The sequence below is a fragment of the Oryzias latipes genome, chromosome 1 (genome assembly GCF_002234675.1).
Source record: "Oryzias latipes chromosome 1, ASM223467v1".
NCBI classification, from domain to species: Eukaryota; Metazoa; Chordata; class Actinopteri; order Beloniformes; family Adrianichthyidae; genus Oryzias; species Oryzias latipes.
In genome coordinates, this window is record NC_019859.2 from 4965718 (window position 1) to 5109896 (window position 144179).

Consider the following 144179-nt stretch of genomic DNA (forward strand, 5'->3'; position numbering starts at 1 on the left):
CCTTTGAGGCTTAATGCTACCATTTTGCAGAGGGTAATTTTGGCTTGCAGATTTTTCTGACATTGGTCTAGGGAAAAAAAACCCACACACAAATTACTGGTGTAGCGTTTTTCAGTAATGAATCAGAATTATACAAGAGTCTACTAATGCATTATGAAAACCTCTTTGCATTTATGCTGCTGGCATTGATTGCATAAAATCTCAACCCACTTTTGTCTGAGAGTGGTTCAGAGCAGAGCTCACACACACAAAATCACCGCAAAACCTTTCAGTTTCTCCCTTTCCTCCTACCCAGTAAAGCGTTAGTGCTGACTCTCCACATCCTGCAACAATCGAAATCAATTCTTAACACGTTTTAATGATTCCCGCTGCAAGCGTGTCCTCACGTGTCAACAAAAAGCCAATAGAGTCTTCATTAATGTCCACCACTTTTTTTTCAACAAGTCAATCACAGAGAGGGTTCCTTTTTTTGTTCCACCGATCAAACAGCAGCGCTTCCTGTCAGCATGATTCAGTTTCCTCTTTGGTGCTCCTTGCACCAACGGCTGTGTCAAGTGTGTCAGGGCTGCCAGATCAGATGTCCCGTGTCCTGCCTGGATATCAAACCAGACAATGGACCTCCTGCTGCAGGCTGAGAGAACGCCGGCTCTCCAGAAAGCATTCATTTCCCCTGTAGAGCTAATCCTCCATCCCAGGAGAGATGAGCGGGTGGCTAATGAATACAGAGGGGGAAATCTGAGTCTGCATGTTGCATGCAATCAAATGCTCTCCATCACTGTACACATACATATTCAGTGCTTGGACGGATGCACTGATGCATCTTAGTTCCAATAACTTTTTTGCCAAGGAACAAAAATGTTTATGAAGATTTTTTTTACCTGTTAAGCCTGTATAGGGCATGCTGGTGGCCCGCAGGAAATATCAAGGTAGTAGACCACTCTAGAGCTAAAATGTTCATGCATAATTTTTTTCTATGGGTATGCTGTAAGCGACAAGTCGTAGCGAACACTTAGATTACACGTAAGGGTGAAGTAGGTGAGACGCAGTTGTGTTGTACAAATTTTGAATTTCTTCAAACCCTGTGCACTGCTCAAAGAGCCCGTTGGTGCTACTGACACGCCGCCTAATGTAGGAAATTAGACCATCAGATCCTAGATTGTGTGGGCGTCCTAAAGGGCACCTGTACAATCTGCACACCCCATATGTGCAACATTGGCTGAGTGTGACCTGAATGTTACAAGAACCTGGTGGTACTTAGAAAATTTTAGTTTAGATAATATGTGGGGGTATCAGTGGCCACATTTGGAGAGCTTCACACCTTTCTGCAATCGTGCGCCTATTCTGGCATCACTATCTGGCTTCACAAACATTGTTCAAAAGCTGTTTGTGCACCTTTTATTCAAAAGAAAAAAATACAAAGACTCTCTCTCCTATCTACAATACAATCTTGATGAAAAAAAAGGGATGTTATCTTGGGGCCCAATGCAGACATACCGTCATAATTTATGGCAGCGTTTCGGGGGCTGAAAGTTGATAATGTCTGAGCCTTGAACATCCCGCACCTCTCCTCCAGAAATATTTTAGACAATGTCAATGGTCTAAAAGGAATCTTATCGGGATTTTAACTTAATTCAAAAATATATAATTTTCTTTGTTCTGAGATGTCCAATTGACACCTCATTGCTTTGCTGTTCTGCAGGTTTTAATATTCTGTACTATGCAACCTTCACATGCTTCACTGTAATAAAACCAGACTAAATATGTCCTTTTGTACATTAGCTTTTACCATCATGAACTGTTTTCATGCACAACGTATTAATTTGTGCACAACTTTGTCCGTATGCATAGGTTTCATTTTGATAGTTATCTTACCCCATGCATTAAAATCATTTAATTGATTCATTTTCTCCAAATCATTCCCTTGTAGAAATCTCTATCAGTGATTTTCTAACATTTTTCTCACCAAAAAATGTGACACACACCTACATCTATCACTATATTTATTTATACGCGAAAAATAACTTCAGTTTGGTCATACCTACGGCTATATTAGCTCTAATTTGAGGTGACAAAAAGAGGAAAGAGCTTTGATTCCCTTAAAGTGAGGCTGTCACCGTTATAGCTACCTGCCCAGCCACAAGCCTGTAATCTGCCTCCATCAGGTGTCTGAATCCTCTGGATATAAATACCCACCATTACCCAAAGGTTGCCAAGGGAGAGATCCAATTTGGGCCTCCTCAAAAATAGCCCCTCTTCAACTGACAACCACCAAATATGTTCTCAAAACAGAGGTGATAACTTTAACTCCAAGCTAATCCATGGATTCGATGGGGTGTAAATGGCCTTGCCTTCAGGTGTTAACTGAAGGGCGTGCTTGTGTGTATTGGACGAAAGCACGATCGCACCGAGGCCATCTCAAGCTGAGAGACAGGTGCCCCCCTACTGCCATTCCATAGATCGATGGCCCTCGCTGGAGGTTTTAATTAGCTAATTAGTGGAACGTGGGCTTTTAGGAGTGGTGAGAGAATGTAGCTAAAACCTGCCGTCAATACCCATTAAAAATGGTTGCCTTAAGAGACGCAGCTTTTTATGGAACGGCGACCAGCTTTTGCTGTACTGAAGCACAGCTTTAAAACAAAGCTGCAGAGGAGCACCTGTTATCTGCTCTGCTTGGTGAACAGGTAAATTCAAAGGAATGTCTTACACACATGCACTCGTGTGGGGGGTTCACCTGTACGGCTGCTGCAGGATTTTGGATTGTCCAGGCCTGTGGTGGGTCACAGGGGTGCGGCTGGATCTTAAAGGGAGCGCAGGTGTGTCTTGCAGTTCTCTTGTGGCTCATGCGGACACCTTAAGGGAGGGTCATGAAAACGGAATGTGCCATTGTCATGCGTGTAGCAAGTGTATTGTTAAATACACGCCCTCATGACACGCCATTGATGGCGTTGTGTGATGTCCTTTACGCAGCACTCGTTGGTAGGGTGTGACTATTGTCTCTTACCGACTGTGCACACACTGAGTGTGCACGTGATACACTAGCAATTCATAGGCTGTCCACACATCCTACTCTGTCTAATTTGCTCATTTCTTACAGTAAAGCTGCACGCACAAAGCTTAAAATTAATGTCCATTTTATAATCCAGGTTTGGCACAGATTGTTTTAAATGTGGAGCCAGGGGACCCACCTCCGCCTTGGTGGCGTCACACATCTCGGGCCAGACACCATCACTTCTGTTTTCCTGTCATTAAAGCTTAAGAAGCTAAGGGGCCAACCAGTTTCTGATCTCTTGTAAGCAAAACAGAGGTCGTATAACGGAGAAACCTTTCGTAACCCTTGTGCTATGCTATGACCCCACCCTTACATTGTTGTGTTCTCCCTACCATGACAAAGGTGGAAAGATTTCATGTAATCCATGGACACCAGTGAAGATCACAAAGCATTGAAGAAAAAAGGTTCAGAGCACTGTCTAGTGGGTCTAGGTGACCCAACTCCCAATGGTAAAGTGCCTAGGATAGCACAAGGGTTAATTGGCAAATATATCTGACTTTCGTTGGCAGAGCAGTGAACTTCTCAAGATGGAGCCCAGAGGAAGGAGGTACCAAACAAAAGAGGCCCTAAAATAGAACCCCGTGGAACCTAAAAAAAAAACAGTGGAGCAATTGAAAAAATAGCCCCTGGACATGCTCACACACACACCAAAAAGGATGAGAACAAGTCAAGTACAGTAGTGTAAACCCCAGCCAAAAGCTTAACATGTAAAGTAAAAGTTAAAGTGTCAAATGCAGTTGACAAATATTGCAAAAGAAAGGCAACATCATCAGTTGCCCGGAAGATATCATTTAAAAGCCTTAGCGGCACAGATTCTGTGTGGTGCAGAAAAATTTAAAAACCCGTTTGCCAAGCCTGCATCTCACCCTTACGTGTTGCATAAGTGTTCTCTAATACATGTCGCCTGCAGCATACCCGCAGCAAAAAAAAAAATAAAATAAAAAGAAAAATTGCTTGAACCTTTTTCCTCTACGGGCTCATCGAGCAGTCAATGATCTTATATACACTTTCCTCATTTTAGGCATGCAGGTACGCCATGTCCATGGTTGTGACTAAGGCATAGAGGTGCCACAAATCTTTTCCTATTCCAAACTACATTTTATGATTTTCTCAGACGAGCATGAGGTACAAAAAAAAATAGTCATCTGTACACACAAATGGAAATAAATGTGCAATTGCATCGTTGTGAGTCTGCTGTTGAAATGTGTCACACGGTGTAAAAAATTGAAAAAATTAGATTTAAAACACTAGGCCGAGACACAAGCCCCTACAGCACCCGGCAGCCGTGGTGAGCCGTTATGTAAATATAAAGAGTGTGTGTCTGTGAGCATCAGAGGCTACAGCTGGGCTTGTAGCCCAGTGTGAGCTGGTAAACCGGTTAAAGCGACATGTTTACGTCGTTTTGTGTGCTTGCTCTGTGTCTGTACATGGGAAGAGCAACAATGCGATTGAAGCAAACATTTCAATGCTTCTTGTTTCACATATTTGTTTACTGTACTGTATTTTCTGCTGGTTCTATTTGTAAATTTCCAGCATTCAAAGCCAAAGGAGGATCCCGAAGCATAAAGAAACTGTTCTTTTAAAGTCAATCTTTGCCACTGTGGCATGCATTAGTGACTCACTTAAACTCATTGTGTTTAGCAGTTCATGCCACTCTTGAAGATAAAACAAAAAACAAGAAAGGGAATGTTGCCCTGCTGGTTACCTGTATGACCGTTTCTTCTCTGTTTCAGCGCAAACTCTCAACTGCCTCAGGGACAACTCCCATGCAGTCAAGAGCGGCCTGTAATTAAGACTTCATTTAGATTTAGGTTCTCAGTGATGATATGGCGCAGCACAACGAAACCATACCTGAAGCAACCCAGAGAAACTGTTTAGTCTCTCCCTGTTCAGACAGTAAGCACACAGGAAGACTGAGATCTTCTGCGCTTTTTGACACAGCTCGTTGGGACATGCGGGTAATCAAGTTACTCATGGCTTATGCAGTTTTTTTCCAAAACACACACAGGGACTCATGTGGTCTGCGGTTGATAAAACCAAAACAGAGATTTGGTCAGTAGAAAAAGTATCGTTTTCCTCCTCACACGTGTGTTTGGATTTGTGGAATTTTTAGGAATTGGTTTAGTTCATGCAATAATACAAAAAAACAAAACAAAAGAAGACTAAAGAAATCTATATCTATTCATAAATATATTAAACACAGGTCATGACTGGAAAATAAAAAATTAAAAAGTCGAAAAAGATGCCCACCCATATATAGATGTGTACAAGTGAACGTACAGTATATGATAAATTGAATTAATTAAATGTTAAGTTTGACAAAAACTTCACATTTCTTTGAAAAGAGTGTAAGGAAGCAAATTTATATAGGCTATCGTATTACGTTTATTTTTATTGCATAGTTTGGCCGGAGGAGCAACTTATACTCAGGTGCGACTTATATGTCTTTTTTTTATTAATATACTTATGTGAGACTGGAAATGTTCTCTACACATCTTTGTTTTTTTTCCTTTCTTTAATTCAAATTGTCCTGGTGGATCTGGAACTCAACGACTAGTTTCATGCCACAGAACATGGAGGACTTTCAGGCAAGTCCAACATGAAATCCTCCGTATAGCAGAACATTCTGAGCGGCCATCTGTCTGACATCTAAAGATTAGCCTGAACTGGGTCATGCAGCAAAAACCTTTGGGAAAGACAAGAACTAAGATTCACTATCACACAGCTGTTACCCCATACTTGTAGGTAAAAAATATGTCTGCTAAGCTGCTGTTGTTGTTCCTGTTTGGCTGTTCACACAGAGCTAATCAGATGGAATTTATGTTCAAAACACTCCCTTCTTACTAGAACTCAGTTTAAGCGGAAATGTGACGCAGGCAGAACGATTCTTCACTCTTAAAATCAGACTAACAGGCTTTGGTTAAGATACTAAAACCAGTTCAGCTATTAGGGCTGTGGATTTGACTTAGGTGGGGATCTGATTCAGTCAATAATTCAATGGTCCCTATATGTGTGTCTTTTTACTGGATGTATGAAAATTAAAATTGGCACTGTCGCACGGTTAGTTTTTCTATGATTAATTGTGACCTGTAATTGAAAAGTCCGGAAAAGGCTAATTTTAGGGTATTTTTGTTTGAATTTGTGACACGGTGGAGTAGTAAAAGTTTAAAACACAAGATAAAAAGTGGCTTTATGAAGTTTTTTTATTTTTATAACAGCCTTCCAACTTTTATCCCCCCCCCCCCCCCCCACATACACACACAAAAGGGGGAAAAACATCAGGTCCAGACTGCTCCAATATAACACAATAAAAAAAAACAGTAGGAACACTTTTCAGGGCAATCCAAAAAATATTGAACACAAAATTCTAATTAGAAAACGGGCGTCCGTGGTGCAGCGGTAGCGCGGTCGACATCTGATCGGAAGATTGCAGGTAAGATTCCCGCCTTCCCAGCCCATGTGTCGAAGTGTCCTTGGAAAAGATGCTGAACACCATTTTGCCTCAGGTGGAAGGTTGGTGCCAGTGTTCGGTAGCGGAGCCGCCATCAGTGTGTGAATGTGTGTGTTTGAATGGGTGAATGGGACTGTGACTGTAAAGCGCTTTGGGCTTTCAAGGAAGGTGGAAAAGCGTTATAGTAGTATACGCCATTTACCATTTTATTATCCCACAATAATAACGTTGACATACCTTATGGCACAGTTTATTACAACAAAAAGACCGTAGGAAAGACGAGTGATTTCATAGTTTTCTTTTACCCATTTTGGTGAATTTGATCATTTTGAAGCCTAGGATGAAGCAAAAGAGATAACATTAGAACATTGGAAGGAGGAAATGAGACGGGAGAAAGCAACACTGCGGAGGAATTGAACTACTTTGAGTTTGATCCTTTAAAACAAACCTTTACTTCATCATCTGGACAAAAAGAAGATCTAAGAGGTGACTTTTCCCACTGAAATGGTCCTTTGTTTAACTTCTCATGACGATCTCTTTCCAGAGGGGAAAAAGCGAGAGCAGAGCGGTCAGTGCATGCGCTGTGGCAGTTCCCACGACAACACCACGCACCGTGTTTTTTAATAGTCTGCTTTTTGTAAAAAACAATTTTAAAGTTAAAAACAGGATTGAAGTTCTAGTTGTTGATTTAATATTTCTATTTTTCATGAATGACCATGGTGTGACTATGATAATGCTCTTCCAGATACGCATTATCAGACGTGATCACGAAAGTTCCGACGCGAAAATTGAGATTAGCGCCACAAGAAAAAAAAAATTGTACTTAATTCATCATGATTAACGCAATAGTTGGACACCTCTAAGTAAAATATGTATTTAATCACAAAAACATAATAGACACAAAAACTTTGAAAGAAAGAAATGAATTTGTCGCTGTAACCCTTGTGCTATCCTAGGCACTTTGACATTTGGAGTTGTAATGCTGTATAAAGAGCCTATTTGTGACGTAGAAAATACGACAGCTCCCAGCTCCACTTCATTCATATGCATCCACTTGCAGAGGATTACATCCATGTAGGTCTTTGTTTTCCTCAACTAAGCTGGAATCTGGTTCCAAACTGTACGGCTGGACAGCTCCAATATTGCTCTCAGTTTTTGTAGCACCAGTAATGTTAGGTTGAGGTGTGTTGGCCTGTAAGCTAGCTGGAGAGATTAATAAAGAATCAATGAACTTGAGCAACATTATAGTCGAGTAAAAGTCATAAAGGAATCTTTTGCAAGCATTTCAAGGATTCAAACTAACAGAAAACAATTATAAATTACAAAGCCAATACACCGGTTATCTGGAAGTAAAGGGTTGTGTCAGCTCTTGAATGTTTCCAGAGAGGCACCTTAGCAGGTTTAACATTGCTGGAACAGAACACGACTGAGGCGTCTTAGGTGAGATCATAAGCTGGGGTTCGTTAAAAATCCACAAGGCTTCACTGATTTTGATTTTCTTCGGCCAAAAATACAGAAAGAAAGAAAAAAGCAGCAGAGATGAAGGTGCAGGCGGCGGGGGGGGGGGGGGGGGGGGGATGCCAAAGTGTGACTGCTTGACCCTGAAGAACTAAATGAAACTCAATGACTTGCGTGCGGCATTATGCACTTCAGTTCGTGGCAATAAAAGAATGAACAACAAAGGTGTCCATTTTCAGTGGAATGGAGTACAGCTTGAAGAATATGAGGGACCGGTAGAGAGATGGAGAACGCCGCGCCTGGGGATGGGTAATGGGGGGGGGTTCAATGCTTTAATATGATGACACCAGGTCGGCCGAGGCCATTATCAGCCCTGCAGACTTCTCCGACACAGACGGGGCCACGGGAGGAGAACGCACCCCCACTTTAATAAAAGAAGACGTTCGCTGTGCTCTGATTAAAAATATCATTTCCTGACGCTGGTCTTTTCCTTTCCATTAAAGCGGTCGGACCTGGGCATGGATTCACAGTATATAATCAGCTGTGGAGGGGTGGGGGACTGTAAAATAACTGAGGTGATAGACAGGCTAACAGGCAGAGGAAGACACTCATGGATAACGACTGCAAATAGGCAAAACCTTTGAGGTGCTGGCTCTTAACCCCCCCAACCCCAAATTGGTCTATACAAGATAAAGTGTAACGAAAAAATATTAAAAGATGAAAATTTTCACAAACTAGTAAAACGGTTATAATGATTTGGGCCTTTTTTTTTTTTTTTGCAGTACTGTTGTTTTTCGCGCTTCACGTTTTGCTGCCTTGCTGTTTCATGGATTTTTTAGTGCAATTTTGCATGCTTTTATTATTATTTTTTTAAATATTGCATTGTGTTCTGCATTCTGATTGGCTGTAGAGTACCGTCATTCAATCTCTTCTGTGCCGTGTCTCCAGTACAGAATGCATTCAGTTTGCCAAATTGACAAATCTTCAATCGTGATCAGATCCTTGTTTTCATTCTAAAATACTGGACTTACTGTTCTATGAAAGTTTGAACTTTGAGAGGCTGCACAAGAGAAAAAAATTGTGTGGAATTGTTCATGTCTGTCTGAAAAAGGAGTTGTGGTAAGTGTTTAGTGAGGAGTTTAATTCATATAACAATTGTAAACGTTAAGGATGACTACTTCTATTGATAATTTTAAGACGATAATTTGGCAATGACTGAGGAACTACTGTATTGACTTGGATTCATTCTTTTCAGCATCATCAATAGTGTTACTATCACCAAACCTGTTTACATGCCCATAAAAATCGGGTAATTGGAAATGTGATCTTTAAAAAAATCCCGGTTTATGTGATTTAACTGAAATATTTTGGAGAATAAAACTCTAAGGGCTCTGATGGCATTGAAGGTTGTAGAATTAGTTTTGCTGAAGTGCATTGCTTCAGCACCCTGCTGCAATGAATCGCCATCTTGTTGCAGTGGAGGGGTTTGGGAGCTCGAGTGATCCCATGGAGCTGTCCGGGGCTTATGCCCCTTTGTAGGGTGTCCCATGCCAGAAGGATCCTCGGTGACCCAGACAAAGACCAGTTCAGAACCCCTTTATGAGAGTAACAAGTCAAGATTCTGCCACATCGTCCAGATTGGTATCACCTGGACCCCAACTTGGAGCCAGGCCTCGGGTAGAGACTAACTGACTGAGGGCTTCTTCAAGGGGCCCATTCAAGTCTAGCCCGAAGTGATGACATGGAATCACTCCGCCATGGCCCCACCACCAGTAGGAGAGCGCAATGTTTTATGGGTCAAAGTTGATTGCCTCTGTGGTCCAAAACCCCTAATGGAACTTAGATTTTGGGACTTGGAACATCATCTCTCTGGGGCGGTAAATGTCCCTGAGCTTGTGCGTGATGTTGAGAGGTACTGGTTGGATATGGTCGGGCTCACCTCCAGGCACGGCCAAGTAAATTCCCCTCTCAAGGAATTAGGCGAGACTAAAGAGTCAGAGAACAATCCGTCAGTCAGTCACACTAACCCTAACCCTAACTGCGTTCACAGTAATTCTAGAACTAGAATTACTGTGAACGCGGCCGTGGTGCAGTGTTAGGGCGGTCAACCCATAATCGTAATGTTGCAGGTTCGATTTCCGCCTTGCACGCCCATGTGTCGAAGTATCCTTGGCCAATACACTGAACCCCACCTTGCCTCTGGTGGGAGGTTGGCGCCAGTGTTCGGCAGCGGAGCCGCCATCAGTGCGTGAATGTGTGTGTGACTGGGTGAGTGACTGTAAAGCGCTTTGGGCCTTCGAAAGAGGGTAGAAAGCGCCATATAAGTATGCGCCATTTACTATTTACCATTTAGTTTGTGACATGCATGTGTTAGTCATGTTGGAACTGTTAGCATATTCCGAATGCTTGTAACTCCTGACCTTGCTTGGAACACGTGTATTAGCCACTTAAGCATCTTCACAATTACACCTTGTTGAAATTTCGTACAAGAAAAATGACCAACATTTTGACAGAGCACTGTCTCTCAAAATCTCTTCGACATCAGTTATATCAACCAGAATTAATAAATTTATAAGGTATACAGGAGTTTTTGAAAAAAAGATATGGCTTCTAACAGCGCCTTATAGTATGGAAAGTACGATTATGTAGGTACGTGAGACCTCAGCTTTGCCACCAAGTGTTGGACTTCACCATGGTGGACGAGAGGCCCTTCGCCTTCAGACGGGGGATTGGTACTTGACTGTGGTTTTGCCCTACGGGTCAAACAGCAGCTCAGAGTCCCTGGTTTTCTTGGTGTCTCTCTGAGGGGTATTGGAAAATGCCACAACGGGGGACTCCAGTGTCCTCTTGGGGGACTTTAGTGCCAAAATGGGCAAAAACATTGGCACCTGGAGGAGTGTGATTGGAAGAAGTGGCGTCCCTGAGCTGAACCTGATCTGAATGAACAGATTACAACATTCTGTTTACATGGTCACTGTTTACATGGTCACATGGTCAAACGATAACCCCAAAAAATCAGACAGTGATCAGATCCTTGTTGAGCATGTGAACGGGCTCAATTACAGAAAGGATTCATCTGGGAGTGTGTGACAGAATTGTGTCGGATAAGTGGGGAGGTAATAAATAGCCTGATGGTGCCATAAGCAGCGTGCAGACACTCCGTTTCCTCTCAGTCTGTTTGTTCCCTGTGGCCAAAAAGGCATCTGCTGCTCACGCTGATGTCATCTGGAGCTAATATCCAGGCCCAGTATGGCACCAGGCCACAGCCAGCACCTCAGAGCCCCTCTGAGCTGCATGGGCTTACTATGATGTGGGAACCTGCATCTGGGGGGGTGGGGACTGAGAGCCTGGCAGCCTACAGCTGGTGAAGATGAGTGACAGACATGTAAAGCATAGCTGCTGGGCCAAAGTGTAGCAGGGGTGACAATTCACAAGTCAGGATGGGTGCGTTTAAGGTCTGGCAGCAACTGGAACGGATGTTCGGTTTCCTCTGCTGATGCCAAACCCGACAGGCTCTGGGGGGGGGGGGGGGGGGGGGGGGGGGAGGAGGAGGAGGATATCTTAAACCCAAACAAAAACATGCAAGTGCTGCATCTGGGTAGTAATCTGTGCCAGGTTGTCTAAGGTGTGTTTTACTGATCTAGGATGTGCATTATGGCTCCCCTAAACATTCCCGTAAGTGTATTTTATGAATTTTAAACGGTTTAAGAGCTTAACTGTTGCTGTAATTGCAAATTACTTAAATTTCCCTTAAGGTAAAAAGAAAAACATGAATAAATGGTCATTTGTGACGACAAAAGAAATCCTCCTTGAAACCTACTAAAGCAGAATTCAAAACTAAAGCTAATAATTACATTTCAAGTCGACTCAAATTGTCATAATCCAGTTCTATACATTTCATGTCAAATTGTGTAGATTATAACATGAACCCATGATAGAACTAACACGTTACATTTAATTCTAATAATATATATATACCAATAATCTCATTAATTTGGTTGAAAATTGTACATCTACTGCATGATGACAAAAAACACATAACTTAAGTATTAACGTCATTTGTTTGAAAAATCTTTGAATTGTTTCAGAATTTTCAAATGTTTTAGGTTGTCCATAAAACTTAAAGTGCTGCCATTTAACAAAATCCTGCAGTTTACATTTATTAAACCTGTTTTTTGTCTTTCCCTTCATTATCCAGAGAAAACACATTCATCCTCCACATTATAATCTTCAGTCAATAAAAATACAGGGTTAAGATGTATAGTGGCATCATGCAAATGGTCATTTAATTTCTTACAGCTATTGCATCATAGCATGTGTGCGCCACAATCTCTGTATTTCAATGGTGTTTTTAATTTTGGCTTGAGTTAACATTTGGCAAATTTGAGAACATTTAGGTACAAAAAGACTTTTGTTTTTTTTACAGAGGTAAACCTTAAAAGTAAAAGTTCTGACATCCATAGGGATGTCAGAATCCAGGCCTCAAGGTCCGATGTCCAACATGTTTTTCAACCAACCTGCCATTGAAGCTCCTTATTGGCTAAACACACCTGATCCAGGTAGTCTGCAGCGCATAAGGCAGGATTTCTGGAAAAACAGCAGGAGGCCGGCCCTCGAGGCCTGGACTTTGACACCCCTGCAAAATGATTTTAGGAAATGTGAATAACTAAAATTGTATGTTCATAAACCAGCCTTCAATACAAGAGCGGTAACAGTGGCTAATAAAAGTTTAAAAATTATACTTTAAAACACTCACACACTGTATTGAGTGATTTTTTCCCGTTAAGACACAAAGGAGCATGAAAACCATAATGACCAGAAGGGGACATGAAATGTCAAAAACAGCTGAATGGCGTTCATTGCGTAAATGGTCATACAGTTATTGTACGTCAAAGAATGCGGGTTATTAAGGTGCCTCTTGCAACAACTCTGGTGTTAAAGGTTTAAAAGGTTACAAGTAGTCCTATAATGAGAAAAAAACTACAAAAGGTGTTAAAAAAAACAAGAATTATTGCTTAATTGTTGCGTTAAATCACTTGCTTCCTCTAAAGGTTTTACATCCACCTCCGAGCACAGCACCAGCAGACACCACCAAAACTGACGATCCTCCGGCGAGAAGTCGACCGCCCTCGCCATAATTCATCTCACCCCAGTGTTTTGTGGGTCAGTAAATCTATGGTTTTGGTCGACGGCACAGTGGTCTGCTCACCACCGCGATGCTCTGAAAGGGGCTGAAACCGGAGAACAGGGCCAGAGGAATTGAGTTACTTTCCACAGAGCGGCTTCTTCTCTGCTTGCCCACCTATCCTGCGGTCTATTACTGAGGCTATTAAAGGAGCTAAGAGACGTCAATCATCCCATTTGGACAGCAGCGAGTGGGTGGACTATTAAGTGGCTGCCTATATGGTCCGCTATTGTCTTCCACAGTTTTTCCTCACATTGATTTACATAACCTTTTGACTGCTCCGATTTTTTTTCGTTCCTAGGCAGCCTTTTAGCTTTATTTATTACGTCTGTCTAAATTACCTTTTTTTCTTTTATACTCCAAACTGAACTTTAATCTCCAAACTGCACTGCCTCTTCTTTTTGGCTCAATCCTTCTACCTCACAATCTCCTTCCGTGTCTATCTATCCTCCCCGAGCTACGCTTTACCCCCCCCCCCCCCCCTTTGCTCTCTGTGGAGGATCAGAAAGGCTTGAAGACAGAGAAATCAAATTGTCTGCCGGTGTATAATTCCCACCGACATTCACTTCAGGCTGGTTGTCTTTCCCCGCATGCTGTGGGAGCAGAGCAGGGATGGAGGCATCACAAATGAAGGGGTAAAACTGTGTGTGTGAGCAGGAGATTGTGCATCAGAGTGGGGGGTATTTGGCTGCAGGCAGGTTCTGACTCTGAACCCTGAATCAACCTGAGGCCCAGAATCTCACCTCAGCTGCAATTTACAAACACACGCGCACACAGGTATCCACGGCTAAATCTCAACACACACGAGCAAGTAAGTGAACCTCAAGGTTTTTTATTGTTTTAAGATCAGACATGCAATTTACTATTAACATATTTACACACAGGCTAGATTGACTTAGACTGGGTCAGGAGAGCACTTTTAAAGTCCAAATCTGATCATCTTTTGATTTATTTTCAAAGCGTTATAAGTGGTCTCATCATCCTGATCATGTTTTTAGGCAAAAATCAAAAACTTTTCCAGGACAGTTTCTGCAGAGCAGCGTGAGATCATCCAAAATTCACCTCTGAGTGACCCTCCCTCATTTCCCATCATCCCTCTGTTTACACTCACTCCCGCTAGCTTACGGTCCTTCACACCCCCAACCTCACCTTTTGGATGCAACAAAAATGACAAGGATAATGGAGCTATCCGGCAGTACAGTTTTGACCCAGATGCCAGCTCGGAGGAAGAAAAGTCGTACTGGATCTAGTAGTCTACATGTGCAAAAAAATGAAGTGGGACACCTGCCGACTGTAGCAGCTACGTCACACCTACAAGCATATTTTTTATTCTGCTACTGATTTACAACGATTTGAATAAAGACATATTTGAAAAAGGCACTTTAAATTTAATTTTCTTCATAAATGTCCTCCATCGTGACGAAAATGGTACCATAACATAGAAACACAGTTTTTCTTGGAGTGGGTCTTTAAGTCATTACAGAAAAAAAAAAACTCACTCTCCCATTTACACCACTGACTGATTCAGAGCAGCAGAGGAAGTCCAGCAGGCTCCTTTCTGTGAGGCTTGTAAGTTTGGAGGTTCTTCCACCACCATCTAGAAGCACTTCCTAAATCATGCTGAGTCTAAACAGCAACTGCCATAAAGTGGAAGACGTGCTGCAAAAACCACTGAAGGAACTCTGTTGAGCTGACAGAGGAAGTCTGAATTTACAGGGAGTTGCTTAATTACAGAAGAACCCCAAAATTTGCAACTGGATCAGAACAAGGTCAGGCCTCAAATGAACAAGAACATCTTTTTTGGAATTAAACCATTGACTGTACATGAGAAGTGGACTGAGTAGCCCCTCCCCCCCTGGTGATCTAAACAGGAAGTACCACTGGCTCCAATAAGCCAAAACCCGATAGACTTCTAGAGAAATAAACAACTATAACTCAGTCTTTATATTTGTCACAATCATTGCCCCTTTTTCCAAGATATTGTTTCTGCAGTTTAAGTTGTTCAAGTTACAAACTGAGCATTGAGACGCCTCAATAAAAGTGTCTGGTTTCACGTCAAATGTTTGAAACATCTGCCAATTTTTCCTGAGCCCGGTTTCAAGTGGGGTGGACTTTCAACAAGCCCACTCCTGAGTGGTGAGAGATTGGTTGCCATAGAAACGATGACTCGGACTGATTCCAATTGCCGCTTATTGACGGTTTCTGGCTCCAACGTGACGAAATCCATATCGCAAAAAAATGGCAACTGAATTGAGTTCATTTGGTTGGAGCCGGAAAGAAAGCCATTTTTTAACAAGTTATGTCGTAGGTTTGACATATTTTAAGGTTTTTTTTTTTACTAAGGCAAAGTGAACAACCCTGGGAGTATTTCGGGCAGGCAACTCGAGCAGTGCGTTTACCTGGTTACTCCTCCCTGCGGGCGGTTCAGTCTAATCAACTCACCTGTTCAGCGTCCTACTTAAGTTCCAGGTGTGCAGTCCAATCCCTCTTCTTCCATTTCCGGGGGCTCTGCGTTCGTCACCCCACCCTCCTTCCACCTGTGAGCTCCGTTAGGGGTAGTTTAATACCCAAAGTTTTCTATGGGGACCTTTGTTTTATGCGTCTGAATGGAGCCTTATGCCAAACTAAAAGAAAATATGAAATATAAAGCTTTCTTTACTGCATGAGTTGTCTGACTGAAATTCTTTTTTTTCTACATCTCTTAATCCTTTTTACAAGTTCTGTAATTAAATAAATGATGTTTTTTTAACTGACTTGTGGTAAGCAAAAGCAAAACAGACTTGATTTTGAAAAGTCTCCATCTTTCAACGCCACAAATGCGATCTTTTTTAAACTGCATTTTTTCATCTGTTCCTGATACTCAACAATTACAAAAGAAATACTGAGAAATGCACTTTTATTTTATTATTTTACGCTTGATTTTCTTCTATGTCCTCCATCATCATAAAAATGTCACATGAACTTGTTAAAAACACACACTAAAAACAGTTTTCATAGGAGTGGATGTTGCAATGGAGGAAGTGTTAAAAAAAAGTGAATTTTTAATGCTAGCATTACAGACTCATTTTTCATCTTTTTTCATGACTATTTAAAAATTATATGTATTTTTTCCACTTTTAGTTGTATTTTTTTTTTTTTAAAGGATATAATGGAATCCTAAGACTGTATTTTAATGTTTTAAAGTTTCCTTCAGAGCAGGAAGCATTTAGATGAGCTTATGCATTTCTTAGAATGTCATAAAAACCATGCAAAGGCCTCAAACCACAAGGAGAAACCTGTTTGTGAGCAACAAAGGAAGAAGCGGCAAATGAGACAAAGGTGTGAGAAGAGGCCAGACCTCCAGTCTCGTCATTATCTGTGCTGCACTCTTGAGTCAATGGCTTCATTATCAGCGGGTATTGATCGCTGTGTGGCCGAGTGGCAGCAGGGCAGTTAATAGATGGTGTTCTTTTTTCTTTTATTAATGTCCTGAGAGTTCTTTGGTTGGGGGCATTAGTGCAATGAAAATGGACAATTAATCTCAAGACACAGTAATCAAGCCTGATATTTACAATACAAAACAATGGAAGATCTGCAGCTGTAAACTGGAGCTCCTCCAGGCTGAAACTACTGATTCACACAAATCTACGTGTGTGACTATTGATCCAACAATGTAAATGTTAACAAAGTGGAAAAAAAAATAAATAAATCAAAATGTCACTTCCAGTTCGAAGCTTCTAAATTCTTCTAAGTTTCCTCTAATAATGTGAAGCACAATGACTCACATTTCCTTGAACACAGTCAGAAACCGAAGTTTAAAAGTTTGACATGTATTTTTGACATGTATTGTACATTGCGTCCTTCTCCGGTGGGGCCCTGCGTTGGGCTCTCCCGGCGCGGCGGGGGGGCTGCTTTCCTGGTTGGGCTGGGGCGGCGCTCTATTTCCCTCCGCGCCTCCCTGCTCTCTGGCTCTGGGGGCCTCGCGGCGGTCCTGCTGGCCCTGGCCTGGGTGGCGGTCTTGGTCGCCCGGGGGGCGGTTGTTCCCTGCCTGTTCCCGTGTGGCATTGGGGGGATTCCGGCTGCCGCTGCTGCTGCGGCGGGGGTCTGGGTGTGGCTGGGCGCTCCTCCTCCTTCTTTTGACATTCCACCATCCATTTTAGAAGAACATAAACACTCACCTGAGCACAGATGTTAGCTCATATTTGCACTAATAGTTTGCATGATTGAATGAATGAAATATCTCACACTAGTTGGTTTAAAGGCATAAGTATGCGTGTGAACACTATCTGTTTTGTGTACATGTTGACATGTGGACATTTTTGCAGCTAGCAGGTGTGTTGATAACATTTGAGTGTGTGTGGACAGGCCCCACCCTTTTTGTACTACATTTGAACCTTACCGTAATGATAAACAACCAGTAAACCTGTCTGCTCTCTGCTGCTTCCTGGTCTTACCCCTCCCTCTCACTATCACCCCCCCCCCCCTCTCTAACATCCCACTCTCTTCTTCCCCTCTTTCCTTTTCCGTCCGGTCCAACACCAAAGATTTTCAAACATGGTTGAAATTAATAAAGCTTTGGCCTCAATTACAAAGGGGTTTATTCAGACATACTTTTGGTTTGTCTGAAGATTAATAACCCCTCTTGTTAAAGTAAAATATGTCCAACACAAGAGGCCCTCAGCTCTCATCTGTCTGCCCAGCTGTTGGACAGGACAAGTTAAAAAAAAAAAAAAAGAAGTTTGACATGTACTCATTTAAAAGCAGGTGTCCAATAGGGTTGGGCGATGTCCCTTAAATTGGCAGCTGACGATGTTTGCAATAAACCATCGGGATGGACGATGATATCGTCGGGGGTGGGGGTATTTTTAATTTTTCGTTCTTAAACAATTATTATTCGTTATTTTACTTTATTTCTTTATTTTATTTCCCAACTAATGACTCATCCACGATGATCCAGTATAAACTGAGGGAAGTGACTTTAACAAAAAAAGTAACAAACAAAATAGAAAAGAAGAAGTCCGCTAACGCACTTAATTAGTCAAGTGGACCGGTGGAGCCCGGACTTACAGCTTTGTGTTTGAGGGGAAGGGGGGATGCTTTGTTACGTGTGCGCTATGTGTGGGAGATTTAGGACTGCGATCCGTCTCGCAGCTCTAGGTGAACGAGCTACCGAACTCAGAACCGGGTCTAAAAGTGTGTGTCCGGGCAGAGCTCGGACCGCCAGCACACACAGCAGCTTTTGGGTGGTGTGTGAGGTGTTCAAAGCAGAAATGTCGCTCAGTCCTTAGAAACCGTTCAAACAATCACGTGGATCTGTGTTTCCAGTCGTGTCCTGACAAAATAAAGTCCGATGTTCGCATGGATTCATGTTCATCCAAAGCTAGTGTTGTTAGCCCGTGTTAGCATACTGCTAACCCTGGCGTCTTTCCGGCACCATTCTTCAACAGAAAAAGCACTGACCACACAGAATAAAATTAAAATGATGAGCGAACAGGCGCTTCATGATAACCGTAACATTAATAAAAGCACGTTTAGAAGATCGTCTCCTATATTACCGAGCTGACGTATCTATGTATGTAGCCGCTCGGCGGAACTGATCCTCTTCCGGTATTTCAAATACTACTGCGCATGTGCGAATGATTTATTCCACCCGAAAGTGTGACCCCATGTGAACGTTTATTATATTCTGAAACTATTTTTCTGGGCCCATATACACAGTTGAATTCTAATCCGACCATTGATCCGATCAAGATATTTTGCACATGTAACCGCGGCTTATGGTGTCGATTAGCAGCGTGGCATCACGGTGGTGTCTCTCCATCGTGAGGTCAGTCACCCATCATGAAGAACGATGGTATCCATCGGCACAACCCTAGTGTCCAACTCTTCAAGACTTTTTTAGGAAAAGGATTACACAAATAAACCAGTATTTAACCCACAAATCCACCACTATGTGTTCTAGTTCCGGTTGAACGGCATGCCTCAGTAAACAATCAGTCAGCCACAGACACTGTTGTGGTTCACCTATCGAGACCCAGGCTTGGATTCCCTGCTGCCTACATAGTTAGGCAGTAGCCCAAGGACCCACACTGGATGAAGCTCATTGCGCCCCCTGGGAATCAAACCCTGATTTCCAGTGAGACAATCCTGCACATTGGAAAAAGATATAACAGACGTGCTAAACACTAGTGGTAACATAAGACATCATGATGGATGCCTGAGGATTCCTTTACTTCGAGTTTTTCAGGTTTGGAGTTTTGGTTGTCATATCATTTTAGTGAGTCATGTTGAATTGTTGCAAGGCCCCCGGTCCAAGTCCCGGTTGGAGGACCTGAAACAACATCAATGGGGGCCTTTTCTGTGTGCAGTTTGCTTGTTCTCCCCGTGCGTGCGTGGGTTTTCTCTGGGGACTCCTGCTTCAAAGTCTCATAGCCTCATTGTCATAGCCTAATTGGTTCCTCTAAATTGTCCCTAGAAGTTAATTTAAGTACATGGGTCTGTGATTTGTGGCCCTGCGACAGAATGGCGACCCGTCCAGGATGTCCCCCGACTTTTAGGGCAACGTGAACGTAGCTTTAGTCTTTTGAGCGGCAAACCAGCCAAAACAGCACATGAACCCAGATTCACAAATACTCTGGGTTTAACACAGCATTCAAACCGTTCAGGAAGTTTTGTTGAGTCCCAGTAAGCCAGTAAAGTATTTTACTTCCGAGTCAAAAGATTCAAACCAGTAAAACCAGCCTCAATCACTTTCCAGGTAAAGTTTTTTTTTTTTTACAAGTTGTACGGATAAATTAGGATATAATTAAACATTCAATTTGATTAAATTCAATTTTATTTATACAATCCAATATTACAACTATAGTCATCTCAATGGGCTTCATACCGGTAATTGTTTGGTAAACATATAATCATAAAGAACATGAAATCATAGAATTAAATAGTTGATGGCTAAACTAAACAGATAAACCTAAACTGGGCATCCCTGCCCTTAAAGCCTCCTTAAAAAGTCTAAATCTGTTATAAAAATAAAGCAAAATTGTTAACTTTAAAACTGGAAAAACCAGCTTTGAACTTCCTGTCTGGTTTAAATTTGAACATCGGACATTTTTGTGACTTCAGTGCTGAGAGTTACACTTCCACATCAAAAAGATGCTAAAATGTTTATTTGATTCATTTAACCTTTTGTTTGTGGCTACCTTGTTTGTTTTTAACAGTAAAGTATTTTGAGCCGCTTCATGGCATTGAAAAGCGTTAAAAAAAAAAGGTGGGTTTGATTTTTTTTCAGCACAGAACAATTTCTATTTTATTATGTTGTCACACTTTTATTGCTGAATTATCGTGTTTTCCACACTGTATTATAATGTATACCGTCAATAAATGTTCTATTTTCGAACTTATGCCATATAGAAGTTGCATTAACCCTTGTGCTGTCCTATGACCCCACCCTTACATTGACGTGTTCTCCCTACCATGACAAAAGTAGATAAAGGTGAAGAGGATTTCATGTAATCCATGGACACCAGTGAAGATCACAAATCATTGAAGAAAAAAGGTTCAGAGCACTGTCTAGTGGGTCTAGATGACCCAACTCCCAATGTTAAAGTGCCTAGGATAGCACAAGGGTTAAGCGAGGGAAAAAGAGTCAGAGATACGTCTGTCCGTCAGTCAGATTTCCTGTAACTGGGTTCAGAGTAAGTCTAGAACTAGTTTGTATCGTTCAAAGAGACGTAATTGTGACTACGCCAACTCCTAAAAAAAATGAAAAGCTACAGTTGGACACGGCTTCACGTTAGCCACGTTAGCGTATTCACAAAAATACCCAACCATATCTATAATATACAATCCCCATATATTAATCCATGTACCCTGGTTTATAAGCCGCATTATTATAGCTTTTAGTGTCCCTCATACTGTTTTGTGATGTTTGGCCCAAGGACTTCTGGAAGGATTCCAAGCTTTCTTTTTTTTTTTCTTCTAACTTGTCCTGTCCAACAGCTGGGCAGACAGATGAGAGCTGACGGCCTCTTGTGTTGTACATATTTTACTTTAGCAAGAGGGGTTATTAATCTTCAAACAAACCAGAGGCATGACTGAATAAACCCCTTTTGGAATTGAGGCCAAACTTTATTAATTTCAATCATGTTTGAGAATCTTTGGCGTTGGACCGGACGGAAAAGGAAAGGAGGGAAGAAGAGAGAAGGATGCTACAGGGGGGGGGGGGGGGGTGATAGTGGGAGGGGGGGGGGGTAAGACCATGAAGCAGCATTGAGCAGACAAGTTTACTGGTTGTTTATCATTACGGTAAGGTTCAAATGTAGTAAAAAAAGGGGGGGCCTGTCCACACACACACTGAAATGTTATAAACACACCTGCTAGCTGTAAAAATGTCCACATGTCAACATGTACACAAAACAGATAGTGTTCACGAACGCATACCTATGCCTTTAAACCAACTAGTGTGAAATCTTTCATTCATTCAATCATGCAAACTATTAGTGCAAAGGTGAGCTAACATCTGTGCTCAGGTGAGTGTTTATGTTCTTCTAAAATGGATGGTGGAATGTGAAAAGAAGGAGAAGGAGCGCCCAGCCACCCCCACACCCAGACCCCCCCCCCGCAGCAGCAGCGGCAGCCGGAACCCCCCAACGCCACACAGCAGCAGGCAGGGGACAACCGCCCCCCGGGCAACCAAATCCGCCACCCAGGCCAGGATCAGCAGGACCGCCGCGAGGCCCCCAGAGACCAGGGAAGCACGGGGGAAAGAGAGCGGCGCCCCAGCCCAACCAGGAGAGCAGCCCCCCCGCCGCGCAGGAAGAGCCCAACGCAGAGCCCCACCCAAGAAGGGCACCCACAGCCCCAGACGAGCACCCCATCACCACCCAGGAGTTTCGGGCATCCCCCCGCCCCAACCCCAGGTACGAGCCAGGACCCCCCAAGGGAGACCCGCTCCGCGCTCCAGGCAGCCACCCACCCGGCCCACGGTTGGTCCAGGGAGGAGCACGGCAGGGGCCAGCCACCCCCACCCCGGAGGATTCCAAGCTTTCTAACTATATCCTAAAATCGGGATCACCAAATTCACACTACAAATACTTATCTAGGGATGGGAGAACCGGTTCCCCTTATCTGGTCAGGTTAGTCATTTTGGTGAACCTTACCCCGGAAAACCGAGGAAACTCAACCGACCATGATATTTTTGACTCACAATGACTGAATATCCTCTTATCAGTTCCCATGACCTGTGTCTGCTGATCTTTGCGCTCCTTAAACTGAGCGTGCACATTCTCCAGGCAGACATATTAAGGCTTGTGCTGCTATGTGGAAAAAAACAGAAAATAAAGGTGAGATCCTTCACACGTTTCCAGTTTCCATGCTATGAAACGGCGAGAAAAAACAATGAGAAAGGAAAGATTTGTCATGTGATAATGAAAACAAGACTCATCAGCTACGCTAAGGAACTGAAACCAATTCTGTTTGGTGTGTCAGCTTTAAACTGACAGACGATTCAAACTGCTGATTGAATAAAGGCAACAGGAAATTCCCTCTAGCAAGATCCAAAAGAAGAAATGCAAAAGTAGAACCCAAGGAATGTCTGCAAGCAAAAGTTCAACTTCAAACTCAATATAATGCAGTATTTTATCAGAAAAGCAGATGCCAAAAAAAAAAAAAAGAGGAGAATATATAAAAAATGAAAGAAATTTTGATGTGGCACATTTGAGGCCGTGTTGGGTCATCAGACGGTCACTCCTCCGTCCCGGAAGACAACTGCAGAAAAACAACTTTTATGTTTTTACACTTTACAGAAAGCATAAATCCAGATTTAAGAGCTTAAAGACATGAGGAAAAAATGTCGAGCAACCGTCAGAGTTAAATGTATTTAAACAGAACCGCTGGCTTGTTGTAGCTGAAGCTACAGAAACACCAGGCGAGAACAGGGAGCGTTATCTGTACTACCTTATGACTCCAGAATCCCAAACTGTTCCTTCTTAAAGATTTCGGTTTAAAGAGAGTCATTTTTGTGAATCAAAAGTACAGTGGCCCTGAAGAGCAAATCCCATCAATAAATCATTTATCACAAAAACATATTAAAGATCACGACAATTCAAAAAGCAAAATAAAACTAACAAACACACATCACACTTTAGAGATTGGAACAAAATCACAGAAACCAAAACGTAACAAAACTAAAAAGAGTAATGTCCAGAATTTAAAATGAAATGTTGAAAAAATGTAACAAAATAGGAATCCGGAAAAGGTAGGCATAATGGGATGTCACGGATTGGACGATAACGTTTGAGTTTTGAAAAAGAAGGATGTTTTACCTGCGAACCTTTACACCGGCTGCAGTGGACAGAAGCCCAAAGAAATATCATCGGTCAGAAGAAATCGCTGACAAAAAGGTGAATAAACGTCACCATCCAACAGGTGATGTCCCATAATACGTAACTTTTTTGGTTTCTTATTTTGTTTCATTTTCGTTTCCTTTTTATTTTGTTGATTTTTTTTCTGACATTGTGTTTTGATTTTTGGAATTTTGTTTAGATTTCTAAAATGTCTTTTTTTTCAATGTTTGTTTTGCATGTTTTAATTTTGTTGTGGTCTTTAACATGTTTGTGCGTCGAGTGGTGTGATTTGCAGTTCAGGGGGGTATTCCAGGAAGCATGTTTAAACTAGCCTGACTTTAACCCTGAACTCTGGCTGAAATCCGCCTGAACTTGCTTACTCTGGGTATGTCGGTTCCAAAAGACCGGATATGAGTTGGCGTAATTGCGCTCGACTTGGTAACCCTGGGTTAATGCTCGTGCACAGAAGGTACATAAAGACATCATCAATAGATCGCCGATTTCCGGAGTCACCATGGAAACGCGTGGAGAACCAAAGAGAGCGCTATACTTTAGTGAGACGGAGTTGGAGATTTTAATGACGGCGTATGGAGATAATACGTCCATCAAAAAAGTAATACGGCTGCATCATCAAAAGAAAGAGTTTCTGCTTGTAGTACAAGAACAAAGTAAACGACAAGTTTCTGATCTTACTTCCATTTTCCTTGTGACGTGTGTATATATATATATATATATATATATATATATATATATATATATATATATATATATATATGCGTCACAAGGAAAATGCTTATCCAATTTTTCCACCTTAAATGAAATACTTCTATTGGTAACAAATAACTGAGTTAAATTTAATCAACCTAATTTCTTACGTCTATAAAACTCAATAATTGTTTATACAACTCGAATTTATGTATTTATCTAACTAAATATCATATTACTCCAATTCAATTAATATTTTTTCCATCTTAATTAATTATATTTCTTGATCTCTCATTTGTCTAAGTATGAGCCGGCAGATATGCTCATTTTTATAACAATAAAAAGGACGGGGAAAAAATGACTGTTGCACTCAGATTCATTAAAGAATTATCCGTCTTTGTCATTACACTAGTGCTCGGTAGGGGTGCTATATAAACTCATCATCCTCTCCTTCACTCTTACTCATGGTGCAGAGACTTAAACACAGTAGGACAAAATAACTCAGCAAAACACGGCAAAACACAGTAAAACAGCTAAACAACTAAAAAAATTTGGTCAAAAAGCCACACTTAAACCAAAATCCGTCCAGACAGGCAAAGGAAATTGTATCCCACAATCCCTTGCGGTGCCGATCTAACAGCAGCACCAAAGTTACACCTACTTAATTGGATTAATTTACATGAAAGTAAAATAACTGTCTGAAAACTGCGTGTTATTTTTAAACTGACTTAAACAAATAATTTATCTTAACTGAAGCAAATAACTAAGATAGATCAAAGTAAAAAAGTTGAATTTTCAAACACCCATATGTGGTTTTATCACCCTCTCATGGTGGAAAAAGTATTATCTGAGCTTCTTCATCCACTAAATCCTCTTCAAATGGACAGGCCATGCTGCTTCACTTCTCTGTAAACAAACTAACCTTCAACTAAACCTGCTCCCGACCAGGTTATGTTCAGAGCATGAGTTGCTATGGCAACTTGACCTACCCTGAAACATACCTCCATTTCTGGAACCGAAAACTGAGGTTATCAACTTCCTTAGCCTAAAACTTACCGTGGGAGCTAGCATAACCTGCTTCCTGGAATACCCCCCAGGGCCACAGGGAAGTATTTTTCATAATAAAAACATTACTCATTGTTTAAAAGCAGAGCTATTATCAATCAAAATAAAAGTATTATTTGGTTTTGTGAGTAAATATTGAGCCATTAGCTCCTTTTTTGTGTGCAGAAGAGTCCAGCCAGATTCTAAAGCTGCATACTGTCATCATTTTATTTCACTTGAATGTAGTTTGAAAGCTGACAGTTAATCTGTTTTAGATTCATTAAAACAGCTGTTGGAACCAGAACTGTCAAACCCATAAATGCACATATTTGGAGCAGCTGCAAATAAATTGTTTTTTCCTAGTAATGCACAAAAACAAACAATTTTAATGTATTTTATTGATAAAGCTTCCAAATCAACTGAGAAAAAAGCAGACAGATGAGAAGGTGAGGGGTTAGTAACCTGGTTACTAGCAGCCGGTAAAGATTCAGAGTTTATTCACGTCTTTCCTCCACCGCATCACCGCATCCCTTTACGCTACTTTCTCCAGCCGAGGTTCCTCTCATCTTGCTCACGTCACCGTCTATAACGCATTCTGACAACACACAAATCACTGGAGTGGTATCCTGGCAACATGGTGGTGGTGGTGGTGGGTGGTGGTGGTGGTGGGGGGGGGGGGGGGTTGATGATGGAGCCGGCTGTGTCTTAATCGAGAAGACATTGATTCAGAGGCAGTTTTAATGCCTCAGATGTAGTCAATAATTGCCACTGTGTAAAAATAAATACACGGGGAGGGTAAATGTGGGGCGGGAGGCGTGGCTTTGCTCAGCATCTTCCCTCCTGCATCTCTCTACTTGTTATTTTTCTCCAGGAAAATGAATCCAAACCACTCCCTAGACACATTTGCTTCTCTCTGCCTCCCTCCAGTGGTCACATTAAGTAACAGCAGCTTTCCGACTGTAGAAAGGTTGCAGAAAACAAACTCACTTTTCACCCAATTTTCCCTAAAAGCATAAATTTACACTAAATGAATAACTCTACAATGTCAACTCCTGAAAAATTACTTTAATGAAAGAAAGCAATCAGGAATAAAAACTGTGATGTGTTATTTTTAAATACTCAGCGTTTTCTAAAGGACCTTTTTTTTCCAATCTAAAAATATGAATATTCTCTAAATAGACTACCATGTCAATCGAATAAAAACAAAAAATAAAATAAAATAACTGTCTGTTTAAAAGACTAACAGACTTATTGACTGCTGAATGGAACAGTAATCTGTCTGTTAACACAACAATAATTGCTTATTTAAAAATGTTTGAAATAAGATACAAACCTGCCAGTGTCGAACATTTGGATGTAAACCGGAAGCATACCTTTGTGCTATATAGCAGTATAGCAGAAATGGTGTGTCTGTGCTAAAAATAGGGTTTTACTCTGTTTTTCTGCTTTTTTCCAAGCATACAAAAGGGACAGAAAAGTTTTCTCCGGTTTCCTTTCATTTCCCAGAAACAAGATCTTCTGCATACTGACAGAAAATGTCATGTTTGAGTTTTATTTTTAATTCTTTTTGGACACAGGATCATTTTATTTTGAAAGGAACTCTGATGTGCTACTGTCAAACGTAAACAAATTAAAATGTTTATTTTTTATAGCTAACATTAGACTTTTATTATTCACTTATTGTAAATATTTAAAGGCTACTGCTTACAGAGGAACGACTTAGTGGCGAAGGTTAAAAAAACCCATAAATTAAGTGCATTCTCTGAATGGTTGAGGTGGGACTGTGCGGCTCCGGGTTCTGGTCTGTAGGAAACTGGACCAAATGGCTCTTTAAAGGTTGCAGACTCCTGTTCTAAACTGATGACTATAGTTATAACTCAGCATCTGACCATAAGTGAATTAAACATTTACCCCCACTGATGCTCAGGGTGGAGTTTCTCTACATTTTACTTCCATTTGCACCAAATCAATTGCTTTTTTCTGAGTCTTTGTACTTTAGAGCCACTCCAGTTCTCTAACCTGCAAACGTCTCTGGTGCCATTTTCCAACAGATTCTCTGGTTCTGTAGGATCAAAGTTTTTAAAGTTTTAAAGAAACTTTTCATTTCCCAATAAACAATTATCATAGTTACGAAATGCCACCATCTTTACAATTCTTTCATTTTCCAAGCAAAAAGGGAGAAATTAATGTTTTAGTAGATTTATTTTTTAATTTATTGTTTCATTATATTTGCAAATATGAACAAAATGAATTTTTCATTTATGTAACTTTTGTTTGCCACTGTTTAGGACTCATCAGCACTAAAACCTTTAAAACCACAAGTCACTCATTTGACTTTAACAATAAATTATCAGTGGTTTGCAAACTTCTTTTTATATATTTTTGCTTAAAGGAAACCGTTTTTCTTTTTACCAAATCCCACTCCTTTTTGCTTGAATCATCAGTCATGGTGGACATGTTGACGACAAACATTTCTATAATTTCTCTCACCTGTGGAGGCGTGGCCGGTCAGGGGGGACAGGTGTGAATCCGGCAGGTGAGCCTTTCTGAAGGCAAGTACAAGAAAATGTAAATAAACGTCAATTTAATAAACTCTGCCGCGTTTTCGCCGAAAAAAAGTAACACTAAACCGACCGCTGAGACGTCGTAAAAGAACCAAAAAGTTGTTAGTGTGCGCATGCGCAAGATAAAAAAAAGGCTTTATTTTGATAGGCTTCATGACGATAAAATAACAACACATTTAGCTTTAACACTTCTAAATCGTGAATGCTATTTACCCATGAAAATACTTAATACAAACTATTTGTTATTGAAGGCAGTTTGTGTGAAAACTCCATTGAAACGACAGACCATTTTATTTTTGACTGCAACAAAACATAAATATTTTATACCAAACTGTTTTAAAACCAGAAATCATGTAGTCAGTATTTAGTTTTATACATTTGCAATCATTTGGAGAAATGAAAAAGTGTTGTCGTTTAATCCTCCTCCTTGCAAAATTCTTTGGAGTGAAGAAAAGAAAACCCAATTTTTAAATTATTTTGGTTGAACTGCAACTGTACATAAAATCCATAAAATATATGAAAACACACATGTGAAAAAGTACGATCTGTTAACAGAATTTACACTGAGAATAAAAACGTTTGGGCAAAAATGTGTCCATTTATAACTTGTTTGATTGTTAAATATTCGTTTTGTTTGCTTTACTTGAATTTTTGTTTCATTTTATTTCAATTCGTTAACAGGTTGAATGAAAGTTATTTTAGATCAAATTCTACCTGATGGAAGCTAATAAAATACACAGCATGATTATTTTGCTTTAGCATCATCTATTGTTCTGAATTTGTTCCTTCTGGCTCCAATTACTAATAGTTTATGTTAGTTCACTCTAGCCATCAACTGTCACATATCTATTCAGTTGTTTAATTGAAAACAAATCAAATCAAATCAAATTAAAAAAAACAACTTCATGATTTTTTAAAGGGTATAATTTAAACAACAGTATTTATGTATAAGGTATGAAATGATTTGTTGTCTTATCAACAGCAGGAGCACAGAAAAACAAAACATACTCACATTTTCTTAAAAATATTCAAGGTAGAATTACTGTAATGCACTGCCTTCATTCTGTTCATGTTTGGGGTTTAGATCCATCACACCTGCACCCTCAAAGTCCATCATGGGAGCAAACAACAAGGCGTGTTCCTTCTTTCACCTGCAGGAGGAGCATCTGCAGAAAACCAAGAGACGGAGGGCCTGCAGACTTTACAGGAACTCACCTGAACTGGACCAGGAAGTTGACAGTGTAAGGCAGGGGGGGGGGGGCAGGGGGGTCAAACTCAAATTCACAGTGGGCCAAAATTAAGCAATGAAATAAAGTCACGGGCCAAACTCAATATTTTTAAAAAAATGAACTACAACTGATATGTAATGTTTAACCCTTTCACATAGTGTCTTCTTATGTAATATTCTTTCGTTACAGCCATTATATTATATTATGTTGCAGCCATTATATCCTTTATATTCGTGAACAGATAATCTTTCCCTCCCACCTGTCTTCAAAGCTCCTGTTGTCCATCCTTCATTTGGCCATTGTTGTGGAGGGGGAAAGTAATTTGTCCCATGTGACTGGAGCATGGCCGTCAATGACTGTCAACAGAAAAAAGGAGCGCTTGCTGGTTTTGCCACACTAGCAAAGCATTGTGGGACTTGTAGTATTATAGGTACATATACCGAGGGCCAGCTCTAATGCACATTTGATATGATCTCGCGGGCCAATTATAATTGCACTGGGCCTGAGTTTGACACGTGGTGTAAAGGGGTTCCCAAATCCCGGCCTCGAGGTCCGGCCTCCTGCTAGTTTTCCAGAAACCCTGCCTTACCTGCTGCTGATTACCTGGATCAGGTGTGTTTAGCCAATAAGGAGCTTCAGAGGCAGTATGGTTCGAAGACATGTTAGACACCGGCCCTCAAGGTCTGGATCTGGGCCCCCCCTGAACCACCCCTCCATAATGCAGTGCTCTTGCTGCAGACGAGTAGTGGAAAGGACGGCGGCGCCAAACGGCCCTGCCCACAGCTCAGAGGTAAATATATCTAAAGAACTACTGCCGCTCTGCAGAAACTATGTTCTATCTAGACGATGACAGGTTTTTTGGTTTGGGCAAAAAACGGCATGAATGGATCAAAAGATGTTTGGAGTGGCACTTTAGAAAAGTGTTTATTTATCACCAACATTACAAAGAAAGTAAATCCTCCATAGTGAAAAAGTGTTTGCTATAAAAACAAAACCTACCAAAAAAACACAAATGTACCAATAAAACAGAAAATATTTCTTTACTCCTCAGCATCACAGCTGCATACTCATACTTATTCTTTAGTCAAAGTATCATAGATACATACCCACGTTTACAGAAAACATTTCTTACTTAGTGTAGGTAAACAAAACTACTTATAAACACCCCCCAGGGAGGTATTCCAGAAAGCAGGTTATGCTAGCTCCCGCGGTAAGTTTGAGGCTAAAGAAGTGTACAACCACCGCTTTCGGTTCCAAATACAGAGGTATGTTTCAGGGTGTGCTTAGTTCCCCTAGCAACTCATGTTCTGAACATAACCTGGTCTGGAGCAGGTTTAGTTGAAGGTTAGTTTGTTTTCAGAGAGGTGAAGCAGCATGGCGTGTCCATTTGTAGATGATTTAGTGGATGAAGAAGCTCAGATAATACTTTTTCCACCGTTTGAGGGTGATTAGACCACATATGGATGTTGGACAGATAAACCTTTTACTTTGATCTAACTGAATTATTTGCTTCAGTTAAGATAAATCAATTCTTTTAAGTTAAGTCAGCTTACAAATAACACGTAGTTTTCAGACATTTATTATACTTTCATTTAAATTAATTCAATTAAGTAGGTGTAACTTTGGTGCTGCTGTTACCTCGGCAGCACAAGGAATTGTGGGATACCATTCCCTTTGCCTGTCTGGACGGATTTGGGTTCAAGTGTGGCTTTTTGACCAAATGTGTTTAGTTGTTTTACTGTGTTTTGCCCAGTTATTCGTCCAGTTATGTTTAATTCTTTTTGCACCATGAGTGAGAGGATGATGAGTTTATTTAGCAGCCCTACTGTGTTGTAGTGTTATGATAGATTCAGAGATATGGTATATGGTTTCATGATTCAAATCTGTTTTGTTTCATTCATTTTATTGTTATAAAAATGAGAATATCTGCAGGCTCAAATTTAGACATATGATAGTTTAAGAATTACAATAAATTAAGATGGAAAATCTTTAATTGAATTGGAGTAATATGACATTTAGTTAGATAAATATGTAAATTTAAGGTTGTAAAAAAAATATTGAGTTGGATAGACGTAAGGAATTACGTTAAATAAATTTAACTCAATTACTTGTTGACAATTGAATTAATTTAAGTTGGATAAGTTATATATATATATGCATCACAATGAAAATAAGATCAGAAACTCGTGCGTTTACTTTGTCCGTTCTTTTTCTCCAAGCAGAAACTCTTTCTTTTGCTGATGATGCAGCAGTATTACTTTTTGATGGACACATAATCTTCATTCGCCGTCATTAAAACCTCAGACTCCGTCTCACTGAAGTATAGCGCTCTCTTTTTTTCTCCACGCGTTTCCATGGTGACTCCGTAAATCGGCGATCCATTGAGAATGTCTTTATGTACCTGCCGTGCACGCGCATCAACCCAGGGTTACCAAGTCGAGCGTAATTACGCCAACTCATATCCGGTCTTTTGGAACCGACATACCCAGAGTAAGCAAGTTCAGGAGGACTTCAGCCAGAGTTCAGGGTTAAAGTCAGGCTAGTTTAAACATGCTTCCTGGAATACCCCCCAGGTCACCACAGATCAGGCTCCACCCACACGATCTTCCTCTGCTCCTCCCAGATGACGGTGCGCAGAGAGGTCAGCAGGGAGGTCTGGTCGCACCACGAGTCTGGAGCCATGCTGCGATACAAACACGACAGCTTGTCCAGCAGCGGCTCCTCGCTCCTCGAGCACGCCAGAAGCTGCTCCTCTGATTGGCTGTGGCGCTGCAGCTTTGACCTGTTAAAGCAAGCAAGCATCATCAATGTTCATCTGAATATAGGAGTATATTTAGTTGGAAACAAGGAAAGCTCCACATATTCAATGACTGGAAAAAAAGCCAAATTTAACCTTTATTTGTTTTTACACAAAAATTTGACAGAAAGGAAAATATTTATATTTTTGGATTTACCTGAGTTTTCGTGCACTGCGAGAAGTCTGGCCGATGAAGATGATGATGGGGAAGATCTGGAAACGGTGCAACCGGCGCACACAGTCCAGGCCCAACGGCAGCACGCAGTGAGTTCCCTGTTAAATGTGCAGAAAACATCCAGATTAGACAAAGAAAAGGAAAAAAAAGAATTACATTTTCTTTAGAACTAAATCACTGTGAAAAGATTTTTTACATCAACACAAAACAGATCAAACCACTTCTCTAAAGTATTAGATTCAATTTCAGTAATTATTGGATTTATTTTCCTAGGATCTAACCAGATGGATCTGACTGAGGCAAGTTGTTAATCGAATCGACCTGCATCATTATAAAATCGTTTTAAAATGAAACAGATCGTTTATTATAACTATTGGGAAATACCATTTGGATTGAGGTACTGTAGGTTTATTTAACTGTAACATGAAAACAAGTGGATCACAGCACAGCATGTGATGGCAGTAAAAAGTGATCAAGTCGACTTTATGAAATTAAAGTCTGAATGGATGTGCCTTTAGTTCTTGTTGACTTGTTTGTTTTTGCACATATTTAATTTACACTTGATTATCTTGCAGGAAACACGAGACATCTTGAAAACTTCACCTGTACTTTTCCGTATCAGGTATTTATCTCTGAGTCACACTGGTACAACTTTTGGCTGAAGGTGCCCTGGATCCAATGTAGGGCAGCGAATCGAAACGAACCAATATTGACTATGAATCGCATTGTAAACCACAAATTATGATATGAACCGAATCGTTGTTAAAATGAGCCGTGACACCCCTATTGTTTGAATTTCTTGGCATGAGCTGAGCAGACGTCAGCGAGCAGGAAGTTAAAAGTTAAAAAGAGTAAATACCTAAATAAGCAAATATACATCTGTATGTGTGGTCAGGATGGGTTTATCATGGTTTTTGCCTTTTGAAAGAAGCTGCTTTCAAAGCTATTTGTTTCAGTTCTGATGCATCGGTAGCGCCTCCCAGAGGGCAACAGGTCCAACTGAAAATAAGGTCACATTATAGACACTTCTCCACCTGTAGTCCAACCAACACCTGAAAATGTGTCACTCTACATGTTTAAAGCAAACTAAAACAGCAGAGAATGTTGGAATAAAATAGCTTCTGTTTCAGGAGTGAGCCTGACTAACAACTAGTTTGGAGCACAGTTACAGACACTAACTGTGCTTTGTTTTTTTAATTGCAAAATTCAAACATTAAATGAATTTATTTTTTCTATTCTTGTAAACTCGATGTGAAGCCACTCAAACATTAGAACTTTTATTTTTCTGTACTCTCTGCCAATCAAACCATCAGAAATGTTTCAGGTGTGCCCGATTACGGCTGTGGAGTCACGTTCTGACCTTTTTCATGACCCTCTCCACACTCTGCAGGGTGTAGCACCGGCCCTGCTCGCTCTCCTCCAGGATCTCGGACCTCTGGAGCCGGGCGGCGTGCTCGCTGGACATCAGCACTTCTGGGGACCAACAGCAGGCAGGAATCAGGAATGTGCTGATTCTCTTCAATAAAACCTTTTTTTTTCCTTATTGTTTTTGGCTCCAGGTGTGGTCACGAGTGAGCAAACTTCCCCTCCACGCTTATTACTGCAGGGACACATTTGCTGTTTGCAGCATTCTGGACTTTTACAGCTATTTACTTGTGGAATTATTTCCTTCCTTGTGAGCATAAAAAAACTAATCATTAAATATTCAACCCCGTGGAGGAGGCTCTATGTTTGCTAAGCCAACAAATAAAATAAAAAAACTGTTGTTGAGCTAATCATAGAAAATAGAAATAATTTCAGGAATAAAAGACTCCTCATCAGGAGTCTGAACAGACAGGTTTCTTACCGGCCTCACAGAGCTCAAAGCCCTGCCAGCCTGCCAGCTTCTTGTCTAGGATCCGTCCCAGTATGGAGGGCAGGAGTAGCACCGGCCTGCAGATGGGCGGGTAATGAGGGGTGACCAGAGTGTAAGGCATGAGGGTCACACAACATTTGGAGGAACTGGGAGTTCCTGTGGAGACAAAGAAGTTGAAGCCGATGGCTGTTTAGTACAGTCTAGCACCTTTATTTATCCAAAATGAGATGTTTAAGGACAAATTCTACTTTCCGCGCATGACTTGACCAAGAGGCTGCATGTAAGTAGCATAAAACAGTGCATACACAGGGTTATACAGAAACACATTACTAGCTTCTGTAGCAGGAGCAAGTATCAACAATGACCTGTTGAATTCTCAGTTTGAACACAGATATAGACTTTAATGATGGTTTGAAATGTGTTCCAGTCACTCGCAGCAGAAATGCTGAAGGCATTACCGCCAAAGATGGAGATGAATGCCTGACCAAGGATGATAGGAGAGACGACATATAAAGAGAAGTTTGATTCAGGATTGTTTGGTAGAGGAAAAATAAACCAATGGTTGAAGAGAAGGCCAACCCACAAATTATAGAGTTCACAGTGACGGGTGTGAAATGGAATAATAAAGTTCCACTCCAATAATCTTTTCAATAATTTAAAAAAGCACTCCCAGTGGTTTATTTAAATATGATTTTGTTGCTTTTAGCCAAAAAAAAGGGCAATGAGCTTCATCCAGTGTGGGTCCCTGTGTCAGACCCTTCAAGTTACTGCCTAATAATGTAGCCACAGGAGGGCCCAAGTCTGGGCTTCCCTGTGCCGGTCCCCAGCCCGGAAAAATTACAGGGTTGTATCAGGAAGGGCAGCTGGTGTAAAAATCTCTGCCAAAGCACCTGTATGACTCGGTGAAAGCTGATTCGCTGTGGCGACCCCTGAAGGGTTATGCCAAAAGGTGAACAACAACATTCCTGGACGTATACCTTCATCTGAAGGCCCCTAAAGTCTGACTCCGATCATCTTTTGATTTATTGTAAAAGGGTTCCCAGTGGTCTTTTCATTATGTTTATACCACTTTTCTTTTTTTTTTTTTTGCCAAAATCAAAAATCTGTCGAATTCTAGGACATAGGTTTTGCAGAGCGGCAATAGCTCTGGTAGTTGTGGTGAGTTACGGAAGTGAGCCTCCACTTATTTCCTATGATCCCTTTGTTAACACGCTCTACCTCTAGCTTACAGCTCCCCACAACCCCAACCTAACAGTACTGATGCAATAAAAATGAAGAGCAATATTGGAGCTATTAAGCCGTACAGTTTAGAGCCAGATACCAGCTCAGACGTTCATGGATCCAGTCTTCTACAAGTGGATGCATCAGAATGGTGAAGACTATTGGAACTTGTGGCCCGCACAGCATAGTTTCTACATGACAAATAAGCTCTTTTTCAATGCCACCTTTTCATCTGCTCCTTATTGACAATGATTTGAATAATTAAATACCCAGAAATGCAGTTTTAATATTAATGTTCTTAACATATGCCCTCCATCACAAGAAAAATGCCACAAGAACATGTTAAAAACACAAAAAATAAGAATTTTATCTAAGTGGATCTTTGAGGACAAAGCAAATGTTTGAGAGCAGTACTTGGTGCCATTGTTTAGAAAATTATGTCTCTACAGTCAAAAATAGGAAGTGCAGCAATTTTATCTAAGGTGTGTCTGATTTCATGAGTGAAGGGGGAAGAGGAAGGCTGTTCTAGCTTTGATTTTGGTTTGGAGGTTACTGATGGGGGTGATGAAAGACAAATATATTTAAAGACATAAACGTGTTCTAAGACCGTGCCATCACTGCCAGTGATCATTGGAGAGGGGGCAACATCAGGCCTCCAACTGAAAAGAATGTGTTTTGTTTTTCTAATGTTAAGACAAAGATGGAGGCTGTGAAGTGACTCTTCAAGAGGAGTGAGGCAAAATTTACATGAGGATGCTGTGGACTGTGGAGAGGGGCCAACAATCAGCGTAAAGACGAATCTGGGAGTGTTTTGAAGGACTTTTTTTTTCATTAAGAAATAAACCAATCGATATTTTAGCTTCACCCCTTGGTTTGAGGCTCATACCTGACTCTGTGCTCTCGCTGTTTTTGTCCTCCACGCTGACCCACATTGGGTTCCTCCCCTGGCGGCCCGTACTGACGATCCTCACTGCCTTCTCTTTTCTCCAGCAAACTTCACGTCCGGCCTGGTACCAAAAAAAAATCCCACAAATGGCTGAGCAAACAGGAGCTCTGCATCTTCCCACCAAGCCTTATGACAATTTTGGTACCTTTTGACATTTCTTAGTTTGAAAGTTTATCTCTTCAATCGTGCGAATTAGAAGTCGCTGCGCCCTGTGACAAAACACAAAAATAATAAGAAATCTCTTCCTAAGTTCAGGATGGAGGGTTGAAGTTCTGATCCATAAGTGGATGGCAGTCAATGAACCTGTAATAGTTAGGTATGGTTCCACTCTGCAGGTCCAGCAGCTGGCAGGGGTGCACCTGGCAGGCGTGCCACTGGTCTTCAGCGCCGCTGGGCCGCGTGTTTGTCACATGCAGGATGTCATTGCAGGTCACGGCCAGGGTTCCAGTCGAGCCAGCGGGCAGAGACACGTTGACCCGGATGTAGAAGGAGTCTCCAGACGCCGTCTCGCTCTTCTGCAGCTGCTGCAGCAGCGCCTCGTACTCTAAACGAGCAAAGCCATTGAAGTCATAAAATCAGCACACATCAAGAATTTTTGGTTCAACTCTGTGTTTCAAGTAGTTTCAAAAGGAAAATAAAAGGTTGCACAATGTTCAACAAGAAAAATAAAAATGTGAATTAGCCAAAGCGTGAAGGAAAACTGGGCATGCCGGTTTTGTGATGCAAATCTTCAACGGCACTCGGCGTGTTCGGTTTCTTTAGATGTCAGTTCACTTATCAGTAGCAAAACCACCATCACGCTCATTCATTGATCCATGAGTATTGTTGTCTCAATGCCAGAGAGTTATCCTGCTTTTCTGACGGTTCCAGTTTCATCTGGAACAACCTGCCGCCTCCTTAAATAACGCAAAGAAATGTTCTGAACTCAGAAGGGAATTTACAGTGAATTCTGCACAACGTTCTGTTCCCACTGGGTGTGGAAGTGTATTTTTACACATGAGCCTTCTCTGAAATCTGAGAAAGTCATGAAATCCTTTTCATGTCCCTCTGCTTTAGCTGATTGGTTCATCTGTAGCCCTTGTGCTATCCTAGGCACTTTAACATTGGGAGTTGGGTCATGTAGACCCACTAGACAGTGCGCTGAACCTTTTTTCTTCAATGATTTGTGAACCTCACTGGTGTCCATGGATTATATGAAATCTTTCCACCTTTATCCACCTTTGTCATGGTAGGGAGAACACGTCAATGTAAGGGGGGGGGGTCATCTCAGATAGCACAAGGGTGCTATCTGAGATAAGAGACGCTTAAAATGACGTTTTTATTTAGATTTACACTAAATCTTGTGTGATTTATATCTTTTCTAGTTTAATAATAATTTATTTTAAAACGATTTTTCGTTTTTTATTGGTTTTGCTAAAGCAGAAATACTTCCATACTGTTAATGTTTTTGGATTTTTTTGGAACTGGAGTTTTAAGCAATAAAAAAGACAAACCAAAATACATCTACACTTAGATATATGTTGACAAATATAATATTAATATACTATAATGTTCAAATCTTAATTGGGTTTTCTATGTCTTGTATGATTTTATTATCCTTAAAGGAAGTTTTTAGTTCTTCCAAATTCAATTTCTTTATTTAATTTATTGGTTTTCTGCCCTCTTGAGCCTTTATGTTTTTAATTTTTTTCTTAAATGATCTTAGTTTCCAAATTGTTCCATTATTATTTAAGTTTAAAACTGCTTTTGCAAAAAAAATACCTAGGAAATAGTAAATGTTGGAGGTGTGGTAACAATGGAGCCAATCACTTCCATATATTTTGGGACTGTGTGGTTATCAAGAAGTATTGGTCTGACATACATGAACATCTGCAAAATGTGTTTTCTATTGTTTTCCACTTGTCTTTTGAAAGTCTGTTTTTGAGTAAAATTGATGGCCTAGACAACAAAAATAAGAAACTGCTCTACATTCTGCTGGCAGCCAGTAAGAAAGCAATAACCAGAAAATGGCTTAAACCTGAACAGCCAACGATAGAAGACTGGATTGATGTTGTACAAAGAATTTATATAATGGAAAGAATCTCACACTCTTTACAAATACGGCTGGATGTTTTTTACGCTACTTGGTCTATATGGACAGAATATGTTAAGCCTGTAAGATCGGATTTCATCTGAAATCATGTCATATCATTTATGTTTTGAAACTCCCTGCTTCCTCACATGTTCCTTTTTTATTTATTATTATTTTGTTTTGGTTTTTTTTGTTTTTCAATTAAAAAACTGAGAAAGCATGAACATTGTAACACGTCAAAACAATGTACAATTTATCCTGTGCTTTTTCAATAAAAAATAAATTTGAAAAAAATAAAACTGCTTTTGCTGCATGGAAACTGCATGAAGAGAGCTGAGTTTAATTTATCTAAACCATCAGCTGAAGGCTTGAGGGCAAAAGTTCTTGATCAAACAAGACTCACTGGTTTCCTTTCTGTGCATGTAACCCTTGTGCTATCCTAGGCACTTTAACATTGGGAGTTGGGTCACCTAGACCCACTAGACAGTGCGTTAAAACTTTTTTCTTCAATGATTTGTGATCTTCACTGGTGTCCATGAAATCTTTCCACCTTTGTCATGGTAGGAATAACAAGTCAATGTAAGGGTGGGGTCATCTAAGATAGCACAAGGGTTAAGAATAACTATTTCCTGCACTTGAAAACATTTCTGTAACAAAGTGACTAACTGGGCTTCTGGAAGACTCTTTTGATTCATCAGCAATGTTCTTGTTTTGCTTTACACTTCAGATAACCCTTCAGCCCAGCTGAGCAAACTGACGTAGGACGTCATAAACGCAGCCGTTCAAAGAAACATTCTGTTTTTTCCGCTCTGTGACAGATGAGCCTCACACGGCCGCTGCCAATTAGTTTAATCTGCAGAAAAGACAATCTGCTTCCTGTTGCTTCAGCCACAACCATAAACTTCTGTGTTCCCCTGGTCCATCAGCCCATCTGCATGTTGATGGTTCACGGAGGGCTAAATTTAGAAACCAGAAACTATTATTTACAAGTAGTAGGGCGTACCATCTGGTCTGGGCCGCAGGGAGAGGTGACAGAAGCCGGTGACTTGGCTGAGAGCCCACATGGCTTCCTCCAAGGTGGAGTCCTCCAGCACCATCCTCAGAGCCCTCTGGTTGTGCTCATACTTCACCTGCAGCAGAAGCACACAGTGAGGAACACCAGGAGGCAGAACATCGGCTGCTTGCCCACGCTCACGCATACCTCTACGATCTGCGCCCCCGGGCTGATGCCAACCCCCTGGGCGGCGCTGCCCTCAGTCACCTGGTGCACAAACACCCCGCTCTTGTTGCCCCCCACGACTGTCAGCTGGCTCAGCAGAGCCTCACCCAGGAAGGAGATGCTGATGACCCGACCGATGACCCGGATGGCTTTGGGGCGAGAGCGCACCAGGAAAGGAGGGGCCGATTTTCTTGAACTACTAATGGAAAAAACGGAGGAAATTCAGCAAATAATAATATATATATATATATATATATATTTTTTTTTTAAATAAATAAATATATATTTATTCCATCTCAGCAGCTTTAATAAAAATAAACAACATAAAGTTATAATCTTATTTGCTTTATTTATATGTAATTTCATGGATTTATTTCTAGTAATAGCAGTATGTTTATGTACATATTCCTATTTAATTCCACTGTAAGTTCAGTATTGTGTTATTCGTTATTTTGTGTACCTTTTTATAACATTTTTTTAATTTTATTTACCTTTTTCATTTATTTTGCGTGTCTCCTAAATGTTTTTTAATTTAGCATTTTCTAGGTAAGCTTTTGTAAATTCCGTTTGGTTTTCATTTCAAGTTTTATCTATATGCAGTTTTATGTTTCCTTATGTTTATTGTGAGGGGTAGGGAGGGTCAAGGCGACCCTTGTGTTTTAAACTTTCATTCTTTATTGTTCAAGTCTGTAAAGCCTTTTGTGTTACTCTAGTATGAAAAGTACTTTATAAATAAAGTTGGATTTGATTTGTTTTTTCACTGGTTTTTATACTGGATCTGCCATGTTTCATTCTATACTGATGGGGAGAAACAACGAGGGACGCGGAGAGAACTTTGAGCTATAAAAATATAGGAAAAGTGCTGTAAAAATAACCTGATTGCTTTAGTTGAGATTCTCTTGAATGTTTTTACTATAGAGATGAGACAACGTCTCCTGGGTCTATGTTGTGTTTACACTTTTTATATTAGAAAAAAAAATTTAAGTATAAAAATTAGTGAAAATGTTACCCGTTTTTCTTTAGCTCTTTTGTGTCAATGTGAAATATTAATGTTTTTTATATTACATTGTTATTAATCAACCAAAAAAAGCATGTTTCTCTGAAAAGCAAATTAACTGTAACCAAAAAACAAAGTTCTCAGAAAACCTTTGCAGGCTCACATCACAGTTGGACTCACTGAAAGCAAAACTAAAACGAGACAAACACAGAAAGCTAATCCAACAAGAGCAAGAGCTCTTTAAAATTGCATCATAATTACACCATAACTACTCACTAATGGAGCGGCTTACCCAGAGGACTCAGAGTTACTTAGGGAAGGAGACTCAAGCTCATTTCTGTCTTCACTTCCTGCAAAAACAAGAATAATTCCGGAATGCTTTCAGGGAACCATTGTATGAGGATTAATGCAGAAAAGCAGCACACCCTTAAATGATTAGGTTTGGTTATACGCACCATCCGTCAGCAGCACAAAGTCGTCCAAAAGAGGGTCTGTCTCTGCACTTTCTGTGCTGTGAGGAAAAAAATGAGATCATAAACAAGTCTGCCACTTTTTTCCATGTGTGATCTCACTCTATAGATCTTTACGTGTTTCTGTCGAGTCTTAAAAGATAAACAAATGAAAATGATCAAATTAACAGTTCAACTCTGTGTTTGAATAAAATGTTGCACTTCCTGTTATATGATTAACTCTTGCTCAATCATTTCCTCCTTCACGTGAATCCCAAACCCATCCTCCTCTCACCTGTAAATCAATAATCCACCTGAAACTCATGTGACTGCAGCAGAAAGGAATGCAGAAATCATCTGCCATAAATCCTTCATGGTGGGAGTCTATTTCAAGCTGCACAATACCCCATTGAGCTATTCTAACACATTCACACAATGGCTGCCCTTGACAACACAAAAACACACACACACCTGCTGTCTGCGTACAAGATTTCCTCTCTTCGGCGGAGAGACTCCGGGCCGGGCGGCTCTGCATTTCTGGACCGCATGCTATTCATTACAGCATCCTCTTCCTAAATGCAAATAAAGCCATTATAACCCATCAGATGACAGTGATGTCACCATCAGACAGCTTAAAAAGCATTTGAGACAAGAAAAAAACAAAGCCCACCCTCTAAAAGTATTGTTTTCTGATGTGTTTTAATACTGGAGGGTTTTTCAAGGCAGACAAATAAAAAAAAAGTTGACCTAGACTACAAATCATCATAATATTTGACAGTTCAAATTTAATTTCAGTTATTCTAAAGGAGTTGCCATGTGTACAATTCTATAATGTTTTTTCTTTTTTTCACTGAATTTCGAATATTTCTGTACAAAAATTCTGATTCCAAAGTGTTGCTTTGGGGTTAATTATTGGGTGGAATATTAAAGCTGCAAGGAAAGAAAATATCGTTATTTCTAATTGTATCCCTCGGTGAAATATACTGTGCTCCATCTAAAAACTGTGGTTTATGTTGTATACGATAAGGAATAATTTCTCCAAGTTTCATTGCTTTTTTTTGATTGACTAAATTACTTTGAAAGTTGGAGTGCCACAAGGTTCAGTCTTAGGATCCCTTTTTTTAACTGTATATTCTTGGAGCTGTAAAATCAACAGCATTGATAAGGTACACATAGACGCGCGTACTTGAATGTGCTAACAGCGTGTTCTAGAACATGCTTTTAGTCCATGCTGGACAAGCAGGGAGGGGCTTCTTCTTCTTCTTCTTCTTCTCTTTCTACTGTTTACAAGCGCATCTTCACCACCTACAGTTGGAACAGGCTTGGCTCAATGTCAATCTCGTACATCCTGCACCAGGCCGTTTCTTTTACAGCTTTATTCTGACATATGGAAGAATTGGTGCAATTATTAAATTTTCCTCCATGATAATTTTTTAAAGGGTTTGCATTTCGGTGACTTAAAAGGGACGCCTTACATAAGTTCACTACCAAATCCCTGATTGGTCAAAGTTCGACGTGGTTTAAATAATAGCAACATGCTTTCAAAGGCCATGGATTTTTTACGTAGAGCCCGGAAATGGTCGTTGAAACTTGTTTTGAACTATGAAGCCTAAAACACGCATTTAGATAGACTTTTCATTGGAAGTGGCTGCTTAGAGGAATCTGTTTTTTTTTGTTTTTTGTTCTTTAGCCCATCATAAGGGGTTGTTTTTGTTTCATATCATCCATCTACCGTTTTTTTAACTTTAATACCTAATCTACTAAAGTTCATGTTTTTTGATAATCTGGGTGCTGCCGTTTGGGGCATCTGTTTCACTAAACCAAACTGAGTCTGGCTGCACACCTCTGAATTGCTGAAAGTCTCAGGACGCAGCGCATCCATGCGACAAAGCTTTCGCCGCTCTGGGCGGGGACACCCATCACAGCTAGACACTGAGCTCTGCCACCTCACGTCCTTCACCTTCAAAAATAAAAAAATAAACCGTAAGTTTTGTTTCTGCATGTTCATGTTTTTGACGTGTTTTAGTCATTTTAGAAACCTTCTGTTTGACGCTGCTCCTGCGCTTCACCTGCAGGGTGAACACAGACTCCTGCATCACCACCAGCTGGCTCCGAAGGGCATCCTTCTCAGCCAAGATCTGGGCTATCGTGGCCTGGGCCTCTTCTCTGGAAAGGTACGCCTGAAAGTTATGAAAGAGTTGATATCTATCAAACAATGAAAGTTTACAGAGAAGTGGCAGGATAAAGGCACGCCCTGGTTTCGTCTCAGACTCTTGAGTCACATACAACAAGAAAATGGCCCTGACAATCATATTGTCAAAACATGCCAAGCTTTGTCTGTAGCTGGAAAGGTAAAGGTGTCGATGTAGGTGAGGAGGGAGTACAGTGATGTGGCCTACGTGCAAACTGCCGCTAAAGCTACAGAAACAGTCGTGTGGGAGTAATCTTCTACATTCCTAAATGTGTCTGTGAGGACTAATGGAAACTTAGAATAGAAAAGAATTTCACTCAGGCAGTAAACCGTATGAATGGAGTTATTAAAGAGCTGTTAAAAAGACAAAAGCTGTATGCATAAACAGAATGGCCTCAAGTTCCTCAGCTGTTATTTCTTATCACGTGTATCAAGTTATAGCATTGATCAGATTTATTCAAAACAAAAAACAACGACCTTTAGAGGCGGTAAGTAAAGAACGTGAGAAAAGAAAAATTACATAATAAATAAAGCCAGACAACACATCAACATACAGTTATTGAAGCCATGAAAGTTTCTCATTTCTTGAGCTCATCGACAAAATGCACATTAAATATGTCAAATTCAGATTGTCAAATTTGCTTTGAAAATAGATCAAAAGATGATCTATTGGGAGTTCAAGGTGCCCTCAAAGGAAATTTATAATTATTATTTTTGCATATAGGTCATGAACTTACATCAAAAAGGAGCAAAATGAGGAATATAATTGCAACTGAGAAAGGATAAACACTGAAAGTATTGTAAAAAAGCAAAATTAAAAGAATTTTGAAACATATTTGGTGCTGTCTGCCTTTATAATTCATCAAGCTGTGTTTTCAAGTTGTCTTTGTCTTTCAGGCGTTTAAATCCTTTCATTCATCCCACATCAGGTGCCAACTGCCTGTTATAGAAATGAATCACAGTCCTGTTTTGCTGCTTTTCTGCAAAGCTTCGGCGCAGCAGCGAGCAGCTCCACGCCACCCGACAGTCTGCGGGTGTGGATGCCCGATCCTACACTTCAGGAAGGAGCATAAGGTGGAACAGTTTTTGACTGTTACAAAAACAATTAAAGGAGGAAGCAAGACTCAATCTCCTGCAGCTGCCCGTGAAAAGAAGAAGCGGAACTGTTTGTCAGAATGAATAGGTAGGATTTTAGCCAGAAAACGGTTTCCCAAATACTTCCTGTGAGGGTGGATTTTTTTCTAACTTAATTTATTTTAAAAAAACACATCATTAATAATAAACACTGGTCACCTCAGGTGAGCACCCCCTGACCTGGTCTCTCTCGGTCTGCAGCTCCTTGATCTGGCTCTGGATCAGCGTGCTCTTCTGCTGGAGCATTTTGCAGTCCACAGTGAGCTGCTGCACCTGAAGGCTCAGACTCTCCTTCTGATCCAAAAGCTGCACAATACAAACACAGTTTTGTCCTTTCCATCACACCTGTTCCACTGACGTGAACACAGGTGTGTAATAAAAGATTCACACAACTTCATGTTGGTATGAGGAAGAAAGTTCTGCTGTGAGTGTCAAGGAGAGTTTCTATGTTCTGGTTTCGTCGGGCTGCAGACACTCCGACATACCGCTTGTTTGTCTCTCTGTAGGATTTCGTTCTCCTCCCTGTAACACCGAAGCTGCTCTGCCAGCTGCACCTGACTGTCGATGGCCTCCGCCAAGTCCTGGGCCAGGATGTCCTGACGGGCCTGGAGGGTGAAAAAGAACCATAAAGCCACAGATAACCAGCAGCCCCCGTCAATCAGACCTGGTGATTCCTCTCACAGGGTCGAGGGTTTGAGCCTTCGCCAGCTGGCTGCGCAGTGTCCGGACCTCCTCCTGCAGCTGTGGGCTCTCAGGAGCAGAGACGAACCTGAGCGGGTGCCGTTTGGTGTCCATCTGGGCATTCTGCAGCTCCGTTTGCAGCTGATAGACCTGCAGCAAGACATGGAAGCAGCTGTGATGGACTGTACTCAGTCTGTCCCTTCACAGCCGCTGTCAAGACTTTCTAACTTAGATTATGTTAATAAAACACATCGTGCTCATGTATCCCAACATAGCGTCAAAATTTAATAAACATATCACTTATTTTTTATTTTTTCTATAAATAACAGCTCTGAAAACCAGAATTAGCTGCCTGAGTTTTCCCCAGGAGAGCCTATTGTGTGTTTGGAAGAAACTGGATACTTGAGTTCCATTCGACCACAGGAGGCTTTTATTTTCCAGTGATTTGTCATGAAAAGTTCGCAGCAGCTAGATTAAAGGTTCTAATTACCAATCTCCATCAACATTGTTTATTGTCTTAAACATCTGGTGACAAAAAAAACTTTCATGAAGGAAAGTAACCCTTTTAAAAACACGAATTTCTCGTGTTTGGTTTGGTTTATGCATGACTTTTTTACTCAGAAACAAAAGGAAACCTAGCGAAAAGTATTCCTCTGAAGTTGCAAATCTTGTGACATCTTGAAAATCAGTTGAATTGATGTGTTTCATAATTTGTCATAAATTGAATGATGATCTAGAAGTTTTTCTTTTTTAATATTTTGTACATGTGACACTTGTGTCGCCTTGGTTTCAGACAGCCATGGAAGACGGATGAGTTTGTCCATCACTGACCTGCAGGTTTAGGTCGTGCAGGCGCTCGTTTATGGCTGACCTCTCCTCAATGGCGGTTGTGTATCGTATGTACAGATCACACTTCTCGTCCTTCAGCTTGGCGACTTCCCGCTGCAGAGAGCTCAGGTGTCTCTGCAGCCGATCATTCTCAGACTGAAGGCGTCCGGATTTCTCTTCCTGCTCCATCATCTGTCCCATCTCCGACTCCAGGGAGGCGCAGCGAGCGCTCATCCTGCCCGCCTCGCCGCGGGCCTCCTGCAGCTCCTTTTGCATCCCTGTCACCGCTCTGATCAGGTACTCTGTCAGCTCGGAGTATTTGATCAGGCCTGCGAGGAGAGGAATGCATTTCAGACAAGCTGCACATGAAAAAGAAGTGGAGGAAGAAGACCATGCAGGGTGCTGACCGCTGAAGGTTGAGGGTTCTGTGCTGGGTTTGCGTCCCGTGACTTGGGTGTAGAGAGTTGGGTAATGTATCATCAAACCCTCCAGGAAAGCAATGGCTCCATTTCTTCCCTGAGCTCTCAGCAGATCCAGCATGTAGCCTAGATAAACAAAAATGTCTAAATCAGATTCTTGGGAGCAAACAGTGGCTGGATGACTCAGTTGGTTGAGTGGTTAAGTCCTTGGGTCAGACCCTTCAAGCTGCTGCCTAACTATGTAGCCACAAGAGGGCCCAAGTTTGGGCCTCCCTGTGCCGGTCCCCAGCCCGGGAAAAAATACAGAGTAAAATACAGTTGTGTCCCCTGAAGGGTTATTCCAAAAAGTGCACAGCAACATTCCTCGGAGTAAACCTTCATTTGAAGGCCCCTAAAGTCTCACTCCGATCATCTTTTGATCTATTGTAAAAGCGTTCCCACTGTTTTTTTCAATTATGTCGATGCGTTTTTTAGCCAAAATCCCAAATTTTTGCTGGATTCTGGGAAATCGTTTCTGCAGAGCAGCAAGAGTTCATTAGAAACTCTTAGTTGTGGGTGGGACTATTGGTGTGGAGTAAGCCACCTCATTTCCCATAATCCCATTGTTTACACTCTCTCCTGACAGCTTTCATCTCCTCACAACCCCAACCTAGCATTAGCGGCATAACAAAAATGGCGAGCAATATTAGAGCTATCCAGCCATCCATTTTTATCCAGATTCCAGCTCAGACAAGGAAGAAAAAAATGTAAATGGATCTATTTGTCAGCCGGTGGATGCATTGGAATGTGGCCCGCTGACTACATCACTGCTACAGGCTTTATCAAAGGGCATTTTTTCATCTGCCCCTGATTCACAATCATTTGAATGACGGAATACTCTGAAGTGCAGTATAAGCTTAATTTTCTCCCTTTATGTCATTCATCAGAAAAATGGTAAGAACATGTTAAGACAGCAAAAACTAAATTTTCTTCCAAGTGGGTCTTTCACTAAAGTGGTTGCTTACTGGTTCTCATGCAGCGATTGGTGAGGTTGTGGCAGGAGACGATTTCATCCTCATCCAAATCTGTGAGGACCCTGGCCTGCCGCAGGTACGGGATCAAGATGCAAGGCCGGACTCCCAAGGAGATCCTATGGCGGTTGTCATTTATCATCTCCCACAGTTCCTCCTCGCCCATCTCCTTCAGGTCCTGGCTCTCGGGAACGCAGTTCCCAGCCATTCTGAGTGCGCCGATCCGTGCCGCCAAAGGGACCGTCCCGGCAGCAGGCGATCAGCTTCCGCTGATCAGCAGACAGAGTGGAGGAGCCACAGAGGCTCTATGATAAAAAAGAAAGCAGGAGTGCTTTCCACGCCCCGTGGGAGTTTATTCCAAAGCATGCATCTGTGATTGGGCGTGTGGGAAAACTTGTAAAACAAGACCTTCATAGACAGAGCGGCACACACATTTACAGAAAAGGTTTTTGCGAACGACTCCACGTCACCGACTCAACCTCCAAACAGCTCAGAGGGTCTTTTCCGTTCATAACATTGCTCACATTTATTGTATAGGATCTTATCACACATAATAAACCTGTGCACATCCTTATTAATGAGTGACGCGCAGCCCGTTTGTGTTCAAGCGCAGACAGCTCAAACAAACAGCCGCTTTTCCCAGCTCCTTCTTAATCACAACAAGGCAAACACGCAGACGGGAGCAAACACTGAGGTGCAAAGTCCTGTCTGCCACACGGCCAGCAGCGCTCAGGTGAAGGTTAACCTGCCGGGAAAAGGTCAAAGAGCTCCATGTGTGGATCTGCTGTTTACTGTAAATGTTCATTCAAACACCTGCAAAACGACGCCCACAAAACTGTCAGTTTAATAACTATAACATTTGTGCACAACAAAACAGTAACCTGCTGTTTAAGATGCAGCAAATTGAAAAACAATAGAAATTAGATGCCTAAAATTTACAAACATGGTTCCATTTTGCATTTGGTGAGCAGATACACTGAGATCACTGAAACAAGGCACGTTTAAGTCAAACTTTGAGAGCAAAGATATATAAAACATTAAAAGAAACATTTCAAGGAAATATTAAAGGAGCGATCCACTATGAGGAAAATGGTGTATTTGGTGTTTTTACATTTAGCGTTTTTCTGATGAAGAAAGTTCAAATGATGTTAATATAAAGTAAGCTGAAAATAAGAGTGCAGATGTAAACTTGAACTTTCACCTGGATTTAAATACAGCGTTTCTACTGAGCTAAGGCTTTCTGTGAGTCTGTTACAGATCTGTGGAGCAGAGAAGGCAGCTTCTCCATGTTTGGTTTGGACTTCCGGGACACGACAAAGGACTGGATCCAGATGAATGCAGAGTTCTGTCTACATGGGCAAGGAGGTTAATCTTGTTTTTTGGGGCTAAACCATTCAAAGCTTTATAAACCAATAGACCAATAGAACTTAAAAGTCTATCCTATGTCAGACAGGCAACTAGTGTAAAGACCTCAGAACTGGACTCATGTGTTCTACTCATTTGGTCCTTGTGAGAACCCGAGCAGCTGAGTTCTGAGATTTTTTGGGCTTCCAGTTTCAGCAGTCAAGTTGACTAAAGACAAAACGCATGAACTAGTTTTTCCAGGTATTGCTTAGACATCAGATCTTTAACCCTTGAAATGTTTGAAAAGCAAAGGTGACAACACTGTAAGGCCAGTGAGTTGACTATATACAGCAAAACTTGTATTTTTGAGGTTTGTGACACAATATTGTACATCCAAACACTAGAAAAACTCTTAAAACTGTAAAAGTATGTCAGCTATTTGTACAGGTCATAGTGTCAACGGGGCGCTAAAACTATGTACTCAAACTTTAACCAGAGGGTTTTAAAAAGGAACCAGCACCAATTAGAGTTTACATTGTTACAAATGCATCACCATTAAAATGAGAACCTTCAAACTGAACTTTTCTCCTCTCATCCAAATCCTGCTCTCCTGAATTCCCATGAGCCGGCAGACGCACATGAAGCCAAAGCGTTTACCTAACAGGCGACTGTTCCCTTCAATGATGAAACAAGCTTTTATTTAGAACATTGGACTTGGTTCTGCTTCACTTCAAACTCTGTACGGCCTTCTAGTAACAAGTCAGTGATTAGGAGTTCCAAGAAGGTGGAAAGAATTTTTCTAGAGAACATTTTTAGAAGCCAGCTCTACCACATTTTGGGTTGTCATAACTTTCCATCAAACTGAGCCAAAAAGAAAAAAAGTGCCAGGTATGAAATGCCTGCTTAGTTTGGAAAGTTCTAGTTCACGACAAAGGTTGTTTCCATGCGCTACACTAAACAGCTGAAAAAACAAAATTGTTTAGAAGTGTTATACTCCAAACAATTGTAAGCATTCACGATCGTTACAATACAGTCGAGTCTTGCATAACAATTTTATACGAATCAACCGCAACTAAAGGATGACATTTGTATGTTTTCAAATTCAGGTCATGCTTAGAAAAATCACAAAGTGGTGTTTGACATGACACCATCCTGATCCACTCAACAGGCCAAGAAGGACAGATCTACCATTTCTGTTTCACAAATGTGTATATATATATGTATGAGTATAAGTGTCTTGGAGTCTTGTTCGGGGAACCGGAGCCTGAGATCTACAGACTGATTGGGCAGCACGCGTTGTTAAGCGGTCGCTGTACTGAAAAGTTGGTGCTAAGAGAGAGTTGAGTCAGAAAGTGAAGGTCGATCTTCGTTCCAATACTCACCTGTGGTCATCTGGATCATGATCGAGAACGAAGTCCCGCATACAAGCGTCCGAATTGAGTTTCTTTTGTAGGGTAGCTAGGCACCAAACCACTTCAACTAGAAAATAGATGAATGGATGGATCTGAAGGCTATTATAAAGTTTATGCAAAAAGAAAAACAAAAACAACACAGCACATATATGTATTTGAGCATCTGTGACAACTTTTATTTTTTCCTAAAGTTTGAAAAAATGGTCTTTGATTAAGAAGAAAAAATGAATCATTTTTTTTATACTTATCAGTCCAAACTAAGAAAGACTTCCTTCTGTATGCACAGCTAGCACTCGGGACACCTTCCAGAGCGCTTCCTGGTGCTGTGGGAACTCCTGACACGCGTTGCTCAAGATGCTGCTGACGTCCCGCACAGCCGCCATCTGATCCCGCAGAACGGCCTCCACTGTTTGGCTGGAGGATGAAGCTTTGTAGGTTCCCTCAGACACCAGCTGCAGCTTCTTGTTCCGACTCTGCAGAACAACTAAGCGAGCCGAGCTCTGCAGAAAGATCAGAACAGACACTGACTTTGTGCCAAGAACGGACAGTTGCAAATGTGGACAATTTTCCGGGTAATATGGAAACAAAGCTGAAAAGAATCATGTCAAAAGGAACCAAGAAAAATACTTTACAAAAAACACAAACAGAGAAAATGAAAAGATTTTAACTTTAAACGCTGCAAAACAAAACAATTATTCAGTCTTTCAAATAATCAGAATCTACCTGAAATAAATAAAATAATTCACTTTTATTAAAGGAAAGACGTGTATTTTTGTCAGACTATTTCAGTCAGTTTTAGCTGTCGAACAAAGAGTCTCACATTTAACTTTTAAAGTTTTAGTGGGTATATTTAGCAACTGTGAGCTTCCTTGTTTGTGTAAAACAGGTCATTAGTCTTCCACCCCCATGCTTTTCTGTTGTCATGGGGGGGTCTGATCTGACCTCTGTTTTTAACCTAAATCCACATTCTGACTAAGCGTGTTAGCTAAGGCCCAGTCAGAAAAAAAAAACTGTTTTTTTAGGAACCCCAAAGCTGAATATGAAAGTCAGAGAAATGACCCCACCCCATGTAAAAAAAAGGGGGGGGGGGGATAAGGGGGTATCAACACTTGAACACAACCAAGGTTTTGTTGACCTTTAAACCTTTGAAAGATGCTGCCATCTTAAATTTAAAAACAATTACTTTCAGGAGCTTCTAGAAATATAAAAACCTGCCAGGGATTTTTCACCTCCTAACTCCTCGAGCATCACTGGGAAAAAATGTTGGTCTTAAAGTTTGTAGATTTTGAATGGCGGTAGGGTGAAGACCTCACAAAATGGCCATTTCCCTGTTGCTCACACATACCTGAATACTGTTGAAATTGAATACAAGAATCGTTGACTCAAGCTGAGCAGAACTATATAATATATGATGACTACATTAGAAATGTGGACGCGGTTAACAAAAAAACGGTTGCCAGGGAAATCCAAAAATATACTTTCACAGATTCTTCTAAAAAGGACGCATACCTGTTGGTCACTCCCAGGTGACCAGAAAAGGAACTGGTTGCTATGGAGATAAAAACCAACAGAAACTGCGCCATTTTGAAACAAGTGTATATTTTCGAGAATTGACCATGTGCAGCTCTGACCAGGCTGGCAGGGGCAGAGAAGGTGAGTGAGGGGTGTGTAACAGCCGCTAAGCCAGTGAGGGAGAGTTAAAGGGGGGTGGTGACGCCTGCAGGCTAAAAAACACCACTCGTGGCTTTATTTTTTGTAAATTCCCTGTCATGAAAACTCCAAATGCTAACTGAGACTTGCAGGTTTGTCGCTTGTTGCAATCGTGCTCTACAGAGCTGGAGGGGAACTTGCTGGGACCGCCTCTCAGGAGAGAAAAGGACCATCTTTTTTTTGGGTTAACCTTTGGTGAAAGTAGCAGGTGGGTTATATCGTGGAGGGGATTCGTACCCTGTCTTTGGTGTCCCGGATGTTCACCATCTCAGAGTCCAGCATGTTGCCGGTGGACAGCAGTTCTGATAGCTGCAGCCTCTCCTGCACAAGTCCGTCAGTCAGGCTGACCTGGTTCTCCTGCAGCTCTCTGACCGTGTGCTCAAACTCCACCAGATGCTGAGGACACAAACGTGAAGAAATCCCATTCCCACCTCTACAGGTGTGTGCAGACCACGCCTCGTACCTTTTGTGCTTCCTGGCACTTGGAGCGCAGGAATTTGATGGAGCGCTGGAGCTCGCCTTCGGTGTTCTGTTTGGGTGGGGCGTGGGCCACGGCCTCCCTGCGCCGGACGATGCTCTCCCTTTTGTCTACGATGGCCTCACTTTCTCTTATCAGACGCTCTTGCTGCTTCCTCAGCTGGGTGGCTCGTAGCTGCACATACGTGATGCAGAGACATAAAACAAAGCTCCACAAATCTGAGTTTAGGAAAGGACTTCTTCATTCCCCCGCAGTCACCTGACTGTCAATGAAACCATCTTCCATCCAGCCTATCCCAGCTGTCTCTGCTGCTAACTCACTGACTCACCCTTGAAAGCAAACAGAGCCATCAGAGTTTCTGACTAATGCATTCTAATTGTTGCAATGCTCAATCCATTAAATCTACTCAGACTTTGTTTTAAAGTCACTTAGCACACTTATGTTCATTTCCGGTGACGCCCTATAGTTGAAGAAGCTCTTAGTAATCCAGCAAACAAACCAGAAATACTTGTGATTGTTGCTCTTGAGCAAACTGTCATCATCCATTGTTTTAATTTAGGAAACTATTTAGCTGAACAAAGAAAATGTTCCTTTAACTCCTGGAAAAAAAAGGACAAATAAAAATAAAACAGTCCAATAAATCAGAAACATCTGGGCACATTTACCTCCAGATGGTGGATGTCGTCTTTGGTCTTTTGGATTTCGTCATCCTTCATCAGCAATTCCAGAGCCGTACGGGTCTCTTTTAAAATCTGGGTTTTCTTATCCCACAGTAAAATGCGCCGCCTGCAGGTCACATCGTGTAAAAACAGCCAGACTTTTAACAAAATATTCAACTTCCAGCTTGAGTGTTTGCATAACTTTGATGAACTCTCTAGAGTTCACAACACTGAGGTTGTTATGAAGGTAAAACACAAAGAAAATCTGTGACTGACTCGGCCTCCAGCAGACTGTTGATCAGCATTTGGGTTTCCTCCTGCGCCTCCTCAAGCATCGTCTGCGTGGTGATAGACTCCCGCTCTGCTTCCTGGAAACATGGTTTGGTTGAAATCATGGTCTGTTTTGAAACCACAGACAAAGAGTGAAAGCAGGCAGGTCAGACCCTCAGCGCGTGGATGAAGTCGGCCTCCATCAGAGTGTTCTCGTACTCCACGGCCTGGCTGAGGTGTTGGTTTCGGCCCAGCAGGCAGATGAGGCTCAGGAGGTCCCTCCTCAGAGAGTTCAGGTGCTCCTCCTGCTCTGCCACCTCTCGTTCAGCGACGTTCACCTGACCTGACGGCACCACAGTCAGAGCTTTTCCCATTAGAGCAAAATGATGTGATGACCACTTTCTGACACACAGCAATGGAAAACAAATCCATCTGTTATGAATCAAAGGACTAGAGCCACAAACAAGTCCAGCCATCTTGGTCACATTTCTGCTGAAACCTTAGAGGAAAAAGTAAACAAACTGCTTTAAGCTCCGTTTGGAGCAAAAACACTGAAAGCAGACGTGACCGAATTGACTTTACGCTTTAGAAATAAGGAGTGGTTTGTTTTCTTGGACAAGCAAATGGTTTTACATCAACAATGTCTTTTGTCAGACTAAGCAATGAACTTTGTAGCGTTTGGAACAAGTGCTATTCTGCTAGATACACATGGAGAAAGGGATGAATTTAAGTTTTACATGAATGCCAAACAGCAAAAATAAAAAGATCTAAATACCATGACATTTTGAGTCAAAACAAACCAATACTATCCACTAGAAAAGGTCATTTACATCTGGTTTGTCCAGTAAATGAAAAGAAAAACTTGATTTGATGACAGGAGTCTGGAAACTATCAGAGAAGATGAGAAAGCTTCCGGTTTAGCCTCTGGAGCTGATTAAAATAGGTGTTTAGTTTATAGATTTCTCCATTTTTTCACATTTATTTTGTATAAATTTTAATGGTATAAATCCTAACCTGCCAAGTGGGGGATACTGGACCTTAAAAGGCAGAAAATTGTTTCATGAATCAATAATTTTCTCATGTAGCCGTGTTTATTTTTAGTTTCTTTTTTAATCTTTTAAGAAAAAGCCTAAAGCAACAATAATGTGCAACTGTTTTTCATAACTTTCATGACTGCCTCTTATCCAGGACTCCCTTGGAAAAGAGGTTTTTAATCTCAATGGGACTTTCCCGGTTAAATAAAAGTTAAATAAAAATAAATAAAACTAACTAACAAAACAGCAGAGAGCATAAACTAAGTTTGCAAACAAATCTATTGCGGTATGTCCCATGCTTTTTGGGGGGTTTCAAGCTAAAGTTGTTGCACTCGTTGCTCCTTGACACTTGTGCGTCAGAGTGTGAGTGTGCTTCCATACTCTGTAAGCGAATCCTCCTCTGCTCCAGGCCCGTCTGCTCTGTCTGCAGCTTGCGGATCTCCCTGGCTTTGGCGTCGTTCTCCTGGATCATCTCCAGGAACGTGCTCTGCTGCTTCATCCAGAGCTGCTGTTCCTTCTGGATGTGTGCTGCAATCGTCTCAATCTCAGACTGGACGTCTTTGATCTTCACTTGCAGAGGACTAAGATCTTCACGCTACGGAACCACACAAACCACGTTTTAAGTCCAGTTTCCAAATCCTGAGTGTGGGTGCAGCGTATTTTACCTCCGTGTTGAGCATGATCTGAGCTATCTTCTTGTTGCAGTGATTGACTGCAGCCCAGTTTTGCTCGATGTCTTGAAGAAGTGACGACAGCTTGGCTTGGTTTAAAGTTAGTGTCTTGTTGTAATCTGCTATCTTGTCATTGAGAGCCTTCTGGGTGAAGGCCAGGCTGGTCAGATGTTCCTCCAAGTTCTGGCTCTCCAATCTCACCGCCAGCAACTCATTCTCCAGCAGATGCACCTGATGCATCTGAGACAGGAGCAATAAGGTCAAAACTAAGGTTGGTTTTCGTAAATCTACAAATGCACTACTCAAAAAATTCAAATACATGAAAATGTGTGGATATTGTTCTTGTTAGAATATTGGAAATTGGGAGTGCATTCATTGTTTATGTTTGAATCATGCAGAGTAAAAACTAATGAAAAAATCTGAATCATTTATTATCTCTAAGTGCAACAAGGTTCAAGGAATAGATATGTGCTTCTCTTTTGGGAACAAACTTTGAAATTGTTTGGATAAAAATCTTAATGTTCCACTCAAATCATCTTTTTCATCTGTTTTAAAAACGTTCCCAGTGGTCTTTTGATTATTTACATGACATTTTTAGCCAAAATGTAAAAAAACAGTGTCTCATTTTAGACATTTTTATTTTGTCTCCACACTTTGGATTGTCGTTAGGAAACATAAAAATATGTAGTTAAATTTCTTTTTATTTTTGCTGTTAAAAAAAAGACAAAAATGATAAGTTTATTAGCAGTTTCAGGCTCATTGTGGAAATAATATATAATATATTTAAAAACAAAGCTGGGTTTGTGCTAAAAGGATGGATTTCAAATGTTGGCTTAAAAGTGGTTTTAAAGAGAAACTATTAGAACATATTGTAGTGTAGTAAAACACTCAGAAGGGGATTTCATTTTATAGAGAGCAAAGAAACAAAGGTAAAGTAACAACATTGCTTATGAAGCCAAACAGGAAACTGCTTTTAATGACAGATCACTTCCTCTTGTCTTTATTACTTTTAATCAGTTTTCAAAATGGCTCTTCTGTTTTTTTAACTGGCGATATATTTTATCACTTTCATTTCCTGAGTTTTTCAGACTATTTTCTATGAACAAACGCAGATCTCACCGATATGTGAAAGATGATCGATGATGAAACACGAATCTTCTTTTAATCAAATGGGACCATTTTATTCAATGTCATCGTTTTCCAGGGTAATTTATCACTTCATGTTTTAATTCAGACCTGCTTTCATGGCCACATTAATCAGCTCACTAGATCTTTACTCATTATTAATGTTAGAGTTTCAGAGAGTTTGCTGTTGTATTAGAATGAATGACTGAGGATCCAAGAAACCTGCTCTTATTTTGAAATGTATCCGGAAGAAAAGGTTGCAAAGTTGCTCATCAGGTTCCTCCAAACCGTAAAAACAGTCCTGAAGTAGAGCAACCTTAACATGAACTCACTGAAAACTATACAACAAAGAAACTAAAAGAAAATTGAACCCAATTTACCAATTAGACACAGACAAAACAGGATTTCTCTGTTTAGTGTTTCCTACACGAAAAAACAAAATTATATTGAAAGGTTCCAACTGGTGCATTTTATCATACCTTACACATTGCTGTTAAATTATAAATAAACTTCTTTAATTATAAAAATGCTATTTAGAAACAATGAAACGTGTTCCCAGCTGCCTTTAAATGTTGATATTTTAAAGCAGTTGATGAGTAAGTTAAACTTGGACCGATAAAGTTTTAATAACTTCAAGCATGTATCATGAGCCAGCTTATGGTAACAATTTGCAGTGTATGTAAATGAGTCCATTTATGACTAGGATCAATATAATATCATGGAGATAGCATCATTTTCCCTATCTTTCTTTTTTTTTTTTATCCCATTCATGGATCATTATCTTGAAAATTGATATATTTATGTTTTTTATTGTGTTTTTCTTTTATTTTCTTAGCTTGAAATGGACCAAACCAAAGTGTGTCAAATAAAAGACAGAACTCACTCTAAGAGCTGTAGATTACATTTAAAATAATAAACTGATTATTTTGTTTTGAGGCTTGTTTCTGAATCCAGCTGTGTGTAAACATGTTTCAGTTTAACCGCACAAACAAGTCAGGTCTTTGATTGTGAAGACAGATGGGGTGAAAACAGCGGCAGTTCTTTCCTGCTGCATGTTTTAGGCTGATTAAACGTCTGAAACTTAATTGATCCAAGAAATAACAGACTGGTTTGGATGCAGAATTATTGTGGAACTTTCCAGACATTTGTTGGATTAAAAAAACAAGTTATCAGTTGAGTTTGGTAAATGCTAAAATGCGTGTACTCATATAGCGCTTTTCTACCTTCTTGGAAGGCCCAAAGCGCTTTACAGTCACAGTCCCATCCACCAATTTATACATTTGTAGGAAAACTTAAATGATCTCCAATGGTTTTACCTTAAAAAAAAAGCTATGTCTGATTATTTGGGTCCTTGTATCCATGAAGACTTTTACCTTTTCTTTCTTCAGGGCTGTCATCTTGGTATTGAGCTGCTGGTAGTGCTTTGCAGTTCTGTCGTTTGTGAGCTTCTGCTGCATTTTAGTCGTGACTTTGTCCTCCAGCTCCAGACGGAGAGCGCTCTGCTTCTCCAGCTGCTTCCTCTGTTCACTCAGTTCACTCTCATATAGATGACTTTCCTTGGATGATAAAGAGACAGAGGTGAAGGCCGGAGGACGGCGCTCACATGGGAAAACGGTGACACCCATGGATAGAGGAGGCGGCGTTTGCTTCTACCTTTGTGAGGATGTCAAGGGTCCGGGTGGTCTCGTCAAGGGTGCGCAGGCAGGCGCTGTAGTGGGCCTGAATGGCCTCTTTTTGAGCTCGCTTCTGACTGATCTGTTTCTCAGAAGTGGTGCAGTCTATTTCAAACCAGTTCAGCTGCATGGTCAGCTTCTCGTTCTTCTCCTGCTCTTCACTGTTGGACTTCTTGTAACCTTCCATTTCTCTCTTCATCACTATCACCTCGTTCTTGACCGAACTAAAAAGCAAAGCAGCAAAGACGTGTAAACTATCTTTAAACACATCCACAGGCACAACCCGAGTCACTGAGTCCCAATGACACAGAAAAGCACGACCAATCGAGTCCATGTCATCCTAGGATTCTGCTCCCAAAAGTCCTGAGGCTCTTTGTGGGGCTCTCACCGCGCTGCCTCCTGCATGGCGCAGAGGGCCTCGCTCTGTCTCATGATGGTCCTGAGGCTGCTGTTCCACTGCTGCAGCAGCTGCTTGTGCTTTATCAGCAGCAGCTCCATGTCTGCCTCTGCCTGCACACACACACAGACTTCAGAGGAAATCAACTGCCTAAACTAGGTGACTTTTTACACGTTTAGGTCTGTCCCTATTCAGATTTACAGAAAATGGTCCAACTTTATGACAGAAATACATTTGACAAAAAGGACACTTTTCTCGTGTGGTTCAACAGAATGTCCATTAAAATGTAATGGGGTGATTTTTTATGAACCTCTTGGTTCTATATGTGGCAATGAAAGTTGGTCTTTGGATTGACCCTTACTGGGATCCTTACTAAACGACTGTCAAGAGTGGACAATTTTCTCAGCAAGGTAGAGGTTTGATTTAATCAAAGATGTTTGTGTGTTTGGAGCTGAAAATCTGGCTTCAACTTTATCCTTTTTTATGTCTAAAGCTGCTTCCTTTTTGTCAGTAAGACCAATGAATGTCTGTTTTCATGTGTTACTAAAAATAGTGAACAACATTTTGTGGTACAAGAGATAATAACCAACTAATTCTTAGTTTTTTCATCATAGAGGGATTTTTGGAAAATGTTTCCAATTAGGTTATGGCTAAGATATTAGCTTATTTGGTGCCGTAAAGCTCCTGAGCGACTAAAGGTTTATTGTTAAGATGCTTTTCAGGAAAACACTGAAATGTTTAAGTAAAAGAAGAAAAAATGAGTCAGAACGAATTTTTAGACTGAGCTGTTCCCTGCCGGAAACCAATTTTAAAGGAATACTGACTCGCTAATAAGAAAGGACGGATGCCGAAGACGTTTACACAGGACCAGTCTATTACTAAATCCTGTAACAATTTCAAGCAGATTGGTTCATCAAACTTAGATGTAAGATCTTCATATCACACTTTAGATTTATTTTTTTAAAAATGGCATAAGCAAAATAAAAGAAAACTTCAAGAAAGAAAGTTTTCCACTTAAATTTAACCCGGAAAACATTTTCTTGTTGAAGGCAGCTGTAAGGACTTCACCTGCGATTTTTTAAAAAGTCAGAAATTGTTTGATTTCTTGCTGCTGACCAGCCGTTACCTCACAGAGAGCCTCTCTGCCTGTCAGTGTCTCCTCTGCTTGAGCTTCCGTGTACAGCTGGTGCATGGTGTTGCGCTCCGTCAGTCTGAACATCTCCTTTGTCAGTCGATCTATATATAAATCCTATAGAGAAGAGAAGGGACACCAGCTGTTGAGTTAATCAAAATATTAAAAGGTCTCTCCTAATGCCGTCTTGCAGCCACCTGGTTCAGCAGCTCTTCTTCTGCATGAGCCTTCTTGGCTCCTGCTTTGTGTCTGACGTTGTTCATGGTCTTGACTTTGGAGTTCAGCTCCTCGCTGACTCTTTGAGTGAAAATGAGGTCCTGCATCGCTCTGTCTAACTCTGTCTGCAGTTTGGACACTGAGAGAAAACGAAGACGTGAATTAGAAGCAGAAAAACACAACAGCAACAGCAGACAAATCTGCTTTTATACAAGGAATCCTTTGCAAGGACAGTCGAACTGATCCTGATAGTTGTCCTGGGAAGCGATTGACCTAATGCCTTCACATGACACCAAATATGATGTGTTTCTTTAAAAAAAAAAAAAACGTTACAATGTAGATATCTAACCCTTGTGCTATCCTAGGCACTTTAACGTTGGGAGTTGGGTCGTCTAGACCCACTAGACAGTGCTCTCAACCTTTTTTTTCAATGATTTGTGATCTGGTGTCCATGGATTCCATGAAATCTTTCCACCTTTATCCACCTTTGTCATGGTAGGTAGAACACGTCGATGTAAAGGTGGGGTCATCTAAGATAGCTCAAGGGTTACAGTTTCTTTTTTTTCCACTAATCAGCGCATTTTCCAACAAATTAAAGAGATGAAACATGGATACACCTTTAACCGAGTGGGCAGCAACACTTTCTTGTGATCATTTCCCACCTTTGGCTGTGGCCTGACTGTTCAGGCCGCTCACATTTGAGTATCTACTCTCCGTCTCTTGAAGCTGATCTTGTGCCTGCAGTCGTCTGGCTTCAGCCTCGGCCCTCGCCTGGTGACCGGCTTCCAGCCTGTTCTGGCCCCGGGCCAGCTGCTCCTGGATCTTGTACATCTGAATGCAGACTTCATTTTTGCCGCTGTCCTGCTCCTTCTCAGCTGCCACCTAAAGAGATGCAAGAATTCAACCAGAGGCTCATCCGGTTTCCTTTTTTTAAATCATGCAATCTTTTCAGATTTGCTGTGATTATGCACATGAACATGGTTCCTGACCTTTTTTTTTCCCCTACCTGATGTTTTTAAAGCAACCAACCTTTTCATTGAGCGTCAAGTTGATTCTCTCCAGCTGATTTTGGAGTTGTCTGCTCAGAGCAGCTGCATATCTACTGATCAGAGGCTGCAAACAAATGACACAAAACGTCGACGACGGAGGCTTAGATTTATGAACTACATGTGTGTGTGTGTGACTCTTGAAAAAAAATCCAAATATGAACTACAGACGTGTTCGTAGTCGAGGATGATAAACTCCTCCTGTGGTGATTCAGAGTCCATCATGTCTTCTGATGTGTTAAGACCCGACAGGTGAGGTGAGAGAAGCGCAAGAGAAACATTTTCTTGAACTAAAAAAAAAAGAGAGAGACATTTGAAGGAATCATAGTATTTGTGAGATAATATTTTCTAATTCTTATGCTTGTTTAATACTTTTTTTAATGCTTTTTATTTTAAACGTATGTCTAATAAAGATGAACATTCTTAGTATTCAGGTTTGCTGTGATTCCTAAACTGAACTCAGGTGTGATGAATTTAACTGCCTGATTCACACACATGAAAACACACTAAAAGCTGCAACTGTTGTGCAACTCTTGCCTTCTGCATGCCGTTCACCTGCACAGGGTTCAGGGTCTGACTGAGGGACGAGCTCTTCCGGCTGGACTGCGCTAAAATCCTGTGAATCGACCATAAAAGCAGATCTTTCATGACGTTTCTTCAAATTTATTCTCGACAAAAGTCCCCCCCCCCCCTTTTTTTAAACACATATGATAAGAGACAAACTTGTTGGACATTTTGTTCGTCCCAAAAATGGAGAATTTCAAACACAAAAATAGTGTAGGCTAATGACCTCTGAAGACAGGGCAGCAGCCGCTCCATCGCCGCCTGATGGCTCAGGACCTTCGCCCTCCTCCCTTGTATTGGAGCTCTCCTCCATCAGCCTTAAAAGTTATTAAGAAGTCTAGAATAATTCACAGTTTCATGTTGCTGTTTTTATTTTTAGAAAACTTCACTTTTTTTTTAACAAAAAATGTTTAAAAAAATCTTCAGAGATCTACGGATAGCAACAGGAGCACAAATTGTACTAAACACATAAGTGACATAGTTTGAGTTTTCACACGATCTAACATTAGAGCTGTACCTTTCTGTGGAGCTGCTGTTTCCAAATCAATGGAGTGTCGTTACTAGGCAACCGCAAACTTCCTTTGGCGGAGTGATCTTTTCGCATAAAAAAAAATTATCAATTTTTGCTTGGCCAGAGATTTTTTTTAAGTGCAAATTAATCTTTGAAACCAAAATTCCGTATACATTTTGATTTTGTATGCGTTTGTATTATCGATAAAGGTTCGCATTGTTTTGGGGTCTCGCGTGCAACATGAAAATACTCGGTGGGCGCGCGCTGATTTAGACCGCAAGCCTTGAAGGATTTAGGGTTTTTTCCACTGTGTACAAACCATTAATGTTAGGATACACAAACAAATATATTTTCAAAGCCGTAGGAGGCAGCTGCACCGCCGTCAGATCTGGTTTCATGCGGTGTTCGAGGCGGACTGATACAACTGAAAGGAGTTGTGATGCGATTGGATTTTGCGCAGAAGTTTCTGGTTGATAGCTCCATTTTCAAAATAAAGCTCTTCAAGCTGCATTAACTCCAGGATTTTCCACGCCAAAAATATTTAACTTTGACTAATGTTTAAATATTTTTTTTTCAATGTTTGATCTATGATCAAGCTAACTAATAAAGTATACCACTCTGGTCATCTAGATTATGTCTCTTTCCTGTGTGTTTAGTTACAACCAAACATATACTATATAGGATCAGGTGAGACAATAAAAGCAACATTACCCTGCGCTTAAACTTTACAAAAGGTCGACAGTAAAGAGGACAACACCCGTCTGTACTGCGTTTGTCCAACTCAGCAGACACTCACAAAAACCCCAATCAAAACAGATCATTCAGAATCTTTAATAACAAGGCTAACAGGTTTATTGTGCTTTATAAATAAGGCAGGTTTATAATCACTGGATTTGGCCTTAAAATTATTAGAAAAAAAAATTCATTCAAAATGTACAGAAACAAATTATATTCTCCATATATCCGTCAAAAACAAAAACAAAACAGCTTCATTCTGGGTTAAGAAGCAGACAAAAAAACAACAACATGATCATCATCCACATTGGCATTAAGGAATACTTTACAAAATTAAACAAAGGCATAAAGGAAAGTAAGGTAATTATGCAGACAAAAATCAACTTTGTTACAGTGCTTTACTATAGCAAACCGATTAAAAAGGTAAGAATTCTGTAAACAAGAGAGATGTATGTAATTTAGTGAATGTTTTCCCACAATGCTTTAGGAATTCATTTGTGTACCTTCAGGCACAGGAGAACAATCCTGCACTCACAGACTTTGGCTAAGATTGGAAACATGGTTAAAAAGGTTCTTTTTAAACTAGAAAACCTGTAGACACGGCAGTACATGCCTGGCAATAGATGGTTTGTGTACCTCAACTTCAGATGCTCACCACATCAAGGCGTCTGTCCACCTACAGTATGGCATTTAGGGTCATTTTAAAGCACTAGCACATTTATGGTTTGTCGTCTGGACGAACTCCCGGGATCACCGTTAATGCCAGTAAAAGTGGCGCATTCCCCAAACACAGCACTCCCCCTCCCCTCATTGACACGCTGTGCTCATCACAGAAAAGGAAAATTGTACTGTGCAATCATTTGCAAACTCCAGTCAATCGTAGCTAAGAACTGCTTTCACACAACTGGATCAAAAACATCCATTCATACATTTGTTAAACATTTTTCCTTCTGCACACTCTGTTATGATCTCTACAAGCGCGTGTGCATCCTTCATTGCACTTACACGGTTTGTGCATTTGCTCCTTAATGTGGAAGTTCCACATTCATTAAACTCCATTTAGGATCATCCAATCAGTAACACAAAAACAAAAATAGCAAGGGGGAATGGTGCGTTTAAAGTCTGATCACAGCACAAAAAATACTGTTTCTGAACACCAGAATTAACCCAGAAAAGACTTTAAAAAAAAAGGAGATATCAAGCGCTTCAGCTCCTCCATCACATTCTGACTGTGCAGCATTAAAAGCAACTCAAACTGCAAAAATCAGGACGTTAAGCTCTTGCGTCATATGTTTTATGTCATCTGCAGACCATAAGGTATCTGGTGATTGCATCCACTTCTAACAACTTCACCTTCAAATATCTGTTGCTGTGCACGAAGGCGTTTATTGGTGTTGTAGTATTTAACATAGCAGCAAGCAGAAGTTTGTTTTAGTGTCTACTTGGTTGAGCAAACCTTTTTCCTGTAAAATTCATAGTTTAAGGTGTGAGGAAACTCCAGAGGAGACAGAGTTTGTGTTTTAGCGGAGTCAAAAGTAAAGACTTTGGTTCCAGATCCCGTTTTAAAACTTCATGAGAGTCAGGTAATACTGTAAACAATCTTCATGGCTGGCTGGAGTCGTCTCTCCCAGTTAGGAAAGGGGCGGGTCGGTTGAGGGGCCAACTAAGGGTCCGCCAGCTGTGCGTGGGTCCATGGCAGAGTGCATTATGGTCAGCCACACATCATCCATGTTTGGCATGACGAGGATTTTCTGAGAAAATAGAGGAAGTTGGTTATTAAAAGGCTTTTATGAACAAACTGCTGCGGAAAGGCACCAAGGACGTTAGTATCTGTCTTTCCGAATATGCTAGACGTCTTTAACTGGTATACATAACCAGTTTGGATGATGGAAATAGGTCTGCACAATGAATTGCAAATATATAGTTATCGCAGCATTAAGCTGTGCAATACGCACATCCCAACAGATGGTGAAAATTCCAATAAATGGTTTCCTTAAATGTTAAAAAACAATCTTATGGCAGCTTGAAGTATTAAACGAATCAAATCCATTTATGCATTTGACCAATCGGATGGACGCCTTCACGTTTTAGACCAATCAGATGAACGCCTTCACGTTTTAGATCAATCAGATGGACGCCTTCGCGTTTTAGACCAATCAGATGGACGCCTTCGCGTTTTAGACCAATCGGATGGACGCCTTCGCGTTTTAGACCAAACGGATGGACGCCTTCACGTTTTAGACCAATCAGATGGACGCCTTCACGTTTTAGACCAATTGAATGGATGCCTTCACGTTTTAGACCAATCGAATGGATGCCTTCACGTTTTAGACCAATTAGATGGACGCCTTCAAGTTTTAGAACAATTGAATGGACGCCTTCACGTTTTAGACCAATTAGATGGACGCCTTCACGTTTTAGACCAATGGGATGGAAGCCGTTGCGTTTCAGACCAATCGGATGGACGCTTTCGCGTTTTAGACCAATCGGATGGACGCCTTCAAGTTTTAGACCAATTGGATGGACGCCTTCGCGATTTAGACCAATTGGATGGACGCCTTCACGTTTTATACCAATTGAATGGACGCCTTCACGTTTTAGACCAATTGAATGGACGCCTTCACGTTTTAGACCAATTGAATGGACGCCTTCACGTTTTAGACCAATTGAATGGACGCCTTCACATTTAGACCAATGGGATGGAAGCTTTTGCGTTTCAGACCAATCGGATGGACGCTTTCGCGTTTTAGACCAATCGGATGGACGCCTTCAAGTTTTAGAGCAATTGGATGGACGCCTTCGCGATTTAGACCAATGTGATGGACGCCTTCACGTTTTATACCAATTGAATGGACGCCTTCACGTTTTAGACCAATTGAATGGACGCCTTCACATTTAGACCAATGGGATGGAAGCTTTTGCGTTTCAGACCAATCGGATGGACGCTTTCGCGTTTTAGACCAATCGGATGGACGCCTTCAAGTTTTAGAGCAATTGGATGGACGCCTTCGCGATTTAGACCAATGTGATGGACGCCTTCACGTTTTATACCAATCGAATGGATGCCTTCACGTTTTAGACCAATCGGATGGACGCCTTCAAGTTTTAGAGCAATTGGATGGACGCCTTCGCGATTTAGACCAATGTGATGGACGCCTTCACGTTTTATACCAATTGAATGGACGCCTTCACGTTTTAGACCAATTGAATGGACGCCTTCACATTTTAGACCAATTGAATGGACGCCTTCACGTTTTAGACCAATTGAATGGACGCCTTCACGTTTTAGACCAATGGGATGGAAGCTTTTGCGTTTTAGACCAATCGGATGGACGCTTTCGCGTTTTAGACCAATCGGACGGACGCCTTCACGTTTTAGACCAATGGGATGGACGCCTTCACGATTTAGACCAATGGGATGGACGCCTTCGCGTTTTAGACCAATGGGATGGACGCCTTGGCGTTTTAGACCAATCGGACGGACACCTTGACGTTTTAGACCAATGGGATGGAAGCCTTTGTGTTTTAGACCAATCGGATGGACGCTTTCGCGTTTTGGACCAATCGGATGGACGCCTTCAATTTTTAGACCAATCAGATTGACGCCTTCACGTTTTAGACCAATTGAATGGATGCCTTCACGTTTTAGACCAATCGAATGGATGCCTTCACGTTTTAGACCAATGGGATGGACGCCTTCACATTTTAGACCAATTGAATGGACGCCTTCACGTTTTAGACCAATTAGATGGACGCCTTCACGTTTTAGACCAATTAGATGGACGCCTTCACGTTTTAGACCAATTAGATGGACGCCTTCACGTTTTAGACCAATTGAATGGACGCCTTCACGTTTTAGACCAATCAGATGGACGCCTTCACGTTTTAGACCAATTAGATGGACGCCTTCACGTTTTAGACCAATTGAATGGACGCCTTCACGTTTTAGACCAATCAGATGAACGCCTTCACGTTTTAGACAAATTAGATGGACGCCTTCGCGTTTTAGACCAATCGGATCGACGCCTTCACGTTTTAGACCAATTAGATGGATGCCTTCACGTTTTAGACCAATCAGATGGACGCCTTCGCGTTTTACTTTTTTTTTTTTTTTTTTTTTTTTAACTTGTCCTGTCCAACAGCTAGGCAAACAGATGAGAGCTGAGGGCCTCTTGTGTTGGACATATTTTATTTTAACAAGAGGCCTTCGCGTTTTAGACAAATTGAATGGACGCCTTCACGTTTTAGACCAATGGGATGGAAGCTTTTGCGTTTTAGACCAATCGGATGGACGCTTTCGCGTTTTAGACCAATCGGACGGACGCCTTCACGTTTTAGACCAATGGGATGGAAGCCGTTGCGTCTCAGACCAATCAGATGGACGCTTTCGCGTTTTAGACCAATCGGATGGACGCCTTCAAGTTTTAGACCAATTGGATGGACGCCTTCGCGATTTAGACCAATGTGATGGACGCCTTCGCGTTTTAGAGCAATGGGATGGACGCCTTCGCGTTTTAGACCAATCGGACGGACACCTTGACGTTTTAGACCAATGGGACGGAAGCTTTTGCGTTTTAGACCATCGGATGGACGCTTTCGCGTTTTAGACCAATCGGACGGACGCCTTCACGTTTTAGACCAATGGGATTGAAGCCGTTGCGTTTTAGACCAATCGGATGGACGCTTTCGCGTTTTAGACCAATCGGATGGATGCCTTCAAGTTTTAGACCAATGTGATGGACGCCTTCGCGTTTTAGAGCAATGGGATGGACGCCTTCGCGTTTTAGACCAATCGGACGGACACCTTGACGTTTTAGACCAATGGGATGGAAGCCTTTGCATTTTAGACCAATCGGATGGACGCTTTCGCGTTTTGGACCAATCGGATGGACGCATTCAAGTTTTAGACCAATCAGATTGACGTCTTCAAGTTTTAGACCAATCGGATGGACGCCTTCGCGTTTTAGACCAATTGAATGGATGCCTTCGTGTTTTAGACCAATGGGATGGACGCCTTCACGTTTTAGACCAATTGAATGGAGCTTTTTTATGTTCGATTTTGGCTTCCTATGCAGACTAGGGTTAACTCTTGTTGCAGTGAAATTTATATGAGGTTTTTGGTTGTTTTGCTATTTGTTCATGTATTGAAAGTTATATCGTCATCGCAATATTGATCATTAATATCACATACCGCAAGTTTTCCACACACGGTGCCGCCCTACAATGAAACGTTTTTTAATGCATCGCAGTAACGTTTTAGGCTGCAGCTTCACTTTTCCGTTTTACCACTTGAACAAACTGCACTTTATCTATTTTTTTGCGGTGCAAAACCTAATTAACACAAACTGTTGACAACCTGGAATTCCTGGTAGAGTTTCTTTTCAATCCAGTCGGTGACATGAGCCAGAGTCACTTCTCTTTCTCCAAGTTTGGGTCTTGCCTTCAGTTCAAGGCGAGGGGGAGTCTTGAAGCCATACCTGGAAGGAAAATAACACACGCTCTTAACTAGTGCAACTCTTCGACCGTTCACGCAGTTCCAACAGATTCAGACACGGAGAAAAGCGGCTTTGCGCTGCTATGCCTTCCTGTTTACTAACGTTCAAGGCGAAGCCGCTTTTCTCCGTGTCTGAATCAGCTGCTTTTCATCGTCACTACTGTGAGGTGTTGCACATCAGCTTCTGAATCCATCGGAATTACATGAATTGCATAAGCAGTTAAAAAGTAAGCGTACTTTAAAGAACACTGGAGCTAAAACTTCGGCGTTAAAGGGTTAAAGTAAAAAACCAAAGAACTCCAGACAGACGGAGGGAGAGTGGAAAACTTGAGTCGTCTTGTTGTTTGCGTGGGAAAATGCGCCCGCCGTTCAGACAAACATGGACGTTCGCACTCCTCAGCATTCCTCTGATTATGCGATGGAGACAATGACTCTTTTACAAACCAGATCCTGTCTGTGGGGGGAGGAGGTATGTTGACAGCCAGCGTTCCCTGGAGGTGCTGCACCTCTACGGTGAGCAGCAGGGGGGTGTTGGACACCTCCTCCATCTTCTTTTTGATGAACTCGGTCTCTGTAGCTTTCTGGAAGTATTTGGATTTAGTGATCTTGTCCACAAAGCGCAGGATTTTGCTGGCTTTATGTCCGCCCACAAAGCTGGATTGATCACAAAAAAAGGAAAATATTAGAGCTTCTGAACAAAAAGGTACATTTAAATAAGAAATGCTTCTGATAATCCTTTAAAAGGACAGTCTGTGTACAAACCCCTCTGCTCCAGCCGAGTCATTTGACAGTTCGGAGGAGTCTTCCTCGTCTGATGAACCAGCACTGGAGGACTCTTCATCGCTGTAGGCCAGGCAGTAGGTGCGGGGCCTGTTTCTGAAAGCCCAACGGATCAGAGTGAGCTCATGGGAAACGGGCGTTTCAACAAGCCTTCCTGCAGTCCAGCCGCTTCCATGCAGAGGTTCACTAACCACACTGAAACACACAGCTTGAGCTTTTGTCTAAAATATTGCTTTACCCTTTCAGACGTAAAAAATGATGTGAAAGAAGGCATCAAGTCACAAACTGTGCTTCTGAGAGGCAAAAGTAGAATGAAGTAGAGGGGTTATGTTCTAAAAATGACCTGCAATAGGTCACATCCAGAAAGTATACAGCTGTATTTTTACTGTAATTCTAGATGTTTTAAGGCTGTAAAACTCCTCACTACACACTTAAAACACTTTTCTCAGACAGACGTTAACATTTTCACAATTATCTCTCTTGTTTAAACTCCAAAAGTTCAAACTTTCATAGAAAAATAAGTCCAGTTTTCTAGAATGAAACCAAAGATCTGCTCGCGGGTGAAGATTTATGGGGATTTGGCAAACCGAACGCATTCTGTACAGGAGACACGGCACAGAGGAGATTGACAAGTGTCTACAGCCAATCAGGACACAGAACACAATATATTATTGAAAAAAAACAAACCATGCAGATTTGCACTTTAAAAATAAAAAATAAAAGGTGAAACGTGAACTGCATTATAGCGAGAGACCACTGAATGTAACTCTGGCAATACAAGAACACTTCCATTTGGTCATGAAAACACGCGTGTTTGTTTTTGTGTAGAGTTATTTGAATGATGAAATTGGGAAGATTAATTGACAACAATATATTAAGACGATATTAGAAAAATGAGACAAGTGTAGAAAGTCAGAGAGGACTCACCAAAGGCAGAAACGTCCCAGTAAGAGCAGCATTAAAGTAGAATCCACAGAAAAGAGAGTTTCCGGGAGAGGGGGGGGGCAACAGAGGAGACATTAAACACATGAGGACATCACCACCACGGTCAGTCTAACCTGACAGAGGGAAATGTGCCAAAATGGGACAAATCTCGACCCTCTCACCCATCTTTGCCAAACTCTCCTAAGCGGAGGTTCTCCCCCTCTTTGCCCAGACGGTTGAGGATCATCTTGGTCTCCAGGGTCATCAGGAAGGATCCAGAGTAGGACACCTCCAGATCAAACCACAGACCTGACGGAGACACACAGACGGGTTAGACAGCTTGGAAAGAAACCTAAAATCCACACTAGAGAGGAGTTGAAAGTGAAAAGTTCAGGACGTAACCATCCCCAACACAGTAAAACAAGTGAGTGGGATGGTAAAGCTTTAAGGTTAGAGTTGGGAGGATCATGTCAAGTCTTCCAGGTTTTTACACGTCACCCCATTCGGTTTTAACATCCACAGCTCTTAATAACCAAGCAGCGGTCAATATAACCGGTTAAAACTCAGTGACAGAGTGGCTCCATCCCTCTGGAACTCCCTTCCTCTCAGCCTAAAATCTGTAGACTCTGTTTTTTCTTTCAAAAAGCCGCTAAACACATATTTTTAAAGTTGCTTTCTCATGATTCTTTTTTTTTAGATATATATTCTGTGTTTTACTGTGAAGCACATTGTGATTTTTATCTTGAAAGGTGCTATACAAACAAAGCTTACTATTATTGTTAAAAAGGAATGAGACAAACATTTGTTCTCTTGATTGTACAGATGCTTTAATGTCTACGGTAGCAGGTCTGCTGTAATCTGGATTAAGCAAACTCCTAAAAGGTTTACACTTAAATCTGAAATAAAGATAGTTGGTTGGTCGGATTTACTGCAGTTTATTTTTCTCCTCCTTCAATCAAAGACTTGCTGGCTTTTGTGTGCACAGCGTGTTATATTGGAGTGTAAGGCAAGGCAAGGCAAGTTTATTTGTATAGCACAATTCGTACACAAAGTAATTCAAGGTGCTTCACAAAACAGAAAAATGCATTAAAATCACAATACATCATAGAAATAATCAACGTAAAATTTACTTTAAAAGAAAAGGAAAAAAAAAGATTTAAAAATAAAGGAAGGAAAGAAAGGTGCAGATAGGACCTTTCAGTCATATACATGGCTAAACAGAAATGTTTTAAGTCTAGATTTGAACATGAACACAGAAGAGGCCTGTCTTACGCCTTCAGGGAGGCTGTTCCAGATTTTAGCTGCAGAATATTGAAACGCTGATTCCCCTTGTTTAGTTCTGACTCTGGGAATCAACAGGAGGCCGGCCCCTGAGGTCCTCAGAGTACGAGATGGTTCATATGGCACTAACATGTCAGAGATGTACTTTGGTGCGTGGCCATGGAGAGACTTGTACACAAGCAGAGCTGCTTTGAAGTCTATTCTTTGAGGTACAGGGAGCCAGTGCAAAGACCTGAGCACAGGACTAATGTGATCATACTTCCTGGTTCTGGTCAGGACTCGAGCAGCAGCATTCTGGACGTACTGAAGCTGTTTTACAGCTCGTTTGGACAGGCCGGTGAGCAGGCCGTTACAGTAGTCTAACCTACTGGAGACAAATGCATGAATAAGTATCTCCAGGTCTCGCTTTGAGATTATGTTTTTGATTTTGGCAATGTTTTTCAGGTGGTAAAATGCCGCTGATGTTACTGACTTGATATGGCTGTTAAAGTTCAGGTCAGAGTCCATGATTACCCCTAGATTTCTGACTTGATTTGAGGGTTTAAGAGACAGAGAATGAAGGTAGCTGCTGACAATTTCTCTTTGTTTCTGTGGGCCAAAAACAATAACTTCGGTCTTGTCTGAGTTTAGCTGGAGAAAGTTGTTCTGCATCCACGCGCTGATCTGTTGGAGGCAGTGGCTGAGTGAATCCACCGGCCCATATTCACCTGTTGTCAGTGACACATAGATCTGAGTATCATCTGCATAGTTGTGATAAGATATGTTATTACTGCGTATTAACTGCCCTAGTGGCAGCATGTAGAGGTTGAACAGAAGGGGTCCCAGGATCGATCCCTGGGGCACACCACAATTCAAGCCCATGTAGTCTGAGACACAACTCCCAATTTCAACAAAATATTTCCTGTCTTCTAGATAAGACTTGAGCCAACTTAGGGCAGATCCAGAGATGCCAACCCAGTCTTGGAGTCTGTGCAAAAGGATCCCATTATCAACAGTATCAAAGGCAGCACTCAGGTCTAGCAGGATTAAGACAGAGACTTTTCCATCATCAGTGTTCAGGCGGATGTCATTGGTTACCTTGATAAGAGCAGTTTCTGTGCTATGATGGGGTCTAAAACCTGACTGGAAAACATCAAACGAATTGTTTAATAAGAGAAAGTCAGTGAGCTGTTGGTAGACAACTTTTTCAAGGACTTTTCCTAAAAATGGCAGATTAGAGATAGGTCTGTATTTATTCAGTACAGTGGGATCAAGACCGCTCTTTTTCAGGAGGGGTTTAATGACTGCAGTTTTTAAGGCCTCTGGAAATATTCCAGATTGAAGAGACATGTTAACTATTTGAGTAATTGATGGCAACACACTGTTCAGGACAGACTTTAGAAATCTAGTGGGTAACACATCAAGGCAGCATGTAGACGAGCTCAGACGGGTGATGGTCTCTTGGACAGTTTGGTCAGTGACAGGTACAAAGTGAGTCAGCTTAGAGTGAGTAGGTGGCCGTTCGATAGTTATATGTGTTGTGGAGTTGATGGCTTTTTTTGTGTAGTCTCCTTATGCCACTAGAGGGCAGCACCAGTTAAGGGATCACATGGTAGAATACAGGAAGTGAAAGCTGTTAAACCTGAGGGATGCCTTCACATTCTCAGCACACAGGAAGTGCATCACATTTACGAGAATAGGGTTTTTGTGGAAACATTTGACATGTATGTATGCTTTAGGGAAGGAATTCGGACATAGCCACTGCTAAAAAAAATAAAAACAAGGACTGAGAAGGAAAGCTGAAGGCAGCAGTGAAGCCACACGGTAGTCTAGTAAAGCCAGATGGGCCAAAATTTCAAACATCCTTGAAAAGTAATAAAAGGGAGTTAACTTATGAATAGGCTGAATGTTTCAGCGAACGGAAACTGCTGTGAGAATCAAACATCTGTTGTTGTGGTGTGAAGATCTGCAGAAGCAAAACCACAACCTCTGACTTTTAAGTAGGTAAGTAAGTAACCTTTTTTATTTTGGACAAGTGTAGAATAACAAAATAAGACAAAAACAAGACAAAAATGACATAAAACAAAAAAGAAATTTATATAAAACAAGACAAGACAAAATTATATAAACAACACAAGTCCAAAAGGGAGTGAGAAGAAGAAAAATCTTATTAGCTCTCACCCCCTTTCCCTCAAGTCTTTACTTTCCCAACTAAACCCAGTACACCCACCATCAAAGTCCAGCGCCCTACCCAAGTGTATATTCTGTTACAGCTGTACATGGAATTCTCATTTCCAAAAACACAAAAATGAATAACAAAACGTTTTTTCTAAGTATGCAGATTTACAAATGCTGATGTTCTGTATTGTTTTGTATTTGTACATATTTATCAATGATCATATTTCTGTATTTATACTTAAATTCTTTTATGTTTGGACATTGTTTCAAGCCTTTACTGGTTCTGTTCCACAACTTCACTCCACAAATTAAAACACAAATTTTTTTTTTTATTTGTACGTGCTTTATGTATGAGAAATTTATTTTTTCCCCCTAAAATTGTATTTCTCGACTCTTTTAATAAATAACCTTTGGATATCCGTCGGTAATAAATTGTTTTCTGCCTTGAATATTATTTACAATACTCTACTGGTTCATAAAACTTTAGTAATTTTGATTTTACACACCTTTAATGTCAAACGATAGTATTTTACTACCTTTGGGATTAAATAACACAAAAAAAATAAAATAGTTTTCCTGATTTTTACATCCAGGACGCAAAAGTATCCACAGGTGTATTTGGTTTCACATTAGCCGACGATCAAAATCCCACAATGGCCGTTTGGCGGGGAAGCCGCGAGCGTTTGCTGCACTCAGCACGCTGCCTCTAGGAAGAGACGACTTCTGGAGGACAGCGCTGCTGCTGCTGCTGCGGGAAATGTCAGGAGTAGGACAGAAGTCAACATTTCTGATGGAGGGTGTGGACTAACATTCTGGCAAAAAGAAAAAGGAAAAACTGCTCTCCGTTTGATACAAGCAGGCTCGGGGATTAACACAGCAGAAATTCCTCAGTAATCTGTAACCTGGAGACATAATGGGCTTTGTGTTGGAGTTTCACGTCCAAATTTACAACCTTTTCATCGAGTTCAGTTTAGATTATTCAAACTAGGAAACGTGAAATAAATATGTGAGGGATTATTGGGTTGGGAAATAGCTAATCTTGTATATTTCAGTGAGAACTGTTCTGAATGTGCTGCTGTGCTCTCCACTACGGCTTTTCTCAATAGGTTATGTGAGATCAAAAATAAAAAATGAAGCAGTGAGTTAAAGCACAGCATGGAAGAAAAAGAGAGCTTCACCTTGCAGAGGGGCTAAATGGTATAAAGGGACATTTCTGCCAACTCATTGCAAACAAAACTCAGTTTTCAGATCAAAATTTCCTAAATTGCAAAACAAAATGTTCAGCTTTTAAAAAGTTGCAATTAAAGATATTATTCTGTACTGCAGCTGTTGATCTAATCCAAGACACAGTTGTGCAGCATATGATAATATGTGCTTTAAATCCTTTTTTTTTAAACAAACAGATCTTAAAGGAAATCAAACATTTAACCAATTTGTTGCTCCGGGGATTTAAAGATCACACAGGCCGGTTTAGTGTCATGTCAGCAGATTAACTTTACACGGTTTATTTTGCAGTTTCAGGGGATCCTCAGCCACCAAATAAAATTTAATTCATGCTAAAACAAAGTATGATCTATTTTCTTCACTTCAACTTGTCCTGTCCAACAAATGAGCAAAGATAAAAGCTGAAGGCCTCATGTTGGACAGATAGTAGGAATTGTTTTTAAATGATGAGAAATGAATTTTTCTTCAGCTAAAGATGCAAAAACGAGAGGAAAAGAGCCGGTTCGGCTTCTGAGCCTCAGCAGCAGACACCATGTTAGATAAATATGGTGATTTGATTGGATAGAATCTGGACCAATCAGCAGGATGTTCGATGGCAGATATGTCACGCTAAACTGAAACTTATGAACGCGAAATCAAAGATAGGTAAAAAAAAAAAGTCGAGATAAGAGACAACACATCTGATAACTTTTGTGTTGCAAACGTAAAAATGTGTTTTGAAAGCAAAGAAAAAGATTATGAGAGCAAACTTTTAATATTTTTGTTTACAATTTGGAAAGTTTTGTTTTAAAAACTGAACATTTTGATCTCAAAACTGTGACTTTTGTTCACAATGTGGTGGCGGAAATATCCTTCAAAAAGGAGGAAGAGGAAGAGTTTTGAGGGAGAGAAAATCAGGAAGAAAGCAGCATGCATGCCCCTGCAGTGAAATGAGCGGAGAGGGAAACCTGCGTCACGTCATCGAGGCACAGACTACACGTGAGGGAAAGCTGCATAATCGCACAGATGAGAGGCTGGAGAGCAGAGATGTAAACCTGTCAATCTGCTCAGAGTGCTGTGCTGCACTTGTTTGCTCACAATCAAGACTCTGCATTGCATTCCTGTAAACACAGATTGAAGAAGTGTTTACAGCCTGTTGTGTAATGATTTCCTGAACTCTTCAGAAAGCTGGACTTTCTTACTTGTTTCAAAAACTTAACTTTTGTCCATTTCAACATTTTCTACTCCTATTGGGTTTAAAAAAGAAGCCAGTGAGGCTTTTTTTTTTAACCATTTGTTAGTTTCGTACTGATTTTTTAAAAATATTTATGCAGCTTTTTGAAAGACCATCTGTTCTCTGCTCGGACAGCACAGCCTCAGTGTTGGAATCTTATTTATCAGTGATGACTCAGGACAGAATGAGAGAAACGACTCGTCATGAGACCAAAATGAGGCCTTTGTCATAAGCAATGGATTGTGACACAGTGAGACTGACAGTTTAAACTGGTTTGTCACGCAGGAATGAAAGTACAACATCATCTGGAGCTCTAACAGCTGGACTTGTTTTGACATATTTATATTTTGACATAACATTAGTTAAAATCTCTCCAAAAATCTCTGATGGGATGCCCTGCTGACATCACACTATGTTGGAACAAATGGAGCCTCGGCGACTTCCTCATAATTTGCTAACATTTTTTGTTTAGTTTTTCATTTCTTCTAAGAGTTCTGCTTGAACTTCCTTTTGGTTTTAAAGTGTGGGACTCTTGACATGAAAAGTTTTCTCCACAGATTTCAGTTTCTTACCGTTTCTCCCTTCATTGCAATGCCAGAAAAAAAGAAATACAACTTTGTTATTTTTGTAAGATCATCTCCAAAGTTTTTAAGCAATTTGTTTTTTTTCTTTTAAAGAAATCCAAACTACATAACATTAAATGCCGTTTACAATTAATTCTATTATTTAAAAAGATTTGTTTTTTCTAAAAAACATTTCAGATAATGTGGAAAATTTTAGATACTTAAAACAAAAAGGCCTATATTCCGCAAAACAAACTTTTTTGGGCTTTTAAGAGTTTTATCATTTTCCTCACAAAGAAACCCCAAAGCGATGTTTTGATCCATTCAATCATCTCTGAATATTCCTCTAAAAACCTGCTCTCTGAACACCAGCCCCTCCCAGTTGACAAAAACGAGCGGGTCCTCACATTGTGACATCACAGAGTGAGGACCAGCCCCTTCCAGGAAGAGTCTGCGCTGCCAGCCCCGCCCCCAGGCTAACACACAGACACACACACTTTCTCCAGTTAGCTAGCGGTGATCGGCTTAACGGTTTAATTTTAGATGTACAATCTGCACATCCATATTTGCAAAAGTTTGGCTGTTGTTCTTTTTCGTGGGCGAAACGCAGACAAGCTGTTGAGGCCGGCTCTAGAATAATGTCATGAAATGGGCGGCACCCATAAGGGGCAAAAGGCGGAGCCTCACAGATCGAGTCGTCTTATTTCCGGGTAGGAAAATGAATTTGTGAAAATAACTAATATTTCCTTAAAAATATCGTTCTTCTGTGTGTTAGAGGTAATATATGATCATATATATGGATATAGTTTACACTGAAAGGCTCAAGAATAGCATGGTATAGGCTCTTTAAGGCCTTTATTGGTCACTGAAGGTCACTGCTTTTTTTGTTTTTAAAAAACTGAAACAACCAGTGAGCTTCAATTTTAGCAGATTATGATATTAAAGGGAAACAAATAAAGCTCTAGATTCCAGGTCTGAAGGAAAAAAACAGCTGAACAGACTGACAGCATCTGCTTATAACCACAGCTAAAATTCTAATTGTTTCTATAAAAGATCAGATATTTATTCTGTTTTTGCAAATACACTTTATAGACCATGTGTTTGCATGTCATCTATTTATTCATTTTGTTTCTTCATTTGTAAGCGTTTAAGAAATTGTTGCTTCAAATGAAATGCTAACCTGTGAATCCCAGTGGATTAAATCTTTTAAATTCCTAAACTCAAATGTCAGGAAAAGCCTTCAAATGTCTTTAGGAATAAAAGCAGTTTCCTTCTTGCCTCGATAGTCGCAGTAGGGTGCAGATGCGGCATGGATTCTGGGAGTGGCGGATCCCATGTCCAGCTCCGTCAGCGTCAACTCGTTCATGAAGTAAGGCAACTGAAAGACAGGCAAGAGGTTGCTTCAAACCCCAGGAAACAAGGATGTTCTCACAGCCAAGATCTGGACGGGGTTAAAGTCTGCTAACAATGTCAGATAAATCTGATGCTTCTGTCCAAAGTCAAGTCAAGGAAGAAGATTCAATGTCTTTTAATGAACTATACATATTCTAAATGCTGCCACTTCATGACAGGAACATTATTTTTATGCGACATATTTATAATTCTGACGGGTCAGTAAATCTAAGCTTGTTGTAGAAACCTTTCACAAATTTGTTTGAATAAACACTTAAACAAAAAGCAGATCGGAAACATGGAGGAAATGATGCGGAGCTTCTCTGGTTTATCCACTGCTGCATTAAAAAACACACGAGGAACTCTACCAATGTTTTTATTTTTTCAGGCTTTCTTTTTTAGGAAGCAGCATTTTCAACCCACCCGTATCTTGCTGAGTTTCATCTGAATCTTCTTGGAGACCACTTTGCTCCAGTATGGCTCCGTCAGAAAGTCCCAGAAGACCCGGCCCATAGCGGCATTTACCCAGGCAACGGTCTCCTCCTCCTCCTCATCCTCCCCCTTGGGCTGAACCTGAGCTGCAGTGGTGCTGTGAGGCTAACAACAAAGTCAAGTCAGCTATCAGAGACCTGCTTAAGAAGAAGCTGTTTCAAAGAAGGGAAAGGGAGCTTGTGAAACCTTCTTCTCTGCTCCGGGGCTGCTCTGCAGACTCTGAAGAGCGGGGCAGGAAGCTGAGGCTCCAACTGCAGGCTGCTTCGGCAGTAAGCAGCCCATGTAGACATTGTAGTCCAGAGGAGGCTTGCTTTTGGCACTGCTTGTTGTTGAAGAACCTGCTGAATCCTTCAACCGAGGCTGAGCTGCGAGCAGCTCGTCAAGGCTGCTGCGACTGCCGTTCCGGCTGTGAGAGCTCCAGGCTGCAGCAAAACAAAGACACAATCATTCCATTTTCTCAGCTCTCACAGTTTACTTGCAAAGTTTGATCCATGTTTCCTTACCATTGCCCACTCGGGAAGCTTTTCTCGTGTCCACTTTGGGGTTTGAGGCCGACAGAAACCTCTGAAACCATTCCTCCTTATCCCTCCCTGTCCTCCCAAACAGGAAAAGGGTCAAGTCTTTGCTGGAGGGGGAAGACGCTCCGTGGTTCGCCTCTCCGGTCTCCGACGTGCCGACACCGTCACTGGGCTCCGAGCGATCACCTTCAGCCTTTGAAATGAAGTCATCTTGTCTGCTAAGTTCGATGCAAATTGGATATTTTTTGTTCCACACTCTTTTTCTGGCCAAACCAGGAGGCACTAAATACACCTGGAAACAAATTTGTGGGAGACAGAAAAACGGAGACCAATGACCTCTGAGTCGTTTGAAAACCTTCGGAAGCTGACCAGCTCTTCTGTAAGCCGATGCAGTCAAACTGACAGAGGAACCAAATCCACTTTTGTGTATGAGATGCCCGTGTAAAGATGTTAAAGCCTACTTTGCTGTTGGCGAGGTCGTAGATCTTCTGGCTGACAAAAGTTACGTCAGGTTTGGAATCGTTGTGCGCAGCTCGACGGGCGATGTTGTGATTGGGTTTGGAAAGACGGATGGTGGAGCCCTCCACCCGGACATACACGGAGTGGGTCAGTGTGGCGTGGTACGTCTCTGGGTCATAGTTAAAGATCTCGTTCATCCACCCCTGGTAGGAAAACAATTCAGGTACAGAGAAGAGAAGACGTGTCATTACATGAAGGATGAAGGTTTAATTCCAAATAAAAAATGTCATGTCTGTTTCATTCCTCAGGATTTTGCGTTGTTTTGGACTTTGGACCACTTCCTGTGGGACAAGCTGCACAAAGTGTTGGGTTGATGTACAGAAAGACCAAAAAAAAAGTCATAAGCTGCTGACCAGAATATACTTAAAAGTGGGTTTTCCCATCAGTGTTTTCTTTTTTTCTGGTTGTGAAAATGTCTATGGTTCATGGAGAAAAACCAGACACCATAAACTCAAACCTTCAGAGAATCGTCAGCATGATCCTGAGAAAAAAAACATTTTACATTTCTTCTGAACTATTCTAACATAGGAATAACATTAAGGAGAAAACACGAATGAAGAATAAGGAATATAACTGCCGTTGCAGTTATATTCAGGTAACTTGGGGAGCAGGAACTGTCTTGAAAAAAAAAGTTGTTGTACTTCCTTTTATGCAATTTATTTTCTTGCACTTTCTTGAACAGTAAAAATGATTGAAATCTAATAAATAATCTAATTTCAGCCAAATGGCTCCAACAAGGATTAAACACTAACCTTATAGATTTCTGGTTCCTTAATTTCCAACTTGGTGGCATTTGATGGCCTCCCTTGCTGTGAGGAATGTCCTTGACGTCCTTCAGAACGCTTTGGTCCCGTTAGCCACACCACGCCAAGAGCAAAATAAAATCCCAGGCCTATCCCAAGCAGCATCCCTCCAATGTAACTCGGCAGAGGCAACACGAAACATCCATAGAGCAGAAGAGTAAAGCCTGTGAGAGTGTAGTGTGGAATATCCGGGGCTGGCTCAGTACCTTCACATCTGTCAACACTGTCTTCACGGCCATTTACTGGAACTTGTTTACCTGTTCTGGTTTTATCGGTTCTGTCAAGAGCCTCTGCAATGGGGGACAATTCAAAGTCCTCATTGCTCAGGATGCAAAAGTCCTCGTCTTCCTGTTTGGCAAGAGCAGACATGGTGCACTTGTCCAGGGCCACAGAGAATGACTTGTTGGGGCTTTTAGTGTTAGCAGAGGAGTCATCAGGGGTAACTGAGGTCCAGCTGCTGGGGCTTTCGCTTCCATCCTCCTCCTTGATGCTGTAGTTGTTGTTGTTCTCCAGCTGACTGTTGATGGTGGTGAGTTCTGTGGCGCTGGATGAGAGCACCTTAGGCCGGTACAGGCTGCTGCCAACCAGGTTGCTACTCCTTTCATCCATCATCTTACTAAACAGCTGCAGAGGTTCTGAAATGGCTTCAGAAAGGCGGCGCTTGGTGTCCTCAATTCGTGCCTCGACTTCAGAAACCTTGAAGAAGCTGCGGCTGTCTGGGGAGGTAAGTGGCGAGGAGGGCGCAGTTTTAGAATCACTAGCTAGCGACGCAGCAGCAGCAGCAGGCAGTCGAGATTGTGCAAACTGCTTAAAGAGTTGCAGGTTGAGGCGCGACTCTGGCAGACGGTAGGATGAGGATGAAGAGGATGACTCCTGGGATGTATCCGAGGATAAAGACTTCACAAGATTCTTCATGAGTTGTCTGTGTCTTAATGAGGTGGATGAGGCTCCATCGCGAGGGTCGGTGTCAGAGGAGGGATTTTTTAGCAGACTTAGAACTGGTTTTTCAATAGAAGGGTAGCTTAAAGACTTTGTGGGCGAAGAATTGGAAGAGGTTTTGTCAAAACTGTATGTGGATCGGGTCTGCGAAGGAGGACTGCGATGTTTTGAACTAGGAGAGAGTCTGGATGATGCAGGTGTCACGCCTGAACTAGGAGACGGTTGAAGAGAGCCCCCTTCAAACATTTCCTCGCTCGCTTCAATAGCCGTCACTACATTTGAGTCATTTAAAACAGATGAATTGCTGGTCACAGTTGTGCAATTCAATTCCTCCTCTTCCTCCTCTTCCTCCTTCCCCAAAGCAGAGAAGTGGATGGTGATGCTCTCCTTTGACAGGGATCCCTGGACCTGGAGCTTTGGACCCATGGCAGGTGGCTGCTTGTTTGAGTTTGAGCTGACTCCATAGTTGGGATGCTGGCTGGTCATTTCAGTTCCCCCCCTGAGTTAATCTGCAGAAAGGAATGAAGGTCAAATCCACTTCAACACAACACTTCTGTATTAAATGATTCACAACAGTTTCCCCCACAAATTTTGACATGTCTCCAAATTAGTCTAAATTAAAGTTGCAAAGATTTGTTTGCGTCGTCAAAACTGTTCTTGAGGTTTCTTCAAAGATTTTTTTTGTAAAATCTTCATGACCTGCAAATTAATATCAAACGTATCAAAGTTTGCGTCACACTTTCTCCATAAAAATGTGAAAGAAACATATCAAAACCTTTATCTAAGAAATACTGAGGTAAAATCAAACAAGAAAAACCTACTACATTGAAATAAAAGGGCAGGATTCAGTTTCCTGCATCCACTGAATGGAGATTTTTAGGTTCAGATGGGTTGTGGTGAATCTCTGCTTTGCTAATTTTAAAAGGAAATGAATCAGTCATTAATAATAATTCAATAAAATCCATCTAAAAATTCAAACCTCAACCTAAACCTCCATTTTCATTGGAATAACCAAGAAAACAGTAAATCTATTTTGCTCTGCTAAACTTTTTTTTATTATAAGCAACAAAACGACATGATGTGCTGATGGGGCATTCACGTTTTTTTTTTATGTTTAAGACATTGTTTAACCTTCTTCTTATCAGCTGCGTCGCTTCTCTGATATAACAGCAGCCTGCGGTGAAACCACTCCCTGACCTCCATATGATGAGAGAAATCCAATGAAAGCTTTACCTGAGCGCCCATCTGCCGTCAGAGAAGAGCTCAAAGTTTTCTCTACTGTAACACTGCAGGTTAAAAAACCCATTGGTGAAAATAATTTAAAGGCATATCAACCATAGATAAAGGGAAAAAAGATAAACAAGAACGATTCCTCAACAAATTAAAACAAAAAATAGTCAGCACAAGCAGGCAAAGATGGTAAAATCAAACCTAGATGAGAACAATCAAAGTAACTTCAACACTGCTATACCACTAACTACACAGAACATTTTGTAGGTGCAATAAAAATAGTCTTTGCTCTCCCAAAGTTCCACATAAAAACAGATTTGTGACTTAAAGTCCTGAGTAAAGCATTCAGAGACACTCTCTCCACTCAGCATTCAGTCTGACACACCATCCCACCTCACACAACATGTCAATAATCCTGTCAGCTAAAGTCCAAAGAATGAACAAAAGCGCTGGTGGCTGATGAGTCTCGCATGATGCTTCATGACTCAAGAGTACTTGGAACACGAAAATAAGATCATGAAGCAACGAAAAAGCAAAGATTTATCTGTTTTTGCCAATTTTCTAATAATATAGTTCTTGATAAATGTTCATTTCTTCTGCATTTTCTTGTTATAAAGTTTAATAGAAATCTTCAGCGTGTCCCACTCACAGATTCAACTCTGCTTTCATCTCGTTGTCCCAATGCTCCTCCTTTAGCCTCTTTGTGACGTGCTTTGTTGGAGAGAACAGTACGACGGTCCTCAGTTTTGACCTCTTAAACTCATCCTAACCAGTTGTTGTCGTATGGGCGGCACAGTCTGACAGCATATAGTCTCCATGAAACCAACAGCATTATGATGAGGTTTCATTCAGGTAAGAAGTGACTTCAAATTGGATTGACTGAAGGGCCAGAGATGGTCGCAGATTGGAAAAAAGAGACAACTTACAAGTCAACAGTGGTATAAAAAGGTGGATGATGTGGGATCAGTGTCAGAACAGTAACTAGACTTTCTCAACCTCTGTTAAATAACATTACAAACACTTAAAGTATTGATTCCAGAAAATGGGAGGTTGGAGCTTTTTAAAGGTAATGATATCTAAGTATCAACAATCAAAAAAAAGGTTAGCAACATCAGAAGCATTTGATTGCAATGTTTCAACCTAAAACAGGAGCTATCAGATGGCTGTCATGACTCCAAACATACAACCTGCTCACTACACTTTTGTTAACATGACTTTCAAAGTGGAATTTTACAGCCTTATAGGTAGGAATATTTGAAATGCCAAGAGAAAAGGGGTCAAACTCCTTCCAGGATTTGATCAACTGCTTTTTTTTTACTAAGTTACTCCGTTTACAGTGTGTGAGAACAACATGAATCGACTATCATGATAGCATGGTGAGTTTTCCTACAGCAAAAGCTCACCTGAAACCAGAAATCACATTTCATCTGGCTTTTTTTTGGAACTGGGACTAAAGGACCAAAGGAAACGTGCTTCCGTGTGACTGCACACATTATTTCAACACCAAACAAGATGGTAAAAACAGCTGCTTCTGAAGAACATGAACTAATTGTACCTCCTACATAATCTTCTTAAGACTTCTGTTTTTTGTCCAAATCATCCGTGAAGGACGGAGGTTTTTGTTTGAAAGCCTTAAACAAGAGAAAAGTAAAGAGATGTCATGGAGCTTATTTATCCACAACACAAAGTTTGTTCCTAGCAAAATAAAAAAATAAAGGTGACTACATTAAAGAGAGGCCCTTTTTATACCAGTTTGCTTCATTTGAAACAGATTACCGATACGAGAAACTTAATCCTCAAACATAAATTCAAAAATGACTAAATTTGGGATTAAAGCCTGAAATCTGTCTTGTTTTCTTCCACACACCCAAAGGCTGAGGAAGTCCAACCGCCAGAGGTAGAGAAGTGCAAACACTGCTCAGGTTGCCAAGCAAGAGATAATAAGAAGTTGCACTTTGGATCCAGCCATTGACTAAGATTGTGTTTTCTGGTGCTTTGGATTACCTTTAGCAAAGCTAAGCCAAAAGAGACAGAATCTCAAAGCCCAGAGCTCCCATCACTGCTAAGATTCATTCACAGTTGTGTTGCTCACATGTTGATAAGTTAGGAAGTTCTGAGAGTTTAACGTGATGGAAGAATGCAGGACAAAGGTGTGATAGGTCTTTCATCAACACACGAGGATGACTTTTTGTCTGCACAGTGAAGGTAAACTGTAGGTAGGGACTACATTGACAGGGTTTTTCCTGTTTGTCCCAGATATCTAATGAAAAAATGTTGGCTGAGACAAGAAAATCGAGGGTTTGATTCTGCAGGCAGGTCTTAAAGACTGAAAACAGCACTCTTTGCCTTCCTGCTTTACATACAGGTTTGGGTTGGTGGTTAAATCCCCAAACAATTCCTGAGCGCAGGTGCGACAGCTGCTCACCGCTCCCTTAAGACACTAACTAAATGCAGAGAACAAGAGCTCCAGGCACTGCTCCTTTATGTTAGCTTCGTTTCTCTGCATCACAGGTTTTGGGGGATATCTAAATGTAAAAGCATTTTAACTTTCTGTTTAATAATTACCAAAACATCTGACTGGAAAAAGCACAGAGAACAAGTAAGAAACAAAAGATTGAGGAATGCTGGCAAACAGGAAATGCAGTCAGAGATGGGAGGCTGTGAGCTCAGAGTCTCTCAACAGTCAAACAGCTGCAACTTCACAGGTTAGAAATTATACCCAACCTTACTCTGCAGAGCCAGAAATGCATGACATAGTTAAAAAAATAAAAATAAAAAAGATTAATTTATGTTCACTGCCGTAATCCACTCATCTATGAAAATGTTGTTTGGAAATCTGTGAGTTAGTGCAACACAAAGTCCCTGAAAACATCAGCTTGATTAATGGTTTGTGACCTCTGAACAAAGATCTAAAATGTCAAATAGTTTTTTGCTGTTTACCAATGTAAACACAAGAGAAGGTTCGTTCTTAACTCTTTCAAACCTGTCATGGTTGGTTTTAGATTCGTTTTTTGAAGGAAGTTTTAAGGTTTGGAGTGTCTAATGAGGTGACAGTTTTGACGTCTTTGTTTCCTAAGATCAGGTTAAAAACGCTACGTAACAACCACCAACACAAAGACTGTTTAGGTGAGAAACAAACTCCAGTAAGCAGCTTGTTTATAACTGGTTAAGATAGTCATCTATATAAGTGCATCAGTGATCAGTGACGGCCTGCAGGGTATCTGTTGTTGTAGATCCCATCAGTGAGAACACTGTGGATTGTGAGGTGAATGTGACAACGTCCGTCAAGACCAGGAAGTTCAAACATTAAAAAACAGTAAATGTAAGGAAAACTATTGCTGAAAAACTGAAACTCTGGCTTTAAACAGGAACAACTACAAAAACTATCACCTTCACTCATTGTTACTGACTATGAAATATAAGCAAATTGGAATAGAGTTAAAGCCCCGTTCTGATCAATTTCTGTCCATGTTCGTACAGCAGTCCAGATTTTGTTGGTGTTACATGATCATTGAGTGCATATTAGAACTGGATAGAGTGACCCCTCCCCCCTCTTATTTTAAACAGGACGTATCCGCTGGTTCCACGAAGCCAAAATCCCATAGACGTCTGAAGAGAAGTACCGAATTCAGCAAATACTCAGTCATTCTATTGGTCAGAATAACCATTCTTGCTCTGTTACCTTTTTTTTAACATGTTCTTGGTAATACTATATTTTATATTTATATATTTTTAGTAGTCCATTATTATTCAAGTTATAAACTGGCCAATCAGATGCCTCAATAAAAGAATTTGTTCCCCCATCAAATGTTCAAAATGTTTGATGGACTTTTCAAGTGGTAGGGGTGTGGACTTCCAGGAAGCTCACTCTTGACTGGTTAGAGTGGTTGCCATAGAAATGTTGACTCTAACTGACTATGATCACTGCTTACTGAGGAAGAAAATGTGACGTGAACTGATGTAAAAAATGGCAACTGAATTGACTTCATTTCATTGGAGCCATGATTGGCGACGTCCGTTCACCAGGTCCAGTTCTCAGATACAGTCAATGTAGAAGATGCAATCTGTGCTTAAATAGTTAAAGACATAAACAAACACTGGTTATAACTGGACGGCATCAAAAAGCTGCTACGTAGATCAACTTCCCTCACAAACCTCAGGTATGCTCGGAGTTGCTAAAAAGCTTTGATACAAAAAAAGCAGGTAATCAGAACCACTAAAGCATATGTGTCAAACTCAAGGCCCGGGGGCCAAAGGTGGCCCGCCATGTCATTTTATGTGGCCCGCGAAAGCATGAAAGTTTTTAATTTCTTAAAATAAAAATAAAATAAAAATTGGTGTGTATTTATTCATATCTAGGGGGAATTGGACTTGAAATATCAAATTGGTTAACTATACATTAGGACTTTAAACACTGTCCATATAACTTAACCTGACAGAGTCAAATTTAAAAGGATTTATGGTAGAGTAACAAGCACACATGTTTTCTATGTAACTGTAATTGTCACTTTAAAAAGTTATAATGAATAAATGAGTTATTTAACATTAAGGAGTAGTTACATTTATTTTTCATTGCATTTAGTTACATGTATAAGTTCTATCTGGCCCTTTGAGGACAGACACTATGCCGATGTGGCCCTCTGTGAAAATGAGTTTGACACTGCACTAAAGTGCTGCTGCACTGAAGTATACTGTGTAGGAAAACAGGATTAATGTGCAGTTTTTATTAAGATTTGCTAAAAATTTGCCTGCAGGTCTTAGCAGGCATCTAGATTTCTTGTACATTTAATACATGTCTGACTTAAAAACCTGATTTAAGATCAATCGCCTTGAGCAGTAATAAACAACAAATCTACTAGAAGAGATGCTGATAAAAGAAACAGATGTTTTATCAAATGGTCCAGGATTTGATTCTGTTTCACTCAGAAATAGTTCCTCAGAATAACCCATGGAAGGTTTGCTTTTCAAATGTTTTAATGGCTGCAATGGTTAATGACACCAAGCTTCTAAAGCCATGTGAGATACTTTATATCCTGCAGAGAAAAACTGTCCCATAACTTGATCTCTTTTGTCATTTCCTGTTTTCCAGTTAGAAGTTTCATTTTTAGATTTTGTCTCCGAATCTGCCTTTAATGTCTGCAGAACAAAACAAAACCAGAACTAACTTTACAGAAAACAGTCTGTACCAATTATCCTAAGCTGAGTTTTGCAAAGGGAACATCATAAAACAAAACATACCAGGATATTAGACAGTAGAAATCAAATGAAAACAACACGCTCATTAAATATCAAGAGTGCCTCTCCTTTAAATAAAGGCCACAACACACAGAGAATGAATTGACAAAGTTTGTCTAAAAGTTCTTAAACAGGACTTTGGGAAATAGTTAAAGTTGTAAATGTTTTCTGTTCTGGTTCAAAGGCTTTGGGGTTTTGAAGTGAACAGAAAACCAGTTCTTCTGCTTCAAGTACTGACTTTTTCTACAGCTATGTCATGACAGAAATCTGCCACCTGGAAACATCATATGGAAATGAGACAAAAGCAAATGCAGACGAAGAGGGCTTTATGGGTAATGGAAGGCACAATAGCATGACTTCCTTTGCAGTCAGGTGAGAATGTGAGGAAAAAGTTACAGCAGTTTGCTGCTGGAGTCCAAACCCAAAAAATGGACAACATAACTGCTTTCTGTGAAGACTGCTGGACAGACTGAAAGGACGGTGTTGTTGTTGAATGTAAGAATGGCTCAGCAGATCTTAAACCGGTGAATGACTGCATGAAACGGTTAGGCACAGCCTTCTTTTGAGAGACGGCATGTGGACTCCACACAACTCAAATTAACTGCAAATGTATAAAGGGAGATTTCCAAAGCATTTCTGCTCCACGCTGCCTGACAATGAACGCACTGTAGTTTTGTGAATGATGTCTCAGAATCAAGCAAAGACCTCTGAAGAGTTATTTATAGAGGGGCTATATTTGTACATCTGCCCACCTCCTACAGTGCGTCTGTCACTTTCTGCTGGTGAAAGTGTTCATTAGGATGACGGAAGCGAGACGAGACTGCTGTTGCTGCAAAGGGACGGAAGCACCTGAAAATCTGTGTTAGCAGGCAGTCTCAAACCATTTCCTGATGTGTCCGTAATGGTCGTCACAGCGGTGAGACGACTAAAAGGAGGAAACTGAGCCAGAATGTGATGCTTCTGGTAAGAGAGAGCTGCACCAACAAAGATGTATGCTAAAAAACAATTCTGATCGTCTTCTGCGCTGTCAAAAGTGGTCTTTTAACTATGATTATACCGTTTTTACTGCATTTGGAGCTTTTACACCACCTGGAGCAGAACAATTTTACAGATTGTATGTATAGATACCAGCTCGGACGAGGAAAACAAAGACGTACATGGATCAATTTGTCTACACGTGGATGCATGGGAATGGAGCGGAGCAGGGAGCGTATTTTCCATATTACAAATACGTCCTTTTTCCAACGATCATTTTGGTCTGCTCCCAATTCACAAAGATTTGAATCAAGAAATACTAAGAAATAAAATTGTGAACTTAATTTTCCTTATACATGTCCTCCATCATCTGAAAAAAATGCCACTAGAAAATGTTAAACACCAAAAAACACTATTTCATTGGAGTGGGTCATTATTTAAGAAGAAAACTTCTTTATAAACCATAATTTTGACTTGGATGTTGTGTAATGACAGCCGTGGTGGCAACTAGTTTGAGAGAATGTTATTTTAGCCTTTTGGATGAGGCTAAAATAACAAATCAAAACAGTTTTAGTTCATCGTCAAGAGCACTCCCTATTTAATTTAAAAGTGTGAAAGAACTGCTAAACGGGTGGTTTTTATCCTCAGAATTCGCTATTTGAAATGACCAAATTGTTATTGCCGACTGGAAACCTGGTTACTGGTACTCAGACAGCAGATTTTTAATAGATCTCAATCAAAAATGTTAAACAGTTGTCAGATTCCTGAAATTGTTGTTTAGAGACAGACGTCCAGGTAAACAACAATTAAAAAAACAACCTGCACAGGTGCTGACACATGTTAGTGTTTCCTGTCTTTCATCAGAACACGTGTGTTTGGATGATCATAATCACAAACCTCTGAGTCATATCTGGTTCCTTATTTTGAAAAATTATACCAAAAAGTATTAGTTTAGAACAAACCAAGCGTGTTTTCCCTTCGTGAACTGTTCAACTCGCAGCTGGAGGTTCTTGTCCAGCCCACCCCGCTCATTGGACATTAATGTATCTTAATGCAGGGGTGTCCAACCCCTTACCTGTCCTTCTGTCTGCTGATTACCTGGACTGAGTGTGTTTCCTCCATAAGAGGCTGTGATGTCAGGCCTGTTTGGAAAAGAATCAGGATGGCTGACCGCACGACCTGGACCCTGCAGGAGACATACAGCAGTGCTTCTATGTCTGGAGGGATGGTGGATATCATAATGTCTGTTGATTCACTAGCATGCATCCATCCATCCATCCATCCATCCATCCATCTTCCTCCGCTTATCCGGGACCGAGTCGCGGGGGCAGCAGTCTAAACAGTGATGCCCAGACTTCCCTCTCCCCGGCCACTTCCTCCAGCTCCTCTGGGGGGCCCCCGAGGTGTTCCCAGGGCAGCCGAAAGACGTAGTCTCTCCAGCGTGTCCTGGGTCTTCCCCGGGGCCTCCGTCCAGTGGGACATGCCCGGAACACCACTCCAGGGAGGCGTCCCGACTAGATGCCTGAGCCACCTCAACTGGCTCCTTTCGATGAGGAGGAGAAGCGGTTCTACTCCGAGCTCTCCGCGGGTGAGTACCCTATCTCTACGGGAACGCCCAGCCACCCTACGGAGGAAGCTCAATTCAGCCGCTTGCATTCGGGACCATGCAGACTGCTGCTAGTGAATCCAAGGTCATGGAACTGGAGTCTGAAAAAATTAATCACTGCAAGACTGCCCAGCTCAAACATTTTTCACATTTCATTTAATAATTGAACTAATTATTTTACTTGAAAACCCAAAGAGCCACAATGGAGGGATGAAATAGCCACCATGCCGCTCTGGAACTTCAGGTTTCTGACTCTTGATCTAGGCGACCAAAAACTACAGTGTGGGTAAGAAGAATCCCTTCACCAACATGTTCTACAAGGAAAAAAATTAAAGTCATTTAAGGAATTTAGGGAAGATGTCATGAACCCAATGGCAAAGCAGGGAGTGACTGTTGGTGTGTTTTGGAAATCAAAACGTCACGCTGTTAGAAAGGGAGGTTTGTTTTTTTTATTACTTTTCACCCAAATAGGCCGAGTCAGGAGTCTGGAAACCATGAAAAGCCACGGGGCCAAAAGTCCAAACACAGCTAGCATATGACAGAGGCATGAAGTTTGGATTTTCTGGAAGTGCTGGAAAGAACTTCCTTTGATGGAAAACATCTTTTATTATACAACTTTTTTACTCAGTTTACCAAACAAAGTGCGTTTCTAAAACCCGTTGTTTGAAAGCTCGATGGGTCACAGAGTTAAAGCCAGGGTTAACATGCAACCAGTAAACAACAGAAGGGCTCTGCCTCTGACCACAGTAACTGGAACATGGTCCCTACAGCAACGTGAAATATAAATGTTCCAGACTCCCTAAAAAGATAAAAGCACCACAACCTGTTTAACTGCATCGCAGAAATAGCAGAAGTGTTTGTTAAAGAGGTGAAAGATCTTTAGCTGCAACTAGTTCCAGAGTGAAATGGCTACTATGGTGACTGTCAGCCTGTGATGGATGATAGCTTTAGCAACTAAAGCCACAAATGACTGTAAGATCTGACCGATAGTTGTTTTAACGCTGTTGCCAGGCAAGAAAAGAAGATTTCTTCTCCAAATCATTTTAATACTGAAGTCATAACTGCCTTTTCTCTGCACCTGCAGCAGCAAACCTCCCTCCATCTGCAACAACCCCGTTCCTCTTTTGGCAAAGACACGAGTTTCTGATAAATAATTCTTACTTTTCAACAGAAATACCAACTGTACCACATATATGAACCAAATGTAAAGCCATGGTAGAGCAGAGATACAAGCAAAGGACTTTATCCAGTTAAGATAAAGACATTAAAGAATGTTTAGTTTGTTTCCTACAAAAAAATCTAACTTAAAAATGTAAATAAAATATAACAGTTTCCACCTTTTCATATTTCTGCACCCATAATCTCCTCAACATTATTTTAAGTATTTGTAAAACGCGTTTTTTTTATTTTTTTTAACTGTATTCACTTTATACAGAGAAGGTCAGCAGACGTTTGAGCAATCACAAAAACGAGCTTTCATCACAAACCCCTGCAGCCAAAAAGCCTCCACAGCATTTAAAGCATTTAAAGCTCATTAGCTGTCAGAGTAAATGTAAAAAGTCAAAGTCCACATCTGTCCAGCCTGAAGTTAAGCTCCACCTTTAACATTTTTAATGGTTCTAAAGTGATAAATTCTGCCTGCATTGTTTTAGTTTAACCTCGCTTGATTTTCATTCGAACGTTTAACATTTGATTCTCACCAAATCACAATCTTCATTAATATTTTAAAGACTCTTTAAAGGGTTTCAAGCCAAAATGATCAAGACATATGAATTATTGCAACATTCTGCTGTCATATTGTCCGTTACCTCAAATTAAAAACAACAAGATTGTTTGTGAAGAATCTTAAAAGTATCAAATATCAAGAACCGACATGCAGCCAATTAAATTCACAAAATCCAACTAATACAAACTAAACAGATACAGACAACTAAAAGTATTAATATTTTGTGTCAAATTTATACAAAAAAGATTTTTGTTTTTGGAAACTCAAAATTTGTCATTTTATTCATCAAATTCATTGAGGTTGACTTGAGTTTCTTTACGTTTGGCTCCTTTAAAGCCTGTTCATGCAGTTCTAGTTGGATTGAGGGTTGAACTTTCCCGTTATTGTTTTCTTTTTTCATGTAACTAATAGATTTACAGGAGAGTTTGTGTTAAAATATTTTGGGTTAACATCCTGAAACAGATTTTGATTCTATTCTGATTCAAAAGGACTAAAACGGTCTGAGCAGCAAGAACTGGAAAAATAAAGAAATAGGAGAATTTCAGATCTATTCCACAAATGGAAATGTCTCTTCAAGGAGCAAAACGACAGGTTGACATGTTGGGTAAGGTGGGCCCAGCAGGGTTTGCTCCACCCCTGTCACGTGGCCGACGTACCCTTGAGCAAGGCTCCAGACAAACAACGCTATAATGGAGCTGCTCAGTGAGTACTGTTGTCCAGGACAACAGTACTCACTGAGCAGCTCGGAAAGGAGAGTTTACCTTCAAACGAACGCATGAATGAAAGGTTAAACTAATCCACAGCTTCAGCCTCTGTTAAACCACACTGTGTGTTGCTCGCTAAACACGAACAACACACAGACCACAAAGGAAACTGTTGAGGGGAGAGATGACCCAATAACACAGAGATGAGCTGATAAAAAAACACAAGACAGAGTCCATGCACGACAGGTTATTTAGCATTTCAAAGATGCCTGGAGGACCGATCAACACCTCAGTGTTATCGGTTTTGACTTTGGAACTTTACAAAAGATGCTCAGGGTCCACTTGTAACAAAGTCTTTTTTCTTCCGATTTGATCTAAAGCTTCTATGCTGTAAATAACAAATCTGTGTTCTGGCGTGTTAACAGTTAAAGACCCACAATGAAAATCCTGTTTTTGGTGTTTTTAAAATGTCTCTATTGCATGGAAGGCCTATATAAAGAAAATTAAGATTAAAGTTGCATTTCTGAGTATTTCTCGATTCAAACATTTGTAAATCGAGAGCAGCCCAAAAAAAATGCAGTTTGAAAGAGATCTCATTAGAGGCTATATTCAGCGGGTCACAAGCTCCCTGCTCCGCTTCATTCTGATGCATCCACTTGCAGACAAATAGAACCATGTACTTCTAAAACTGGATCCCTGGATAGCTCCGATACTTCTTGCCACTTTTTTGCTCAGCTAATGTTAGATTGGGGGTGTGAGGGGCTGTAAAGGCCGTGTCACACAGCTTCTAAGTAGATTTTGCACATATTGCATGGATGGAACTTGGTCATACGTTAATATATCTGGAAAAAGTAAGAAAAGTTGTAGTTCTTTAGGTCAAATTTTAATGAATGAACCACATTAAAACCAAGAAGAAGTATGACTAAACCACACAATGAAATCATTACTCACTGTAGAACATGAATTGTTCATTTACATAATTTTAACATGATATGTGGGCCTGATGTACAATACAAAAGTAAAAAAAGAAAAACGGACAAAATACGTATTTCATGCATGGATCCCGAAAGAACGAAATTTCTTACGTGGGAAATTCGCATAATGTACAAAGTGGCTGTGTGACACGGCCTTTAGCTAGCAGGAGAGAGTGTAGCCTGGCTGTGGATCCTGCCTCTGGCTCGTCTCTGCTCTGTACCTGACCGAGTACCTCGTCTCTGCTCCTGCTCCTACACCTGGCTGTGGATCCTGTCTACGGCGCGACTCCGCGCCCCCGGCCCTCCCCCCAATTTCGTCTGGATGAAGCTCGTCTGCTGGACTTTATACATGTAGTTGTAGTGTTAGATAAGTTAATTCTTCTCTATGAGTTCTGGTAAATCGCCTGTCCGTCCTGGGGGAGGATCCCTCCTTCATGTGGGCACCCCTGAGGTTTCTTCGTTTTTTCCGGAATCCGTTTTTTTTAAGAGTTACCGCGAAGGGGGGTCTAAGGGCAGGGATGTCCAGTTTGGCTTAGTCAGTTTGTTAGTTCAATTTAATATTTTCCTATTGAATTCTATGTATTCATGATCCTTTTGATTTTATGTTAAACTTTTTCAATGACCTATACGAAAGCCCATTGAGACGACTGTTGTTGTGAATTCGGGCTATACAAATAAAATTGAATTGAATTGAATTGAATTAAACAAAGGGATGATGGGAAATGAGGGTAGGCTTACTCCCCACAGTCAAACCCACAACTCAGATGCAAATTTCGAATAAACTACTGCCGCTCTGCAGAAACTATGTCCTAAAAAACGACATAATCCTACTTGAAAGACTACCGGGAACGCTTTGAAAATAGATCAAAAGATGATCAGAGTGGGGCTTTAAAGAGTAACGCCACATGTTTCATTAACAGAAACCTTTCTGGTGGTACTTTAAAGTGGGTTTTCAGCATTATTCTTGGTTTTCCAGAGCTCCACATTCCCTCCTCTGTCTGTACTTTGCCCCCTCTCAGGTCATTTGTGGCTCTGGAAACGGATCAATAATGAGTTTAGGTTTACTGGCAAAGTGCTTACCTTGTATCCTCAGTGCCATTCAATCCAGCCTGAGACTTGCATCTGCCTGTGGCGGAGTCAGGTTTCATACATCCATGATGCTCAGGGTGCCTCAGAAAAAGCCTCTGCCACATCAGAAACAGACCAAATCACGATTTGAGGCTAAAAGATCCACGATTTGAGGAGCTTCTCGAGTCCCCCTGAGATCTTAGCGGCCCGCGGAAGAACCATATGGCACAAGAAAAGCATCTAACCCGAGTTAAAATGACAGTTCTGTTCGGGGGAAACAAAGTTAATCGACCGACGTGTCAGTCAAAAACCGTTTTGATCTTTAATTGGAAACAACGGCTGGAAAAACCAGCTTTTCTCGTGAAGCAGGCGCGCGAGACCAGTTCGATCACCACAAATGACACACTTTTTTGTTGCTGTTGTTGCTCAAAACTATCTTTAAAGTGAGTTTAAATAACACCTCACCGTCAAAAGGATGAATTAAAGTCGGCTTCGAGGCGAAATAAGTCAAAAATTGACGGAGAGTCACCTCATCAAACTCTCACACACACACACACATCGCTTAGTGTTTGGAACAGAATGAACGGCTCAAAGTTAGCTTACCGAAAGTAGGAGGCTTCATTTTGTCCGGGGTGTTCCGAAAATGAACCAAATTTAAAAAAATGTTTATATATATTGTAAAAATAACGAATTTTTTGGCACTAAGGTGTTGTCAGCTCCACGTACCAAACGCATCAAGTCGTGCTGTTGACAATCCACCAACTGAGTCAGTTCCTTAAAGAAAAAAGTAGCTGGAATCTGTCCAGGCCAAACTAATCGATTGCAGCACCAGGATGCGCCGCTTTCCATGGGATTGAACCGAGCGGACGATTATTCGACGGAGCGTCTTTTCAGGCCTGAATCCGATGGCAAAGCGTTAACAGAATAAAATGCAAAAACTTTTCGAGATGTCGTAAAGTGTTTTGATATTCATCCACACCGACGAAAATAAACGTATTAAAAGTTTGCCCAACTGACAGTTTTCCCGAAACTAAAAAGTAAAATGAAGCATGTTTTATAAATTTATTTATATTAATAGAATTACTTCAAGCAGGTGAGATTTTGCAGTCAGGTTTACAAATTAATATATTACCAAAACAAAAACTGACATGATAGATTTAAAAAAAAAAGAGACAGATTTAATATTTTCTAAAGTTAAAATTCAGTCCTGAGGTTTGAAATGCTGTGTCGCCATCTCGTGTTAAGAAACGACGTCTGTGTCGAGGTTCACTTGTCAGCAACGAAGCACAATTTAGATGAGCATTTTTCTGGTTTCTGTGACACTTTTTTTCTAACCAGAAATGTTGGGTCAACTCTTTACACTAATGACAGCACGTCAGCAAGCACCCCAGCATATAAACCTTCTCCTCATCATGACATTAATCTGCTGTCTGCCCCAGCACACTTGTCTTATTTTGAAAAAACAAACTGTGGAATAAATGATGTCGCAATACTATTACACAACAGCAAAACCGTCTCATTCATGGACATATCACTGTTTCAAATCCATTAACAACATATACATTTCCTTTTTTATATCTCCCTAACTACCAGCAACTACCATGTCATCCTATTAAATTAACTTCTTTCAGTATCTACGTACATACATTTGGGGCTTTTCTGTAGTACCAAATGTGAAGGAGTGAGGCTCTGGGAATTGTAGTTTTATGGATTGAAAAAATAAAGAATGGGCACAATTTTTTTTCTCTGGTAGTCAGGGGGAGATGGAAACATCCTGCAGGTCTTTATTTTAAAAGTATAGTCAATGAATTAAGTATCACCTGTAATTTAAAGCAGTAACGTTCAGTTTGTTTGACTTTTACAAATGTGCAAAATGCATGCGTTATTCAGTATTTTCCAGCACATGTCAGTTTCACATGCTACTCCGGTCAAAAAAGTGTTTGATGGAAAAGGCCAGGTCCACTGTGTAAGCCAGCAGCGAAATGGTGCAGAGCACCGTTTCCGTGATGATCAGCTCCATGCTGCCCTTTAGGCCTCGCAGCTGCAGTATCTTGGTGAAACAAATCACCGTGGCCAACATGTAGAACAGCACGCCACTCAGCGTGAAGCCAGTCAAAAACCTGTCAAAAGGTAGGAGGCATCGCCCGGTCAGGTCACCTAAAATCACCAACAGCGTGACGAGAGACATGAAGACACAGGATACGTAGCACACACCCAGCACCCAAGTCTGCCAAGTATGTCCCTCGCCGGACAGCTCACTGATGGTCTTCACGACCAATGTTATATTTTGGCAGCCCCCCCACAGCTGGAGGATCTTGAGCATCCCAGGCAGGCTGCCCATGTAGCCTTTCTGCTCCTGAGCCTGTGAGCCGAGCATGACAGACTCTGAGGTGTAGGCCACTGCAGTGAGACAAGAGGCAACCGTTGCCACCACATTGCGGCCAAATGCCTTCTCGTGAGGCATCACCTTCCAAGGGAAGTAAACAGAGGCGCTGAGGCTCATCAGGGCCCCGTACACTGCCACCGTCACTGTCAGGTTCTTCCAGGAAATTGGGATGAGGCTGTGAAACTGAATGATGCTGAGAACGTGGATGAGAAACGTCAGCGTGAAGAAGAAACACCAGGTGAACATGCAGAAGGTCCTGAACACGTTGCTGTCGGTGTGCTCCACGGCGGCGAGGCTGAAGGCTACGCCGCCGGCAATGACCTCCCATGTCCGCGTCAGAAAAAGCGGACTGGTGAAGTCCCGGGCCTCCAGGACAATCACAGGCATGGTGAGTGTGAGCAATCCAGGGGGCACCTGAGGTCCACCTTCTCCGGGTTCTTCAAAATGTGGTCACAAAAAAAAAAGCTTAGCCACTTAGATCCTGTGATATCTGTCCGACCATCAATCCTGAAAAAAAAGTTCAATTCAAACATGAAAAAAAAAAAGACAAAAGTTAGATGAAGAGATGAATCCTTTTTTTTTAAGTTCTCCACTCAGTCTGGTCCTCCTTCAAAGAGAGTCACGGTTTGAAATAATACCTCTTGCTCTGTATTTTATGAAGCGGAATGTTGCAGTGAAACTAAACCTCGCCTACTTCCTGTTTAAGGCTGTGGCAGCTCACTTTCAGTCTTACAGGAGGCTGATGCAAAGGACCACAATAAACGTGAATGCAAACAGAGTTATCTGCCACCTACACTCACTTCTCACGAAATCATCTTCCCTTTTTTCTGAGACCCCGGTAGTAAATTAGAATTGTTTGAGGACATGCAGGCTTGTTCTTGCAGAATAAACAAGCGTTTCTTCACTCATCTGTGGTGAACCTGAATCCTCTCGACTCCCCTGAGAGACGAAGCTGATTTTTGCAAAGAACATTCCTTCCTCTTCGTACTGAGACTTGGAAAAATGAGCCGAGATGGGTGAATGGAAATGAGTGTGGGTGCAAGCGGCAAGGTGCACGTTTAGCGGTGCCTTATTCTCTGACGGCACGAGCATGGCTTTGCTTATTCTGATGCAAACGGATGATTTTATCTAATTTGTTTAGAAAAATCAAAACTTTGATTTTCGTGTCAGATGTCTGTCTTTCTTCACCAGATTTGTCAGTTTAGTGGTTAATATTTACAGGTATTTGAAGTAACTTTTAAATAAAATAAAAAAACACAGCAGGAATCTGAATTAGATGCACCAAAAATCTATACATTTAATTGCAATAAAAATGTTTATCCACAGCAAACTGTCCGCACCAGAACAGTTTTTATCCAACTGCAATAAACAATTTAAACATGTCTGGGAAATGTTAAACCTGGATCTTATTTATTAGACTGCTTAAATTGTGCAGCGATGGATATTTAATTTGAATTTTTTAACACCTTAATTGGGTATCCTGATATTTTTTTAAACAAAAATGCACTTGTATTTAGCAACAAATGATTTTTTAGTTTGTGTTTTTAGTTATTAATCCACTTTCTTTATATTTGAATGTATTTTCAGTTGTAAGTTTTTACCATAGTTTGTTTAAGGTATGAGTGTTGCATAGATCAGAAACCACTGAATTTCATTGTAACCTCTGACAATGACAAATGAAGGTGAAGCAAGATGTTTGATTTTTTTTTTGTAAAGCACCTTTTGTCACTGAGCACTCTGTTGTTAATTATTCAATTGAATCTTGCGAAATTTTGAACATCATATTTCTAGCAAAAAAGTAGTTGTGCGTCTTTATGTTTTAATGTTTTTGAAACAATTGGTCCTAAATAATTCCATATTTCTGTCAGAGAAAGACAATCAGAATAACTGAGATCAAATATTAATCCGTTTCTGCTGTGTGAGTAATAATGTTTTCATTGTCCTTTTAAAAAGGGCTTAAGTTTTTCTTGATGGCGTTTGTGGTGCCTCTAACTGTTTTTGTGTGTGCATTGTCTGAGACTCAGGAAGAATATTTTTCAATTTTGCTATTAGGTTTCTGAAAACCGAAAACCCCCTCAAAATTATTTTAAAAGGTTTCCTTTCAACAAAAGACTCTGGTATGAAGAGATTCCTAAATACTCTTTCCTCACAGCAGAGCCAGGCCTAAAGTTTCTTTTAGAAGTTACTTTTATAAGTATTCCTTATGTGAATGCGCATGGGTCACAGGTCATATGTGCTAACGGAGTGTTAACGGAATGGTGAAGAGTGGGTTGGGTCTTTATTGTAATATTGTGCATGTTTTTTATTTTAAATGTTAATGCGCTTCGAGAAGCACATTTTTATAAATAAAGTTTGTTTTGACTTGATTTGGATTCTTTTAAATGAAGCTATATGACAACCTAAAAATATCTTTAACTTGTTATTCTGGAAATGAATGACTTCCTTCTAAATGTGAAACTGAGCCGAGGAACAAAACTGACCAAAACGCAAAATGTGAGGATAGCTGTGTCTAAAGACTCAGTCATTTTGGTCGTGTTATCCAAGGATTCTGTTCTTTGCAGCAGCTCAACTTAAAAAGGTTGATCTAGAAGACGTAGCAGTGAAACTTTTTCTAGATCAATCTTTTAAAGTCCAAATACTTTAAAGAAATGAATCCTGCCAAAAAATGAAACAGTAACATTTCAGTAGCAAACAGAGGAGATGTGGTTTTTGCCCTGCTTTTATACGTTAATGCAAACGTTCCACAACAAGATGAGCAACGGTGGCAGACACTCTTCATGATGCACTTCAGGGGTGTTTTGCAGTGTTTTTGGCAGGATGTGACTGCAAACCTGCAACATTAGCAGAGCATCGGAGACAGGAAGTAGCATTTGTGCCTCCGGAATCAACTCCTTTTTTTTTTTTAAAGCTGTCACTTTATTCACAGTTCGGTTTCAGAACTGACAACTTTCATTTGTTACAAGCACACACAAACCTCCACAGATATGAACTAATTTAAAAAATCGTCGCAGGCATACTGTACAGTAACACATAGTTTTACCGCTATAATAGATTTAAATACATGACTTTAACCATCCCAATGCTGTCAATTTAACTATTAAACTCTCTAAATGACAAAATATTTTACATCTGTGGAGACTTCAATATCGATCTGATAAACCCCAGCAAACATAAAGCCACCGACGACTTTATCAGCAGAATGTATGCTATGAGTTTATATCCAACCATAACAAGACCCAGCAGAATCACTACTCAAAGTGCTACTGTCATTGATAATATTTTTACAAATAATATAGAATACACTCATATGAGTGGACTAATGAGATGTGACATAACTGATCATTTACCAGTTTTTTCACTATTTGACATCAAGGTGAAGACAAAGAAAATGATAAAAGAACCAGTCTACAAAAGGCTAAGAAATGAAAAAAACATGAATGCTCTAAATAATGACTTATCCAGACAAAACTGGAACTCTGTGTACAGAGAGAAAGATGTCGATATTGCTTATAAATGTTTTTTAGAAATATTTAGCTCACTTTACAATAAGAACTGTCCAATTCATAAATTCAAGAACAAATTTGCCAAATGCCCTTAGTTAACCACCGGTCTACAAATACTTGTAAAAAGAAAAATAATCTCTATAAAAAATTCTTAAAACAGAGGACAAGAGAAACTGAACAAAGATATAAGTCGTATGAAAATAAACTAACTGAAATAACACGTTACAGTAAAAAAGTGTACTTTAATAATCTACTGAATGAAAATAAATACAACGTAAATCGAGTTTGGGAAGTATTAAATAACATCATTAAAAAATGGGACAAAAAAGCGAACTTATCCAGATTATTTACAGATGAGAAGGGTCAAAGCCATGACATCAATGTAGCAGCAAACGGTCTCAATAACTACTTTGTAAACGTGGGTCCAGAGTTGGCAGCGGAAATTCCAAAATGCAAAACTAGCAAAGACACGCATCGACAGGATCCCACACTCAATCTTTCTCTCTGATGTGAACGAAAATGAGCTGATATCAATTGTGAATAATTTCAAGTGTAAAAACTCAAAGGATTGTGAGGATATAGATATGAAGGTGGTGAAAAAAGTCATTTATAGTGTATCTAAGCCTCTAACATACATATGTAACGTATCATTACAAACTGGGAGATTCCCAAACCAAATGAAAATAGCCAAAGTGATTCCTATCTATAAGAGTGGAGACAAACATCAATTTACAAACTATAGACCTGTTTCTCTTCTTCCACAATTCTCAAACATTTTAGAAAAAATATTCAATGATAAATTAGCTTTATTTATTGAAAAACATAACATTATAAATGAAAACCAATATGGTTTTAGAGAAAATAGATCAACTTCATTGGCTATCGTTGATGCTGTGGAGGAAATCACAAACGCTCTGGACAAAAAGAAATATGCAGCTGGAATTTTCATTGACTCAAAAAAAGCATTTGACACTTTCAATCATGACATCCTACTTGACAAACTGGATGTGTATGGGATAAGAGGACTAGCGCAAACTTGGGTCAAAAGCTATTTAACGGGAAGAAAACAATTTGTCAAGATTGATGAATATACATCAGAAACCAAAGAGATAAGTTGTGGTGTCCCACAAGGATCAATTCTGGGCCCGCTGCTATTCAATATTTACATAAATGATATATTCAATGTTTCAAAGCTTATGAAAATCATATTATTTGCTGATGACACAAATATATTTTATTCTACAGACAATCATAGGGAACTTATTAAGGTGGGTGAGTTAAACAAAATAAAATTATGGATGGATTACAAACAAATTATCTTTGAACCTAGATAAAACCAAAGTGATGTTTTTTGGAAACTACAATGCAAATAAAGAGCTCTCAATTGAAATAAATAATGTCTTTATCGAAAGTGTTACAGAAATAAAATTCTTAGGGGTTTTTATCGATGACAAACTAATTTGGAAGCCACACATCAGACACATACAAACTAAAGTCTCAAAAAGTATTTCAATCGTAAATAAATCTAAACATATATTAGGATACAACAGAAGATATTTATTGTACTGCTCCTTAATATTACCATATTTCACCTACTGTATAGAAATTTGGGGGAATAATTACAAGAGCTCACTACATCCTCTCTTTTTACTTCAAAAACGAGCCGTCAGAATTGTACATAAAGCCGGATATCTTGATCATACAAACAATCTATTTTATCAATCAAGACTTTTAAAACTGCATGACCTTGTGGATTTTTACACAGCACAACTTTTATACAGAGCCAGTGGGAAATCGTTACCATTCAATATCCAAAAACAGTTCTTAGAAAATGAAGGAGGCTACAGACTGAGGGGATGTAGGAACTTCAAGATCAAACTGATAAGAACCACCAAGAAAGGTTTCTGTGTGTCGGTGTGTGGCACTAAACTTTGGAACGGTTTAAGTAATGAGCTCAAGAAATGTTCAAATATTCCAATATTCAAGAAAATGTATAAAGAAACTCTTATTTCAGGATATGAAGATAAGAGGATTTAAGGATCAACAGGTGTTTGAATAATTCCAAATCCATGTGTGAACTTGATTGTGGTGAAATTATCAAAGCTCATTTAATTACAACCAATGAGTGTTACATTGTAATGTGCAATAATGATTACTGAAATGTTTAAATTACAATCAATAAGCTATTGATTTTTTTTACTTGATCTGCAATGTGTAGCAATAATTACTAGTTTGATGTTATCATGTGTTCTAATGATAATCAATTATTATTACATATCGGTATCGTTACTGTTTACTGAAATCGTGAATGAAGGTTTTCTGAAGATCATCAATCCTTTCTAGGCACTGGATTTTGTTACTTGAAGAGAATCTATCTGATCAGAACCGGATTTAAAACACTGTTAAACTATCAAATGAATGAACTCAGTAGGGGTGGGATTATATAAGCTTGCTTCTTCCCACTCCTTTTCAAGCAATGAATTAAACTCTACTTATACTTTAGTTAATGATCACTGTATTTAATTAAGCAAATGTGATTCAAGTGAGGTTTTTGTTTTGTTTTATTTTCTGTCTTTTTAATCTATGCATTTCATCATTCTGTATTGAGTTTGATAAATATGTGTAAATTCTTTATTGCTTTGACTACAATGCTTGAAATAAATCAAGAAAATCAAAAATCAAATCAATTTGAGACCTTTGTTTTTTAAACTTCATTTTCAAGTTTTATTTTTTTTAAGTTTTACTATTAACCTAAAACTAAAACTTAAAAAAAACAACTTCTTGGCTTTTGTTAATCCCTCCTTCCCAAGAACATTATTGTTTGATTGTTGTTTGATTGTGTGTACTTTTTTTGTGTACTTATCTATTTTTGGATATTAAAAAAAAGTATCATATGTTTGCAGTGGATCACCCGCCACTTTCGTTGCTGTATTTATTTATAATGAGAATGTCATTTTTGATGTCCTTTTTTTGCTGTTATTTATGATTCAGATTCAGATTCAGATTTGCTTTGTTGTCATTGTGCATAGTACAACGAGATTTAAGCATCGCCATCAGTGCAAGAACAGCAAGGAAGGGAAAAATACAAAAACATCGTAATACAATAAAATCAAACAAACAAACAAAAAGTATGTAAAAGCGTGCAAATATAAACTGTAAACTGTAATGAAGAGTGCCGAAACAATTGTGCAAAATTGCGTACGAAGACTAGTTGTAAACATGTCAGAGGTGCAAGAAGTGGTAATGAGGTATAGAGTTGACAATGTGGAAAGAGTCAGTAAACAGGAATTTGGATTTTATCTGTGCATTTGGGAATTGAGGATGGTTATTGCCTTTGGAAAGAATCAGTTTTTTAGTCTGTTAGTTTTGCTTCTGATGCCTCTGTAGCGCCTCCCAGAGGGCAGTGGGTCGAACGGGTCTGAGAATGAATGAATGTTGTTTTTGCTGCCACAGATACATCTATTTCCCCATCGTGGGATAAACAAAGTCATCTAATCTAATCTAATCTAGTTGTGGTGGAGGGTTTAAGAGCTTGAGTCATTCTGAGGGTGATGCAGTCTGGTAGGTTGTCTCATCTCAGGTTTTAGGTGATGAGCCAAAGTAAAGTACGGTTCCGCTGCCCTTTGATGGAAAATGTAAAACTCAAATGTCAGCCTCAGGTGAGCTCCTAATGGCTCTCAGGTGAGGCAAAAGGTGCTCACCTGGGAGCCAGAAGGAGCTCAGGTGAACATTGATCACCCAAAAATCAGCAAGTTTTGATTTTGATTTTGCATTGATTTTGAGACTTGCAGTCTCAAAATCAATGCAAAATCTCTCTCTTTTTGAAATACTTATGCATGAAAGGGCTAAAATGTGAGAAACTGTCTATCTTCTCATGCATGTCTTCAAAGGCCCTTTGCCTGACCTTTACCATATCGGTCTTCCTCTCTGCTGTATCTCTTTCTACTCGTGTCTGTTGTGATTCAAGTGGGATTTTTCCATTGTTTTTCTCAACCAGCAGAGGGCAGTGCAGAATCTTTGTGGACCTCACTTCTACTGTCCCTTTTTGAGGGTTTCATCATATTTGTTTGCTACCAAATGAAAGCCAATATTCACCCTCAACTGACTCCTTCAAACTTTGTGTTAAGACAAAAGTTTAATTTAAAGGCTTGCAACTTTTGATACATCTATTTCAATGTTGCACACCATAGATAGATATAAACCAACCTAAAATGATGTGTGTTGAAGAGTTAAACATACTGCATATCCCAAACTGTGCAACAGAAGGGGTTTTACCTTCCAAGTAATCCTAAACTGAAGAATGGCGTTCATGCGGTCATGCATGTAAAATCAGCAGCAGAGGGCACACTTTCTCCTGAAATGATGCAACATCTGAAACAACTCAACTATAGGTCTTTAAAAACATGGCAGTGTCATGGCGCCTCTGTCAGTCACCTTCCCCCCTCCCTCTCCTGCTCGGCTCTGGACGCGACCAGCTGGTTCCAATCATCACCTCGTTAAACCGCCTACTTCAGGAGATCCAGGACCTGACGTCAACGCCAGTCCGTTGTTCTTACCACGGTGCATAGTCTGGCTCTCGCATGTCTTGTGCCTTACCTTGGCTTGATCACGCTGATTTTGCTTCTCCGTTCTGCTCTCAGGAATCATCCTCACGAGTGTGCTCCTCGGGCTACAGTTCTCCAGTTCCCCTCTACGTCTTCCCTTCGGATCCAGCAAGCCTCAGTCTCGAGCTCCGTCTGCCTCCACCCTCCAGTCAGCCGCCACGCAGCAACAAAGACTTGGTCACAGACTCTCCTACAGAGAAATTAAATCTTCCTTATACTTACCTCTCGTTTCCGAGTTTCTTCCGGGTTCCAGCGCCTGGGTCCTTTCGAATTCCCACGGGACCATGACAGAACGGACTGGCCCTACTCCGGGACCCAGCTGACCCGGAAGGACTCCGCCACGCCATATCTGTTCAAGGTACTCTCCTTAGTCGTCAAGCAGACGCCCTTACTCAACTGTCCGTAGTTCAACAGGACCTTTTCCGCAGACTCGACAGTATTACTCATACTCTCGCAGAATTAACAAGGCAACCCTCGAATCCCACAGTCTCAGCTCAAACTGCTGCTTCCGGCAACAACCCGACTTCCGCTGACGCCATGACCCCCGAAAACTTCCGCCTGCAGCCGGAACCATTCAGCGGCGATGTTGCAGCCTGCGGAGGATTCCTCCTACAGTGTCAGCTTATCTTTCAGCAGGCCCCCAGATTCTACCAGTCAGACCACAGCAGAATATCATTAATTGTAAACGCCCTCCGTAACAAAGCACTCCAGTGGGCCCAGGCTTTTTTGGCTTCTAATCCCATTTCTCATCTGCCATTCGATCGTTTCATCGGAGAATTTTGCCTCGTGTTTGATCAGCCTCGCAAACAAGAGGAAGCCACCCGACGGTTGCTTAGCTTAAAACAAGGCAATCGCTCGGTGAGTGAACATTTGATCGATTTTCGCATTTTAGCGGTGGAGGCCGGCTGGCCTGACCCCGCACTCAAGGGTATTTTCTACCAGTCCCTTAATGAGAAAATTAAGGATCATTTATGTTCACAACCCGAACCTGACTCTTTTGAGGAGCTAGTCTCAGCAGCCCTCCGATCTGATGTGCGGCTGCGTGAACGTCAAGCCGAACGGAGCCACAAACCAACCAGTTTCCCTCGGAACCCCGGAGCTCCGGGTCAGGTTTTTTCTTTTCCCGCACACGAGTCCCCCACACATGTTTTGGAGGAGCCCATGCAGATAGGCCATTCAAAACTAACGGCAGAGGAACGTCAGAAACGTCGCGACGAAGGTTTGTGCTTCTATTGCGGGCGTCCCGGTCATGTAATTTCCCAATGTGGAAAACGTTTAAACTCCAGAGCCCCTCGTTAGATGACAGGCCACGGGGGGTCAAACGTTCACGTCAAAGAAATAAGGTTTTTGTATGTACCTGTCAAAATTACTCATCAGGGTCAAGTCAGTGAATTTAGTGCTCTCATCGATTCTGGCGCTGAACATAGTCTTACCGACTCACAGCTCGTTAACCACCTCTCGTTGCCTTTCGAACCTCTCGAGTCCCCTATTAACGCTGCCGGATTAGGTGGTAAACAACTTTTTCGCATCACGTCTCGTACCAAACCGGTCCTCATTCTCACCTCCGGCAACCATCGAGAATACCACCAGTTTTTTATCACACAATGCCCTCAGACCCCCATCATCCTGGGTTTCTCCTGGCTCCAAACTCATAATCCACGCATCGATTGGGCCGTTCCTCGCATCACCAACTGGAGTACTTATTGCAGGGCAAACTGTCTTCATTCCGCCATTCCCTCCTCTGTTTCCATCACCTCGGAGTCCGAAATGAATATCGACCTGTCCAACGTTCCTTCCTGCTATCACGACCTCAGAACTGTTTTTTGTAAATCCAAAGCCAGTACACTACCACCCCATAGACCATATGACTGTGCCATAGAACTGCTCAACGGCGCCCCACTCCCTAAGGGAAGACTGTTCAATCTTTCCGGTCCTGAAAAGGAGGCCATGGAAAACTACATTCAGGAAGCCCTTTCCCTCCACCACATCCGTCCCTCTACATCTCCAGTCGGTGCAGGATTTTTCTTCGTGCAGAAAAAGGACAAAACCCTGAGACCCTGCATCGACTACCGTGAGTTAAATCAGATTACTGTTAAGGACAAGTATTCACTTCCACTCATTAATTCTGTTTTTGATTCTGTCAAGGAGGCTAAAATATTTTCCAAACTTGATCTCCGTAATGCCTACCATCTGGTCCGCGTCCGTGAGGGTGATGAATGGAAAACCGCTTTCAACACCCCTTGGGGTCACTATGAATACCAGGTCATGCCATTCGGCCTCACGAACGCCCCTGCTGTTTTCCAACGGCTCGTGAATGACGTACTTCGTGATTTCCTAAATAGGTTTGTTTTCGTTTATCTGGACGATATCTTAATTTATTCGTCCAGTCAAACCCAGCATGAGCATCACGTTCGCTTGGTTCTGGAAAGACTACTGGAGAACCAACTATTTGTAAAAGCGGAAAAATGCGAATTCCATACTTCTTCTATCCCCTTTTTGGGGTATATTATTGAAGCCGGTAACATTCGGCCCGATCCGGCAAAGATAGACGCCGTCACTCAATGGGAGGTCCCACAAACCCGCAAAAAGTTACAGCAATTTCTGGGCTTCGCAAATTTCTACAGAAGGTTCATCCGAAATTACAGCAGCATCGCGGCTCCACTCACTCAGCTCACTTCTGTTAATAAGCCCTTTGTTTGGACCCCTGCTGCCGACATGGCATTTAAAAGACTCAAAGGACTTTTTGTCACGGCACCCATTCTGATACAACCTGATGGCAAGAAACAATTCATTGTTGAAGTAGACGCCTCCGATTCCGGTGTGGGAGCCGTGCTATCTCAGCGCGAAGGAACCTCCAACAAATTAAAACCATGGGCTTATTTTTCTCGTAAACTGAGCCCAGCCGAGCGGAATTATGACGTGGGCAACCGAGAGCTTCTGGCAATTAAACTGGCTCTGGAAGAGTGGCGTCACTGGCTGGAGGGGGCAGAACAACCCTTTATTGTTTGGACTGATCATAAGAACCTCGCATACTTACGCAGTGCAAAACGCCTAAACTCCCGTCAAGCCCGCTGGTGTCTGTTCTTCGATCGATTCAATTTCAACATCACTTATCGACCCGGCAGTCGTAACATCAAGCCAGACGCCTTATCCAGAAAATACTCAGTTACGGAACCTACCTCTGAATCCACTATCATCCCCACCTCCTGTTTTATAGGTAATCTCACCTGGGAGATCGAGAACAAAGTCCAACAAGCCCAAGGTGAGATACCTGATCATGCTACCTGTCCTCCTGGAACTTTGTATGTACCCGACTCTCTGAGATCTGAGGTGTTGACGTGGGGGCACGCCTCTAAGATTGCCTGTCATGGGGGGGTTCGTAGAACCACCAACCTGCTACGTCGACGGTTTTTCTGGCCTTCCTTGGAGAAAGACGTCCGTGAGTACGTGGCAGCTTGCTCAGTTTGTGCTCGCTCTAAGAACTCTAATTCACCCCCCTCCGGACATCTGTTGCCTCTGCCCACACCTAGTCGCCCTTGGTCACACATTGCACTAGATTTTGTTACCGGTCTGCCTCCGTCCCAAGGGCACACTGTAATTCTAACGGTCATTGATCGCTTTTCCAAGGCTGTCCATTTCATTCCACTAGCACAACTCCCCTCTGCCTCCAAAACTGCGGATATCCTGGTCCATCATGTGTTTCGTTACCATGGAATTCCTAGTGATATCGTGTCTGACAGTGGACCCCAATTCACGTCTCAAGTTTGGAGGTCGTTCTGCTCCGCCCTCGGGGCCACGGTCAGTCTTAGTTCTGGTTACCATCCGCAGTCCAACGGGCAAGCTGAGAGGGCAAACCAAGAGTTGGAAGCAGCTCTTCGATGCTTTGTGGCGCAAAATGAAGCAGACTGGTCCAAATACCTCATCTGGGTGGAGTATGCTCACAACACTCACTCCTCTACCGCTACTGGCATGTCCCCCTTTGAAGCCTCCTTAGGGTTCTCACCCCCTCTGTTTCCCTCTCAGGAACTCGATCTGGCAGTGCCCTCGGTCCAGCTCCATCTTCAACGGTGTCAGGACATTTGGCGGCAGGCCAGGGCGGCTCTCCTCCGCACCAAGGAGAGCAACTGCCAGATCGCTAATCGTCACAGGGTGGTGGGACCCGTCTATCTACCGGGGCAGAGGGTATGGCTGTCATCCCGCAATATTCCTGTTCAGGCGTCCTCTCGTAAGCTGGCACCCAGATACATCGGCCCTTACGAGATCGACCACATCATCAACCCCTCCTGCGTCCGGCTGCGCCTACCTGCTGCTTTGAAGGTACATCCCGCATTCCATATTTCTCAAATCAAGCCTGTCCGCGAAAGCCCGTTGTGCCCGCCGTCCGCTTCCCCTCCACCCGCCCGTATCATTGACGGCGCGCCGGCCTTCACCGTCAGCCGGGTGTTGGACGTCCGGCGCCGGGGTCGGGGTTTCCAGTTTCTCTTGGACTGGGAGGGTTACGGTCCAGAGGAGCGCTCCTGGATCTCCCGCTCCCTCATCCTGGACCGTTCCCTCGTCGACGACTTTTTCCGCGCCCATCCGGACCGTCGTCCTGGACCGCCTGGAGGCGGTCGTTGAGGGGGGGGTACTGTCATGGCGCCTCTGTCAGTCACCTTCCCCCCTCCCTCTCCTTCTCGGCTCTGGACGCGACCAGCTGGTTCCAATCATCACCTCGTTAAACCGCCTACTTCAGGAGATCCAGGACCTGACGTCAACGCCAGTCCGTTGTTCTTACCACGGTGCATAGTCTGGCTCTCGCATGTCTTGTGCCTTACCTTGGCTTGATCACGCTGATTTTGCTTCTCCGTTCTGCTCTCAGGAATCATCCTCACGAGTGTGCTCCTCGGGCTACAGTTCTCCAGTTCCCCTCTACGTCTTCCCTTCGGATCCAGCAAGCCTCAGTCTCGAGCTCCGTCTGCCTCCACCCTCCAGTCAGCCGCCACGCAGCAACAAAGACTTGGTCACAGACTCTCCTACAGAGAAATTAAATCTTCCTTATACTTACCTCTCGTTTCCGAGTTTCTTCCGGGTTCCAGCGCCTGGGTCCTTTCGAATTCCCACGGGACCATGACAGGCAGTCTTCTTTATGTAACTAATTAATTAATAACAAATGTTCATTTGTTAGGGAGTTGCATTTTAAAAGAAAATTGCTATTATTCTGAAAAGCTTTGAACAAAGGGCCTCGTTTAACAAATTATATTAAATGAATTTTCTAGAAGTTATTCCTAATCATTTTAGGATTGGTCTGGGTAAAGCAGAAATGCACACACCTGTCAGTAGATTTGTTAGAATAGAAATGATAGATAACCTTTACAAAAGAAGGCCAGCAAGAATTAAAGGAAAGGCATAGAAGAAGAGGAGGAGCCATGGTTTAGACAGGAGGCAGAGATGAAGATGATGAGGTTCTCGTTGAGATGATCAGGGTGTAAAGGAGGAGGATGAGGATGCAGAAGCTAAAACTAAAGAAGGTAGTCGAAAGGTACAGAGGAAGGTGTCACGTTATCAATTTTGACACCTCAGGGTGGAGTTACTGTGCCAACTAAAAATGAGCTTTTCAATGATAACCTTTATTTAGACGTGGTTTACAGGCAGCACAAAGGGCAGACATGAGAACAACAGTAAAACAGTAAAACATTCAGCAAATGACGCTCTAAAAACCAGCAAAAAGACTGCACAAAATTATCTAGTGGGATATACAGCCAGTGTTACCAGGAAAAGGTTAATAATTTAGGCAGTGATCGTGGATAATAGCTTGCGTGTACATGTACTACACATGTTATCAGAGGCAATAAAGCCATAGGATTATCTCATTCATATGGTTACATAAAGAGTTCAAAACCTCAAAAAACAGAAAGTGATTGGATATCTGCTGCGTATGTAAACGAACTCACTGATTTCTGTTTAACGACGTGAGAGTGTGTTTCTAAACCAAGAACAACAGCTAATGTGCCAATAGGAAGAAGAGAAAGCGAAGAAAGGAATGACCCTTGAAAGCAAACAATCAGAGATGGCTCGTGTCTGAAAGGCATTTTCTTTTCCTTGAACTGCAAATAATTAGTGAGTCAGCGATATGTAAAGAAGACGTCTGTGTTCAGACAACAGGATGGGGAGTCAGAGGGTATGTCCGAATTCTCACCCTAAACCCTACATAGTGCACTAGAAGTGCTGTCCGAATCTACAATTCCAAAATCCAATGCCCTGGAAATTTCCCAGAAGTCTCTGCGAAAAACTAGTGTGTATCAATGCTCACTGGATCGGGGAGTATGGACCACAATGCATTGCGTCGGAACATCTTTTGCCAAAAAATGTGTTTAAATGTATTTTTTTTGATAAACCATCAACGTTTTTATCTTCAGAAGACCGTGGACTCATAGATAATCATCACAAAACGCTCATTTTAATTAAATTCTAACTTTGTGAAATCGTTGACGTTATATACGCCGTTTAAAAAAAGAAAAGTAGTGAGCATTGTGTCCGAATTGCTTTTAAAATTCACGGCACTACTTAGTGCCGTACTTTATAAGGGGTTAGGGTGGGAATTCAGACATAACCAGAGACTCAGAGAAACAGTATCTACAAATGACATAGGGGCTTAGGATCAACATTAGTCCCTTCTATGGACTGTTTTCAAAGATATAAAGACAAAATGAAAGAATATCCAAAGATAATCAAAGTTTGGATCCAAAGTCATTTAAATTTACATGCTTATCTGAATGATGTTTTTTTTCTCCTTGGTTTACATATTTTTACTTTAGTGATGGATTTCTCTGTAAAAAAACGTTCAGAATTAATAGCTATGTTAAAAACACAATAACACTTTCCACTTCCTTGTCTGTTTCTCAGTTTAACTTGGATACTTTTAGATGAAAAATAATTTATTGTTTGCTGTTCACTTAATTAGAAATGCAATCATTTTGCCACCAGCCTCCAGTGGTCATCCCAAGAACTCCAACTTTTGAACTTCCTGTTCGGATTCATGGAAATGGAAGGTGAAGTTCGAGAATCACCTTCAGAACCACGGAAACTAAAATCATCACAGTGTGGTTGGTTAGAAAAAGTGCAATGATGCTGTAGAGACACAGACGGACTTGATTTGCAGGTACGACTGCTTCTGAGATCAGAACTATAAAGTCCAACCTGTGCTTGTAAACACACCAACACCCAGGTTGGACTGAACTTTTTACCAAACTCCTTCATCTGTGTTCTATTTTTGCTGTTTTTTCTTTTCTGATTTTGATGTGTTCATTTAGTATTTCTGGAAGGAGACATGAAACTCACGTTAAAGTGTTTCAATGTCACCAAAAATGACTGTATTTGGAGACTTTCATTGCTCTCCAGTTGCATCTTTCTCAAATCTTTGGGCAAATATGATCTACAGTCTGCTGAAACTTTAAATCCATCCCAGAACATTTTTGGATCAGTGACCCGCTGGTGATCTTTTCTTTGTGATGTCAGGAACTCACACTCTGACATTCCCCTTTAGGATTTGCTAGCACATGTAAGAATTCAAGGCTACCCCCATCATAGAACATCGTCCAGATCCTGAAGCTCCAAAGGGCCTCCAGACCATCACACTGCCACCACCATGTCTGTAAATGGCGTATACTTATATAGTGCTTTTCTACCTACAAGGCCCAAAGCGCTTTACAGTCACAGACCCATTCACCCAGTCACCCAGTCACACACACATTCACACACTGGTGGCGGCTCCGCTGCCGAACACAGGCGCCCGCAAGGTGGGGTTCAGTGTCTTGCCCAAGGACACTTCGACACATGGGCGTGCAAGGCGGGACTCAAACCTGCAATCTTACGATCATGGGTCGACCACCCTACCTCTGCACCACGGTTGGCTTTATATCTTTCTTGTATAAACCGGTGCAAATATCCCAAAGTTTTAATCAATTTGGAAGTTTGTCAAACATGATGAACTGTTTGTGTGTTTTCTCTCAGCAATGTTTCTCTTGAACCATCGTGAATTTATTCTATTTGTTCAATCATGACCTCTGACCCTCACAAAAGTCACGTTCAAAGGACTTTTTACATGCACCATCTTTTCTATATCATCTGACAATCTGCACCGCATACATTTACAGATTACACCCCCATCTAAACATAACAAAAGCAAACTTGAGAAACTAATTAGTTTTTAAAGAAAAATGGAAGTCTATTAAAAAAAAAACTGCGGTGTAATAGCTTTTGATCCACCCCAACTTCCTTTCTTCTACAATATTAATGTGTTACTTCAAAGAGCCTTTTAAGTCTCCTCTTTAAAGAATGAAATTCTTTTGAGTCTTTCTTCTCCTCCTCCGTGTCGTCTTCACTAAAAATGCACTCGATCCTGATGTGACGCCAGTGATTTCATCCAAAATGTGGGAATGAAGTTTGTTAAATATAAAATTTGTTACAATTGAAAGATTCCAATGACAGACAACACCTGACAGTCCAACAATGGTAGATGTCTGCAGCTCCACCTCGTTTCATAGACCGTTCTTGTGGTAAATCCTGAGGTGAATTTTATTCAAATTCAACTTTATTTATAGTGAACCTTTCTTGTCATTCAACAACATAAGGTGCTTTACAGAATATATCAATAAACCTAAACAAACAAACAGAAAGAAAAGAAGAAGTCCAAGTAAAAAATCCAAGTTACCAAGCACAACAGCATCAGAAGAAAAAGTAACTGAAAAAGCAAAGCCACATTAGCACAATAACACACAAACAAAGCCGTATTACTTTTTTGATGGACGTATTATCTCCATACCCCGTCATTAAAATCTCCAACTCCGTGTCACTGAAGTATAGCGCTCTCTTTTTTTCTCCACGCGTTTCCATGGTGACTCTGTAAATCGGTGATCCATTGAGAATGTCTTTATGTACCTGCCGTGCACGTGCGTTAACCCAGGGTTACCAAGTCGAGCGTAATTACGCCAACTCATATCCAGTCTTTTGGAACCGACATACCCAGAGTAAGCAAGTTCAGGCGGATTTCAGCCAGAGTTCAGGCTTAGAGTCGGGTAGTGTAAACATTCTTTTCTTGAAAACCCCACTGATGTATGTGACGCATTTACTTGTATTGTTGGGATTAGTATAACACTAAACCCACTAATGCATCTGTTTGGGATTGTTGAGGTGGGGTTAAACAATCATTGTTTTTCCACGCTATTATCACGACGCTTATTTCCTCTCAAATGGAAGGACCCAGCTCCACCCACAGTTTCAGATTGGATTGGATTGTTTGTCTCATTTTGTGTCATTATGTGGAAAATACCATAAATATAATAAACAACAAACTGAGATTAACTGGAGGACGGTCAGTTCACCAGAGCACCACTTGATGGTTTGAGCCAGTGAGTCCTCACCAAAGACAACATAGCCGAATTCCCAACAGATAAAACATTCACACTGTGGCTTCAACAGGTTTCAGCCCACTGGTTCGATTTAAAATGAAAAACACATTTGTTCAGGTGTTTTTGTTTTTTGTCTGCCTTTATATTTGAGATGAAAGCAAAGAATAAAGGCCCGTACACACCGGGACGAATTTCGCACGCGATTATCGCCGACGTTTAACGCCTCGTGACTGAACAAAGGGCACCAATGAGAGCGTGCACACCGACGCGAAAAACGCCACGCGTCAAAAAAAAAACAAACACCTTGGGTTCGTTTTTTTTTTTGACGCGTCGCGTCGAAATCTACTCAACCAATCAGAATGGCGCTTTTGCACACGTGTCTGGAGCTTCTGAAGTTACAGTAAAACACAACTTTGGGGTGCTCAAACACAAAACTGCCTTGCTGAGCACACATACCAGCGAAGAAGATAGACGCCAAGTAGCGTCTACACAGCCGCGAAGAAATAATGATGGAAATTCTAAAATATCCCTGAACCAAGCGCCAGTTGGAGCAACTGGTGCTTGAAATATTCATGTTTTCTTTGTATGATTCTGACAAGCGCGTAAATACTTGCTCTCTTCTTCTGAGTGAAAAGCGACTTTAAGAAGCGTAAAGTTGCGCAGCGCCACCTTGTGTACAGGAGTATTTCTGTTTTACATTAAGCGCCATCTAATGTCAGGGAATGAAATTGCATGTTCACTCCACTCATCGTCAGCGAAAATCGCCTGGGTGTGAACACAAAAAACGTGGCGAAAAACGCTGGCGAATAACGCCTGGCGAATATTCGTCCCGGTGTGTACGGGCCTTAAGGATGTGACTGTTTGACTGACAACCTAATTTCAACTGTCAACCCCATAAAAACGCCCAACTGGGTGTTTTCCAAACACCTAAAACTCGTTCGAAGTTGGGCCTTATACCAAAGTTCATGTTTGATGAAGTCTGACACAAAAAATCTGGGCCAACTGATAAAAGTCAGGTGTTCACTTCAAGATCATAAATGAAGTTTGCTGCGAGACCAAATCCAGAGTCATAAAGTCCTGCGTCACAGAACTGAAAAGCTATCAATCTGTCAATCCTTTCCAAATTTCCCGTGTTGGGTCAAATGAAGCCGCAGGCTCCACTCCTGGTGACGCCCTTCCGTCAGTTACCCTAAGTTTCAGCTTTTTAACATTCTGACACCTTGAATTTTGTCTCCCACTGATCGGTCCTCTTCATCAGAAAATGTAACTCTACTTTTCATTGATAATATCTCTTCCCTCTCCTCCCTTTAACAAAGCTAAGTCTTTGAATGTGACCTCTGAAAGGCATTTCATTTTATAAATTCTGGTCAAGACCACTGAGCTGAAGAGGGTGACATGACCCCAAAGGTTGGCCAGTCATAGTGTAGAAAAATAGCAGTGCAATTTCAGTAAGGAGGATCTACCTGACTTACAGGTACGCTGGGTTATTACGTCACTCTGCACACCACTCATCAATTAGCTCTTTACTTTGAATTGCCCACCTATCTTCTCAGCCAATCACAATCGTTTGCATTTAAATTCGTGAATGGCTGGTTCTCTGTGCCTGCTAGTGGGTTCGTCGTCCCTCCTCCTTCTTGTTTTTGTCTGAAAAATGAACCAGAGTTTAAGCAGTTAGGGATTGAGTTGCTCACACTGATCTGGATTCTTCTTCTCCTCCCGTCTGGTTCATCCTGTCCTCTAAATAAAATTCCTGTCCTCTAAATACTCTGATCATACTCACCTGGTCACCAGCTCTAGTTTTGTTCTGCTCTGCGTCTCCTTCTTCGCATAAAGTCATCATTTACTGTAACTTTCCTGATGTTTTCAGCTCCTTCTCCTTGTTTCAAACTCAGAAATATCCAGAATTTCATCAGGGTTTTATTTCTGCAGCCTTCTTTCCACAGGATATGCCTTTGAATGCAGCATTAGAATGATAATAGAATAAATAAATAGATTAGATAAAGAACAAAAGTAATGATCAATAAAAATGTAGCCTTTGCGCTTTGGGATCCTGTTTATTGTCAGATGTAAATCATAAAAGTTTTGAGCCGAAAACGCAGAGAGGATGCAATAGTTCTTCTTTAAAACAGTTTTCACCAAACAATCAGAGACAAACTACAGAGAAATGCAACTTTAATGGCTTCTAACCTTAACATAAATGCAGCTATTGATCAAACGAGAGACTACTTAACTACTTCCTGAGAAATGTCCGGACCTACACTAACAAAATGTGCCAGAGGAGGGCGATGTGGACAGCAAAGGCTGTTCAGATGTGATTACCAACAAAATGAGTGGATAATACAGTGTTTTTTTGTTTTTCTTTTATCCAAAAGAGAGCCATGTTTGCATGAAAGGTAATCCAGACGTTCTAAACTCCACAAACTTGCAAAAACTCCAAACAGTTTGATTGCGCATGCAGGAACAAGAGTTGGTGAAAGGAACTTTAATCACTTGTTTGTGTGTTTTTTTTTTTAATGTCCTAACAGATGAAGACTCTTCCCAAGGTGTCCCAATATGAAAATGAGACATGCAGCAGAGGAAATGAAAGCGGCGCGGACTGACACGGTAAACAAACACAATGATTTCCATCCCATTCGCTGCACACACTGTGATGTATAATGAAGCAAAGCAGAAGGAGCCACATCAAAGTAGCGAGATCCAGCCCTTTATCCTCACTTTCCTTGAGTCTTCTATCAAACAATGACCCCATCATGAGCAGCCATTATTCAGACTCAGCCCTACTTCTAAAACAGGTCATCTTATACCTTCAACTTGACAGTCTCCTGCTGGTTTGGCTTATCCACACCCCATTCCTTTCTCCTTGCCTTGCTCTTGGAAGAAAAGAAACAGAGAAGAGGGATTTGCCTCACGGTAGGTTGCTGTTTTATGTGTACCATATGAAAAAAAAAAAGGCTTTCTCTCTTTATTTTTATGGTGGGACTTGGCAGAGAGAGCCAGGAGCCCACTTGAGGAGCAATACGTCTTAGAACTGGATGATTTGTTTGGAGAAGCCCTTTCCAACCAAAAAAGGAGGATTATCTGCACACAGGTTCCCATGGAACTATTGCGAAGAGGAAAGGCCTTTCAGCGGTTACCCCAGCCTTGCTTGGTTGTATATGCAGCCGTGCACGCAGACATACACAGACAACGTGCGGGTTTGTGCATTCCCAGGGACTTCAGGAGAGGGACGCTGCAGCACAGGGGCCAGGAGTTGGCAGGGTCACTCTGTGCTTTATTTCACCAACATTTTTTCTCACAACCTTTCCCGTGTGGTAAAGACGAGATGCAACTTAAAATTGTTATTTTTCCTGAAACAAGTGTAAGAATACACAAACGTTGTTTTCAGGCCACATAAAAGGGGATTACACAAAAATCCTGAGAATAAAACAGACACTTTTACAACTAAATTTACAATTTCGACCTTTGTTGGGCTCCAAACCAACAGCATCTGACAAACCAACTCCTTTTTTCCAATCTGTCTTGTGATAAAACAAATTACAAGCTGTCCGTATCCCTGAACGTAAAAGTTGTCAGTAATTTCAGGTAAACATGTTTCTACTTCAACTGTATATTTATTTATCATGTACAGACAGAAGTTTCTGCAGAGCATCCTGTGGATGAAATGTGAGATTTTTCCTTCAGATTTATTTAATAGTCAAAACTTATTTCTAACTAAGAATTTCAAATTCATTATTGTAGCTTTTTTTTGTATTATGTTTATTTATTTATTTTATTTAACTCAAGGTGACTTTACACCTATTGAAGATCTGCCAGAAAAAGTGAACCATCTTCAAATAACACATATTACAACAATTTTTTTCTAAAATTATCAGTTTTTCCATGTCAATTTACCTTTATTGTTTAATTTTGGAGCCTTGGTAAACACTTTCAAGCAGGTTTATGTTTTTCTTTCAGGTCAGAGTCAATGATAGGAATTTCCTTTTTTTCTCATGTTCTTATCAAATTTCTTTTCTTTAAATTTAAATTTATAAAAAACTTTGAAACGGATGAATGCAATTACAGAAACGAATAAAACAAGTCATGCAATGGAAAATATTCATCTTAAAATATGATCAAAAGTAAACTGGGGAGACTTTTTTTGTAGAATTAGTGTTTTTGTCAGGTGAGGTTTTCTTTTGTTTTTGTCATTTGTTGTTTACTTTTGTCCAATGAAACATACATGTTTAAAGAAAGATCTAAATGCACAAACAGATGATGTTTGCACTTTGCTGGTGGGTGCATTCTTCACTTGGACCACTAGATGTCAGTAATTCTACCATCCTGTTCCATTCCTTACAAGCAAAACACAGATCTGAGCCTTTAGAAATAATATATAGTGGACTGTTTTGTTGTTTTTTTTTATTGGAGAAAAGGCTTTTTACTTTGCTGGTTCATAAACTGAAAGGCAAGAAATGATCAATAAATACAAAAATGTCCCTTCTGCATAGGTGCTATGCAAAATGTAATGTTAATGTATAACGTGTACAAAACTGTAAATAGAAATACACAGATCCTCAGGTGTTTTAAAAAAAACGGCACACTGTCTTATTTAATATGTCTATTTTAAACTCTTGTGTTCATTTTCATTTGTGTTTTAACTGAAAAAATTGAATTGAAACATTTGATTTCAGTGACATTTTACCCAATATTAGCCAAGAAAAGAAAAAAACGTTAACAATTAGTTTTTTTTCTATGTGTTGCCTTCATCAGGTTTAGCTTTTTTCCATTTTTAAAGCATCTTCTGTGTACATATTAGTGTAAGGGCAAATCGGCCCCTGCCCCTGTGGCTTCTCCCCATCCCTCCAGTTGTCGGGGCATTTGGTGGTGTAGGGTTGTCCGAAATATTTTTTTCAGAACTGAAGATTACTTTTAAATGTAAGTAAAGACTTTTTTGTTTTGGCACGACCCTTTTAAAGTTATTAAACTGATGTTGGTATGCATTTTTCATAACACGCCAACATGGACGACCGGCAACTATTGATGACGTCATCGAGTGGGAGTCATGTCCAAATTTGAAGAGACAAATTTTCTCTAACTCTCCGTTTGGAGGGATAAATGTAGGGGTAGGGGAAGAAATCGCATTGAGCCTAAAAAACATAAAAAAATCCAAGCTTTAATGGCGTGATTTAGATCTATACATTAATAATGCTGCATCTTATTCTTCATGTTAATAATAATCTGACTGGCCTCTATTCTGCTTTAAATCGGTTGCAGGAGACGGTCGCTTTAATGGATTCTGGTTCTGCTGGAGGTTCTTTAACCCTTGTGCTATCCTACGACCCCACCCTTACATTGACGTGTTATTCCTACCATGACAAAGGTGGAAAGATTTCATGTAATCCATGGACACCAGTGAAGATCACAAATCATTGAAGAAAAAAGGTTCAGAGCACTGTCTAGTGGGTCTAGATGACCCAACTCCCAATGGTAAAGTGCCTAGGATAGCACAAGGGTTACTGTTAGCTTGAATCTGAATTGTTCCCTTACCCCTCCGGCTTCTCTCTAACTTTCCAATTGTTGGGGCATTTGGAGGGATAGCAGTGTCTGAAATAGGTTTTTTAATCGAAAACCTTCGCGGCGGAGGGATACGAGGGTAATGCGCGTTGCGCTGTGCTGCGGTGGAGAAACACATTTCTGCACGAGGGTTTGCTATGAAGCGCAAGTATTGCCTTTTTATTTTAGCATGACTTCATAAAGTCATAAAACTGATGTTATGTATTTCCAAGCGCTGGCAGCTACGCTCCACCATGGATGACCAGCGATTATTGATGACGTCATCGATTGGGGGTGACGTCTGAATTATAACTTCATTTGGAGGGCTAAATGTAAGGGTAGGGCAAAGATTCGGAATCGGCCGTGGGGGGGGGGGGGTGCTTAACGCTCAGAACTTGTGATGATATGGACATTTGTCAATTAAATCTGCCTTCAACTACCTTTATTAAAGCATTGTCATTTTTTATGTGAGAAAGCAATTTAAACTGAAGAAAATAACACTAATAAAGTACTAAGAATTGATTGAATATTTATTTATTTAGTAAGTGACCACATAAGTGGGATAATGGCCTTTGAGGTGTCCAACATCAGAAATTGACAGACTTTAGGAAGTTTCAGGCTTCCGTGTCATTCCTTAATTTCTGAAACTTTGTCGGGCATTATCCCTTACATATAAAACAAGAGTCCAGCTGTTTACCTCCATGAACATCTTATTTGAGCTCAGCTGAAAACCCGCCTTTGCTCTAAGAGTCTCTGTAGGGACTAGGCAGTGCGTGCCTGTCCCTGTTGTGATGTCATCAACGTGCGACTTTGAAGTTCTAACACCTATTGTGCTAGGGAGAAACCCTAATGAGCTGACGCTTATTCCCTTATCAGAAATGACAGGGAACACGAATGGCTGATCGCTTAGGATGGTAAACCATGGAATAAGGATGCCAACATATGTAATATGGCATCAATAAGAAGTTTTTGGTCAGTATTTGTTGGATTGTTTAGAAAAGTGTTCCTACTGTTTTCATGTGTTAAATTAGAACACTCCGGACCTAAAGTTTTCTTCTTTTTTTTTTTTTTAAATAGTCCCCCTTGGTGGTGTAAAAGTAAGGAGGGAAGTCTATAATAGGAAAACTTCATAAAGCCAATTTTATTAGTTGTATTTCGATCTTTTACTGCGGCACAATCAAACAAAATGAGGCCGTTATTAAGTTAGATTAAAAATATGTAATAATCAATTACATGATAAATTAGCCTCACAGAAAAATTGATCACATGACGGAACTGATCTAGAGACCAACTTCTCTTGTATGCTACTATAAAGCAATTTTCTTAGCATATTTTTACTTTTCATGTTTGTTTGTTTTTTGTGCTGCTGCAGAAATTATTTTTCTATTTTAAAGAAACTTTTACTGGAGGGTTTCCAGAGCTGGCTGCGCTGAATTATGACATCAGTCGATGCAGCTGCCATGACTAACACGTCTCCCACCGAAGAGGGAAGCAGTTGCTGTGGTTTTCCTCAGCAACCTAGGAAATCTCTGGCCTTTCATCCCCCAGCTGGTAGCGCCACTGTCAACACCTCCCTGTGCATGCCACGGACAGCTCCTCTTCGCCTTGTGGCAAACATAGCAGAAATGAGATTAGCGTGCCAGCAGATCTCTTCCCAAAAATCTCTGACAGCATTAGCACATGCTTAGTCAAAACTGTGTGTGAGAACCAGCTGCAGAGCGCAGAGGATTCCTGGAGCTTCACTCAAGGACGCTCCCAGCATTGGCAGCAGTGGTGCTCTGTCATGACTCCCACGGTAGGTGTTAACTCAGTAACACCAACAGTTGAGCTTAGATGTCCGGGCATGTTTAAAAGGGAGTTAACCACCTCTTTGCAGATCCATATCGGGGCTCCAGCATGCAGCAGAACACACCAGAGGCTCGGAGGAGGAGTCGCTGCTGCCGTTTGAGAAAACAAATCTGCTCATTAGTTTGCACTGCTAAAAATAAAAGCAGACAAACGTCTCCACTTTAAAGTGAGGAAATCTTGAATTTGCCCCATCAACCTTTAAACTCCAGAGCTTTAGTTCCAGAGTTGACGTTATTTGAAGGACCGTCACTCTTCAGCCGTTGACGCAGATTGCTTATCGGCGCAAAGCCACTTTTCTCCAGCTCAGAATCCTTTAAGTAGTTGTTCAAAGAGCGCGGGTTATTTTGCCGTCATCTATGACAGCTCCAGTGTTAAAGGGTTATTATTTTACCGGTAAACTCAGGGATGTCCAGGGCCGGCCTCCTGCTGGTTTTCTAGAAATCCTGCATTATCTGGCACTGATTACCTGGATCAGGTGTGTTTAGCCAATAAGGAGCTTCAGTGGCAGGTTGGACAGAAAACATGTTGGACAGCGGCCCTCGAGGCCTGGATTCTGACAGCCCTGGTGTAGACAATACGAGAGCTTTAACCCTTGTGCTATCCTAGTTGGGAGTTGGGTCATCTAGACCCACTTGACAGTGCTCTAAACCTTTTTTCTTCAATGATTTGTGATCTTCACTGGTGTCCATGGATTACATGAAATCTTTCCACCTTTATCCACCTTTGTCATGGTAGGGAGAACACGTCAATGTAAGGGTGGGGACATCTAGGATAGCACAAGGGTTAAAGCAGATCATCTCATCAGGATTGGCAGGATAAACACACATCTGATGATGTTCTTAAGCAAAAAGAACAAAAATCTTGTTGAGCTACAGAACAAATCGGAGCATGAAATCATTTGTGATCATCAAATACCTTGCATTGTTTCTAATAACAGCCAAAAGGATCATGCAGGACATTTTTTAAGGAACCAAACACACGATCTCCTTGGTCACTCTTTCCAGTCGGTCACCACCATCTACTTTAATCCAGTGGTGGAATTTCACTGGACCGGCGATCAAAGGGCGGTGGTGCAAAACCAGGTGCAGCTGGAGCTCTGACTGCAGACAGCCACGCTGCAAATCTCCCCTTCCTCCCTTTTCTCCAACGAGACAGGAAAAAGTCAGTGAGTGTTCCTCTAAAAAAACTCCTTCTCACCCCCTGCGTTGCCTTAATATTATAGTTATTATTGTGTGTTTGAGGAAGAGGAAGTTGGTATACTTCCTTTTCTCCAGGTTTGCAGTGATCTGTATTGTCTAGCCCCTCCACCGCCACCCCACCCCCGCCCTCAGCGCTGTGTGTGGTGGCCGGTTTGAAAAGTTCTGTGACAGTAAATTACGGCACTCTCGAGACGGACGAGCAGCGGGGAGGCGTGGAACAGAGAGAGGATGCGCGGCGGGGATTAGGCTTTATTAAGACTCAGCCACCAGGCAACGGCGCAACAAGCCAACGCACAGGTGTGCGCCGGCGATGGATGCAGCACCGAGCATCGCTTTCAACCTTCAGGTGGTCTGAGACTCACATCAGCTCTAATAGGTCCCTCATCTCTAAAAATGCTCCTGCAATTGTTTGGAGAGTAAAACTGAACAACTACAGTATGTAGACGCACACACAAACAAACACACACACACACAGTAAAGTTACAGAAATGATGAGTCACAGAGGTTCAAAAACTTTTTTCATTTCAGAAGACTCAGATTATCTCTAATCCTGCTCTTTGTCGTGTGCATCAACTATTTGAAACTAATCATGAAAAACTGCACGAATGTTTGTGTATTACACTGCAAATATTTTCATTTATTTATATTTTTCCCCGTTATTTACTCAGGATATTTTAAATTATCCTAAATTTGATACGTCTTTGTATACGTCTTTGTTTTGTGCATTATTTTTGCTTCGATTGCTTGAAATCATTTCAAATCAAATCAAATATTAATACAGGCATGGCAGATTAGAAAAAAAAAACCTTAATTTTAACTGATCTTTTTTAGAAAGAAATAAAATAGAAGGAGTAACAGAAGACACAACGACAATAAACAGCAACAACAAGACAATCAATTAAAGAATTAAAATGATTAAATTAATAAAAGAATTAAACTAGATTAGAGTAACACTTTTTTCTTTACGATGCTTAAAATTCAAAATTTAGCTTTGAAATAAAAGCAGTTTTTTGTGATTATTTTTGTCTTTTATTCCATCCATTTTTGGAACCCGCTGAATCCCTTTTGGAGTCTCAGAGTTTGGTGAAGGTACATGCGGAACGAGCCATCGGTCTGTCACAGGGCTACACAACCACACAGAGGCCAGGTGAAGCATGTTTTTGGACTGTGGGAGGAAAGTGGGGTTCCCGGGGAAAACCAACGAGGAGAACATGCAAGCTCCACACAGAGAGGTCCCAGCCGGGACTCAAACCTGGAACTTCTTGTTGTGAGGTGAAGAAAAGTTGAGAGCCCACCTTTCTTTCTTATTTTAAACCAAAAATGGATGAAAAAACCTCACACCAACTTAACGTTTCTGGACGTCAACTCAGAGAAGGCAGTTAAGCAAAAGCAAAGCTCAAATTTAATTAATATAATTTAATTTAATATATTTAATGAAGTATTATGCACAAAAGGACAATTACGGGAACCACAGAGGTTTAAGGCTCCACAAAAAGGAACCAAAATCAACATTTTTATTGATGAGAACAGCAAGACTCTTATTGAATCAAACTATTACTAAAACTGGCATTAGAAAAATAAAATGTAACTCCGTTTCTATCGATCGATTGCTTTATTTGCAGAAATAAAAACAAAGGATAAATACAGAAAAATCCATAGATATGTAAATCTACTTAAGATATGAACCCGTTAATTAAAAAAAGGATTCCATCTTCTTGACTTTATAATTAGTCTTAATCATAAATGTATATATTTGCTCTCCCAGTACACACACGACACATTCAATCCACAGAATGTCTAATAGTGTTTGCTTAATTGCTTAAATGGGGAAGCACGTCTGTAACCCCACCCCTATTTTTCACAGTGTTGAAGTAAAAAACAAATAATAATAATTAAAAAGTGTTAAAAACTGCTCCTTAAGGTGCTCCTTATGGCTGAGCAAAGAAAAGCCTTGACTTAAGTTTTCTAGATTTTAAGTTTTGCCCCAAATCAAAGTGAAATCAAACGCTGCAGTTGTTTTAATTTACAAGGGTCTGTGATTATCAGGGTCATTTTAGACGTGCTCTTTAGTTCTTAAATTCATTTCAATGCCCACTTCTGTTCATGGCTGCATTTAGATTGATTTCAAAATATTAAATACGTTTTTTTTTTGTAATATACACTTCAAATCATCTGCAGCACCTCTGATATCGGAGAAACCAAACAGAAATTCAGCAGTTTTCTTTGAAAAAGCCGAGAAAGCAGGGAGGGAAAAGTCTTTTCTGACCGGTAAATTTGGACGTCAAATTTCAAAGATTCATGAAAAAGGGGAGAAGAAAGGATCGGGTGAAATGCATTTACATCATAAATGCACAGGTTCCCCTTTTTCGATGGGCCTCTTCAAAACTCTGTCAGGCTTTTAATGGTGGGCGAGTTCAAAGCGGCAGCAGACTCGCTGCTTCCACAGAGATGTATGTGCTCTCCACCTCGCTCCATTTGCCCTACATGTGCTTTCTAAATGACTGCCAGGTGCAAACCCATCCAAGTCACTGTTTTCTCCTCTTTCTTGCACAAAGTTTCACTCTGATTGCACTCGTTTCCCTCCTTTTCTTACTCAGAGTCTGTCCTGGGCCGGCGGTGGGGCTTGCTAGAAATGGCGTCTTGGGGAAACGCTCTGAAGGCTCTCCGCATCCCAAACAGCAGCCAGCCATGCCCCTCGGTGATATCCACGCATCAAAGCCACAAATCTCCCACCTCCCCCACCCCCCACCCCCCTTTTCTGTGGCTCTTTTTCCACGGTGGCACTTCCAGCAGCCTCTAATGTTTAAACTTCATATATCAGCCTCATTACGGAGGCTCAAAGCCTCTCCATCGATTCTAAAGGCGCTCATTTGAATTTTTAATCACACGTATGTACGAGTGCTGCGCTCAGCAACTATCCGATGAAAGCTGGCACACACACACACCGCCCATCCGCTCCTTTGGCTCTTTGAGAGCGCTCAGCCTCTGAAGTTTTGGAGTTTAAACTTCCGTTTTGAAAAAAAGTTCCAGTTTTTGTGGCGCTCATCAACAATCACGCCGCTCCGATGAGTTTGAATTTGCACTTTTAGCACAAAGGATAGCAGAAGCATGCTTTGGGGCTTCATACTGGAGTCGTGATGTTCACTTTGATGTGAAATGTGCAGTTAGAGCATAGATAATATTATATTAAAAAAAAAAAGTAAAAAAGAAAGCACAGTGACATCAGGGCTTTACTGGATTTACAGTAGCCGTGTAAGGGCCTCTCACGCTCGGTTAGCATGTGCATACAGTTTTGGCAAAGCTACAGAAAGACTTTGTCACTCATGCAATAACAGGGAGAAAAAAAATCCTTTAGATCTTCCTGCAAGGAGGAGACCTTTGAATCTGAATTTCCTTGCAGAAAAAAAGGTGCTTTGAAAATCTAATGCATAAACAGTATCTTCTTTCCCCCCACCACGCTACCTCCTGCTCCCTCCTCCCTCCACCTAAAGTGCGGCGGCTTCTGAGTGACTTTGGAAGAACTTCCCTTTTTTTTTTTAGCAGCTTAAAGGAGACACGGTCTGGGATTTGGATATTGTTATGTCTCATCAAAGGCGCAGATCTTCTGCGATCTTCCCCTCCCTGTTCTCTTGTTGTCTGTCAGAAGATGAGTCTTCTCAAAACTGATGTACTTCACACACAAACTCCATCCCTTCTACTTTTTTTTTTTTTTTTTTAGGGCGCCAACATGCAGTGGGAGCAGAAGCAGAGATACCAGCAACGCCACAATTAAACCTTAAAAGGAAAATAGTCTCCGTGACACCGAGAGGTTAGGAGGTGGGGGGTCATCTCTTCTTCTGCTTTTGTGCCTTCATGGTGAACCCACTTTGAGGTTAGATCTCCTCGTCACTTCTTCCACACAGCAAGGAGCACGTTAAAAAGCAAAGGCGTGACCGCCGTCTCCTGTCACCGCTGTGACACAAAGGATGAGTCCTTTCATAGAATCAGTTCAACTGGATCCTTCTGTTTATAAAACAAAAGCGGACACGTTCACCACCGGTACCAGTTCACTTTGTACCGGGACAAAAAACAGGTCCTTGCCCCTGGGCGCTGGGCCCCGCCAAACTTCCAACATGGCCGAGCCTGGTCGGGCCATATTTATAACACCCCTTGTGGGCCGGCCTTTTTTCCCCGGGGTTCCCCCCTCCTGGGCGGGGGCGGCGGGCCCCTGCCTTGCTCCTACCTGGACCAACCGTGGGCCGGGTGGGTGGCAGCCTGGAGTGCGGAGGGGGTCTCCCTTGGGGGGTCCTGGCTCGTACCTGGGGTCGGGGCGGGGGGATGCCCGGAACTCCTGGGTGGTGGTGGGGTGCTCGTCTGGGGCTGTGGGCGTCCCTCTCCGGTGGGGCCCTGCGTTGGGCTCTTCCGGCGCGGCGGGGGGCTGCTTTCCTGGCTGGGCTGGGGCGGCGCTCTCTTTCCCTCTGCGCCTCCCTGCTCTCTGGCTCTGGGGGCCTCGCGGCGGTCCTGCTGGCCCTGGCCTGGGTGGCGGGCTTGGTCGCCCGGGGGGCGGTTGTTCCCTGCCTGTTCCCGTGTGGCGTTGGGGGAGCTCCGGCTGCCGCTGCTGCTGCGGCGGGGGTATGGGTGTGGGGGTGGCTGGGCGCTCCTCCTCCTTCTTTTCACATTCCACCATCCATTTTAGAAGAACATAAACACTCACTTGAGCACAGGTGTTAGCTCACCTTTGCACTAATAGTTTGCATGATTGAATGAATGAAAGATTTCACACTAGTTGGTTTAAAGGCATAGGTATGCGTTCGTGAACACTATCTGTTTTGTGTGCATGTTGACATGTGGACATTTTTGCGGCTAGCAGGTGTGTTGATAATATTTGAGTGTGTGTGAACAGGCCCCGCCCTTTCTGTACTACATTTGAACCGTACCGTAACGATAAACAACCAGTAAACCTGTCTGCTCTATGCTGCTTCATGGTCTTACCCCCCTTCCCCTCCTATTATCACCCTCCTACCCCCCCCTCTCTCTAACGTCCCTCTCTCTTCTTCCCCTCTTTCCTTTTCCGTCCGGTCCAACACCAAAGATTTTCAAACATGATTGAAATTAATAAAGTTTGGCCTCAATTACAAAAGGGGTTTATTCAGACATACCTCTGGTTTGTCTGAAGATGAATAACCCCTCTTGTTAAAATAAAATATGTCCAACACAAGAGGCCCTCAGCTCTCATCTGTTTGCCTAGCTGTTGGACAGGACAAGTTAAAAAAAAAAAAAAAAAAAAAAAATCAGTAGCCATTTTTTCACGACACGGACGTCGCCAATTTGGAGACAGACAACGTCAGTAAGCAGTGACTGGTCCTAGTCAGTCTGAGTTTCTATGGCAACCACTCTCGCCAATCAAGAGTGAGTTTGCTGGAAGAAATGGTTGCAGAGCAAGAATGTTTATTCTGACAAGTATAATGCTTGAGTAGTAGCCATTTATTTCTATGTAGAAGTCTTTGGGATTCTGGCTTTTTAGAACCAGCGGATACTTCCTGTTTGGAACATGGGGGGGGGGGGGGGGGGGCTCAGTCCAGTTCTTATATGCAGTCAATGCTCTTGACGTATGTCTAAGTGTGAGCACCTGGTTTGGTTTGAAAATAAAAAGGATCTTTGGTAGGTTTGCTTTCATATTGCTCTTGTACGGTGGCCCTGAAGGGTAAATCACATCACCAAATCACTCAACAAAAAAACATTTTAAGGATCACAATGACAATTAAAACCCAACTGCGCAAATAATAAACAAAACATTAATACATTTTAGAAAACAAATTCACAGAAACCAAAAAAGTGAAATTATAAAAATATGAAGAAAAAAAAAATGAAGCGTTTCTTCTTTTTCATGTAAATGTTACTTTTTTTAAATGAAATGTTCTTTTCATTTTTGGGTTTTTGTTGTGATTCCCTAAATGTAATAAAAAAACAAAACAGTTTTTCCTTTTTTAATTGTTATTGTGAAATTTAATATGCGTTGAGTGATTTGTTGATGGGATTTTCACTTCAAGGCCACCGTACTTGCAAATGATTTACCCGCTGATACGGGTTTAAAACTTTGCTTTGTTTGAATTCAACAAGTTCATGTTCCTCCAAACGTCTCCAAGTCTGTCCATGAGACTTTTTCTAATATCCTCTTGCCTCAAGCTGAATGGTGCACGGGGCCTTCACAGCAAACATCACACTGAATTTAAACCATTCCAAGGATTTAAATGAACAGAAATCCTTGTTTTTAGTAGAACCAGGCTTTCCTTGTCTAGTTTGCGTCCGAGTGCCTAAACAAAAGGCCAAGCTTGGTCGTGTAAATAATGCCCGCCTTCATGTTGTGCAGAAATTACTGTTTTTATACGTATGTGTGCAATAACTGACTTTTCATATACCTCTACACACATTTATTATGCTGCACTTTATAGCAGTCCATTCTATTTTTCATACTTGTAATTAATTGTTTCTTGTACATATTTTGATTATTTTTACAGTATTTTTACCACTCCAAGGCTGCTACAATTTCATTGTGTTATTATGTACAATGACAATAAAGGATTGGGATTCTCTGACAAAAAGTTACAGCAGATCATTTCTGGAAATCAACAATTAATTTTCAGCGTTTCACGACGAAAACCTCATTAGAACGTGTCACCCTCAAACCAGTGTATTGGTATAAGACCTCCTCTGATCCTCTCGTGCTATATTGTAAAATGCTATCCAGTCGTCTTTTAATTATGATTATGCCGTTTTTTGCCAAAATCCGAAAACTTGACGTGACGTAGTTTCTGCAGAACAGCAGCAGTTCATCAAAAATCTGTCTCTGAGTTGTGGGTGGGACCGTTGGCTTCGAGCAAGCCCACCCCTATTTCCTATCATCTATCTGTTGACCCTTTATGTCCCACTAGCTTACAGCTCCTCATACCGCCGACCTAACATCCATCTATGCAGCCGTTCTGAACCAGATTCCAGCTCGGAATGCAATTTTCAGTTTAACACACTGTTTTTAATCAGAGTGGGTCTTTAAATCACCTGTCATCTGTCAAACACAGGTGAGTTGTAATGCAGTCAAGCAGTAGAGGAGTTGTAGGTTTACGTTCTCGCAGAAGCTGCACAGTGATTCAGAAAAAGCCCTAATTCTGAGCAATCTTTTTCATATTTCCTGATGTTTTTCTGTAAAATCGTAACAGGGTCGCTGCTCTCGGCAGCGTTTACCTTCACACCGTTAGCAGCAAACGGTGAGGGGGGGCGTGCTCCTGCTGTTGTCAGTGTCGGCTCTCTGCAGCTCAGAGTTCAGAGCTTCATCTGAAGTTCAATGCATCGTAATGAGGAGCCTCCTGGAAGCACAAAATCAAACAAAGAGTCTGCTCGGAGGAACCCATGCAGAGATGCCACGCCATTGGCTTGTAGATGGGATCCATTTAATGCCACTCATACTGTATGCAGCCCTCCCCAACAGTCCTCCAAGCCCTGTTTTTCTTTTTTTCAAACACAAAAACACTTGTACAGAACCCCCCCGCCTCCCATCACTCCTTTTCCTTCCCCCTTCCCGGCTTTGCACCTGCTGCTGTGAGCAGCAGGATCCCAGTGTGCGACTCTGTTCATCCCTCGCTCTTCTCCCTGCTCCATCCCTCCATCCCTGTCTTTCAAGTGCGCTCTGCTGTCGAGCCCAGCTGGATCAGGCCTGCCGGTCCGGTCACACGCACGCTTTGTTGGCGCTGAAGCAAGCTGTGCTGAAGCTCTGCTGGTGGAACCGCAAGACCCGTGTTTCCTTAAAGGAGCTTTTGTGTTTAAAACGGACAGTGAGGGGCCACAGTTTCACTCTGGTTTTTCATGCATGCACTGAATGAAAGAACACAGAGTATTTCTTGGACAGGAAACAAACAGCAAAAGTCTGACCTAAAAGTGGTTTTAATCACATTGGTTCCTGTATTTTAAAAACTAAAAAAACAATTTTTAAGACTTTTGAAAATCCCATTTTGGGTGATTTTAACATGTTCGTGTGGCATCTTTTTGAGGATGGAGGATTTATATATAGAGAGAGATTAAAATGGATTTTTTGAGTATTTCTTTAGTAATGATGTAGGTGCTACAATTGGCGAGCAACACGCTTCCTGCTCCACTCCATTCTGATGAATCCACTTGCAGACATAAAGATCCATGTACATCTTTGTTTTCCTAGTATGAGCTGGAATCTGGATCACAGCTGTACATCTGGTTTGATCTGACATTGCTCGCCATTTTTGCTACCATTTTAATTTTTCAAAAATGAAACTGAGTCAAATGTATCCATCAAAATTATTCTGAATCACCAACCTGCATAGTTGTTCCTTTCCATTGTTCCCACAAAACATACATCAAATCTGAAAATTTACTGCTGGAAGAAACCATTTCTTTTTGTGTGTCCTCACGTAAATCTAGCGCCCCTGGTGGTGTGGATGATTCACTGCAGTCTCCTCCTGTTGCAATCTTCAGTTACAGTAAATTCATTCATTCATTTTCAGAACCCGCCTAATCCCTCTTGGGGTCACAGGATTCCTGGAGCCAACCCATTAGATGAAGACGGGGTTCACCCTGAACCGCTCGCCAGCCGGTCGGAGGGTGAACAAGCACTCACTTTCCCCCCTAAGGACATATTTTGAATAATTAATTAAGTATGTTTTTGGACCATGGGAGGAATCCAAAGTACCCCGAGAAAACCCACGCATGCACAAGAAGAACATGCAAACTCCCCACAGAAAAGTCCCAGCTGGGATTGAACCAGGGCCTTCTCACCTCATGCAAACCTCTACACCAACGTGCAGCCTTCCTGCAAATCTCTTAGACCAAATAACAGGTCTGGTGGTTTTTTAAGTTGTCTTCCTTTAAATGGATGTCATTACCAATGATTCATGAGGAGAACAGAAGAACTGGAATGCTGCAGCACAGAGCAGCTGATGAAGATGCATAAAAGGACTTTAAATAAAAGTCAGGTTAAATAACGAAAAACCTTTGAGGAAAAGAAAATATAATAGGTCACATCAACTTTAGAAGAGAATATAACCCCACAGATCATGAAACGTTCATTCCGCTGCAGATTCGGCCAAAGATAAAGACATTCTAAGTTGAGGTCTCGTCTTATACAGTACATTTTAGAAACAATTCAAATGCACACACAGAGGCTTTTTGGGCTCAGTTACCCAAAACCAGTGGAACCAAAAGCCTCTCATGTGGAATGGGTCAAACGTTTAGCTCTTGCTTTTATGCCTCCCACCTCCTCCAGCAACCGTCTCTAATGCAAACGATCCCCTTCAAACTTCAACTCCACCCAAATGCGAAAAACATCCTTCACATTTTGATGTTTCATTTACATGAGTTTAGAAAAAAAAAAAGGAAAACATCAAAGATGAGCACTTCAGCAATCAACCATCGCTCAATTAGCGCTCAGCCATTTTCCTCTTGTGCACTGCAGAAGGAGCGCATCAAGGGTTTTTGAAAAGTCTTTGAAAAATCATACTTTTCCCTTTTATCACTTCATCTCATTGCAAAACAATTTCTTCCTATTATCCTCGCAGCAGGGAGCCCGCTGTCCTGTTAAGGTGTTCCATAATGCTTTAGAGGGAGAGAGGAGAAGGCTGTTTCATTCTCTGCACCTTGCACCCCAGAAACATTAAACAGAATCAAAGAGGACATTTACATACCATTTGTGTTTCATGTTTGAGGAGTTGAGACAGAAACAGCGTTCTTCCTTTGTGAAAGTGGGATGTTTTGACTTTCTGAACTTTTGCTGAGACAGATGTGAGAGCGAAAGGATGATTGAAGGATGGAGGACGGAAGCGGATGACGATTGAAATCTTTCTCAGAGTTTTTGTCAAACTTCTGCTTATTACTCAAGTTCAGAGCGGACGTGTCAGGAGATTTTGATAAAAGCTTAGGAGTGAGATTCTCCTCCCAACAAACCTCCCTGGTTTTCATGTTCATCAAACTCATCTGAAGAAGCGAAAACATGTAGCATGGCTGTTATCTTTGATTCAAGGGGGAAAAAAATGATTCCTGAAGAAAGACGTCAAAATGTTACATGAAAACAACATTTCACCCCACTTGAGACATAAGTTTCAGTATCACTTAATATTGTCAACAGCTTAGCGTGGGTGCATGAGGCGTCTTTATGAGCTGATGTCGACATGGCGCTCTCTGATACGTTGGATCTGTAGATAATCACTGAACTTCACAGGACTTTCCTTCAGTGTAACATTTACCAACTGTAAACGTTTAACAAGGTGGTGCCACAGTGTCCTCTAAAACCTGTTTCTGACAGATCAGGTGAAAGCACTACTTCCTTCTTACGTGCAAAACACATTTCCTGTAGTTTTTGCAAAAGCTGGAAGCAGCCATGAAAGGCAAGAGACCAGCAAAGAAACCTGTTGTTACTGTTTTCTGTCCATCTCCACAGTTTGTTGCTGTTTTCTTTTACATGTTGTAGTTCCTTCAAAGACCACTAGAGACAGGTTACAGAAAGAAACAAACATATACATAAAAAAAACCCGCCTTCCGCAGGTGGTTTCTCCTCCAAGCTCGGGTCCTCTACCAGAGGCCTGGGAGCTTGAGGGTCCTGCAGTATCTTAGGTGTTCCTAGCACTGAGCTTTTCTGGACTGAGAGGTCTGAGGTCTTTCCAGGTATCTGTTGTAGCCACTCCTCCAGCTTGGGGGTTACTGCCCCGAGTGCTCCAATTACCACAGGCACCGCTGTCACCTTCACTTTCCAGGCTTTCTCCAGTTCTTCTCTGAGTCCCTGGTATTTCTCCAGTTTCTCATGTTCCTTCTTCCTGATGTTCCCATCGCTTGGCACTGCCACATCCACCACAACGGCTTTCCTCTGTTCTTTATCCACCACTACAATGTCTGGTTGGTTCGCCATTACCATCCTATCAGTCTGGATCTGGAAGTCCCACAGGATCTTTGCCCTCTCATTCTCTACCACCTTCGGAGGTGTTTCCCATTTTGACCTTGGTGTTTCCAGTTCATATTCTGCACACATGTTCCTGTATATTATTCCAGCCACTTGATTGTGGCGCTCCATGTATGCTTTCCCTGCCAGCATCTCACACCATGCAGTCATGTGCTGGATAGTGTTTCAGGTGCCTCTTTTCACAGCCTACACCTTGGGTCTTGTCTAGTGTGGTAGATCTGAGTCTCTATTGCTCTGGTGCTCAGGGCTTGTTCCTGAGCTGCCAGGATGAGCGCTTCAGTGCTGTCCTGTCGGCCAGCCCTTTCTAGCCATTGGTAGGACTTCTTGATATCAGCCACTTCAGTTATGGTCCGGTGGTACATCTTATGCAGGGGTTTGTCCTCCCATGAGGATCTTCCCTCCAGCACTGTATCCTCAGCTATATGTATGTATGCATATATATTAATCAGTCATTATAGTTCAAATTTGTTGTGTTTAATCGATTGGCAGGTAAGTTGACCAGTGAGGTTTACGACTCTTTCAGAGTCAGTCTCACAACTATAAACAGGTCATTCCCAACACATTTGCCATCCACTAATTGTGTTTCATATCTCATATCAATATTCTCTTTATAAACTAAGCAGGCACACATAGGGTCAGGGAAGAATTTCAAATTCATGGCAGCTCAGTATGAATCTAAAAAAACACCAAGATGGAAGATAGATGGTCTACGACACAGACACAGCACAAGGTTGATGAAGACTCACACCGTTCCAATGAAACATCTATGTAAAGGCTCATAGATGTGTTTTTTGGGCTTCTGCGTTCAAAACTATGATGTTTTTTCTGGCTTTACGTACAAAACGAGCCCGCCATTGTTGAAAGTTCAACTCCAGGTTGAACTTTGACCAATCAGGAAAAGTGATGGTTGTAATGAATGGATGGTGTCCGTCTTTTATTCATTGAAATGGCAACTGATTGAAAATTGACTATGGATGACAGATTAATAATTGAAGTTTTTGCCTGGCTGGAATTATCAGACACCAAGTCTTTCATGTGTTAGAACAGAGCTGCAAAATTTCCTTTGATATTTGGCATCAAGCTTCTTCCAACTGTAGGTGGGGGACATGGACTAGTAAACCACAGAACAGAAGAAGAAGCCCCTCCCTGCTTGTCCTGTGTGAAATGTTACGACTGGAGACAAGGAGGAACCCAGGAGCAGGGGTGTATTCCAGGAAGCATGTTTAAACTACCCTGGGTTTAAGCCTGAACTCTGGCTGAAATCCGCCTGAACTTGCTTACTCTGGGTATGTCGGTTCCAAAAGACCGTATATTAGTTAGCGTTATTGCACTCGACTTGGTAACCCTGGGTTAATGCTCGTGCACGGCAAGTACATAAAGACATTCTCAATGGATCGCCGATTTCTGGAGTCACCATGGAAACGCGTGGTGGAAAGAAAAAAGAGAGCGCCATACTTCAGTGAGATGGAGTCTGAGGTTTTAATGACGGCGTATGAAGATTATACGTCCATCTAAAAAGTAACACGGCTGCATCATCAAAAGAAAGAGTTTCTGCTTGTAGTAGAAGAACAGACAAAGTAAACGCACGACTTTCTGATCTTATTTCCATTTTCCTTGTGACGCATGTATATATATATATATTTTCCTTGTGACGCATGTATATATATATATATCTTCTTCCACTTCCGGCTTCTCCCATCAGGGGTCGCCACAGTGAAAAAGTCGCATGGTAAATTTGGCAATGTTTTACACCGGATGCCCTTCCTGACGCAACCTTCTCAAGCCGGGCTTGGAACCGGCAGAGGTAGAGAAGGGAACAGGGAGCAGCCTGGAGTCGAACCCTGATTTCACGGACGGAAGGCGCCGCAAACCAGCACGAGCTAAACCGGCTCCCTATATATATATATATCTATATCTATATATATAGATATATATATATATATCTCGAAAAAGTTATATATATGTGTGTATATATATATATATATACACACATATATATAACTTATCCAATTTTGCCAACTTAAATGAATTACTTCTGTTGGTAACAAATAATTGAGTTACATTTATTCAACCTAATTTCTTACGTCTATAAAACTCAATAATTGTTTATACAACTCAAATTTACATATTTATCTAACTAAATGTCATATTACTCCAATTCAATTAGTATTTTTTCCATCTTAATTAATTATATTTCTAGAACTCTCATATGTCTAAGTTTGAGCCAGCAGATACTAATTTAATAACAATAAAAAGGACGGGAAGAAAATGCACAAAGTGCATGAATTGATTTAAGAATTTTCCATCATTGCCATTGAAGTAGTAGTAAACGGTAGGGGTGCTATATAAACTCATCATCATCTCCTTTACCAGTGATGAAAGTCAGGTAAGGAAAAAATCCCTGAACCTTTCTTTGAGCGATATGGCGGGCACAGAGCGAAATTTTGGAAAAATACGTGGTCTTAGATGCATTCTGGTGCATTCTGGCAGCTAGTTATTCACTTCTTTATCAAGAAACTAAGACTAATTGGAGCATCATGATTTGTCATTCAAACCCGTAGTTTGACTCTCCATTAAGGACTTGCTGGTCCCAAAAAAGAATTTGGAAAATTGCTCAAAGTAACACAATCCTACAATCTACGCTTTTCCTTAAAGCTGCAAAACATACAATTGCTAAAATATAGTAACATCAAAGCCCCAAATGGCAAAAAGAACACCAGTAACTATGATATTCTATGAAAATACCTCAGTTATTTATACATTATTTCTGCTTTAGAAATGACTGATGTACAACATCCACTTGCACTGTTTTCTCAAACTATAATTACATCAAAATATGGGATCTGCTTTAAACTATAATACTATAACATAATACATCAATTCTTTAACACCAATACTAAGTAATCTGGGAAATATCAAAACAAACATACAAACTAAGCTAAACATTGTAAACATTATTTTTTAAGGGAGTGCGGGTCCAAACCATCAAATACTTATAATTAATGTCAACTATACTGAACTAAATCATGGTAATTAGGAAATACAAATAAATTAGATAAAGAAATGTATTCAAAATAAAAACTGAAACTCAAAACTAAAATTGAAATTATTTCAAAATGTGGTTTTGAGATTATTTTACACAAAAAAGTATTTGACCTACACTACCTTAAAAATCTTTTTTTTCCAGCCAAGACCACTTCAATTTGTTTTTTATCGTCTTCTCACAACTGAGGTCGTGACCACGCTCAATAATGACGATGCCTGCCATTATTTTAACACAAATTTGATCGCAAACTCTTCAGATGTGTTTGTGAAAGTTTAGCGTGGGTCCGCCAGTTTTGGTCTCTAGGGAAGCAAGTCACGCTGACCACGTGGTGCAGACAGAGCCAATCAGACCTGTCGACGCATCCGAAAGCAACTAAAACTTCCCGTCATTGGTCAATTAGGCCGGGAAGACGAGAGATGGCCACGACCATAGAGGAAGCGATCTGCGGAGAAATATAGAAAATAAAGCTAAAATTAGCTGATTTCAGACCATTTTTTAATCCGGAAAGCGATTTGTCCGTAGAGATCAGGGGCCTCATTTATAAACGTTGCGTACGCACAAAAGAAGGCGTACGCCACTCTCTACGCAATTGTTGAGATTTATAAAAAGCAAACTTGACGGGAAAATGTGCGGTCCTTCACGCAAGCTCTGACCCAGGCGTACGCACAAAAACGGGTGAAATGAGAAACGGCGACACCGTCGGCAGATGGAAGAAACACGTGAAAGTGACAGTGTGTGCCAAATCGTGCTGGCATGTGCTGTGCTACACAATGTGGCACAGCTTAAAAACGTGCCTCTACCCCCTGGCGCTGATTGCTGTGTTGGCCCCGACCCTGAACCCCATCCCCACGCATTTGAGCCATTTGCTGCTGTTGTGCGCCAGCGTTTGGAAGTGATGCGTCGCTTGTAAAGAAAAAGAGGTGTGGAAAATATTATTTATTTAAGAATTCCCTCATCGTGCAGTTTATTTCAGTCAGGGCGATCTTGATTTCGCCCAACTCCTTGACCACCTCTCTGATTGAACTACTGACTTCCCTCTGCATTTCAAGGACTGCATCGGTGAGGACGCGTCCACTGCTGGAGGGTTGAGAGCCGCGTGCCGTGGAGACGCTGGGGCCAGACGGCTGCTCAGCTGCAGCATCGTAACCACTGGCCCCGCTGGAACACCCAGCAACTAAAATAAAATTGTTCTATATTAATAATCTGTAATTGTGTAGCCTGCATACATGTGACTTGACTGCATTCATTTGAATTATTTCTCTTACCTGTGTCAGCCTGACCCTGGCGCGTCGGCGTCCCCTCCGCCTCAGTCAGGTGACTGAGGCGGAGGAGGACGCAGATAAGGGGGACTTAATAGGGTTTTCCCCAATAATAGCGGCCAGTTTCTCATCAAGAGGGGTCAGCTCCAGCCCCCCCCCCCCCCCCCCCCCCCCCCCCCCCCCCACCACGTGGCGGACACACTCTGCCAATGCAGCGCTAGACGTTTTTTTGCCTCGACTTTGATGTCGGATCATTTCTTTCATTTCTTTTTTATTTCGGCCACGGTCCGAGGTTGTGAGGCTACAGCATTTACACCGTCTGCCACCGTTTGCCGCTCACGCATTAGTAATGCCCACACTGTGCCCTCCAAACAACATTTTCCTCCTCTTTTCCACCTCGCCAACGATAAATTCTACTTCACATTGAGTGAAGTTACGTTTTTTTGATTTCCTCTCTGTGTTTGCCATGATCTCGCAATCAATGAATATTCATTTGTGGGCGTTTCACAGACTATTTATGGGCAACTATGGGCGTGTCATGTAGCCGCAAAAGCTGCGCTGCATTTAGAATCGGTTGTGATTTATAAAGGGAAAGATGCGTAGGATGTGCGTGCGCACGGTTTTATAAATCCGAATATTTCTGTGCGTACGCACGTCCTATGTTTCATCCGTACGCCACTTCTGACGCAAATCCTACGCAAAGTTTTATAAATGAGGCCCCAGGTCTTTATTTCCCGGAAAGTACGTTCGGTTTGCTCAAAAACCCGGATTTCCGGAAATTCCCGGAAGACTTTCATCACTGTTTACTCTCCCTCATGGTGCAGAGACTTAAGCACGGTAGGACAAAATAACTCGGCAAAACACAGTAAAACAGCTAAACAACTAAACACATTTGGTCAAAAAGCCACACTTAAACCCAAATCCGTCCAGACAGGTAAAGGGAATGGTATCCCACAATCCCTTGTGGTGCCAATCTAACAGCAGCACCAAAGCTACACCTACTTAATTGAATTAATTTGAATGAAAGTAAAATAACTGTCTGAACTGAACTACGTGTTATTTTTAAACTGACTAAACAAAAAAGGATTTATCTTAACTGAAGCAAATAATTAAGTTAGATCAAAGTAAAAAAGTTTTTTTTTCCAACATCCATATGTAGTCTTTTCATCTTTTCACGGTGGAAAAAATATAATCTGACCATCTTCATCCACTAAATCATCTTCAAATGGACACGCCATGCTGCTTCACCTCTCTGAAAACAAACTAACCTTCAACTAAACCTGCTCCCGACGAGGTTATGTTCAGAGCATGAGTTGCTATGGCAACTGGACATATCTTGAAACATGCCTCCATTTCTGGAATCGAAAGCTGAGGTTATCAACTTCCTTAGCCTAAAACTTACCGTGGGAGCTAGCATAACCTGCTTTCTGGAATACCCCCCAGGAAGGACTCGAATCCAAACGTTTGGAGAACCTAAACCTTTGATAACAAAAACTCATCACATGAATGTGTCAAAGGGCTCAAAAAACATCATCAAGACGTCAGGACTAGAAAGGACACTGCTACATCAGAAAACCAAAAGACCACTCCTTAAATACCGAAAATGCTGATTATAAAATGTCACAACCAGGTGAGAGCACAGGAAGGGGAGGTGGCAATACTGCTACCCTGCACTGATCAAAACATGAACACTATGGGCTAAATGTGCGTTCAAGAATGCGCTTCAAATGCCCGGTGTGAACGTAGAACAACACATACAGAAATCCTACACTGGTCAAACCTTTACATGCAAATGTTTGGGTCAGATTCTGATAACCAGTTCTTCCTTGTTAGAAAAGGAGTTTGATACCCTAAAATTCATCAAATGCGCTTTAAACATTTTTGAAACTTGAAGATGTTCCCAAACTGCATCTCATCAAACTGACCAAAAATAAAAGAACCTGAAGTGCTTTGAAGAGACCCAAAAAGATTTAAGCAAACATGAGTAAAATTGATTCTTGTAACCCCCTGCTTGCTGGTCTTCCAAAAACCAACATTAAGAACCTTCAGTTCTCACCAAGACCAGGAGGCGGGTCATATATCACCCCAATTTAAAATCCATGCATTGGCTCCCCATATGCTTCAGGATTGACTTTAAGATACTTTTAACAGTTTTTAAAAGTCTTAACGGTCTTGCACATTTTTATTTATCAGATATGTTAGTAATGTATGAACCCTTGCGGACCCTGAGATCGTCTGGCACTGGTCTGTTAACCACTCCGATTGTAAAAACCAAAACCTAAGGCAGCTTTTCAGTAGCATGGCCCCCGTTTATGGAACAGTCTGCCAGAGGACCTGAGAGCCGCAGAGAGCATTAATACTTTTAAGAAAAGGTTAAAGACCCATCTTTTTAACCTGGCTTTTAGTTGATTTTTTACTACTTATTTATTTATTTGTATTTATTTATTTACTTAGTTAGATATTCATCTATTTTTATTTATTTATTTATCCATTTTATCTTGTTTTATGAACAAAATATTTTTTACGCGTTATTTTAATCTACCTTATTTCCATGTTTTATTGTTTTTATCAACATGTTTACTTTTTTATTCTCATTTTTATTTCCGGTGCTTCCTCAGTTGGTACCTCTCCCTCTGGGTCGGCTGCTGTTCAGCTGCTGCGGCTCTGGATAGGGACCTGCATCACCGCTTAGCTGTGGTGGAGCGGTCCGCGTCTATGATGCTACATCTGGCGGGCTATGCAGCTGTTCACAGAGAGGGAGGTTGCAATTATTAGCGATTCCGACATCTTGTTTTCGTGCTCAGCCTGTTTGTCTTTGTCTTTCCCCATCAGTTAGGGGGTGGGAGGTGTGAAAGGAGTGGGGGCCAGTGTGTGGGTAAAGGGAGGGGGGGCCATTTTTAATTTTTGTGCTTGTTTGTTTTAATTTTCTTGCTTGTTTTAATATTTTGTTTTGTTTTAATGTAAATCCCTTTGCTTTTATATGAAAAGTGCTTTATAAATAAAGCTTGATTGATTGATTGATTGATTGATTGATTGATTGATTGATTGATTGATTGATTGATTGATTGATTGATTGATTGATTGATTGATTGATTGATTGATGAATGAGTGCAAAGCCTCAATGAGGTGAAGCCACGCTGAAAGGAAAGATTGACCAAAGTGGCTCCACTTAAGTGAAAACCATCGGGGATCAAGACAAATTTGTACAGGGTTAGCGTATGTGATGCTTGCAGTTATCCCTTTTACGTGTTGATTTGTCCGCCAGTGAAACATTGGGGTGTTGACTTAAGTGGGCCTGGAACCGCCTGGTGTTCAGGTGCTGGTTTTTGTTGGCCTGCAGCTGTGCTGTAAAATCAAGGACTACTTTCACGTTCCACTGCCTCCGTGGCTGTTTTTCTCCTGAGTTATGCACACGGGGCCAGTGGAAGATAAATGGAGGCAAAATGCTTGCCCTGTGAACTTGCACCTGCCGTGCATCCACTGCAACCTTGGCTCCTCCGTCCTCCTACTCTTACATTAGATCTCTGTCAACGACCAGCTCGCTTGGAGCTCTTTTTCCGCTCCCCACATTTATTCTCTTCCTTTGTATACTTCTCTCCTCCGTCTCTCCGTCCACGTTCCTGCACACTTTTATCTCTCCTCTTTCCTTCAATCTTCTTGTTGCCCCCCCCCCCCCACCCCCTCCCTGGTTTAATGAAGTCTGCTCTTGTGTAATCTTCCTGCGATCAGGCCCTCTCACCTCCCTGCTCTGACTCAGGTGTGTCCTCCAACAAGGAGCCATTGTTCCCATGAACCTCTGCCGAAGCCTGCTTGGCACAAGCACACACCTGCAGCCAACAATGATACCTTTATTCACCTTACACACACACACACGCACGCACACACACACACACACACACACACACACACAGCCAACATGCAAGGGAACAAGCTCTCCTGCAGCATCTGAATGCAGACTGTCTATAATCATTCCTATCTTTTAGAAAGACTGAAGAAGATTTAAGAGGACTTTGGAGGGAAACACAGATTAGATAAAGTCAGAGCCATATAAGGTGCAGTGGATTGATTACTCTGATTACCTTCTGATCTATTTCAAAAGTGTTTCCAGTGGTCTTTTAATTATGATTATGCTGTTTTTAGCCAAAATTTAAAGAAATCAGTGTCGTTTTCTTAGAAAATTATATCTTCTTTTTGTATACTCAAAAATGATTTTTAAGCCTAATTTTCTTCATAAATGTCCTCAATCATGGGAAAAATGCTAGAATATGTTAAAAAAAAACACCATTATCAACAGAAACAGAGGTGAACTCTGCAGCTGGAGACAACCATGATAGACTGGCGGTCACATAAGAACCCCTTTTGGAAGCAGCAGTAGACGTCGTGTCACGAATCAGGTGGTGCGCCAAAGCAAGCCTGGGGATTTCCAGTTCAACTGCTGTCATTTTTCCGATGGCGAAGCTTTTATATCCTTTATCCGCCGCAGACTCAGAATCAGCGTGGACGTTTGGGACAAAACATGGAAGAGGTTAAGAGGAGGTAAAATAAAAACAAAAAAGAAACAAGCAAGGGAAAGAATGTAGATTAGGTGGTAAGACACAAAAAAAGGGTGGTGGGGGAACCGCGCATGAAAAGGAGAAGAAGGAGCTCATGTGGTTGAGATGTCAAACTGGCAGCACTCTTTAGTCGCTGCAGGCTCTCGGGTATAAATGTCTGCTTTCATTGTGTTGGGATCTCACCTTACCACTACCTGGGAGGATGCACCGACACCTGGCAGGCTCCGCCCCTTCCTCTCTCCTCTCAGAGAATCTGTGAGACCTGATTGTCACGTTACAGCTGCTCTTTTTTTCCCAACAAAAACTGACTAAATGGTTTCATATTAAAGGCAAGAAGAAGAAAGAAAAATCCCACTTCACATCTTCCTGTTGCCACGGGTACAGTGCGTGGCGCCCTGATGACTCGGGTTAAATCCGGAAATTTGTTTTACGCTTCCCCAGCAGCAGAAGTTCACAACCTTAGCTTCCTAATTTTGCCTTTTTTTAAAGCCTGAACTTCAGTTTGAGGAGGGAGAACTGTAAAGTTTTGAAGTATTTTCAGAAAAAGCTAAGTGGGTTATGTGGCTCTGAAACGTGGGGAAAGGGGGTGCCAAATGAGGGAGGGGAGGGGGGCATAGGAGGCCTTTTGTAACTTTACATGTGACAGGAGTGAAGCGAGAGATGGAAATAGAACAATGGAAGAAATGCTGAGCTTCTGAGAAGGCCCTCAAAGACTTCCAACTCAGAGGCTGATAAAAGCTCCTCCACTTCATATCCCAGCACCCCCTTTTCTGTCGCACAGAGACACACATTTACACACACGCACACAGACACACAACTCTCTGAAGAGAATATCTTCAAGGTTTGCGTGCGTGCGGCTGAGCGACAGATCGCCAGGGTTTGACAACCATGATGGTTTCAAACTGAGGAGACATCTTGAAACAGAGTCACGGCAGTGTCACATCCTGATCGCAGCGGGATGAAAGCAAAGTAAACATGGTAAACATGCCAGGAAATTTTGGTAAAAACTCCAAAAGAGAGCAATACAATAGAAGATGCAAGGGATGCCGTCTGGATCTACAGTTAAGCTGACAGTGACGTTCTCTCTGAGGGGCCGTTTGTGGCGGAGCTGGAGTGCTTGGAATGTAATGTACAGAAAAAGTCTTCTGTAATTACAAACATTGTACACAGTGGATTTTATTTTCATTTGTACAAAATATGGAGAAATTAAAGGCTAAAAAATGATTTCCTGGGACGAGCAAACATGTCCTGCACTTGTTAAGATTAAAAAGTAGGACAGAAACGGCGTCCATGTGAGGCTTTTGAAGGGAAAAACACAGAAAAGTGAAGTTCAGAGATATGGAACTAGGTTTTCACCACAATAGATTCTAACATTACTTATATCTACATATACATTTGTATACTTGTCTGTTTGAACTAATGTCTTCCCCAATATCACGTGAGAAAATTGAAAGAGGACAAACATAGTGGAACATCAAACCACACCAGCTGAACTTTCTAAGCCCATGTTAGCAGCACAGTTGCAAAATGATCACCAGGGCTTCAGTTTAGATGATTTCAGGAGAAAAACATCTGACCAAAAACTCTTATATCCCTTGTGCTATCCTATGACCCCACCCTTACATTGACGTGTTCTCCCTACCATGACAAAGGTGGATAAAGGTGAAGAGGATTTCATGTAATCCATGGACACCAGTGAAGATCACAAATCATTGAAGAAAAAAGGTTCAGCGCACTGTCTAGTGGGTCTAGATGACCCCACTCCCAATGTTAAAGTGCCTAGGATAGCACAAGGGTTACATGCACATTACGCTATCATTGGCCTCATTATGGAAAACAGCAGAATCGTCTGATCTGCCTCCAATCATCTTTTGAATAACTACAAAAGCATTCCCAGTGTTTTTTTTTTTTACTAAGATTATCCTGTTTTTAGTCTAAATTCAAAAATCTGTCTCGGACAAAGTTTCTGCAGAGCAGCAGGAGTTTATTGGAAGCGACCCTGCCTCCCCTTCCCATTCCTGTCACTGAAAGCTCTCTTACTTGCTCTCCTTCTAGCTTACCGCCCCTCAAACCCCCGACCAAACCTAACCTAACCTAACCTAACCTAACCTAACCTAA

At 41.3% G+C, this 144179-nt stretch overlaps 4 protein-coding genes and 1 long non-coding RNA gene across 10 annotated transcripts; 1 reads left to right on the forward strand and 4 right to left on the reverse strand.

Moving 5' to 3' along the window:
• Positions 1 to 31492: 31492 nt before the first annotated feature.
• On the reverse strand, positions 31493 to 47845 carry card14 (caspase recruitment domain family member 14). Of its 2 annotated transcripts, none has more exons than XM_023954704.1 (20): positions 46995 to 47845; positions 45979 to 46116; positions 45575 to 45900; positions 44744 to 44893; positions 44548 to 44667; positions 44243 to 44368; positions 42777 to 42917; positions 42581 to 42697; positions 41209 to 41309; positions 40744 to 40799; positions 40581 to 40638; positions 39274 to 39487; positions 39076 to 39202; positions 36305 to 36545; positions 36147 to 36210; positions 35942 to 36062; positions 33826 to 33990; positions 33340 to 33452; positions 31962 to 32077; positions 31493 to 31789 (listed from the first exon to the last, which is right to left on the reverse strand). In XM_023954704.1, the coding sequence occupies exons 1-20, from the start codon at positions 47206 to 47208 to the stop codon at positions 31582 to 31584; spliced, it is 2916 nt and encodes a 971-aa protein (XP_023810472.1). In that variant the 5' UTR covers positions 47209 to 47845; the 3' UTR covers positions 31493 to 31581. The 2 variants fall into 2 exon arrangements, with proteins under 2 accessions (XP_023810472.1, XP_023810468.1); XM_023954700.1 differs by having other exon boundaries at positions 39274 to 39490.
• LOC111947430 lies at positions 31963 to 33522 on the forward strand. Its single transcript, XR_002873265.1, has 3 exons — positions 31963 to 32068; positions 32555 to 32601; positions 33370 to 33522. It is a non-coding gene; the product is annotated as an uncharacterized LOC111947430 (long non-coding RNA).
• Positions 47846 to 49925: 2080 nt separating the features above from the next.
• ccdc40 (coiled-coil domain containing 40) lies at positions 49926 to 61519 on the reverse strand. 3 transcript variants are annotated; one of them, XM_020709457.2, is made up of 19 exons: positions 61249 to 61501; positions 60958 to 61048; positions 60723 to 60783; positions 60339 to 60457; positions 60151 to 60234; positions 59784 to 60003; positions 59103 to 59260; positions 58900 to 59022; positions 57765 to 57886; positions 57357 to 57600; positions 57077 to 57259; positions 54573 to 54818; positions 54289 to 54502; positions 53047 to 53216; positions 52880 to 52971; positions 52610 to 52730; positions 51930 to 52118; positions 51704 to 51862; positions 49926 to 50256 (listed from the first exon to the last, which is right to left on the reverse strand). In XM_020709457.2, the coding sequence occupies exons 2-19, from the start codon at positions 61042 to 61044 to the stop codon at positions 50014 to 50016; spliced, it is 2835 nt and encodes a 944-aa protein (XP_020565116.1). In that variant the 5' UTR covers positions 61045 to 61048; positions 61249 to 61501; the 3' UTR covers positions 49926 to 50013. The 3 variants fall into 3 exon arrangements, 2 of the variants coding, with proteins under 2 accessions (XP_020565116.1, XP_011483882.2); XM_011485580.3 differs by having other exon boundaries at positions 60705 to 60783; positions 61249 to 61500; XR_002291840.2 differs by lacking the exons at positions 49926 to 50256; positions 51704 to 51862 and adding an exon at positions 52203 to 52273 and having other exon boundaries at positions 52025 to 52118; positions 60705 to 60783; positions 61249 to 61519.
• Positions 61520 to 62057: 538 nt separating this feature from the next.
• LOC101158917 (testis-expressed protein 2) lies at positions 62058 to 94564 on the reverse strand. Of its 3 annotated transcripts, none has more exons than XM_011485739.3 (13): positions 94398 to 94564; positions 93807 to 93910; positions 79287 to 80785; positions 78477 to 78677; positions 78001 to 78307; positions 77684 to 77919; positions 77429 to 77602; positions 76892 to 76991; positions 69358 to 69484; positions 68234 to 68341; positions 67916 to 68125; positions 67334 to 67454; positions 62058 to 63728 (listed from the first exon to the last, which is right to left on the reverse strand). In XM_011485739.3, the coding sequence occupies exons 3-13, from the start codon at positions 80760 to 80762 to the stop codon at positions 63609 to 63611; spliced, it is 3180 nt and encodes a 1059-aa protein (XP_011484041.1). In that variant the 5' UTR covers positions 80763 to 80785; positions 93807 to 93910; positions 94398 to 94564; the 3' UTR covers positions 62058 to 63608. The 3 variants fall into 3 exon arrangements, with proteins under 3 accessions (XP_011484041.1, XP_011483947.1, XP_023810484.1); XM_011485645.3 differs by having other exon boundaries at positions 68234 to 68347; XM_023954716.1 differs by lacking the exons at positions 93807 to 93910; positions 94398 to 94564 and adding an exon at positions 88815 to 88900 and having other exon boundaries at positions 68234 to 68347.
• A 1142-nt stretch (positions 94565 to 95706) lies between these two features.
• LOC101159165 (myeloid-associated differentiation marker homolog) lies at positions 95707 to 96567 on the reverse strand. Its single transcript, XM_011491617.1, has one exon. The coding sequence runs from the start codon at positions 96565 to 96567 to the stop codon at positions 95707 to 95709; it is 861 nt and encodes a 286-aa protein (XP_011489919.1).
• Between the last annotated feature and the right edge of the window lie 47612 nt (positions 96568 to 144179).

Bases quoted from the DNA above. Each gene is read 5' to 3' on its own strand.
- card14 (XM_023954700.1), bottom strand. From the start codon at position 47,208: ATGGCTGGGAACTGCGTTCCCGAGAGCCAGGACCTGAAGGAGATGGGC. The intron at 44,894-45,574 runs GTCAGTGATGGA...GTCTTGCTGCAG, and splicing joins TGCACGACCTAAACCTGCAG to GTCTATCAGCTGCAAACGGA. The intron at 44,369-44,547 runs GTATGTCGGAGT...TGTATTGTGCAG, and splicing joins TACAGAGAGACAAACAAGCG to CTTTTGGATCAGAAGGAGAG.
- ccdc40 (XM_011485580.3), bottom strand. From the start codon at position 61,044: ATGGAGGAGAGCTCCAATACAAGGGAGGAGGGCGAAGGTCCTGAGCCA. The intron at 57,260-57,356 runs GTAGAAGCAAAC...TTATCATCCAAG, and splicing joins CCCTTGACATCCTCACAAAG to GAAAGTCATCTATATGAGAG. The intron at 50,257-51,703 runs GTACGAATCCCC...ATCTTTCTGCAG, and splicing joins TCCGGGACACCAAAGACAGG to AGCTCGGCTCGCTTAGTTGT.
- LOC101158917 (XM_011485645.3), bottom strand. From the start codon at position 80,762: ATGACCAGCCAGCATCCCAACTATGGAGTCAGCTCAAACTCAAACAAG. The intron at 77,603-77,683 runs GTTTCACAAGCT...CTTTGTTGTTAG, and splicing joins GCCCCGGAGCAGAGAAGAAG to CCTCACAGCACCACTGCAGC. The intron at 63,729-67,333 runs GTTGTCAACAGT...CTATTTTCTCAG, and splicing joins AACTCTACCAGGAATTCCAG to AAAATCCTCGTCATGCCAAA.
- LOC101159165 (XM_011491617.1), bottom strand. From the start codon at position 96,567: ATGCCTGTGATTGTCCTGGAGGCCCGGGACTTCACCAGTCCGCTTTTT.